Here is a 144,179-nt window from a genome sequence, read left to right on the forward strand (position 1 = left end):
AAAATCCTTCGCGTACCCTTCCTTGGAACTCCTTCCCTTACCATCCGTCAACCCTTCCTCTACCCACCGTTAAGGGTAAGGTAAGGGGAGAAAAATCCTTCGTGTACCCTTCCTTGGAACTCCTTCCCTTACCATCCATCTACCCTTCCTCTACCCACCATTAAGGGTAAAGGAAGGGTAGAAAAATCCTTCGTGTACTCTTCCTTGGGACTTAGCATTTATAACTGAGGAAAACATATCCTGAAAGTGTCTCCTCAGCTACTTTCACCGGCTAAAGAGTGTTGAGTTCTGTACAAGAACGTAAGCAGTCTTTGAAAGCAAAGATAGACGGGCTACACAACTAATCTTTAAAACTTCCTTAAGGAAAACAATACTATACATATTCAGTGGCGTAGCCAGGGGTGGGGCCTGGGGGGTTCGGACCCTCCGCCCCCCCAAAATATAAAAACACAATCATTTTCCTTCATAAAAGAAATCAAAGTATTGAAAAATAATGAATTAAAAAAAGTATTTCTTTGACTATTGAAGTTTTTTCGATTATGAAAAGTGTTTGAATAAGTTGAAACCCAATACTTACTATTCCTGTTTTTCAAAACTTTCCCCACCTGGTTTTGGACCCCCCCAAACGAAATTCCTGACTACGCCACTGTACACAATAGTTTCTATAATTGTGTGAAAAAAGCTCATTAAGAAGCTCTTTCATTCACGTTTTAGGATGTAACCTATTTGTGTGGCTGACAATGAGACATCGCGAGAGTGATGTTCGGTATTTGAATGCCAATCTTATTTTCTGAAACGAAATAGGTGTGGTAGAAAAAAGTCACAGCTTTCTTCCACATAGGCCAGGGTGCGAATCTCATCTTAAGATATTGTAGTATAAGTTCCGTTGAGAAGCCAATCCTATCAAGTACCTCGATAGACGAGGTTGTTAAATCACTAATTCATCATCCTCCAATATGCAGGTTCTGGGTTCATGACCACATTAAGGCTAATTTTTTTTCTGTCCTGTAACTTCAGAAATCACTGTTGCAACTCATCCCCATTCGTTTAATTTAGTTTATTAGCGATTTTTAAAATTTGTATGTTATTTTATGGATTTTTAGTTTTTATATTAGTCCTACCCTTCCTATACCCTTCATTGAGGCTGGCCAAACCCTTCCTGTAAACTCCAGGAAGGAGAGGACGTACCCACCAATGTTCTAAAATACCCTTCGTGTACCCTTGCTGAAGGGTACACTTATCCTTCCTGTACCCTTCATTGAGGCTGGCCAAACCCTTCCCGTACACTCCAGGAAGGAGAGGGCGTACCCACCAATGTTCTAAAATACCCTTCGTGTACCCTTGCTAGGAGTTTATTTTTATCAGGGATAGATTGTATGCGTACAAAATATCTACAGTTTAAGTTCTCGAATTCGAGAAAGGTTTTCATGTGACGAAACTACATAATGTGAATAAATATCCTATTGTGATCACAGGCTATATTTTCTATCATAAATTGAGTTTTGCTGGCATATGGGGAAGTTCTGAATAGGATTCACACAGCAGTACCGACTTAACGTAAATTTTACATGTTTCGCGCAATTAGCCGTGCGTCGAATGCTAATGATACAATGGTTGACCTTTCATTACACAGACCGATGCCGCAAACCAAAGGTTCCACGTTTGTATCCTTTCCAGTGTTTTTCGGTTTTTCCTTCACTGAGATAATTGGACAACGAAGCGATATACGAGAAATTTAGCTTTCCCTCGATGAAATATCTTACCCGGCAATACGAGTAATTATAACAGGCGTAAGGAGTTTAAAATTTCATGGCGATTTCTACCAATTTTCCTCGATAAGAACACCTCAAGGCCGCCCCGCCAGCCTTCCTTCGGTCTCCCTCACGTCAGATACTTCTGGATACTTCAGAAGTGCCGTCTTACAAGGAATTATGAATAAGCTTCAGGATTATGAAACACTCAGAAGAATTGAATATATTCCTTGACCTGGTTAGAGGTGGTATAAAAATTTTACAACGCCGTGACGACGTTGGGAAGTAGATATGGTTGATTTTATTTCGTTTTATCGTTTTATTTCTGAATGATGAAATCTGAAGAACGAAATTTAAGTTTGTTCGGAGGGGAGTGGAGGGGAGGAGCGCAATCGCGTAGTAGTGGTAGTAGGGGTGGTAGAAGTTCTATAGCAGCCCTTCAGTCACTTCGTTTTTTTTTCAATTATTGTGAGCATAATTGTGAGGCAATAAAACCGAAGTCCTGTAGTCAGAACCGCTGCTGGACCTTTGTACACTACTTGCTAGTGGAGCGGTTAAGTTTTTGCCTGGAAGCCAGTGGCTTGTTGGACATGTCTTCCCTCCCGAGAATCAATATTGAAGAACCACGATGGGATCAAAGTACCTACACTGGGAGAGCAAAGCATTTCTTTACGATCACGAACCCATTAAATTTGCTTGTTTCCTCTGCTGAGCTGGAGAAAGCTAAAAGAATTGTAAAGAATTACAGGTATGTTCATGTATGCTCGTTAAAAATGTTACATTGTCTCGCTCACATTTACCGAAATTTGTAATTTTTATTTTAGAGCTGGAGAAAGTGAACCAGGTTTGACTGAAGACGAATTATGGAAGGCAAAGCACCTCTACGATTCTGCTTACCATCCCGACACAGGAGAAAAAATGTTTATATTGGGAAGAATGTCGGCCCAAGTTCCTATGAACATGACTATAACTGGCTGCATGATGACTTTTTACAAGTATGAAACCAGTTTCGTTTGATAGTTTATTAGGTGGAGAATGCGTGTGTTGTACAAAGTTAACCCGCAAGGAAGCTATTTGCATGGATGTGTCGGGAGGGAACATCATAACAGCGAAGCAGTGGGCCTTGTTTAAAATCTACGATGCCTGTTTATCGTTGCGAAACTTCCTTTTGTTCCGATTTCACTTGCGGCTCTGGGATTTTTTAATTTGCCTTCTTTAGGTTACCACAATTGTAATTATAGAGGATACCGAGACGATTTTAATGTGTTCTATGCAAAATAGCGATAGGAGGAATTTGGATTACATGATTTTTGACATGACCAGACTATGCAAAACCCCGGCACCGTTAGAAAATCAATTTCACTAAAAATTCTATTTTTTATTACATTGTGTTCCCATCCCATATGAAGTCTCAATTATCAGGAAATAGGTTTTTCTTGTTGCTAACTCCATTGTGATACTTATAGTTTATCACGGTGCCTCAGCATCGTGGAGAATAGTAAAAAAATTGGACTAGAAACTGTAGCAAAGTTTATCTATTTTCTGAAAATCATGCTATAGATGTGAGGTACTTTTGTGGATTTGCTTCAATTATATTTTGTTCCGATTTCACTTTTTTCCCCTGCGAATTATACCATTTTATTTGTGTTCAACATGTATTGTGATGTCAAGAATATACATATACGCCTTCGTGTTATTTATCCAGATTACAAAGATCATCTTTAAGTCTACACAATATTTGCTTTGAGCTTAAGCCCGGTTCAGTGGATGATCTTTTTATTATTTTGAGTGATAAATGTTTTGCATTGCAGGTATAATATCAAGGTCTCATTACTTGGTACACTAACATGTACAAGTTATCTGTGAATGCATGACAGTTTTGGGGGACGGAAGTGGAATATGCACAAATGTCTGAAACAAATTAGGAAAGATTCCTCATTCTGTCCTTAAATTTGTCCTAGTTGGGTGGTTGCATAGTACATTTTGTATTCATTCGTACCCTTTCATGAATTTACTCATTAACTTGCGTCGCTTTTTCTACTATCTATGGCCTACGGGAATTCTATAGCAATCCATAAACTGTACAATTTCATTTGTTCATTGCCTAGTTCTGTGTTCATGGTTGGTTATCGTTTTCATTTTTCACTAATTTTTCTTTATTTGGAAAGTAGTATTTTGCTTGCCTAACTTCAGTGATCTGTCGTAATTGGTGTGTTTTTGAGTCACATTTTAGCATAATCTTCTAAACTAATTTTAAGAATTTTTAAGAAGAGTCTAGAAGAAAGAGTTGTATGGTGAAGATGGATTGCATGACTTTAAATATGTGCTAGTATAATCGTGGGAGTCTCTCTCCTAATTATTGCAATTAATATTTTTATAGGTCAACATCAGCAGTTGTGTTTTGGCAGTGGATTAACCAGTCATTCAATGCTCTCGTCAACTACACCAATAGGAGTGGGGACTCAGATATTCCGATTAAGTAAGTGATATCTCGGTCTTTTGAACCAAACCGTCTTAAAGCATCTCCCTTCATCTCTCATTCTCTTCACTCCACATTCCAGCCTGTACGATCCACAATACAGAAACTTTACACCAGCCCAAATTCTGACTATCAATGTCACAACGATCCATTATCTACCGTTTACTGCCCTTGTTCAATCCCCTTGCAAATACTCCTTCTCTTGACGTCCTTGCCTCTTGCCTCGGGGTCAGCAGACAACTGTAAAGCCCTTCATTCTAACACCTTCATTTTTGCCATTTCTGAGATTGTTTTTATACTCGTTATCATATTTACATAATTTATTATATATATAATTCAATGCGTAAGGCCTTAGTGCTGTTTTTGGTATTAATAAATAAATAAACATGTGGCAGCTGCTCACCATAGCATAGTAAAATAGTGCTTACCCCAAAACATAATGTATGAATCATTCATATCCCTTCTGGGAGAATTGTTATCTACAAAGCTATTTTGTCTCCTCTGGGGCTCAAATAGAAGTTGCATTATCATTTTCCGTGATTTTCTATAAACCCTACTGACTCTTCATCACTACGAGAGTATTTTCCCAGCCCTCCAGGATAAGGTTCTAAAGTGAATAATTTGGTGGTATGAAAACCTGTAACCTCGCTAAAGATTGAGCTAAAAAATGAGCTTGGGGTATAAGAAAGTGAGCCCCTTCTTTGTTTAAATGTGTACTATATTCATAAATATGCTGACGATTGAGAAGGAACAGTTACGGTTACATTTGCTTTTGTTTGCTTCTATTCTTCATTTTGTGTTCAATATTCTTTGTTGACCAGTGCTGGTTATCAGGCAACCCTTTTCCCTATAAGGGCAATGAGCTACATTTCCTTCGTAACACCGTGCCCTGTAATTCCTGAACACTGCACCCCATGTGACCACGTAAAGAAAGGCGTCAATGATGTTGGGGCGCTATCAATGGTGTAAGAATTTTGTGAGCGTGATCTCCATCTGCCCTTGGGCTGCCCCTGCTCTTTCTGTGAAATTTTTATGAATACTGCGATCTATACTAAGTTAACTTTTCTCAGAAAAAAGATTGATGATGAGCTGCTGGCGGTATTTATGCATTGGGGCCTAACACCAGAATAGAGGCTGTTTTGGATGGTGCTAGAAAATACTGTGACCACAACCATCAAAACAGGTGTTGATGGAGACTTTCGCGGGGTGGTGCAGCATGCGTAGCAAGGTTTCCGGGTTGACCTCCGCGTCGATTCATCTTCAAGACGACAGTTTCGCCGGCGTTGCAGCTAGCGTCTTCAGGTATGAAGTATCGGATGCAGGTTTGCGCAGGTTTCATCGCTAGAGAAAAACATTACTTTCCACGACTCATACGAGAGGCAACAGAAATCACGAAAACATCCACTTTCAACAGGGAGGACAGCTATTCGCTCTCAAACACATGGAAGAGACTCTTACCCACGGACCAATCAGAATGCACCTAGCCCAAACCAAGGCCTATATAAGACGGGCAAAAACCTGCATCCGATACTTCGTACCTGAAGACGCTAGCTTCAACGCCGGCGAAACTGTCGTCTTGAAGATGAATCGACGTGGAGGTCAACCCGGAAACCTTGCTACGCATACATCAAAACAGGTGGTAAAGTAGAGGCTGCTGATGGTGGGCAATAAGTGGATCATGGAGTCTTAAGGGCAGGGGTTAGCCTTTGTCATCAAACAGGGCCAGAGGCATTAGGGAGACAAGCGTGGACATCAAGGAGAACAGCAGATGGCAGGGGAAGCGTGACAGAATTCGAGAAGGTTCTTTTAGTGCCCGATCAGAAAACACGGCCAATGGTGTGGGCGCAGAGTTGTCACTTCCTCTAAGGCACGCTTTTAGTTTCTGCCATTCTCTGCTCAAAGGCGGTTCTCTTTTTTGTCACCTGGGGAACTTTAATTGTAGAAGGAATTTGAGAACAGAAAGTTTTCAAAAGAAAGAAAGCTCATGGCATCCTTCCCTACCGTGCCAAACAGTTATCCGCAGCTTCCTTTAGCAATCTGCATAGTGCTCTGTCGGGGTAGCCTAGTCAATGGACTTATCAAAGGTCCATGCTTCAAATTCTGGTCAAAGCATCCTCAAGGACTGGCCACCATTTGCTGAATACCTGGTGTGAGATCTGCCATCCACACCAACCACATGGTTGAATAGCTGAGAGAGTGATTGACGAAGCCATATGGCATGCTCGTGGTCACGTCACATCCTGTACATAGACGTAAAAATGGTTATCATCTGATTAGGTGTTGAATTTTTATAAAAGTGGCAGTACTATTTGGCTATATTTTCATTGGAATTTTAATAAAATAACGTTTTTTAGTAGAAGTTTTGTAATGTGGCCATTCATTTTTTTTTCTTTCTTTTCAGTGTCCTGGGAACATCATATGTTCTCGCCACTGGTGGAGCATTGGTCACTGCTTTAGGCCTCAATAGTCTCGTAAAGGTAAGTGCGTTGCTGTGCATATTTTGTTGCCCTGGAGTTGAAAGTGAAATACAGGCGGTCCTCGACTTTCGTACACTCGACTTTCGTACACTCGACTTTCGTACAATTCGCACTTTCGTACATTCAAAATTGACACCTTTTACTCGACTTTCGTACGCTAAATTCGGACTTTCGGACGTTGGTCTGTAATTTTTTTAAAATTCCCGCGATGTTTATTGCGCATCCCAACATTCAATTGTTTCAAATGGCAGTATATGCGAACAATACGAACGTATATAATGAAGGGAATTGTTGGCAATTGACTCTAATCTAGGTGATTTATTTGGGAGAGAGACTGCCTGCTATAGGCTCCTTTATCAAGAGAAGAAGAAAGCCTTCATTGAAGATATTTTTCAAAAGAAGTTGACTAGACATCATCGAATAGCTTTCAATAAAACTAGTAAGACCTTCTTTCTAATTGTGTTTTTTCGTTTGAGTGCTGTTTAATTCGTGTAAACCTTCAGCAACGATATTGCACGAAATATCACCCGAATTCCGTTTGTCTTTTGTCTTTTTTGAATAACATGCGGAATATACGCGATCACGAATGTCACCTGCCAAATATCGAATTTTGGTGTAAGAATTAAAAGGTATCCAGAGTGCGGGTTCAGCAAATGCATTTTTTATGCTTCTTGATATGTCCTTTTATTTATAGTGGACGTAATAAGCGGAATGTCAACTTAAACGCCAAGAGGAAGTTTCACTCGATAGCCAACGGAGTTCCTGTTTTTTAAACTTTTATTTGCATTTTTTGCGTATTTTCGAAAGAAATTACAGTAAACTCTTGATTTTACGAAGCAGGATTTTACGAAGTTTTCGATTATACGAAGTGATATTGCGGTCCCGGTGAAAAGCCTATGCTAAATACATGGCGCTATTCGATTATACGAAGTTTCGATTATACGAAATTTTTTGAATTTACGAACCTCGGCTCGGTCCCTAGGAGCGAATGGCATTCGTTTATACGAACTACGGCGAAAAATTTGTCAGCAAAACTAGTTACGCCGGCGTAAGTAGCTAAAAAATCAGCGCTTCCAACTGTGGTCCATCAAAAGTGCAAAATCGTAAATGATAATGCAACTTTGGAGAGAAATGGGTCGCCAAAAACCTCACTGTGGGAATTTAGGGGGAGTAGGAGTTCAGTTAAAATATCGCGGCTGACATTATGCCCCTATTTACGTGCCTGTTCGTAAACATAGCATCGACAATAATTCGTAGTTTAACATGTCAGGAAGGTCGCGCGGAGTATTTCGTACACCCCTAATTAACCATTTGCACTGCTGTGAACGTACTTCGAAGACTACTTGACTACTTTTCGCCGAAGCACTTCGAAGGGTCTCTAATCCGGGACCCTTTCCTCGACGAGCTCACCCTCGCTGGCCCCTGAAACTGGGCTATTTTTTAATGCATTACCTGACGCAACCCTGGGTTTCAAAGGGCAAAGGTGCCATGGGGGGAAAAAGAGTAAAGTGCGTGTTACTGTGGGGCTGTGCGTCAACCAAACGGGCACGGACAAAATAAGCCCGTTGTCATTGGGAAATTTGAAAGGCCACGGTGCTTAAAACTTGTAAAATTGGAAGCCCTCCCCATTTTTTACCATGCAAATAAAAACAGCTGGATGACCCGAGAATTTTTCCAGCGAACGGTTATACGTCTACAGAGAAAAATTGCTGGAGAGAACAGCGAAATTGTTTTAATAATGGATAATGCCACCGTTCATAAATACGTGGAAGATCTAAAATTGGCTAATGTTCGAGTCCTCTTTTTACCCCCGAACTCGACTAGCAAGTCCCAGCCCTTGGACCAAGGCATTATCCAGGATTTTAAAGTCCTATACCGGAAGAAGCTTGAGCGGTATTACTTGCGATGGATCGGTATGTATACATTCATCTATTTTGCTCATGTGCGTTTGGATATCGATTTAGATATTTTTATTCATGATTATCATTCTTTCAAATCTATTTGCTACTTTTATAAATGGGAACAGAAATTAATAACATCCCGAAATGGACGTTGATACATGCAATCCGCGCCATAATATCTTTTCGTGTATATATTAGCCTTTGTGAATGAACAACTTAAATATCTTAAGTACTGGGCTCTATTTACCGCCAATTTATATTTCAGGCTTCTCGTAATGAAGACGCACTTCCAAGTCTAACCATGAACTTTCTTCTCACGCGCTTCCCCGTTCTCCCATGCTGGGGTTCTGTCTTTCCAAAGCCGTCCCTTCCCTCCTGCCGCCTTTGGCTGATCTTGCTGACACCCACCTTACGCATCCCAAACCCCTCCTTCCCCAGCATTTCCCATTCACTCCCTCCCTAAGGAGACTGAGCTTGTGTGCGTCGCAAAAAAATACGGCCCCCAAAAGTAGACTGAGGCAGAGCTGAAGGCCATTTCCCCACCCTTCTTTGTCCTGCCCCCTTCACTAGTCCTTGTGCTGACCACACTTCTTCCCTCAGGCAATCCCCATCCCACTCTTATTCACCCCACCCACTGGGAACGTTCCCCGATTGTGGAGAAGGGCATGGTTCATCCTTACCTGCAACGGGGGGAAGTTATTAACCGGAGAGAGGCTGGAGAAGTATCTTCCATTGTCAGGGAAATGGTGTCGCGCTTATAATTGTCTCTCTTCTTCTCAGCTGACTTTTCAATTGAAATTAATGTCTTTGCTCTTTCCACACTATGTTTATTTACGATTATGGCGCGACTATTTTTTAGTGCTAAAACTAAGAAAATCTTTTCTCTATGTCAATGATCCTTTGCCTAACTTTCAATACGGCGGAGAAAGGAACATGAAAACTAAATGAGGTGACTGTACAGGTTTTTGCGTGTCATTTTTTGGGAATTCACGCTAGCGAACCAATACTTAACCACGTTGAGAAATGATAAAACGTCTCTTGTAGGAAAAAAATCAATGTGGATAATAACGTTTCCATCTATATTTCTCCGACACTGTAAGATGTTTCTCCTGTCGTTTTCTGGTTGGAACCTTGCTCCTGTCGGCATAAAAGGAGAGAAACGTACTATATGAACAGGTCACCTCACACCCGGTATGAAGAATACAGTCCTGATGAAGAATTAAGTCTTTTACGGCAACGTCTGCGAAGATGATGGAACACAGTAGTCGGGCGGAGAACTCAAACAGAATTTACTTCAAATATTCGCCAGAAGATAATCACATCCTACGTTATTTATGATCGTAATTGAATCTCAGTGAAAATAGAGCACATTCTGCTGAAAATACGAAGTAACTCGAAATATTAACTTACGAAGGTTATTTTGGAAACGGGCTAAGACCCTTGTTTTTCTTTTTTTCTCGTCACTGAGCGATAGAGGGCGACATAAATGGCGGTTAGGCCGGCTGCCGCTAAAATTCCGTGGGTGTCAGAAACAAATATCTATCTTTTGCATACCTAATAGTAGCTATTGGCTCCTAACCACAAATTTATTACTGTTAATTCTTATAATAAACATTGCAACTCATTATTTGATTACGTTTTCTAAACTGGTCGGGAATTTCTTTAGCGATCGTTGATGTTGAAGTATGAACAAGAAATGGGAAATTTGTGGTGGTATAATTATTTAACGATTTTTCACATCATACATCAGAACAAAAAGCCTTTTCTATGAATTATACCGAGAATAACCACCGAAAACATTTAAATAAGACCACTAAAGACAAAAAACGGCGGAAGAAACAAAAGCGAACATTTTTTTCGTGACTTATGAAAAAGGTTTGAATTTACGAAACTCGATTTTACGAAGTGCCAATTTTCCGGTCCCACTGACTTCGTAAAATCAAGAGTTTACTGTAGATGATTTGAGGAGTTTTATTAACATATTATTAAAATTAAGTCAATTGAAATGAATTCCGTGAAAAAAAAAGTTTTAGCACGTATATTCTGCTCTTTTGGAACGTAACCCCTAATTAGTATGGAAGTCAATGGTTCGACTTTCGTACATTCGACTTTCGTACAAGTTTTCGGGAACGCATTGTGTACGAAAGTCGGGGACCGCCTGTAATCATTTGCTGACTTACAACCGTGTGACTTATAAACATCCAAATTTGCAACCAAAGTTATTTCTATAGTTAAGGAGAATCCCCAAAAATTTTTCTTGTAAATGTTGAAACAATGGCATGAGAGACCACTTCTCTATCCAGTTCCTTGAATTTTTCCGCAGGGATTCAGGGACCTGGTAGTGTAGTGTAGTGGTCTGCTTTGAAAGCCAAAGGTCCATGGTTTGATTTCTGGTGGAGAGAAATTTTTTCCCGTACGCCAATTAATGTGTATTTTTTTGTTTCAACTAGTGTGGGTGTTGGTGCAGTTAAAAGGTAAGTCAAGAGTTAGTACATAAGAGGTAAGAGTGGCGTGCTTTACTCCCAATCCATAAGTCCTGCTGCCTTCTATAATTTTCTAATTCTGGTTGGAGAAACATTCTCTGGAAACTTTTGGTGACTGCAATTGCCAATCAAAGCACTGCACATATGATTTACGCAGTCACACGCGCAGGTGCGTCATTGGGGGTGAAATTTGCAATGAAGACCCAGCAAGGAAAAACTGATTTCCATCAGATTTAACACTGATTTCCAACAGGTTTGACGCACTGATTTCCTTCTCCTTTGAATCTGTTTTGAAAATTGAAACAGCTGGAAATCAGTAGGAGGACAGTGGGAAATCAGTTGTGAAGGTCCAACATGGCGGCTGTTTTCCTACTCATTTCCATGAATGTGGTTTGACTCTGGTTTCCACTGTTCAACAGATTTGAATCCGGTTTCCCCGTTTAAGCTTTTTCGAATCTGTTTTCCACCTTCATACCTATCTGAATCTTGTTTGCGACTCGATTCTCACCTCCTATGACCTGCTGATGCATAAGTTAACTTCGAATACATGAGTTAACTGCTGATACCCGAGGCGGAAATAATTATTTCCGCCAGGTCCAAGTTTCGCAGAGCTGCACTCAACCAACGTTTCTAACTTCACATGCTACATCTCTATCATTAATCTGGATGTAGACTCAGCTGAAAAAAGTTGACAAAATACAGCCTAACAAAATGAACTTCATGTAAGTCTCCCACCACAACAAAATAACACAGGCTCTATTAACGTATTTATTAAGAATGCACAAACTCTGTTGGAAGTACATATTCAATTGAAAATACATAGTCATCTAATTTGGTAAACTTCTGCGGCAGAATACACTTAAAATCTCAATTTCATGCGTTAGAAATAATTTAGGGAAACACAGAATTTACAGATGAAATCTCATTAGAAGGAGAGTTAGACAAACTAGTTGTGCTTTTTGTAATTGTTTATCAGTTCTTGAAAAGTCATCGAAAGGCAAAAGTTTTGCCAAGAGTAACAGAACAGTCACTGCACCAGAACAACAACAACTTGCATCAGATTCCACAATCTTGAATTATCGAGGAGCACAAATTTTTCCGTGATTAACAGAAAAATCACTACACTAGAAAATATTTCAGATGCCTTTACGAAAGAAAGACTTCTTAACGTGACTTATGAAAATAATTCTGGTTCAGAATTAAGCCAACGATATCTGTATGTTGCACTACAGAAACTTTCCATTAATGTTTAAATACATGAACACGGTCGTTTCACTTAGCACAAACAAACCAGCAAGATACACAATACTCTGAAAATCCTGGTAGGTTCTCTTCGGCGACGTAACGCAAGTACATATTATACATATTGTATACAAAAATATTAGTAATCGCTCAAAATCTGTTGACACAAGATAAATTATTCAATGAAAACACAAAAGATCGAAATCACATCAGGCTTCCACTGTCGCTTGAAGACTGAAGAGATGCACGAATGGCTTAATTCAACGCTGCGGGAATTTAGCACTGGTTAAATAATACTGATATGATTATTTTTTCTCCACGCCCTATTACTTTAGCACAAAACAGAACCACAAGCACGTAAACATTCAGAACGGAATCGGCGTATCGGCGTTGCTACTTTGGTTTGCTATCTTTTGTAGTTAGGTGGCAGCACTATGCCCGCTATATTTTTTTAAAAGGCGAAGTCGCAAAGTGAGGTTTAAACGTGCTTAAGCCGTATTAGCCACTTAAATTGCATGCCCGGTGAGCTCCAGCAGGTGAAATGATGCACAATACAAAATGTGGATGATGTACTGTAAATTTTTTTCATCACCCGTGAATTTTTGCAAGACGGCAAGGTACATATTTCCTCTACGTCATTATTTTATTTCTGACCATGATTTTGAACTAATTATACTCATTGACACCTCAGAAGAAGTAATTTTCCAATCAACGCAGTCGTAAAGCCTGTGTGAGATAGGTTTTTATAAGACACTCATTACAAGAGAATTTCAAATTCATTCTACAATTCAACTCTGTTGGAAAGCACTTGTGGAAAACACTTTCAAGCCAATAAATAAGGAAAAGAGTTTCAAATGACATTCAAGTCAGTGTCAATACAGTCCATGTGGAAGACGGCTGGAAACCAGTTACAATGGAAATGAGATTCAAATCACTTCCTTCCATTTCCTGTCCGCTGGAAACCAGTGGAAATCAGTGTCAAGACAGAGTCAAATCAGATTTTAAGGATTCAGATCAGATTCAAATGAGGTTCAAAACTGTTGGAAATCAGTTTTTCTTTCCTGGGGAAGTTACATATTAGGCTGACATGGAGGTATAGCGAGATCAATGTTCAGGATCTGAATGCTGATGTTATTTTCTGAAACTGTATTGGTAGTTATAATATCTCTCACAGGCACAGTTTATTCATCATTGCATCAGCATCAAAACTAGTGACAATCACATTATTACAAGGAAAACAAACATTCTGCTACTTAGTAACCGGTATCCATTTACATACATTACATCCCTCCAACACTAGCTTAAAAAATAAAAATCAATGTTAAAATAACCAAGTATGGAGAACAAGAAAATCAAAGTCAATAACCATTAAAACAGAAGAACTAATACAGCATGTCACACTTTACAAATTAAGTTTGTCAGGTGGTTTAGACAGTCTATGGGGCCTACACAAAATGTCTGTTTCACAACCATCTTTAGTTTCACAGTCATTGTAAAACTCACCAAATTTTATTATTTGGTCTGTTTGCCTTTTACAAAGAACCTTATGTTCATCAGCAACTTCACACAAATATGTCTGGAACCCCAACACCTTAACAATGGTTGCTTTTACCCAAGTCGTCTTATTTAACACACGGTAATCTTTCACATACACAACCTCCCCCACATTAAAATTTATATTCCTCTGGCCATGGTGGTATTCTATCTGTTTTCTGTTATACTTAGCAACAAAGGATGCTGATAAAAAAGATAACCTTGTCTTTGGTTCACGTCCAAACATCAATTTGGCAGGAGTCTCATTAGTAGCACAGTGGGGTGTTGTGCGCTAAGAAAACAGATACTTGCTTACTAGGGAACACATGCTTAATCCTGCCTGTCTCACATCCCCTAACAGCCTATTTAAAGCCTCCTTGAAGGTTTTAACACAATTATCTGCAGCTCCGTTCGTAGATGGGTGGTAGGGAGCAGACAACCTGTGTACAATGCCATTGTTTAAACAGAAATTTTTAAACTCAAGGGACGTAAATTGACGGCCATTGTCGGTGATTATGATATTAGGGAGTCCAAAACGGGCAAAACAGTCCCTTAGCTTTTCAATCATTGATTGTGAATCAGTTTTTGTCATTTCAAAAACCTCAGGCCATTTAGAGAAAGCATCAATTAAGATCAAGAACATTTTACCCTTAAAAGGTCCCAAAAAATCCAGGTGAATTCGATCAAATACATGTTTAGCATCATCAAACTTAATTAAAACTGATTTTCCAGGAGACCTGGAATTACTTAGACAAGGATGACAACTTCTAACATAACGCTCAATATCTTCATCCAGCCCTGGCCACCAAAAGTACTGACAGGCAAGCATTTTCATTTTAACCATTCCACAGTGCGCCCCATGAATTTCATCTAAGAGCTGCCTCCGGTATTTAGGTGGAATTATAACCCTGTAACCCCACATTAGAAGACCATTGTCAAGAGTAATCTCATTTAAACGCCTAAAATATGGCTTTAACTCTTCAGCCACCATACTTGGCCAACCATCTCTACAGTATAGGGCCACCTTGCCCAAAATTTTTTCTCTTCGTATTGCATTTCTAATCTCTGTTGAGGTTATGGGAAGTTCATCTTCAATTAAAAAATTAAAATAGTCATAATCATTATTTTCAAAGCTAGTAACATTTGAAGGCAGTCAGGACAAACCATCAGCTGCCGAATTCATATTCCCTTTGATATACTGGAAGGTATAGTCAAACCCACTAAGGAACAATACCCATCTTTGTAGCCTTCCTGCAGCCATTTGGGGTATGCCTTTTTTTTTGCCAAAAAGGGCTAAGAGAGGTTTGTGATCTGAGCAAAGTATAAATTCACGGCCCATCAAGTATTGATAGAATTTATTAACACCCCAATAAATAGCCAAAGCTTCCCGGTGTATGACTGAATACCTTCTTTCTGTAGGGTTTAAGGTTCGTGATGCAAAGCATATTGGCTTTTTGCTTTTATCAGGATAAACATGGAACAGAACTGCTCCTAATCCCACATTGGATGCATCACAGACTAGCTTAATATCGACACTTGGGTCATAATGGGCCAAACTTTGATCAGAGGTAATAATAGCCTTAACTTGCTGGAAAGATCTTTCACAATCAATCGTCCACCTAAGTGGTGTATTTGCCTTAAGCAATCCATGAAGAGGATTTAATACAGTTGCTAATCTTGGCATAAATTTAGCATAATAATTCACCATACCTATGAAGGCCTTGACTTCAGATACATTACGTGGTCTAGGCGCTTCAACCATAGCTCTAACCTTATCTGGGTCCTTATGCAAACCTTCCTTGTCAATCACATGACCCAAATACTTTATCTCACGCTGGAAAAATTCACATTTTCTTAAATTTAGAGTAAATCCTGCCTTAGTTAGCCTCTCACAAACTATATCCAGATTCAAAAAAGGCTATTCGGGCTTCCAGCCGGGTGATCTCCCTCCATTCTGCCGACGTTTCGGAACACGAGTCGGGTTCCATCCTCAGGGCAGCTCATACTCACCATTAGCCCTGAGGATGGAACCCGACTCGTGTTCCGAAACGTCGGCAGAATGGAGGGAGACCACCCGGCTGGAAGCCCATATAGCCTTTTTTGAACATATTCGCCGGGAAAGCATCGGATTTTATATCCAGATTGTTAAAATGTTCTTCTCTACTTTTTCCAGTAACTACAATATCATCCAAAAAATTTATAACACCTGTCAACCCTTGTAAAACCTTTTCCACACTTTTCTGGAAGATTGCACATGCTGGTTTTGTACCAAATGGGAGCCTATTAGGAACAAATATTCCCCTATGAGTGCTCCAAGCCAACAACTTTTTAGTTTCGTCTGTTAATTCTAATTGATTATAAGCCTGGTAAAAATCCAACTTAGTGAAGTACTCCCCAAACTGCAGAGCAGCAAAGAGTTCCTCGATGCGAGGCAAAGGATGTTTAATATCATCCAAGTACTTATTTACTGTTACCTTGTAATCAACACACAGTCTCAATCGGCCATCTGGCCGCATCACAGGGACCAAGGGTGTTCCCCATTCTGAATTAGTGACCAAGGAAATAACACCTTCCTTCTCCAATCGGTCCAGTTCCTCATCCATTTTTGCTTTAAAAGCAAATGGTACAGGACGAGGTTTAAAAAATATTGGCTTGACTGACCCATTAATTTTTAGAGAAACCTTTTCATATTTAAACCTTCCCAGCTCGGATTTAAACAAATCCCCATATTTCTTAATTAGTATAACTAAATCTCTATCGCAATTCATTGCATTCACTGAATAGTTTAATAAATTACCTTTAAATATTTCAAACACATCCATCAAATCCCTCCCAAACAAGGAGCGGGTACCACCATCAACCACAATAAGCCTACAAAGTTTGCGTATGCCATTATAGCATATTTGAACATTGATCTCACCAGCAGGAACTACGATATGATTGTCATACATTCTTAATCGAATATCAGTTTCTTTAAGTCTACACATGGAGAAACGCTCATCATATACCGATTTTGGAATTACCGAAATCCCTGCACCCGAGTCTAGCTCCATACACAAAGGCTTATTATTAATGACTACACTGACAGGCGAAGGCCTTATTACCTTACTGTTTTCACAATAATTCATATGAACAAAATTCAAACAAGACTCAGACTTTTCGCTAATATCAACAGAATGGTTACCCAAAATTTTACATGCCTTGGCTAAATGTCCTATCTGCTGACAATTTCGGCACCTATATTTCTTAAACTTACAACTCGAGAAATTGTGGTTACCTTCACCACAACTTCTGCACCTGTTCATTTCTCCCATAACTTGCGAAGGGTGGGTCTGAAGGTCAGTTCCCTTTAGGTCCTGCTTCCTATATCCATGGCCACTCGAAATGCCCGGTCTGGGTTGTTGACACTGCTTCCCCTTGACATTAATATAATCCATTTCCCCACATGCTGCTGTCATGGTAGAAAATGCCGCTTCCCTCTTAATGGCCATTTCCAAGATGTTCTGCAGTGGTGTAGTGTGGTCTTCTTCACACAGCTTATCCAGAATCGGTCCTCTTGATAGTCCACAAATAAATTTATCCTTTAGCATCTCGTCGAGCATAGTTCCAAATTTGCAGTCACCGGCCTTCATCTTCATCCGTGCATACCATTCCCGAACAGTCTCCTGCCCTGATTGCCGCAACTCATAAAATTCAATTCTTTCTCAGAATACTGATATCCTCTTAGAGTAATGCTGCTTTAAAATGAGACACAGCTGGTCATAAGATTTCTCCCTGGGAAGTACCAGGTTGCACAGGTCTTTCAGTGTCTTGTATGCCTCTTCACCAACCAGAGTCAGCAAAACTGCCACTCTTCTTTCAGTATCTGTATAGTTTGCCACAAAGTACTGTTCTAATCTCTCTTGGTATGTCTCCCAATCATCTCCATTCCGGTATTCATTCATGGAACCAATGCTGCTAGCAGACAAATGGACAATACTCATAGTTCCTGTTTGTGGATTAGTAAGGCCTCCATCATCTCCAGCTGGTGAAGTCATTTTCTCAACCAAAGTTTTACTCCGTATGTGATTTAATTAATTTTCCTTGTCGCCAATTTATAATATCTCTCACAGGCACAGTTTATTCATCATTGCATCAGCATCAAAACTAGTGACAATCACATTATTACAAGGAAAACAAACATTCTGCTACTTAGTAACCGGTATCCATTTACATACATTACAGTAGTGTAGAAAAAGTGTCACAGCTTTCTTCCCCTTAGGTCCATGTTCAAGAGATACTCGCATGTAAAGATTTGGTGCATCATGACTTTTGTTTAGTTAGCGTCATCCTTCAGCAAGCCACGTGGCCTAGTGGCATAAGGCTGAAACGATGGAGTTAGCCATTTTGGCCATTTTTGAAATTTGTTCCTTCACTCTATCTGCAAATTTCTTTTAATAAATTTACCCTTTTGTGACTTTTCATCCACTTTAATGATCTTTAGGTTAGTGCATTCAGGTATCTTTCTTTTGAATTATTTTAGGAAAGAAATGATGTTTTCCCTGGAATAATAATAATAGTATTTATTTGCCCAGAGATTGATAACAGCATTGTGCATCAATATAAGGCACGTCAATGAATTACACAAAGTGCATGTACAAAATAATATAAAATACATGGTAAAATACATCTTAAAAAATGGTATATATAACTAAAATTAATCACTCATTCCACTCCTTTAAAAATTTTAATCAAAGAATTCTTTTAAAGAGTAAAACATTTTGGAGAGGAAAAAGTTCAACGCCTTTTTCCTAAATACTTCGGTACATATCTTAATTTTGAGGTCCTGGGGTAAATGATTGTAAATATTTAACCCCATGGACATTGGTCCATACTTTGCAATAGTAGTCCTAACAAAATTTGGGTGAAAATCCTTATGCCTTCTGGTATTATAGTTATGAATCCTATCATTTGTCACATAGTCTACTAGAGTTTTTTGGACAGACACACAAACAGCATACGTATAAACACTAGGAATTGGCAGTAACCGAAGTCTCTTAAACAGCGGGAGACATGGTGTATGCACTGGAATGTTGCACATAAGTCTTATTACACGTTTTTGTATCTTGAAGATAATGTCTGCATGGGGAGAGGAACCCCAAAACAGGATGCTAAACATCGCTTGCGTATAAAATTCACCATAGTAAATGTCTAGCAGTACTTCAGGACTTACTGTCCTCCTTATGCTTCTTATAAGAAAGCATAATGAGCTTAGCTTACTATGAAGTTTATGTGTTCATCCCAAGAAATGGTATGGGTCAATGTTAGTACAAGAAATTGTGTACTGAGGATTTGCGGGATACAGTTACCATCAATGTCCACGGAAATCAGAGCAGGGGCTTTGTTCTTAGTGGTGAAGTGTTTTAGACCAGACTTGTTGGCATTCAGTATAAGATGATTTTGGAGGCACCAATCAGACAATAAATTTGTGACACGGTCCGCCCTCTGTGATAGGATATTAACCGAAGGTGCTGGTAAAATAATATTGGTATCATCTGCGTATAACACAGGTTCTGCTCCTGGCACTGATTTCACTATTTCAGGTAGATCATTAATATATATCAAAAACAAAATTGGGCCAAGAATGGAGCCCTGGGGAATGCCAATGGTGACTGCTTTTTCGGGGGAGACAAACTGAGAGCCATTTTTTGACAAGACAACATGTTGGCTGCGTTCACTCAAATAAGATTTTATCCACAAGTATGGAAGCATGAGATATTTTGGCCAATGTTAATTGAGGCAAAAATAAGACAAGGAAAACAGACAAAAACAAAGGAAGGTGATAAGCAACATTTACCGTTTATTTATTATAATTATTATTGTTATTATTATTATTATTTTGGGCTACTGTTATGCCTTTAGCAACTGTAATGACTGGTTGGCAATTTTTTATGAGCAGTAAAATTTGGGAGACAAAAGCATGGGCTGAGTACCTACTTGCCTTAAAACACAGTAAAAATCAAGCGATATGTGTGCATATTGTATACATTCTGGATTTGTCAGTATGAGAGTGTTGTGGTGCCTCAAGGTGGCTACCCAGCTGCCTTCTCGTCCATCCCATACTCCGTTGGATTTTTTCACTCGACCTGTCCAAACTTGAAACTTTGTGTAAGGCATTGGAACTCTGTGTATGTGTGACTCAGAGTGGCAGTTTTCTTCAAGCAATGAACATGGTAAATATGTACACTGGAAGAGGTCATCGTTGAGCTAAATAATATTGCCGAAGATCAGTAAGATTTAGAAGAAGAAGAATTTGATCCAGACTCTTAAGATATCTGAAAAAATTCAGGAATTGGAGGAAAGTTCAAGCTAGGCGTATGGAAGTGGAATGGGGAGTTGGAAGAGACAGAGCTCAGAGTTCCTTCACAGGAGAAAATTTCATGGGCGTCGAGCAAAAGTTGCAAGTTACCTGAGAGCAATAGGAAGTGGTTTCTTTTCTCCTCTTTGAGTCCTCCCCTTCTCGCAAATTCCCCTCTTTTCACGCAATCCCCATTAGACCAGTGTCATCTACATAGACAGATACTATCAGCCCACCACTAAGATCAACATACATCTGTCTTATATGAGTCTCGGCTTTCGGGCGTTCCTCTGCGTTGAGTTGTGCATAGGTGACGACAGTTTCTCCAGCCATCCTGCTGGTGTCTTCTTCAGTCAGCCATCTGCTGACTCTCCTCCGGCCAATCGGACGAATCGTACACCAATGAGCTGCTGTCACGCAAGTCTGCCTGCTATTATCTGAATCTCAGGCGTAATAAACACACTAGGCCAATATTTTAGGTGGAAACTGCCTCGACTTCCTCTGGATGACTGTAATGCGTCGCAATCAAGAGTGTTAATCACTTACTGCTAGGCTAAAACATGAGTTGTTTTATGCAAAAGCGACGCAATACGCATGTGGGATTAAGTTAACAGCAAGATAACTCGTTAGCATTACATGCAATGTAATACTAACGTGTGATAAAGGTTAGTTTTCGGTGTCAAAATCAGAAAACCAGGTGCCTTCAATAAAATAACTGTTGATTAAAACTTGTTATAAATTAGCTATTAAGTGATATTAATCCTTAATGTATTTCTCCATAAATGGTGAGCAGACTTGCAGATCTTAATAATTCAAACCATTTGTGAATGAATGCAGGAGGAAATATTACATTTACATCATGTTCATTGCAATTAATTCTTTGGACTTCATAGAAAATTTCACCATAACAATCTATTGTGTATGGATATAGCAATGTAGGCCATGAACTGCTGAAATAGGACAAACCTTAGGTCGACACATTTAATCCTTTGAAAGCTCTCTCACAATCATCATTCCATTCATATTTTACTTCTTTTTGCAACAATTTATACAATGGACCTAATACTTTTGACATATTAGGAACAAATTTCCCATAGTGATTGCAGGTACCAACGAAAGATCTAACCTCAGTCACATTAGTAGGCCTGGCGGCCTTAACTATAGCTTTCACCTTGCAAGGATCCTTCCTAATTCCTGCAGCATCAATAATATGACCTAAGTATGAAATTTCTGTTTCAAAAAATTTACATTTATCAAAATTCAATCGAAATCCAGCTTCTCTAAGCCTGGAAAAAACTAACCTCAAGTTATGTGAATGTTCTTCATCACTTTTACCAGTGACTATGACATCATCCAAGAAATTTTTTACACCATCCAAACCCTGCAACACTTTTTCCAACTCTTTTTGAAAAATAGCACAAGCTGGCTTCTCACCAAATACCAATCTATTAGGAATATAAATACCTTTATGTGTACTCTATGCCAACAAAGGTTTTGTTTCTTCCCCTAGCTCTAATTGATTATAAGCATTTGACATATCAAGTTTTGAAAATTTCTTTCCACCTTGAACTGCTTGAAATATTTCCTCCACTCTGGGCATGACATGATTAACATCATCAAGATAACGATTAATTGTAACCTTGTAATCAGCACATAACCGAACATTAAAATTAGGTTTAAGAACTGGAACTAATGGTGTTCCCCATTCATTATTATCTACTTTGGTAATACAACCTTCAGATACTAGCCTGTCAAGTTCCTTCTCAACCTTAGCTTTAAATGAAATAGGAACTTGCCGTGGCTTGCAAAAAATTGGTTTTACACCCTCTTTTAAAGTCAATTGTATTTTTCTCAACTTGTAGCAACCTAAACTTTTCTCAAATAAATCCTTAAACTCTTTTATCAATTCATCTTTCTTCTCATTAAAATTGACATTGCAAATTTCAAAAACATTTACCTTGAATAAGCGTATTAAATCCCTACCAAGTAATGGTCTGACACCTTTTTTAACCACAGTGAATGTAGCCTTCCTTTTCAAACCATTAAACGTAATTGAACTAACAAATTTACCTACAGGAATGATCTCTGAACCCACATAAGTTTGGAGTTTAACACTAGTTGGAAGCAATATAAATCTGGTAAATAAAGCTTTATAAATGTTTTCTGGAATTATAGAGATTCCAGAACCTGTATCAATTTCCATTTCAATAGGTGTACCTCCAATATCAACATGTACCAATATAGGATTAATGTTCACATTAGTAATATTGAATAATTCAATACTTCCATAGCTTGAAAATTCTTCACTATTTGAATATCCTGATGTCTGATTAGTATCAATGAAATTAGTTTCTTTACCATTAGTCCTTTTACAAACCTTGGCCAAGTGACCGATTTTACCACACTTCTTACATTTATAAGCCTTATATTTACATTTTGTAAAATCATGATTATCCCATACAAAAAAATCTGTGCTGTGACTGCACTAAATCTGCACTGTAACTGGACTAAACTCTGTGTTTAGCACAGTCACAGTACACTTTTCTGTACTAGACTGTACTATGGCAGCTAGAATTCGAGAACAACTGTACTGTAACAGTGCTGGATCACTGTGCTTGAACTGTGCTAGAGCTCAGACTGCACTGTGACTGGGCTGGGTAACATGACTGGAGCTGTACTATGGCTCAAACTAGACTGTGACTGGGCTGGGTAACTGGACTGGAACTGTACTATAGCTCAAACTGGACTGTGACAGGGCTAGAAAACATGACTGGAAGTGTACTGTGGCTAAAAGTGGGCTGTGACTGGGCTGGGTGACATGACTGGAACTGTACTATGGCTCAAACAGCACTGTGACAGGGCTGGACTTAAACTAGTCATTGACGGGAGAAAGTATTTCCTATATTATTTCATATTACGATCAACTATCATTTCCATGAGAATATGAATGCGTAAATTATATAAAAATTTATGTTGACATTACCGCGGCTATACATAGCTCCAGCTTGCTTATTATTTTGGTAAAGCATGGTCAAAAGAACAACTTCCGCCGATACTCGGCCATCTTTGTTGGACAGCATTGGTGTTGAACGGGTTGTAACATTACTTGTTTACGTGCTCTGAAATCTACGCTGTACGATGGATGCGTCGATGTAAGATCGACGCTAAGAACGTGAAGAAGTGAACTTTACTTCAATTACATCAAAATTAGCTACTTAGCCGGGAATTTTTCTTGCTGGTGAAGTGATATCGTCGATTTTGCTGAAATCCGTGTGGTTCGCGATGAATCAACTTTCCACGATTGATTCCGACGACTCGCAATCTACTCCTTGCGAAGCACGAGAGAGTTGAAAAAAGACATCTTTATTTATACTCTGCTGCTGGGGGTAAGTACTCAACTTTCTAAAATTAAATTCAGACAAACTTAAACAGTCAAATTTTGACGTAACACTTTATTAGATATCAGTATGTAATGTGATTTCCTTTTAATTTCAGGAAGGAAGCCAAAGAGGCAAATGAATTGAGCGGCCATGCCTTAACAAGACTTTCATTTTTATGTTTATAATCATGAGTATATTTGTATTTAATAAATTTCTTTATTTTCATATCTTATTGTCATTTATTGTGCTCCACGGCGTTAGTACTGAAATTTCATCAACAAAAACTATCGAGGTGGGCATAGATATTTGTGGCAACTAGACAAATAGCACTGAAGTAAATTTTGATGGTTTTTATGTTGAGTGCCCGTTGATGTGCAGAATAGGATTTGTCAATTTTTCTCATAGAACCTAAGTGCTTCGATAGCAATATTTTTAGTACCATAAACTTTGTTCATATTAAGGAAATGGAACGTAACAAATTCAGTGAGTGTCTGTTAGGAATATGGTTTATCTTTCCTTAGACTAGTCAACATTCGAATGAGTGTAGTCGTTTTGGCCACTGTTATCTCTTTGCGGTTTTCTGATTGGATCAGGCAACCAATCTTCAAACACCTAAAAAGGGAACTATATATCTCTGCTAATTGGCCTATATTGATTTAATTCTGCTTCTTGTTTTCAATAAGATGTTCAGGGAATGTAATAGCCACATCAAGACTGTCAATTATTGATTCATGGAAAGAGTATTACAGTAAAAACTGTGCTATGGCAGCTGCACTGTGGCTGTGCTATGGCAACTGCACTATGACTGCGCTAAGGCAACTGTACTGCGACTGTGCTATGACAACTCCACTGTGACTGTGCTATGACAACTCCGCTGTGACTGTGCTATGGCAACTGCACTCTGACCGTGCTATAACCGTACTGTGATGTTTCAATTCGAGTGCAGTTTAAGTAGAGTCACAGTACAGCCCTTTTAGCACAGTTACAGTGCAGCTTTAGTACAGCCACAGCACAGATTTTTTTGTATGGGATAGCTTCGCCACAAGCATAACAAACTTTTGCAAAATTTACCTGTTGTTTTAAAGAATTATCACTTATAACTTGCACTCCAGCTTCAATTTTCTCTTTCGAAACTACCCTAGCTACTCTGCCTTCCGAAAGTTTGTTAACAAAAAATTCTGATTTTGCCTCATTCATACAGCCTTCCTTCTTTACAGCAATGTCTACGATTTGCTGTAGTGTTTTGGTTTATTCTTCCTCACAAATTCTATCCAGAATAGGCCCAGGAAACAGTCCAGAGATGAATTTGTCTTTTAAAATATTATTCAGCTCATTTCCAAATTTACAGTCCATCGCCTGTTGTTTTAAACGCACAAACCACTCCACCACCGACTCTGGTGAATTTTGTTGCATCTTGTAAAACTCAATCCGTTTGCGATAAACTGATACAAATGGTGAAAACTGATTTCTCAATATTAAACATAACTGCTCATAAGTTTTTGTTGTTGGAGATACTGGATCACATAGGTTACGTACCGTTCTGAAAGCCTCTTCACCAATAACAGTCAACAACACTGCCACTTTACACTCCTCCTCAATGCCATTTGCTAAAAAATACATTTCCAAGCGTTCATGGTACATATTCCAATCACCCTTTGTGTTGAATTCAGGCATAGTTCCAATATTCCCGAAAACTTTCACACTACTTCCGACTGGATTACTCATCTTGGTTATGTTCAGGTATTAGAAACTTCTCACAAAATATTAAAGTTTATCCTCGTCGCCAAATATGTGGTAAATCAAGAATCTGAATTATTGATCTGGATGCAACTCATTATTAATTAATTCCATTAGTGATGGGTCGATTCCAAAATTTTATCGATTCTGATCCCGATTCCGATTCTGACATTTCGATTCCGATTCTGACATTTCGATTCCGATTCTACCGATACCGATTCCATCGATTCTGATGCCATAGGCTCCAAGAAAAATATGACTTAATTCCAGGAAACAAGAAAACCACTTAAAAAAATATTTCTCTGTAAAAGAGTCAGTTGACAAAAGCATCTTTCATATCATCACTATGTAATTAAAATATAATAGCTAAATTTCAAAACAGAAAATACCTGAAAAGTGGTGTTACATGATAGGTATTACTTTAAAATATTGGCACTCATAATATTTCGACCATATATATGTATCCAAACTACAAGGGAGAGCCATGAGTACAGAAATTTTCATAGCTGTAATAAAGATTACATACTACATATATGAATCATGTAATATTTGGCCCTTTCAAATTCTCAAGCAGAAAAACCAATTATTCTACATGCTCAGCCAGCAGGTTTTGACGTCTGCATGTTACAGTATTACTGCCTACAGATAATTGCCTTTTGCTACACACTTGTGTGATTGGACTAGTACTTTCCTACCAAAATTGCAAGATTATGGAGACTTTGGAATTTTTATTAAAAATTATATCAACGATTTTTTTGGATCTTGAATCTTCATGGAATTAAGTGGACGAAGCGAACGAACTATAGAACTAAACTTAAGTTTTGTTGAGGCAAATAAATTCTATACTTCTCACGTAATTTAATCAACCTTAAAATCTCTTGGTTTTTTTTTAAGTTCAAGAAAGAAACTAAACGCTACAAATGAATCGGACGGACGCAGTAATAAAAAAGGCTAAAAGAGCCTTGTGGTGTGAAAACTGCCCCTTCCGCGCGACTCACCCTGGCGAAGGTGGAAAGTGAAAAAGGGTATCGGTTGTTGCCTTTCACGGAAACAGTTCATTTTTCTCTCTCTTAAGCATGCTGACTTAATCTATTCACTTTACTTCAATACCCGAGGCATATTTCTTATGCGTGGGATAGTTTCGAAAAATATCCAATCCTTAGTATTTTCACTCGAGTAATGCGCTAAATGTTCTAGTCGATCTATACATAATCCTTTTTAACATCCTCAGTTTAGTGTTTTATGTCAATGAAGACGATTATCCATGCTTTAAATGACGATTTTCAAGACTAATGTTTTTTAAAACTTGAAAAATCGGCCTCAGTTACCAGAGCCGAGGATGAAACAGAAGAAAAGGGGATGGGTAAATGGAAGGATTAGATGGAAAGGCGCCGAATGCATGAAGCGCGAGAATCGTCCAAGATTGAGATCCAAATGATCGTTAAAAAGAAATAAAAAAGCATTTGATATACAAAGAAATAAGTTTCAAATACTATTTACGCTGTATTTACTCGAGTTCCTGTTTTTGAACCGATACCGACAGCAAAAACGAGTTGAAATTTTAGGTTCTGCTTTGACATGCAGCGAACGCTTTGGGCATCGCAGTAATAAATATTGAATTTACCTTGCCAAAAGCCTCATATTTCTCGTGTATTCCTGAAGTGTGCGCCGATTCACAGGGGAAGGATGGAGAGAAATCACGACACACTCGCTTTCAGGTCTAAGACTCAACTGCCTTTATTATATCCTGTTTATTATGTCACAAGGCTTATGGGCACGAGAAATTTTGAAAATGTGCTTTTATTATGGAACACTACTACCCTACAAAATTTGAACGATATCGGCGAAAGACACTTCGTGAATGTTCCTTGTTAGGGGCTCCTTGCGACGAGAGGTCGGCCACCCGTTACATTCCTTATTTTTCCGCGTGGTTTAATCATAATCAGTATTTGTTCTCGTAATCAGCCACTTTCCGTATAATTTGAACCTATAATAGACAGAGTAATAGGTATATTTATAGGGTTGTTTACAAAATGAAATAAGTGATTCATCCAAAATTTGGTGGTCATCCGAGAAAAACTGGCGACTCGATAAAACCCTACGGTAACCCTTATTTAAAAGTGTACTTACATTGAGAATATCCCATTGACAATATAGATAATGTATTTAACTCCATTCTGTGGATCATCGACCACTTATTCCTCTTATTTTTGTTCTTTGGAACACAGCGAGTAAACAGAGGTACTAGACGACGGGACACTTTATATGGTTTTGTAGGATACACGGTATACACGATTTATAATGTTTTCGCACGTTTTTCTATTGAATATCTATGCTGTAATACACTCACTGCATTCAGCAAATGATGTAGGTGTGTAACGTAGATCACAATCTGCAATCAACTTATATCAATGTAATCTTTCCAAATCTCCCAAAACAATCTCCTTTATTTATTTCAACAATGCCTTGGCAACCCAATATATTCACAATCCGAAGTTTGACGTTAAAACAGCAATTATATTCGCCAAATTTGCGTTTGAGCCCCTACATTGACAGTTTTTCTATCCACTTCCTCAGTCTGTCATCTGTGGATACCGTGCCGTGATATAACGCGCCCACGCTCCGTCACGTGTTTTCAAGCAGTCGATGAAGATTATTTTTTATATACTCAAAACTCAGCTAAAAACATAATTCATCCGCGAAAATTTCGGCGAGCACATTTGAGGTAGGAATCTTCTTATTCTAGTACTTTTAAAAAGCGTGCATGTTCCCCATTGGTTTATAGGCCTTAAGAGATAACATGCAAGTCACAGTATATATACAGAGTAAATTCTAAAGTTCCACGTACCTGTAATAAGTTTTTTGGTGATAATTAGCTCCAATAACGCGTACGATTTTGCACTTGAAGCGAGGAAGATATGCGCTATATGATAACTAGCCCCTTAAAGTTCCCTGCTTTAAGACTATTTGCTAATGTCAGTTCTAGAATGCAATTTTTCGCTTAAAGCGCCAATAACGGTATCGGTAACGGCTTTCCTCACGTTAGTGAGTTTTGGAATATGCCTGTAAAGTGAGTGCCTTAAAGCGCAGTTAACGTGTCCATTAGTGGAAAGTACGAATTGTAGAGGGTTCCAGAATATGCGTGATGAACTGATTCTGAGTTGAATTGTCCTTGTTTCGCACTTTTTTTCTAAAATAGGTAAGGTATAAATGTTCAAAGGTGGTGTTGACTACTCGAAACTTAAATAATCCAATCATTTATATTGAAATGGTTAGCAACAGTAACATCCCACCAGTGAAATTGTTTTGGGTTCTCATCTTATCCATCTCATCATCCTTCTTATCCAATGAGAAATGCATAATGAATTTTCCATTTAGGAATGTATTGAGATAGAAATTTACTGGGTGAATTCCATAAAAATGGCAAATAATCTCTGCCAGTGTTCCATTTACCTTTTATTCACCAATATTTGATATATTATGTACTTATAAATTTTATCTTTAACTGGATCTGGCTATGATGTTTTCATAGCCAAACACTATTAAGTTATCATAAAAAAACTATCGTCTCTAATTCCATGTTCAGAAACTAGATTGGCTACATTTTGGAAAGAGGTGTCCCGAGAAATATGAACATATGAGGGGGAGGCAAGCAGGACAGGGGTCGAATTGATGCACGAAATGGTCGTTAATGGTCCATGGTGGTGAATGCAATGCACTGAGTCATCTCACTTCCTCTTTTCAGATCTGTCTGTTCAGTTCGATCGAGTTCAGACTGATATCAACTCAGTTGCTAAGCGTAGTGATAGATGTTCCTATTTACCAAAAATGTAGACAGAGTTTATTACTGAGGTGCCAAATACTTGCTCATAAAACCTGCACCCTTATATTTTTGGCTCTTTTCTAAGTTAGTCTGATGAATTCTTCAATCTTCCTCGCTCTTAATTTTAAGAGGTCAGCCAACTTTTTAAAGAATTTGACGTGGTATTTGTTGGCATGCTTGGGAATCAATTTGTGACACCAAATGAAGCCATTACTCAAGGGCTTAGAAACATATTGGTGAAAGTCAATGATCAAAGTTTTTATTAGTTAAGTAATAGTTTGCAAAGAAGGTGAGACTGTGCTGAGGGCTCCCAGTATGTGCTGCTACCTGGCGGTCCCAAGTGTAACTATAACTTGCACCATTGTATTTCCAGGAAAATACACTATTTTGGAGTCTGTTGTGATGGATATCTCAAAATCAACAAAAGTTGACTCACACCAATACGGTATGTTTCTCAGCTCTCTATTTGTCCCTCATTAAATATTTGGCCTTCAGTACTTTTAGTTGATGTCCAAAGCGTTCTTCAGGAAATGATGGCTTGGGAAATTAAACTCGGAAATTTGATTGAGCAGCCATTGTTTCAAAAGGTTCCAGGTCCCCCTCACCACCCTCATCACTATTTAAGTGACTCATCACCGGCGCTTAGCTTTCAGCCCGCTATAGAGGACTACTTTGGGGGTGGAATACTCATATATGATGCTAAGCCTCTTCTGTCTACATCTGAGCTATTTTCTCATGGGAATCCGTCTGTGGCTGAGTGATCGATTGTGTGACTTATGCTTGTTTGTGTGTGCATCTGGGAGTACATAATATGTCATCTGTACTAGCGTCCCTTTAACCCTATGAAGCAGTGGAGGTAATAACTGAGGCAGACCTAAGTTGGGTTCCATCAACCCTCATTATAACAATTGGAAATTCCTATTAATAGGGCGAAGGAAGTGTAGTTCAATACGTAGCAGGGATGAGCGGTGAGGGAAATAATTTTTATGGCCATAGGATTTTTATATATACTTCATATTGTTCATGAAGAAGAGCCTCCTGCTCATTTATTGTCTCAATGGATGAAGCGTTGGGATCAGGACATCTGTGTTCCTGTTTAAGATGAGTGAATGTGTGGCAATTGTTGCCTTTGGAGTAGCAAGGGCTTTGGCGCACAAGTGCTGATAGTGTTATCTTGGAGCTGGAGTACATTGGGGCCACCCAGAGAGATGTTGATTTAGATCCTTACCTTGATAGCAGTCATAAAATAAAGGGCACACTTGAAAGCCACAGCAATAATGTTGATCCAAAGGATTCAAGAGAATTTGATAAGAGTTTGAGGTGCACCTCCACCAATAGGTGCCTCTTTCCCACCCTTCTTCTCTTGGCATTGCTAAGTCGTTAGGTATTTTGCCTCTACCAGCGTGATGAATGCTCACGTAGCATAAGAAAAATCTCAAGACCAACAATCCATTGGCCATCACTTGGGACACCAAATGAAGTGAAAAATGTGTGCCATGAGCAAACCCATTTGGATGTAATATATGTAATGGAATTGATTGCTCTTTATTCAAGGTATAAAATGGGCCATGGTCCTCCTTTCACTCATCTTCAATCCATTGTTGCCTAGTGTTCCATTTTTGGAACTTCTGACACCACCATGCACTGTAATGTCACAATTTTTCTTTCTATACATCTATTTAAAGGTGAAGAGCAAAAAGTAGTGATGGGTCGGCTCGATTCCTCGATTCTCGACCAAGAACCGGAATCGAAAACGAGTACTTGCCAAGGTGTAAAATCGATTCCGATTCCAGTAGTACTTCAAACAACAAAATATACGACCACATTTCGAACAGTCATTTGAATTTTCGCGCCACGTAATCGTAATAACAAAACACATATCTTCCAGGGATGTGTGAGTACTCGAAAATTCAAATCGATCGAGTAGTTGGTACTCGACTCGAGCGTTTCGAGTAGCATTACAAATGTCGAGTCGAGTAGTTACGGTTACAGAGCTTTCGAGGCTAGTAGGTCCAGCAATATGCCGACAGGAAGAGCTATCATGAAACTCATGTAGTAATATAGTTTTTAAAGCCGATAAGTCATTCTAATGCCTTGGCCTGGTAGATTCAGCTTGCTCTATACTCTATAGTTGTCGAAGTGGTCGCCGAATACCTTTACGCCAGCCGCTGCTGCCGATCGTCTTCTGACCCGGCGCACACCGGTCCAAAATTGGAAAAAGCTGGTATAAAGTCCAAAATAACCTTTTTGGGAGTAGAGACTTGAAACTTAGCGTAAATACTCAAAAATTTTTACCAGATATAGATTTATATGCCATTTTACATAAATACGACCCTTTAGTGATGATAAAGTGGCCCAAACATGACCAAAATTTCAAAACCATGTGCGATCTCGTTAATCCTCGAATTTTTATTTTATTTATAGGTGGTGTTGCGTTGGTATGAGTTTTATGGAATAAAAACGCAATATTCCTTTGATCTGGTGCTTAGCCTATACTTTTAATGACTTTTGAAGATTTTGGCTCTCATCTGTCTGGTTTTACAACGCAAAATGGCCAACCACGGCCGTTTTTCACGTGAAATTTGACATAAAGTAGATATTATCTTTCGTTTACGTAAAATATAACTCGGAAAATTTGGTCCACAATATAAAGTAGAGATTTATAAAGATTACTAATTAGAAATCTTGGAAAAAAAGTTTGTTACGAAGGAAATAAGAGCGATTTTTCAATCGCGCGTCAAGGCTTAGCTACACGCCGCGGAACTCGAGTCTATCGAGGAACTAGATCTAAGGCTCGGTAACTGAGGCCGATTTTTCAAGTTTTTTAAAACATTAGTCTTGAAAATCATCATTTAAAGCATGGATAATCGTCTTCATTGACATAAAACACTAAACTGAGGATGTTAAAAAGGATTATGTATAGATCGACTCGAACATTTAGCGCATTACTCGAGTGAAAATACTAAGGATTGGATATTTTTCGGATCCATCCCACGCATAAGAAATATGCCTCGGGTATTGAAGTAAAGTGAATAGATTAAGTCAGCATGCTTAAGAGAGAGAAAAATGAACTGTTTCCGTGAAAGGCTACAACCGATACCCTTTTTCCCTTTCCACCTTCGCAGAGGTGAGTCGCGCAGAAGGGTAGTTATCACACCACAAGGCTCTTTTGCCTTCTTTATTACTGCGTCCGACCGATGTGATATTCATTTGTAGCGTTTAGTTTCTTTCTTGAAGGGAAAAAAGGAAGAGATTTTAAGGTTGATTTAATGACTGGAGAAGTATAGAATTTTTTTGGCTTTACAAAATAAATTTTAGTTCTTTAGTTAGTTCGCTTCGTCCACTTGAATTCCATGAAGATTCAAGATCCAAAAAAATCGTTGATACAATTTTTAATAAAAATTCCAAAGTCTCCGAAATCTTGCAATTTTGGTAGGAAAGTACTTGCCCAGTCACACAAGTGTGTAGCAAAAGGCAATTATCTGCAGGCAGTAATAATGTAACATGGAGACGTCAAAACCTGCTGGCTGAACATGTAGAATAATTGGTTTTTCTGCTTGAGAATTTGAAAGGGCCAAATATTACATGATTTATATACGTAGTATGCAATCTTTATTACAGCTATGAGAATTTCTGTACTCAGGGCTCTCCCTTGTAGTTTGGATACATATATATATGGTCGACATATTATGAGTGTCAATATTCTTAAGTAATACCTATCGTGTAACACCACTTTTCAGGTATGTTCTGTTTTGAAATTTAGCCATTATATTTTAATTACATAGTGATGATATGAAAGATGCTTTTGTCAACTGACTCTTTTACAGAGTAATATTTTTTTAAGTGGTTTTCTTGTTTCCTGGAATTAAGTCAAATTTTTCTTGGAGCCTATGGCATCAGAATCGATGGAATCGGTATCGGTAGAATCGGAATCGTGCAACGCACACACGTCGCGAGAATGAATTGACGAGAAATAGGTGGTTAGGAGTGAAACAAATAACAAACAATATGGTTGATTTCCAACAGTATTAATACATTTAATAACCAAGGTAAGCTTTAGGAGCACAATACATAAAATACTAAATTGCCTGAGGTTAATGTACTCTTGCCGTTGGGAAGATGCCGGGCACGAGAGTTCTTTCCTTGTCCGTGGTCAGTAGCAGAGAGAGCGAGCCAGGCGGCTTACAGGATCGCGGCCGCGCTCGAAGCAGGCGTGAGAGGGGAGGTGAAGGCAGAGGAGGGGAAACAGGTTTCACACTGACGTTTTACCTTACAATTGGGTAAACGGTGGCGGAAAGTAATTGAAGTTCGCACATGGCGTAAAGAGGCCGACACCGTTGGTGAATTCACTAGAAATTGTGAGCATTTCACAAGACGCGAGGATCAGCGGCACGCGTGGATCAGGCAGGCACGACGTACTCTGGCGCTTCGCGAGATTGGTACTCAGGAGCTCGCGAATCGTCTCCTCGTGATGAAGTCTGAGAGGGATTAAGACTGAAGACTGAGAGGGATTAAGTCTGAGAGGGATTAAGGCTCAGAGGGATTAAGGCTCAGAGGGATTGAGTCTCAGAGGGATTGAGAAAGTGCCCATTATGGCACAATCGAAATGTCAGAATCGGAATCGATAAAATTTTGGAATCGACCCATCACTAGTAAAAAGTATTCAACAGAGATGATATTTTTTGCTGGCCAATGGCGCCAAGTGCCTCGAGAAATATGTAAATTATTGGTGAAATCTTCTATGTTTTCCACCGGGTGAGTTCATTGTTGGCTGATGTTTCGATGGCTGCCTCTGCCATCATCTTTAGGGCATGGCAATTGGAGAATGGCAATCTCCTACATACTGGTCAGCATCGCTCCAAATTCTTCAGGTGACTTCTGATTGGCTTGCGCTGGTGTTTTGCCTTTCCTCCGTGAGTTTTCTCAGGGCTGGGTGCCAAGCGGCATTGAAAGCGTAGTGCTTGCCACAGTTAAAAATTTTCCTCTCCATTCGGATTTCAATCGCCCCCTTTGTCATCCGGTCCCAGTAGCCGTTGTTTGGACAAGTAATTTGTCTAAAAGTATCCGGCGGTTATTGTCTATGGCAGGGGTCTCCAATTTACCAGGCCACGAGGGCTACATTCCAAGTTCCGAATCACCCCGTGGGCCGGATAGCAAATTCGCTAATGACTGAAGTATTCGATACCAATGTCTACTGAAGAATCCGGTGGCGTATTTCTTATTTATGAACAGTTGAAGGCGACTTTGACGTGCAGTACAGCGCTGCAATGTTCCTAGCGGCATCTCGCAGAGTTAAACGAGCGAGAATCGCACGCTACTCGAAACGAGTGTGTGGGCTGGATGAAAGCCCTCCGTAGCGGGATGTATTTTGGAGACCCCTGGTCTATGCTATGCTCTGCCATGGTGGATTTTTCAGGCTGGCCAAGTCAGATGCTCGTCTTATGCTCCCTCATCCGCGTCTTGATGTGCAGCCCTGTCTCTCTGATATATGCTTCACCACATTCACATGGAATTCAGTAAAACCCCGTAGCTTTAACCGGGATGGATGATTGATATTCTAGGAAAATGGTAGGGGTCTCATTTTTACTACATTCTGAAAATATTACACTGATCGGTTGTGTAGTTTCCGAGATACAGGCTGTGACATAAATGTCACATTGGGCAGATCTGTTGTCTTTTGGTGCAAGGTAATATTTCCCCAGATAAAGCCAGTATTTTTCACATTTGAGCTACACAGTTCATTTAAATGATAAAAAACACTAGAAAAACATATTTATTTTGTACATATTATTATATATACACTATTTTCAAGCTTTTTTTTTAATTTAAAGCAAATTATTGAAAATTTAGCAATAATTTTCAGAGTTCCATTTCCCGTGATTCATAAATTTTTCGATGTAAAGTGTGATATTTTAAGGTGGACAAATTTTCTGGATTTTTTTCAGTATTATTTCGCAAATGTGGGGTATATTTAAATTTATAATGTTTATGTTATAAACTGGTCAAATACACATCCAGAAAAACTATTTTAAATTTATGTAAAGTTTTTGTCGGGAGTGTTATGAAATTACAGAACCTTGAATTGACACAATCAATGGATTAGTTGAAGATACATTTAAATAATATTTTTACATGGCTAAGAAGTAAAACAGTTGAAAATGCATTTCCCCAATTTTGGAAAATACATTGAATGAATACATATTTGAAAAATATTCTCACAACACATAAGAGTGTAATATTGTGTAAAATTGAATGAAATTTGAATCAATTTGTTTCAAATAAGCTGAAGATTGATTTAGAGTTGAATGCTGGCATACATGTACTATTTTGAGTGGTAAGCAGAAAAGCTTTATTTGTCCATATTACATGTATCGCTTGCAGTGCGGTTGACGGAAGCGCAATATTCTCCATCACGGCGACACCATATTTTATTTAGTATAACAGGGACTAAATGATCATTAGCATCATAACATATTTCATTGTCTGCCTCTGTTGAAAATGATGCAGCACAGCGGCTATACTTGGCGTCGCAACGATATATGGCCAGCTATGTTTGCGCTACTGAGCTCTAATTTTGACATGCAACGACCAGATTTCACTTGTGAACAGCTTCAGATTCTGAACGGCTACATCCATGAGCCAAGGAAAAATATTCCACCACCACCAAAACTGATTGTCTTCCGCCGAATGAATTGCATACAAGGATGGATACCAAAATACGTAATCATATTCCTGCCAAAAGAGAGTTTTCTCAGTGGGAAAAACCCCCCTGAAATGTTCTTTCAATTTATTTATCTACGGGCGTAGCTCCCACAATTTGTCTTTCATGCCAGGAATCATGTTGTCTGCACAGTGAAGGTATTTACTTATCACAAGGAATCTATTCCTTTGCTTGGCTATGGCAAGTATTGAGTTGTAAACATCCCCAGAATCTTCCCCAGGAGCATCGCTTGGATGGAACCCTTAAAAACCCCATAACAGTAATGAAAATTTTCATCTCCTCTATACTGATACTAGGAGATGACAAAACAATAAACGTAGTATAATTATCTGATTCTGCCGTGAGAAAACAAAAGAATGTCATCCGAAAAAATCATTTCAAAAATTTCTACACATGATTTTTCCCTTAATTCAGTAAGATCTGCTTCGGGAATAACCTACATCTAATTACAAGACCTTCCCTTCGCCACTTGGCTGCTTCTTTTTTTACTTTTTCTGTTGGAGAAGCGATGTAAACTTCGTTGACTTTGAATCCTTTTCCTTATGTGAAACTGGTACCGAAATTCTTCCGGACTTCTGTTGAAATTCATTAGCATTATCATTATCAAGCCGCAAAACAAGCTCCACTCTTGCCTGAAGTTGTCTTCCCATTCAATTTTCCACAAGTCCACCAGCCTCATCATCAGTCCTCATCAGTGACAACTGCTGCGTCTGGTGGCTCAAGGTATATTGATTATACTTGGTCAAAGTCTTCGTTTTCCGGAAGCTATTTGGCTTCACGCAGTGTAATATCTCTGAGCTATCGATATCGCTAATATTAATAATTTTAATTCAAAAGTAAATACCGGAATAAAAGTTAATAAATGCAAATTTATCAACTGATTGATAAATAATAAATCGTTTGGCGAGAATACAAAGGAAAAAACTGTTGAAATTACAATAAATTCTACCTAGAGCATAAAAGTCGCAACTTTGAAGATTTGCATAGGAATGCGTCCAATGTGACATTTATGTCACAGTGCCATTTATCAGAGAATATTACAGAAATGAAAAGCAATACCAAACATATTAATGTATTATTAATAATTTTGTATCATTATGTTAATATATACCAAAAGTAGTCGCTGTAGCACATATAGTTAATGAAAAAATGAAATACTTAGACAATGCGAATGTCCTTTTTTAGTGTCTAGGGAAGGCTCCTAGGTACAAGGAGTGCTTAAACTTTTCGAGCCGAGCTCCTTCACGGGAAGTTGCTTTTGGCTCTACGAAGGGTTTGAGATTTTCTTTTTCGCCCCGGACGGAATTTTTTTTCGGCTCGGGACTGACCAGGTAGTCGCTTCCTCCCCTTAATGACCTTTCCTAGTGGGGATAATCCTCGACCCTTTCCCCGAGAGCAGCCCATCCCGGCGTACTTTTGCGGTCAGTTAATTGTTACCAGTGCAATTTTAATTTTTTTTAATTGTTACTGTTGCATTGAATGTCAGTTCATCAATGTATTCCTTTCATTTTGCAATGCCTGTAGAACTTTTAAACGAAGTTCTATGGTTATTTTTAGGGTTTTCAGCAAAACGGCATTATATCATAGACCAACAAATACTTTAAGTCCAGGAAATTTGCCTAACGCTCCTCTCGGCCAAGCAACTCCGAGCAGGTCGAGAACGTAAGCAAAACTAACGAAAGCGAAACGAAAGGCACTTCAAGAAAAAAATCCTGGCTGTATAATTCCAAGAAAAAATGTAATTCCACCGAAACATCATTTGAAAAAAATCCTTGCAGGAGGAGGAAGGGGAATGCATACAGAACATTTACGGTTAAATTTGAATACACGCCAAGAAAATTTTGAAAAGAAAATGAGCTTTTCCGAGGAGAGTGAGGTTATCATCTTCCACGTACATATTTCCGTAGGAGAATACTTAAACCAATATACTCTTGGGTCTTCCAGTTGGAGGATGATAAGTTTTTCCTAGAAAACATTAATGCGCTAATGTGTCCCAAAATAAGCCCGTGAGGGGCACAAAGCAGACCACCTGGATCCTGACCAGAGAAGCAAGATATGAGAGTAATTACCTGGGTGGTGCAGTTCTCTTTCATTCATGGTATGGGCTGCATCGCACAGCAGGGTTCCACAAAAACCATCCCTGGTATAGGTAGCGGAATGCGTACAGATAGTTAACGGCTAAATTTGAATACACGCCAAGAAAATTTTGAAAAGAAAATGAGCTATTCCGAGAAGAGTGATGTTATCACCTTCCACTTACATATTTCAGTAGGAGAATACTTACACCAATATACTCTTGGGTCTTCCAGTTGGATGATAATAAGTTTTTCCAAGAAAACATTAATGCGCTAATGTGTCCCGAACTAACTCTGTGAGGTGCAACCTGACCAGAGATCCAAGATATGAGAGTAATTACCTGGGTAGAGCAGTTGTCTTTCCTGCAATGGTATGGAATGCTTCTCACAACATGTGTCTACGTAAAACATTCCTTATCATACATTATCGTACATTAAATTTACGAATTTTAAGGATATGCATTAATCAGTATTTATAGCGAAATTCGTTTATAATACCTTTGTATTCAAAGGTTGGTAAGAGGTTATTAAAAATAGTCGCTGTAATTTTGGCTCACGACAAAGAACTGAGAGAATCATATTTTATTACATTACGAGGGCTTTTTTTCATAGAAGTTAAATCGAATATTCTATCGAATTTCACCGCAAATGTACATCTAGAATGTAGCTAACAAAATAACGTATATTTTTAGATGTAAATCATTACAATATCGCTCCTATACATTTGCTAGTAATTTAAAAAAATAGTAACTAAACATCTAACCTTAGCCTCTCCAAAATTTGTTCTAGGCGAGGATAAACTCCGTTAATATGAACGCTAGAGTTCCGTTTAAAATTTGGAACCGATCAGCAAAACATCCAGAATGTAATTCTTGGCATTGATTTTCATAAAATTCAGCATTTACGTATTTAGTTATTCCACCTTATAAACAAATAAGTGACCATGAGCACCTTCCTTGAGTGGGTCACTAAGTGCCGGGATGGGCCGAGATAATCCCCACGCGGACAATAGGAAAGGGTCGGACCTCTCACGCCGAGAGACCCTAATGGCGGTTGGGACCCACTTGGCATGCTTGACCGCGAAATCGTGAAAACACGTCCTTTGGCCTTTTGCTTCGAAAACGTCAAGCCGTGATAATCCGGCCTTCCTTCTTTAGCATCAGAAAATTCAGGCCGTGAAATCACGCCCTGCGTAGGGAAGAGGTTAAAGGATAGATCTTAACTCTAACTTGACAATTCTTACCCTGAATTGAAGCACTTAGCTTTCTTTCTAAGGAAGTATAAAACACAACAATTTACCATGCCTGAGCGATGCAAGAGCCATTACAGTGGAGCGATACAGGGTGTGGCATTTTTGTTACATTGGGCGGATCCAGGTTAAGGTCAAGGTCATCCTTAACTCGAACAAGTTTGTTCCTCTGCTTCTGGGATGGCATATGAATTGTTCTTATGTTGTATTTCTTTAGAATTACATATTTTCCCAGCTATGGTAGAGATGTATGGAAGGTAGGCATTGGCAATAGGCTTGTTTTCCTCCACTGGCGTCTCTCTCCTATACTTGAAGGCACTTTTCAGGGCCAATGTTATTTCTTTTTCTAAGTAGCCATTTGGTCAAAAGGTGGTCTTGAGGTGGCTGATTTCAACGGGTAGGCTCTCTTCGTCGGCAATGAACTGAGCTCGGTGGAGTAATGTAGACATCACAGCTCTCTGTTGGGTTCGATGGTGGTGACTTTGGTGGGCTTCTGGTAAACTTTGTGTCCCAGTGAACCATCCTTCTTCGGGTGGGTGAGAATGTCCAGGAAGGGTAGGGTGCTGTCCTTTTCCATTTCCATAGTGAACTTGATTCTCTGATGTTGCTGATTCACATGGCTTAGAAAAAGTTGGAGTGCCTTGACCCCATGAGACAGCATGATCGTCGACATTGTGGTAAAAGCATTTGGGCTTCAGTGCCGCAGTAGACGGAGGTCTTTCCTCAAAGTCCTCCCTCCATTTTAGAGATTGGCTATTGTCAGTGAGAGGGGAGACCCCATTGCAACACCCTCCGTCTGTTCGTAAAACTTCCCATTGTAGGAGAAGTAGGTTGACATAGTGTGTGTGCTATTGATTGCTACACTCTGTTTTTGGATTATAATTTTGCTTTCTACCGGCAGCTCAGACTTTTCATCCTTTTAAAATCCTAAGAAGTGCTACTTGCTTTTGGAGAGAAAATATTTGTAAGCCTTGATAAATACTTTCGGTCAACATTTATTGGCCCCAAATACTCTTTAATCAACGTATTGATTACATGGCCAACTTATTTTCAGTGTCCTCTTAAATGCTGTCCAACTATAGGCACACTCCTATCATTGATATAAAAAGTAATGGGTTTCCAAAATGGTTCTTAGCTGAACTCGGGTATTTGTCTTAAGAGGCTGCATCATCAAACATTGAAAATTAGCGAAAATCACTACAGTGATACTGGTACTTTTCAATGTTTACGCTCAATTTTCAATCATAATTACACCAAGTAAAATTTTCTGTAATCATAAGGAAGTGCAAAATTCTATCTGAAGAGTGCTACTCTAAGTATGTATATGGACAATACCTCATGATCCATTTCACAAAATACTTAATTTTGTTGTGCTTACCGTTTTTTATGGACTCAGTACAGCTAAATATGTACCTTTTTGAAAAATGACTCTTTGATTGGAGAATAACAGTACAGTAGGGGTCGCCATAAATCATATTTATTTCTTAACTCACATTAGCTACTATTAGGTTACAGTTTCAACACCCTCCCTTGACTAGTTGCTTCCATCAGCCACGAGATTCTATTGATTAATGCAGTTCCAATGCTTAACATGTAAGCATCTCTGCTACCATATATTTTGTTGACATGTAGTCAGCAATTGTTTTCTGTAAAAGTGCTTTATACTAAATGATGTCTAACTGCTGTGCTTTTACCTTTCCTTGATGTCTCCACAATTTGCATTTTTTCTGCAGACTGGCCATAATTGCATATGTACATAGATTTTTAGGATTTCTTTAAGGATAACTCTGAGGATTACAAAACTTTTTTGCTACATCTTACTGCCTAACTTACATACTCGCCTTCTGTTGTAGACATGGATACACATCACTTGTTTTTATTTCCCAGACTACTGTTCCATTAGCTAACTTAAACAGGTATCCAGTACAGGATACTCAATCAATTGCTTGATAGTATCCAACTGTGTTGGAGTTATGTCTACATTAAAATTCAGGTTAGAGGCAGCTACTGTTATTCCTTGTTTCTGTTCCAGAATGCGCCTCGTCATTTTCAAAAGCGAGTTCCATCTTGTGGGTTCATCCTGGATGAGCTTAGATAGAGAAGTGGTGAACATAATTTTTTGAATGTTGGTCTATTGATGGCATGCATTCAGCCAAGGGCCTGCATATGAGGTCGTTGAAGTCACCAACGAGACTCACCCTTTTTTTACTATTATTTTAATGAAAATTTCTTAGTTTTCAACTTTGACATGTCATTGCAGAGACGTTATTCGGCATAAAAAAACAAAACTGGCTTCAGGGGAAGCCCGCATCCTTGCAGTCTCTCGTAGTCTTTGAAACCATGATGATCTTTCTGATCAGTGGAGCGGTTCAAGAGCAGTAGCTGAATGTGTGACGGAAGGTCGAGGGATTGGGTTGGGAAAGTCGATTTTTTTTCCTGCCTATTTCAATTTTTTTGAGGGGTTTCAAGGGGGGAAATGGGGGGTTTTCAGAGTTTTCCCCCAATTATTTTTGGTTCACGATATCTATTCACCACTCTTATCTGCGAATTTCACGTAGTTTGTCAACTTACCTTAATGGTGCTGCGTGCACTATAGCACATATATTGCACCGCTATATATGTGTGCATGGCATGTATAAGCTGATTGCTATGTCTATAGTTGTTAAATCAATCATCCTTCTCATCAGTTAATACCCAGAGGCTATAGAGGAGGCAGTGCAATCAATGTGGGTGTCCCAACTTAGAGATTCATTTGTGTACAAGCCAAGTAACTTAGTGCATATCTGTGAAACCTCTCAAGCGGCAATCTATACAATTTACCGTATAAGCTTGTGTAAGAGGCGCACACGTGTAAGAGGCGTACCCCTATTTTGAGGAAGGAAGCTATAAAGAAAAAAAAATTTACGGTATTTTTTTATCCTATCGTGCGGTGTTGCAGACGTATGCCTGGAATTTCGACAGTTATCGAAATTTCCTCTTTCAGTACTATTTGAAAGAGGAAATTTTGATAACTGCGGCGGTAATAGCGGCATAAGAGGGAGTAGAAAGAGTTCCGATCCTCTCTTCGCATACGTCATCGCTCTACGTTGCTTGTCCTACTCACGAACAATTTTGTTTAAAAGCTCTCGCAGGAGTATTGCAATAGAATTGCAGCCGTGGAAAATTTTAAGGCAAAACACGACAGGCACATAGCATGAACCTTCCCAAGAGATAGGACAACAATCGGGACAATCTCAGCGCCTTAGGATAATAACCACGTCGTAGATTTAAGGCCCCTTGCACACACACCGATTTTGGACAGCCGGTAAAATATCGGCCGTCCACATTCCAATAGTGAACAATGGGAGAGCATTGGAGCTTGCACACGTACCGAACACGCGCCGGCACCGGCTAAATGCCGGTTAGCTGCCGGCCATTGTCACTGTGGATTGCCGTCGCCGGCTCAAAAACATAGCAACTTATCGTTTGACCGGTAAAAATCCGGCGTGTGTACAAGCATCGCTTCGCCGGTAAAATATCGGCCGATATTTTACCAGCCGTCCAAATTCGGTGTGTGTGCGCGGGGCCGTTTTTTTTTTCCTTTCCGGGACTCCATAGGAAAATAGGAAATTATCAAGTTACAGGGGATCAATGGAAACGCGTTTCATCCCTACCCCATCTCACCAACAATCTCTTTTTCGGTCTACCAGGTTCAATTCTCCGAGTTTCTGGAGGTCAAATGCTAGGTGAGTCACCTTCTGAGCTCGAAGATATCTCGATATCTTTCAGCAATTGTATGACACGCACGAGGTTCTAAAAAGAATTAGACCTAACGCGACGTATATCTGACAGCATTTAAGTTTTTTGAGCTCTAATTGATTGACACAAAGATTTATAGCTAAAACAAGGCTACTAATATTCAACATAGTCCAAACAGCACAATTTCGGAAGAAACAAGCGTAGCATGAGCGCATTCAAACAAGACGAGACGGACTGGAAACTTCAGGCAACGCAAACTGCGTATATCACATTGCTGTGCCTTCGCCTCTTCACTTCAAAGGCAACGACGTCACATGCAAGATCGGACGTGTTCTTCCCTTGCTCCTTCGCTCATAGCCTCGTAGCTTGAAATATGGAGCGCGCTCCTTCCCCTCGACCTCTCCTTCAGCGCTAGTCCAACAATGAACACACTCGTTCGAATTTTTTAAACCGCAGGTTTTGACACCAATATAATTTTCAGTTGCAAAAATCCTCATATTAGCGTCTGAAGATAATTTTTGAAAAATCAGGTGCTCAGCGTAATGGAAATTGCTCGGCAAGACAGATGTTGACGAATCAGGTATGTCCTTCAAAACTACGCGTTTCTATACGTTTGATAAGCGATTACTATATGCAGTATAAATGCCGCGGGATACCCACTCGTGGCAGTAAATTTAGCACGCGCTCCGGAGCGAACCACCCCGCGCGATCTTTTCAATGTTCACCTCTGGGGTACCGACGTGACGGCGCGATGCTTACGAGAAATTCAAACAGGAGCATTTTAAAAATACGTCACTAAGGGAGAAACTCCCCTACCTGCCGCTTGATTTTGACCCAGGGTTTCAGATGACTGACTCACGCTGTAAACCAAGGCCCCTCAGTTCCCCTTGGACTTGCGACCGGGTAGGGGAGGGGGGGAAGATAAGAAGTTTGTGTAAGAGGCGCACCCCCATTTTCGGCTGCAATGTTTGGGAAAAAAGGTGCGCCTCTTACACGAGCTTATACGGTATATATGTACCGACTTAGTCAATTTTTTTTCTGTATTGGGTGAGATAGCATAAATGAGGAATTACTCCTCTTTATGGAGAGCTTATTTTGAATACACCATCTCCTCATGTTTATTATTTCATCTTGAGCTGGTAGAGCTATATTGCCTAACTGTTTCATCTCATGATTAGTACCGTCAGCATACGTGAAAAATTTCTATTTAGCATTTTTGGTAGATGGTTGATGTATATGTAGTAGGAAAAGCAATGGCCCCAGAATGGAACGCTGGGGAACACTTCATATTACCTCCTGATGGGATGATGACATTTTTTTCGTATATCTATCAGAAATTAAATGCATTGAATTCCCTTTTCCTGGTTGGACCTTATTAGATTAATGCCTCGTAGACCATGGCAATGAATTTCGCTCAGAGCCTGTATTCATGACCAACAAAGTGGAAAGCTTTCCTATGGTCATAAAAGATAGAAAGAGTACCTACGTATTGAGGTGACAATCCGGTGCATCAAGAACTGAGTCAACAAATTTATAGATAGTATTCAGCTGAATATTCTTTGTATAAAACCAAATTGGGACTTAAATAAAATGCAATTTTGCTTTAGTAATGTAATTATCCTATTTGTAATAACTATTTCAAAAGTCTTCATTACTACTTCCACTGCTTGTCACTTTTCATAGAAGTGGGCAATGTACTATCTATTCAGCAATATCGCACAACATTTTCCTTGATGGTATAGAATTAAAATCCAGGCACCTAAATATTAGTGATGGTTAAAGTATATATAATAAAGAAAAAAAGTGCATGATTTTGAGGGATTTTGCTTTACATCTGGTACGTACATTAAGATTATTGTGTGCCTCTCTGTTCTAGTTTTATTGAATGTTATATTTGTGTGTCAAAGCTTTCATTCATGGAGGACTTGCTCATGCAACATTCCTTCCCGCAGAAAGCGCCGCCTCTTATTGGACGATTGGTGCCATTTGCTGCCGTGGCAGCTGCCAACTGTGTCAACATTCCAATGATGCGAAGGAAGTGAGTATAGCTATGATTTGACCTCTGCTCTGGATGATGCCCTGCTATGAGGCATCTGGAATTTTCTCATCTGGTCAGGTAGAGGTTCAATGGGACAAATTCTTGTTTCTGAAACAGTTAATAAAAGCAGTCAAACAGTGTATGCATTGCTGTGTTTATATTGTCTGTCTGGTGTTATTGAAACATTTGTTTTTACACCAGTGAGTGCGTGTTACAGTCGTCTGCTGCACGGAGAACATGTCTCTCCATCGCGAAGAAAATTCTAGCACCAACTGTATTACTCAATTATTCCAGCTCAATTCAGCACGTGATGGTCTTAAATTTTGTTCAAAATTTGGATGATTTGTGTCTTTATTAATTAATTAAACTAGCTTCTGAGGCAGTTTCGGGAAAGAACCTTTATATGTGGTGCATGCATGAACTCTAAAATATTCTCTCATAATTACCAGGATTGTCTTGGGAATTATTGTGGTTTTATATACATTTTTGCTTCTTTAATAGGGTAGTTCCCTAATATTTTTTATTGCCTAAAAAATATTCCTCATATTTTTTATTGCCTGCTATCTTCGATAGCGGGTCAACCCATTGAAACGTCTGCTAGTTTATGTGAGTGTCCCTTTCTTTATGTGTTTCTGTGTTTTTGAAGTGTCAATTTTTGTCCATTCTCTTCGATCAGCCATATGCACTCGGTCAAAACTACTGATTGATTTCTTTTGTTTTGTTTAAATACCTAGCTTCATAACAATATTAAAATCATTTTAATAGTTAAAACTTATTTATCATATGAAAATTATATTGAAAACATATCATTTGAGCTTAGCCCAGCTCGAGTTGACGCGTCACTACCGTGTTTGTAAACAAATCTCCAAGCAATTGCTGACTTTTTCTTTTGTTAATTATTTCTTGGCGCAAAGATATCTCGATAGCTTCGAGAATTAGATGACATGAACGAGATTTAAAAAAGAATTAGACCAAACGGGACGCATTCCTGATGATATTTCTGTTTATTTTTCAGCTCTAATAGTTGCCACTAAGTTTTCTATTTACGATTAGACTATACTAATATGCAGCATTGTCCAAACAGCACAATTTTCAAAGAAACAAGTGCAGCATTAACCCCTCAAACAAGTAGAGACAGATTGGAAACGCCAACTACATATATCTTGTAGTGCACCCGGCTTCGCTTTGAAGGTAACGACATCACTGAACAAGATCTGACTTGTTTGACCTTGACTCCCTCATTTGTAGCCTCGTTGCTTGGAATACGGAGGGAGCGCACTCCTTCCCCTCCACCTCTCCTTAACGCGCTTCTGCTGCTCACCCCTTCCTCATGCTGAGCGGTCGAGCACCTCGTCGCACGTGACGTTAATGCTGCTGTTAATTGTGTTGCTAATTGCACAGTTGCAATTTAATTTAATGATATACTGATAAAAATCTCTTTCATTGTGTAGCAATATTTGTATTGAGATAAGGAGAACCAATGTATGCTATGTGCGTGCACTGTGGCGTGAAATTATGTCGAGGAAGTGCTAAATCCACCTCACCACACTGAAGTATTTTCGGGTGAAACACAAGTCAGTATGCGATGAGAAAGTAAAATTCGGGGGAAATGTGCATGAGGAAAATTTGAATTCAGTCGATGGCAAGGGGGTAGCCAGGAATTTCGTTAAAGGGGGTCCAAAACCAGGGGGGGAAATTTTTAAACAACAGGGTACAAAGGAGAGGGTTTCAAATAATTTTAACACCCTTCATAATAGAAAAAAAACTTCATTTTTCAAAGATTCATTTTTTTTCATTTTTCATTCTTGTAAATTCATGATTTTTCAATATTTTGTTTCATTTTATGAAGGAAATTAATTTTGTTTTAATATTTCAGGGGATCCGAATCCCCGGGATTTCCTCTCTCGCTACACCACTCGTCAGTGGTTTATCCGAAGATTTATCCTATTTTCATTTCCAAACCCAAGCGAACAGTTTAGGTCCTGAGAATGTAAAGATGTTTTTAAAAAACAACTTGAAAGCCTATACAAATGATTTTTAATTGATAGAAATATTAAAATGTGTATAAAAATCTAAAAAGCATTCCTTTGATTATATGTACCCAGAATAAACTTGAATAATTACTTCGTTTAATAGCAGGAATTTAAAAATGAATTTGGATCCAAAAATATCCGATCCGAAAGATCCGGCTCTGGAAATCAAGGATGATCCGAATCTGGATACGAAAAAAATCCTGGATCCGCCCATCCCTAGTTATTTTATTCCATTCAATTCTTAAATTTTAATGACAGCAATGCTACAGTTAAATCAATATCCCTCCTGTTAGAAGGCATAAGAATCAATGGAATCGGAATTGAGAATCGGGAATCTATTTGAAGGAATTGGAATCGAAAAATGTGGAATCGACTTATCCCTAATGCCTACATAGTAGGCATTAATCGTGTGAAGTACATTTTCCCCAAACTGCCTCACTGGTTTTAGCTTTGGGTCATATTCCATTGTCTATTCATGCACTAGTGTAAATGGTAATTTGATTTCCGAAGGACCATTGCCGGTTGAATTGATCTCTACAGTTTGAGACTTAATGTTTATTTTTTTGTTTACTGGGACCACCTGTATGCTTTTTTTTATTGATTACTTTGCCTTTTTTCTATTTTGGATGGCTGCCTGGTTGCTGATTGTTTTGATCTGTGTATATTTTCAGAGAGTTGCAAGAAGGAATTCCTGTTTTTGATAAGAATGGCAATAAGTTGGGGGATTCGAAGGTAGCGGCACAAATAGGCATTGCCACGGTGACGCTTAGTCGAATATTAATGGCCTCACCTGGAATGGGTATGGACGACTCTCATTCTCAATTGTTCTAACAGGTGGTTGGTCGTTTGGAATGCAACTAACATTAGCCTTAAGGTTTTTTTGGATCCTCAGGTACCTCTCGTGTGCTTGTTGTTGTTTGGGTTTTCAAGTGATCTACTGGAGAAAACTGCTTCTTTAATTGAGCTGGGACAGATTTGCATTGGGCTTCTTAGTGCTTTGCTTTTATGGAAGTGGCCTAAGTAACTTCATAGGTTCCTGGGGTGAACACGTTGCTAAGTGGGATTCCTTGTCTCATCTCTCAATGGTGTTATTTCTGTTATTTACAGTGACTGTCCTTTCTATTAGCTTGATTGCCATATATAAATTTGCGTTTTATGAAAGACATGAAGAATTCTGTCTTAAATGTCCATGTTTGCAGCACTGTGGACGGTGTCAGGCAAAAAGTCAGCTCGTTTGAAAGCGGCTACGGAAATGTTACAATGTTGGCGAGAGCGACAAACTGATGAACTCTTAAATGCACAAGTTAGCGAGTAACTCTCAAAAGAAAAACAAATGTGGAAGTCATGCAATCAGAAAGTAATATATGCCGTCTTTTATCTCTTTTCACTTGTTTTGCCTTAAATATGCTACTGACCATTTTGGCTTTGGGCACCAAATTCTAATCCTCGCGACCATCCTGAGCTGGTCCCTAAGCACCAACTTTATGTGACCGGTTCTCGATACCGGTTCCACAGCCAAGAAGGGGGTACCGGAACCGACCCATCTCTACTGATGATTGAAAAAAATGAAGGGCAATTTTTTTTTCTTGTGGAAATTACAAATGCTGACAGAAAATAACCAGGATGAAATGCTATTGTCAGGTTGCGTCGTGAATATTTGGCTTTAAATTTAAATGACTTGCAGTGCTAAGCTGCGTGCTCCACATCCAGGTTGACTCTGCTGTGCTACCGGTTGTTGCCATGCCACCTAACGTTGTGGTGCTGTTGCGTGTCATAGTGTTACACCTGTTGCTGGTTAGCACTCTAGTTTTGCGAACAAGAACCACTGCAGTGGGAGACGGGAATTAATTTTGGCTTGCCTCTGTTTGTCTCCCGCTTTGTGGGCAGGCTGTTTATGGTCTGTTTTTGTGTGTTTTATTGCCTGTGAAAGTTGCCGGGCGTTCTCATCCTTGTCATCCTCAGGGGTATAAGGAAAGTCGCGCAGAAAAAGGGAGAAGTTACATGTCAGAGAAATCACACTTTATTCTTCCTTTATTTGAATACACATGTCGACTGCCCAGCACACTGTCATCTCCCTCTGGTTAGCGTTTTCCTGTTATTCGCTCGGGTGCATAGCAGGATCGCGTTCTTAAGGAAGATGCCTTACCTTATGTGGCCATGCGAGCACTTCCTGTCGGGGTTGGGTGGTGGTGGGGGAACGGAAAGGAAAGGAGTTATCGCTGACTTTGGATGGGAAAGGAAATGAGGCAAGGAAGACAACAGCCACCTCTTACACCTGCAACTTAACCTGGATCCGCCCAATGTAACAAAAATGTCACACCCTGTATCGCTCCACTGTAATGGCTCTTGCATCGTTCGGGCACGGTGTATTGTTGTGTTTTATACCTTATAAGAAAGAGGAAGCTAAGTGCTTCAATTCAAGGTAAGAATTGTCAAGTGAGAGTGAAGACCTATCCTTTAAGTACCCCTGGTACTTAGGTGCCTTCCTTAGACACTAAAAATTGACGTTCGCTTTGTGTAAATATTTAATTTTTTCATTAACTATATGCGGTACAGCGACAATTTTTGGTATGTATCAACATAATGATACAGAATTATTAACAATACATTAATATGTTTGGTATTGCTTTCCATTTCTGTAATATACTCTGATAAATCTTACTGTGACATAAATGTCACATTGGGCGGATCCCTATGCAAATCTTCAAAGATTCGAATTTTATGCTCTTGTTAGAATTTATTGCATTTTCAACGTTTTTTTCCTTCGTATTTCCGCCAAAAGATTTATTATTTATCAATTAATCGATAAATTTGCCTTTATTAAATTGTATTCCGGTAATTACTTTTGAATTAAAATTTTTAATATTAGGGATATCGATAGCTCAGAGATATTACACTATGTGAAGCCGAATAGCTTCCGGAAAACGAAGACTTCGACGAAGTACAATATAACTTGAGCCACCAGAAGCAGCAATTGTCACTGATGAGGACATTGCAGATGACCAGGCTGGTGGACTTGTGGAAAATTTAACGGGAAGACAACTTCGGGCAAGAGTGGAGCTTGTTTTGCAGCTTGATAATGACAATACTAATGAATTTCAAGAGAAGTCCGGAAGAATTTCGGTACTAGTAAGATGTAAGGAAAATGATTCGAAGTCAACGAAGCTTACATCACTTCTCCAATAGAAAAAAGTAAAAAGAGAAGCTGCCAATTTGCGACAAGAAGGTCATTTTGTAAGAAATAGGTTATTCCCCGAAACATCTTCCTGAATAGAGGGAAAAATTAAGTGTAGAAATTCTTTAAATTGTTTTTTCGGATGACATTCTTTTTTCTCATGACAGAATTAGATAATTATACTAATTCTATTGTTTTTTCATCTTCTAGCATCAATAAAGAGGAGATGAAAATTTTCATTGGAATTTTACTGTTATGAGGTTGTAACTGGTTTCCATCCAAGCGATGCTCCTGGGAAGATTCTGGGGGTGCTCACAACTCAATGGTTACCGTAGCCTAGCGAAGGAATAGGTTCTTTGTGATGAGTAGATACCTTCACTGTGCAGACAATACGATGCCCGACATAATAGACAAATTGTGGGACCTTCGCCGTAGATCACTACATTGAAAGAACGTTTCAGGGGAATTTTTCCCACTGAGAAAATTCTCTTTTGGCAGGGGAATGATTGCGTATTTTGGTATCCATCCTTGCATGCAATTCATTCGGCGGAAGACAATCAGTTTTGGTGGTGGTGGTGGAATATTTTTCCTTGGCTTTTGGATGTAGCTGTTCACAATCTGTTCACGAGCGAAATCTGGTCATTGCATGTCACAATTAGAGATCAGGCGTGTAATAGTGCAAACATAACTGACCATACATCGATGCAAAGCCAAGTATAGCCGCCGTACTACTTCATTTTCAACAGAGGCAGACAGTGAAATATGTTATGATGCTAATGATCAATTAGTCTCTGTTTTACTATAACAAAAGATTGCGTCGCCGTGCTGGAGAGCATTGCGCTTCCGTCAAATGCACTGCATGCAATGCATGTAATGTGGACAAATATTGCTTTACTACTTATCACTCAAAATGGTACGTATACGCCGGCATTGAACTCTAAATCAATCTTTAGTTTATATGAAACCAATTGATTCAAATTTCATTCAATTTTATAACGTATAACACCCTTATATGTTGTGAGAATATTTTTCAAACATGTATATTTATTCTATGTATTTTCCAAAATTGAGAAATGCATTTTCAACTGTTTTACTTATTAGCCATGAAAAAATAATATTTAAATGTACCTTCAACAAATCCATTGATTGCGTCAATTCAAGGTTCTGTAATTACATAACACTCCTGCCGAAAACTTTACATAAATTTAAAATAATTTTTCTTGATGTGCATTTGACAAGTTTATAATATAAACATTATTAATTTAAATAAACCCCGCATTTGTGAAATAACAAATTGTAAAAATCCAAAAAATTTGTGCATCTTAAAAAATCACAATTTACATCGAAAAATTTATGAATCGCGGGCAATGGAACTCTGAAAATTATTGCTAAATTTTTAAACAATTTACTTTAAATTTAAACAAAAGCTATAAAATAGTGTATGTAATTAATAATATGTTTTTATAGTGTATTTGTATCATTTAAATGAACAGTGCAGCTCAAATGCGAAAAATATTTGCTTTTTCTGGGGAAATATTACCTTGCACCAAAAGACAACAGATCCGCCCAATGTGACATTTATGTCACAGCCTGTATCTCGGAAACTACCCATCCGATCAACGTAATATTTTCAGAATGTAGTAAAAATGAGACCTTAACCATTCCCCTAGAATATGAATTATTAATCTCAAAAAAATATTTTGGGCGGATCCAGGTTAAGCAATGTCGAGCTACAGGGCTGGTACCAAGTCTAAAATGCGCGTGCTGAGATACTGCATTGAATGCAAACTACGCAATGTATTTTCGAAAGCATGCATCATGTCATGCAAGCAAAAATTTATCTGTCTCACAATGGGCACGTATGGGCGAGAATTTTTTGTTTGCATTCAATGCCACTTCGACTCCGGCCACAAATTACCTTCCTGCCACTATGATGTTACAATGTGGTAAACGTCCATCGCCCAAGCGTCACTCTATCTTCCGTCGGTGGACTGCATTTTATTTTTGCATTCAATGTGAGCGGATCACTTTGACTCCAATCTACAAATTAACTTCCTGGCACTTTCAACACTCGACATTGCAGGTGCGAGGCAGGGGGGCACAAAGTTTACGTTCTATGCAGACAGACTGATTCGCTACAACCGTAATATATATATGTAGATGCGTAGTAGGTCAGTTTTCTCAAAAATTGTGATGATGTTGATGTGTTTCCCTTGACTTTTAAGTTGATGGGCACGATGGGATGGTGTAAGGGATTCCTCTTGTCTTGCCATATTGAAAGTATTAACCTTGTGGAGATAAGGTTGCTCCTGAGATCACTTCTGTACAATTTAGTGTGCTGATATGTAGTGTACTTGCAATGTCATTGACCAGCAAATTTTAACTTTCTGATCATTGCGTAAGTTTTTCAACTTCTAATTGTGTATTTATCTGGGTGGATCTCAAGTTGCGTTCCCTCCATGGCATGGATTACTTTGCAAAATCATAATTAATTCTTTGATACTCTTATGCATTCAGAGGGTTAATGAACAGGATTAAACACAATAATTTGTTAATGTGTGATTGTTACAATAATAATAATAAATTTTATTGGTCCAAACTCGTTTAGCACATATGAATTTATCTTACAATAATCAATTTCCTAGGAATTCATTTATATCATAATGACACTCGTTTATCAATAATAAATATGTATACTCTTTTTTTAAATTTTTCCAATTTCTCTATTGATTTTATATTTTCGGGTAATTAATTGTAGCATTTCAGTGCCATTTTGTATGGGCCCTCAAGGTGTAATTTTGTATGGCTTTGTGTGGTGTGAATATTTGTTTTACACCTTGTGTTGTAACTGTGTACATCGCTCTAATAATAACTTGTTACAATAATTTGTTATTATTTAGTCGTTCACATTTTAGGCATTACAAGAGTACACAATAAGTTATTGATAGAATCTTGATGGTCTCATTTTCTTCACCAAATAGAAATAAATGTTGATTTTATTTTGGAAATACATATGTATTCTTTACCTTGGCCAAGTTTTACAAGATAATTTTTTCCGCTTTGTTTGCTTGTGGAAGGCATTTGGTTTTATCTTTTTGCTAAATATCTGTAATTTGTAATGCTTGGTCATCACCATTCTCAGTTCCTTCTGTGCAAAATTATTCCTGTCATGAAACGGCACACCCACAGATTCCATGGCTCCATTCCAAATGTGATTGAAACATTTTTGTCTTTTAATCCATATAAGTTGAAGCCTAAATATAGATGATTGATTGTTACCTTATCCACTATTTATCATTAAATGGGAGATATATGTTCTCAAGTTAAATAATAGCTATATTTTTAAATGCTTACATCACAAACTTTTACAGTGATACAGGTCATTCTCAATATCAATTTGTCAATGTCACAGCATCACCTTTCCATCAATTTCAGCATCAATGACGTTTTAAGTCATGATATGATAAATACTCTCAAAGTGAGTGCTTTCTGATATCTTAACTTATGATGACGACGATTTTGTGATGCTGAAATTTATGGAAAGAGTTTGCCATGACGTTGACAGATTGAAATTTGAAGAAAATGTGAAGATAGGACGAACGTCAGAGCGTGAGTCAGGGTGAAAAGGTCTATTGGGAACAATGTGTACTGTGGATGGTGAAGGTCATTGTATTGAGTGATAAATAATGGTTTGAGATGCTACTTGGAATTGGTCATATCTCAAGGCGTGAAACAGTGCTTGGCTGCAAGCAAACATCCACATCCTGCTCTTCATGCTCTTGTCGCCATTGCCTTAAAATTTCAAAACCACCGGATTTAACATTATATGCAAGCTGACTGCCGCTGCTCCTGCAGAGTGGGAGCACGTTTGAACCTATTGTTTGGATATACATATGTATGTATTTGCTTTGCCTCAGCTCCACATTTTCTCATGGAGTAGTGGAATTATTATTTGTGTATCCACTCAAATTGGTTACTGTCCGTTACAAAATTACATCATCCAAGTGTGAAGATAAATATCTCGAAGTTTGATCATTTGCTTTATTTACTTCTGTCTGTACTGATGGCATAATAAATGGCATAAGAAATGGAATTTCAGAACACACTTCTGGTTGTTAGGTCAATGAATTGCTTTTACAGTTTTGTTGCAACTATAGTTATCAAGTATTCAAAAACCTCTTTGCACATGTTCATACCTCAGGGCTTTCTAAATGTACACTTGAAGTGTATTATGTTATTTCATTCATCAATACTCCAGTTATTAATGCAAAGATGAAACTGTGTTGTTTTGCCAATCCTTGGCCCCAGCAAAATAGAAGGGATTACACTATCAAATATTATCCTTGATTTATAAAGCAATGGTTGTAAGAAAGCCTCTCACCAAATTTTACCACAGAACGCTGAATAATTACGCCCCTAGAAGAGTTTGAAGTTTCAACTTGAATTCCATGCCAAAAAACGTATTTCTCGGGCGACGCCATGTTGATGACGTGTGAACCTCATGATATCTGCATTGCTTGCATAAGGAGTGCATTATCGTAGGCGTTATTTCGAGTATAAATAAATGGTATATGAAATGGAGAATTTTAAATGAGTGGGAGGAAACCTTACGTGTACTGTTGTGTGCCTAATGTGAATCTACCTCTCGTTAAACACAAGTAAAGTATTTTTTTGTTGTGCCAAACAACCCAGACTGAGGAAGGCGGTGGTACGACACTGCACGGAGACAGCATATTCTTTCAGAGATGGGCTGTTATAGAATTTGTGAGGGCCATTTTAATGTAAGTCTCTTCTGCTTCTCAATGGGATTTAGTTTCCATTACTCCTTATGTTGTCTTTAGCCACACATCGCAAAAGTTTGTATGTGCTTAAATAAATACGTGCTCAACGGGAAGTTTTACTATTTAATTGCAAATAAATCATTATGTTTCAATTTATGTTGAATTTAATTATTGTTTGGTGTGCATTTACTATATATTTGCCCCGGTTTTCACTCTTTGTTTCTATCTTGCGCATTAAAAGTCAACTACTGTAACGGAAAGGGTCTTTGACACTAACCTGGTAATGTGTCAAATAGTACAAAGTAATACATCATAATCACATATTTGTACTCCAGGGAATACTACGATATAGTATTACTCACAACAAGCAGAAATAAGCACATTTGAGTCACGGTGCCGCCAGGTTTATAAATAGAACCACAAATAGTAAATATTAACTTTTCTTTCTTTTTTAACTTTTCTAATCTTACAGCAAAACAGAGAAACCAAAGGCAAAGACGTACTGAATGAATGCTAGAAAATAGTTTGAACTATCATCAATCGAAAAAGAATAAGTGTCAAATTATACAATGTAAGGTGTGACTCCTCTCGCTAGACTTCAAACTGTATGTTAATGCCGACGTCATTATTTTATCCACCATTTTTTCTTAATTTAAAAAATTTGCATTAGCTTCAATGACAGCGAAATTACGAGTACAAAAAACCTGTAAATAAGAAAGAAAACGAGAGAAAAAGCTGAAAAAATTATGAAAGACAGTCCCAATCCCTCAACCTTTACTATCACAGCTCAAATCGGTAACATAAAATTATTCAAAAAATAAGAATTATAAGAAGTAAGGGTGAAAACCGGTTCAAGTATTCAGTAAATGCACACGAAATAATCATTACATCCTGCATAAATAGAAGCGGAATGATAAATTTGCAGTATAAAATAATTTATCTCTTTGAGTGCATATATATATATATATACTCGCAATGCTAGCTGGGGGGGCTCTGCCCCCCCTAGGCCCCCCCGAAAAAGGCCTCCGGCCTGTTATGCTCACTGTGGGAGGTCTTACACTTTTTGTTTGCTACTTGTTACTTAAGGATCGTTTACTTTTAAGCTGGCTAGCTTAGGTATAAGCGATATTTCCACTTTCACGTAAAACGAGCGCATGGTACGTAGGCTACATTATGAATGTAAATATTTATAAAGAGAAACGTTTATCTGAGGGGCTATAAAAAAGTAAAATAAATTTCTACGAGTTTCTCTAACTTATTCAATTCAAACACAAAAAACGTTGAGACCACGTCCCACTGTAAAACCCAATGCATACGTAATATCATAACATAACGACTTTACGTATTACAATGAAAAACACGTTTATTAATTATTTTCCACAAAACTCAAGCAAATTCAAGATATACGAATAAGATGTAACAGCTGTTCCCCTTCGTAAGCGAATTACGTAGGGACTGAATATCAATATTTAGAACAAATGCGCCTTAGCATGAATTGGGGCTAGTATGACGAATTTTATCGAAATATTATTTATCGTGATCGCGAATGATTTCACTTCAGAAATACCTCTATTTAAAGTTTTAATGAATCGGGATACACAAATATCTCAGCCTCAATATCCCACGCAATGCGCAATAAATCTGGTGAGTAACGGATCACAGCCTTTGGTGTACAAGACATTGTGAATGTCAAGACTTCGATAATTTTTACAGTTGAATACCTTAGTCACTCAAGGAAACGTGATTTTTGCAAGACAAATAATTGAATAAGAAATACCTTTATTTGCACTTATCTTCCATATTGTATTACTCACTGCCTATTCGAATGATCACTTCTGCAGCTCACGGATAACCTTGTACATTAAAAAGGAAATTAACGGAAAAAAGAACGTAAACAAAAATAAAAAGTTATCACCATCACAAAACACGATAATAAAATCATTTTTACCAACCTATATTGTGTAAGACTTGTTTAAAAGTCTTTCTACTACAATCGTGTATCGCCAACAAGATACGAACTACCGTATATCTCCGAATATAGTCCCCCCTTTTTTTCCAAAAATGGCCGCGGAAAAGTAAGGGGGGGGGACTATAATCGAGTGTAATCCAATTTAGCATACTAAAGGTGACCGTAAAGTAATAAATAACGGCATAATGGCTAATGTTCTCGTAGTCTTTCTATTTGAGTATATTTATGAGGATTATAATCGGAGATATGTATTAGTAAATACTCAGGGAAAAATTTCTGCTGTGTAAGTCATTTGGAACTGTCATGTATCTGCTTTGTACCACTGATTTGTATGTGCTTTTGAACTACTGTGGAATTGAAACACGGTACACAGCAGTTCATGACGTCATAGCATCGCTACCATGTCATCAACTCATTTGAAACATATTTTGAACTGCCTTGGATTTCCATTGGAAACTGCTATGGGACTCATTTGGATTTAAATTTGGAAGTCGTTTGTACCACTCGTTCATCCGTTTTGAAACTGATTTGTACCATTTGGAACTCATTTGTACAACATGCCACCTCCTTTGTAGCAGTTCAAGATGGCGTACTCAATTTTCTTGAAGTTTATTTTAGTCTGTTTCGGATATTTAGGCAAAATGACTATTACGAATGGAAGTGCGGCAGTGCCGCCATTAGGCAATTGCTCCATTGCTTTGCAAAGCATTAGTCATAAACGAAATACATTCAAGCTCGACAAGCTTAACAAAAGTTTCGTGTTTTCATATTGCGGAGTGAGGGGTAAGTCACTTTGGTGGTCAAGAAAGTCCTTATCGAGAGCTTAATTCCGATCTTACGTGGTTGATGTGGATCATTCAGTGTCCATTTTTGAGTGAAATGCCTTCGTTTCTGGAAATTTTTTCTTGAAAACCGTCATGTTAAATATCTGAAAATACAATGGGAAATGCGAAAAAAGGCCTTTCCGGGTAATCGAACTTGTCATCTTCGACATTGAAATATATTTTCGAAGGAGGGATTCATGGCGAAAAAATTCAGCCCTAAAATGCGGATCCAAATATGGACATAAACCATTTCCTAGGGATCGCGAAGACAATATACATGGTATGTTTTATCATAGAGTAAGTATATTATATACTTACTCTATGGTTTTATGTATATTAATCTATGCAAAATACTACTTTTCCGGTAGTATCAAAGAACGAAAGCTATGAAAGAAAAGGTTGCAAATATGCCGTAAAATTCACAATATTTATAATTGCGAAGTATACTTTGAAAGTATAGACATTGAATTTTTACGATAATAATATACTTGGAAACGCAAAAAAACGCGAGCTCTATGAATTTGTTATTGAATACCTTTATTATACGTAACCCAAATTCTCGGTACGTAGTGAAGATAATCTTGTCGCATTTCAAATCGGACCCAAAAATACGATTTAAGCCACAAGGAAAATAGAATGATTTTTAAACTAATTCGAGTGATTATTTGGGAGTTCCGTTTCTATTAACTGACTTGCGATTATTTCTTATTAAACTACGTATGCATTTTTATTGCATATATGTATTAAAGAATTTTCGTTTTCTCGACCAAACGTATCAGACTGAACCTGGCCATGGTATGTTGGCGCGTAGAAGACAGTTCCAAAACAAATGATGACGTTTATAAATCGCATGGATTTGTTCACAGAGAATTACAAACGTATGGAAAGCCGTAATACATGAATCTTTTCAGTACACAACAGTTACAATACGAATGATGACGCCCGGAAATCCTGTCATCTCGTTCAAAGGGAGTTCCAAATGAATTTTCTCCGTACACAGCAGTTACAATACGAATGATGACGTCTGGAAATCCTACCGAATCGTTCAAACGTAGTTCCAAATGAGTAGAAAGCAGTTCCAAACGAACACACTCTGTACAAAGGAGTTCCAAAGGGGATCACAAATGAGTTACAAACGTCTTCATATTTCTAATTTTTGGTACAAATGAGTGAAAATGAGTTTCACAGCAGTTCCAATGCAGATTTTGGTGTTCCAAAGCAGTTTCAAAAGGGTTCCAAAGCAGTTGCAAAGCAAAAATTTTTCCCTGAGTACTGCCACGTTTTACCGGAAATTAAGACAATTTTTACCACAAATGTTGTACAGATACGATTATTCCGATTCAAATAGCATATCGAATATGCGTTTTCACGGAATCCATCGGGTAGCCGCTAATTTTTCTTGGAAAAGTATTGTTAGAATAATTCAATCGACACTGATCACTTAATGACGCAAAACAGTAAATAATTAAAATGAAAACTAAACACACACTATCATTACATTAATCGAACACTAGAATTGAATCAATAGTATATGTACCCGTCGCTCATTTAATAACTACACGATTTAAATAATTGCGAAAAATAAACAGATAAAGTGAACCTTTCGTGACGATTTAGCATTTCATTGCGTCCGTAGCTACTATACGTCCGTGCGGTTCGTGTTTACAACCATTGCCTTTACCGCCTTCACAGAACAAGAATGCGCAATAGGTGATGCATTTGTTTCTGAAAAGGCGCAATAATCGACGACTTTAAACCAGAAGCGCCGGCATTACTGCATTTGATCGAAATACAGCGACTCAGCATCGAAAGTGTAATCAATTTATTGAGGAATATCTTCAATTCGTCAGGGTAAATAGGATCGATAAATTACGTCGCATAACGTTTCGCAATTATTTCCGCGATATTTTCTTTATTAAAAATAATTTTACGTTCAACAGTGAGGTGATGGATCAAGTAGAAAGATGAGGATCAATCCTGCCGCAGATTAGAGGCCTTCAAAGACGGAGTTTCGATGCCAATTTAAAAATAGCCGTTGCAGAATACGCCGTAAATCATAGTATTTACAGCGCTAGCAAAGCGCTAATACATAGCGGAAGTCATTTCGGGGGTCTCGATGCGGCAGATTCAAAGAATTAAAGGAAAATATCGTCGAATTTGTGCGCAAATGCAGAGCAGAAGCCCTTTGTGTAACTTATGCAATGATTCGCGACGAGGCATTGAAAATTGATATAATTTTTTTTTCAGTTTTAATGTTTGTTAGAAAAAGTTTATTTCTCAATTTTATTACTTTGATATTTTTAAGTCCTGTTGTTTAATTGTTTTGCTTAGCAGGCATTTGATAGCAATATTTTTATAATTTATTTAACACAATTTTATTTAGATTTCCTAAATTCTTCAGGTCACTTGGATTTGTGATGACTTGATGGGTGTGTTACACTGGATCTAAGGAAGTTTCAGGGTCAAATGCAATACTGTTTATGGGCTTTAAGTTAAAGCTTATATATTGACATTGTCTGTAGTCATTTGGAAATCAAAAATATTAATATTTTTGTGAAGGTTTAAAAAATACAATAGCCTTGGATACTTAAAAAAATTTCTCATTTCTTCATTACATCTGGTTAAGGAACTATAAATTACTGATAAATTCAATGGATCACAACATGTTTTAGGTATAGTTATTTTGTTGTGATGGAAAATATGTGAACAGATTTGTTCTTAATCTTCACAGAAAATAATAGTTTTTATCGAATCTAGAATCTTAACTTGCTAACCACAGAAAAATTGCCTTCCTTTACATTTTAAAATTTTTCCCAAAACTGAGGTCTCAAAATTGGGGGGGGGGGACTATATTCGGGGGGGACTATATTCGGAGATATACGGTATAGTCAACAGCACGAATCAAATTTCTAATATGGCAATTAGAGCACTTGTTAACTTTGAAATTAATAACCACCACACTCTCGATGTAATATACCAAAAACAACAACTAATTTCTTACCTTACATTTCTCCGCTTTTGATTTGAATGCGCTTTGATTTAAACAGATGTTTGTTCTTGCGGAAAGAAGACGCAAAGAAATAGACACTTCAATTATTACTTTCTTAATTTCCAACCTTATATTTATCAGTTTTTCGTTTTAATTCCTTTATCCTCTTTCCCAATTTAGTTCCTCTTGTTTGCATAAACAAATATGTTGCTATGATTGTTCGTTTGTATGACTGCCGCGCCGCCATTGGAATTTGGTGGCCATTTTTTGAACTAATCCCTATACTCACTTTTAATTGAATAGACGGATAAATAATTGTAAATTTAGTGTTTTCATAATTTTTCCTGGGGTTTCAGACAATTTTAGAGGGGGTCTTCATTAGACTTTTTGCCGTATCTCGTCTCGTTCACCCCAAACATTTGTATAGGTGAGTGAGTGGTCGTAAGTGGTCTTTATACTATATAGATATATTCACTCACAAGCGGAATGTTAGTGGAGCACAGCAGAAAACTATGGAAATAGTATAGGATACTAAATTTTCTTTAGAAGCATAAGTGGTGCCACAAACTTTGTCCTAAAACTTTTGAAAGTGACTGCACGTGTAACTCAGATGTAAATATAAATGAACTAACAGATATTTTCACGTAAAAATCCCCATCTCTGAGTTCCTCTTGTCATTTTGATGACAACTGCTTACCATTTTCTAAAGTACGAAACTGACTTGAAGAATAATCAGGAGCACAGTTGACCAAAGCGAGGCATCTGCTTTAAAAATGCTGTTCCAACGAAATTTGAATGCTGATCCTAAAAGAAACAGAGAGAACCCCGAACTTCCGCTCTCCAGAGAGCAAGAAAATAACTATAACTATAGCACATTTTTAAATTTATTTCATAATTTAGATCCGGAAACTAAAAACCATTAATGAGTAAAGGATTTTATGATGGTATGTCCTCAAATTAAAGCATCCACTACAATTGCTGTGATTACTGTCTCTATCAAAACTGTAAACATTTCATCTTAAGAAGTTTCATTTCAATGAAATGATTCGTTTTAAGACATAAAAATTGTTCATCGAGCCTCGGTTGATAATGTCTGTACATTTCGAGAATCACCCAGACCAAAATTAATGTTTTTTTTCACCATGATGATAAAACTTTGGCCACTATTTCCACGAACCCAATATGTTTACGGCTTCTTCAAGAGTTACTTCCGCGGCATTCATGAGGTTCACATGTCACACGGCGTCAGCCAATAGAAATACGTTTCGCGTCGTGGGCGTGGCCAAAGCTCCTAGCGTACTTTTAAAGCTACTTATCTCGGTTAAAAATCGAATTTGAGCTCTTAAATTTGGTGTGTGTTTTTCATTCGTATCTTTTTGGTTTAAAACAACAAAATCCAATTTCTAATTTTGAGTGTTCCCTCCTATTGGCTTTCCTTTCTCTGGAGTTCATCACTATGATTCCGCCAAAAATATATTCTGTAAAAATGTGATTATGTGCATCAATATTGTCTTATTGTATAGCATAGGGGTGTCAGGCTGGCGCTTATTTTTTCAAAATGATCCAATTTAAAAATTCATGGTCGCAAAATATTATAAAATTTTCAGGTTCGTGTGACGTGGGATAGCCGCACCTGAGTCGTCTAAAGGCGCCTATTGGGCCTTAATGCAGCTATTTGGAATGTTGAGTTTTTTGACTCGGATAAAACGTTTACTTAAGTAAACATGATATTTAAGGGTCATTTGGACAAAAATTTCAACCGTTTAGTCGTATCCCTATTCCTTCATGTGGAAACGCTGCCTAAAAAAAAGTACCCGCTGAACGCCCCCACCTCCCTGCCTCCAGGTGCACTGCGTGTTTCTTGATTAGCGGGCACTAATTAGTCGTGTGGATCTTCCCTCCTTCCCCTTTCGTGCTGCCAGAGTGAGTGATAATGACAAGCCAGGGGCCATATGATAGGCCAATTTCCTTTATTAGGCTTTTACAGCTTACAACTTTGAAAACTCCAACAGTTGTGCATTTTGTTGAAACTGAAAGTTTCTTTGTATCTAACATTGATAGATGGCCCTGAGATGGTGACATTCTTTATTTCTTTGATAGCTGTCAGTGAGGGAACTCTGCATAAAACAAGTATCATATGCATATTAGTGTGCAACTGGCCAATCAATGTCCATACATATGTGTTTCAAGGGAATCGGGATTGACAAATCATAATTGAGGAGCGTTGAAGTGAGACAAATGAGCAAGTGGAGGGGGAATGATGATGCGAGTGTTGCGTAAGGGATGGCAACCCAGGGGTGAGTGAGGTGCTATTGCGTTGTTGAGGCCCCCCTAATTTGTTGAGTCTCTCTCTCGTGATGGCCTTGACGATGGAGGGCAGTGATTGGCAGAGATGAATTTTGCTCCAGAGACTCGTTTTCATCTCAATGTGTGCAGTCCCTTATTTTCTGACAAAAAACCTCTTCAGCTCTGACCGTTCAATTTTGTTACAATGCCTCTAAAATATTGTTAAGCAAAATTTGAATGAGGTCTGAGTATTCCTAACTATGCTGAATTGAACAGGAAGTTTCGTGAAGATCATTCCGAGATTTGTCGGGCTGAATCCCACTCGGGCCTAGCGTTGCAGGAAGTACATATGTGTGACCGTTAGTTTATTTGAAGCTTGCAATTGTTAAGTGTGCACAATTTGGTAGCTATTCCAGCATATTTATTCCCAAGCAGCAGGCACGTAGGCAGAAATTTTCTTTGAGTGGGAGCTGGGATGGATGGTACATATGCGGATTGCTGCCTGTATTTTTGCATTATGTACTTTCAATTCACATCAATTGGAAAACCATGCATATACATATTTAAATCAGCTGTGTAGTTCATCTGCATATTGCACAAAGCTAAATTCATGCTTGTTTGTTTGACAGACATCATAAGATGTAAATGTATAAAAAAATGGAGGGTCAGGGAATGGAAGCCCCTGGGATAGTGGTCTCCTCAGCTGACATGCTTCAAGGGTAGTCACCACTAAAGAAAAAGATTCTGGGGGCCGAAGCCCTCAAAGAAATACCGTATTTCTCCTAATATAGTCCCCCTCTGAATATACTCCCCTCCCCCTAATTTTGAGGCCTCAGTTTTTGGAAAAAAATTAAAAAATATGCTTGAATATTTTTAAAATTTTTCTTTTACCCTCTTTACTTTTTCCAGGGGCATTTTTTGGAAAAAAGGGGGACTATATTCAGATATGTACAGTATACATTTGATTGAAAATTTAGTGTAAAAGGCCATGAAACATCAAATGAAAAATCTTTTTTTTTTTATATTAGGGAGAAGAAACTAATAGCCAATACATAGTTTCACTGTGGTTTGCAAGCTAGTATATTTTCTAATAAAAAAGCACATTGTGGGGGCATGGAAGGTAATTTACATGCAGTCTGTCTCACTAAACTGTGAGAATATAAGAGGATCCTAAACAGCTCCGGGGAAGTCTTTTAAGCAAAGGTCAAGAAGTGAATATTATATCACACAGTTTTTACTTAATGGACAAGGATGCCCTAGCAGCACTAACTCTTGCATGATGATGCACAAAGGTTAAGAAAAGACTTAGCTGTTTCACAAAATAAAATATATTTGTGACCGGTTTCGATACAGCGTAATATCATCTGGCAATTACAAGTATCAGTACATAGAATTTATACCCTTGAAGGCGTGAGAGGGGTGGTAGAGTGGAGGTGGAGAAAATGTTGGTGATGATGATGATCACTTGCACGATGGATCGAAAGAGAAGAAAAATTTTCATTTTAGTGGAATATTCACAATTTTCTTTTGACTTCACTTTTATATTTATATGTTAAAGATTCAATGAAAACTTTTAGGTAATGTCAAAGGCAAATTATCCTAAAGTTGCAATAAAACAGTCTGGAGGCTAAGCAGGGTTCTGGAAGAAATACAAGCAGGTGGGTTCACTGCACTAAGTGGCTCTAGGGAGTGTTGTGCAGAGTGTGGGCGTGTTTTTCCCTTTTTCAATATCCTTTTCTCAGATATGTATCTAGGAGGCCTATGAAGAGTTAGTACTCTCAACTCTTGTTGACAGTACATACTTCCAAGTCCTATTGACTGAATGCACCTGCAGGCATGGCCCCTTGCTGATCAGCACACTCTTGTACCTTGAAGTAAATGCTGCTTAACTAACTAATAACTTCCATGACATTGTCGTGAGTGGGATTGCACTGATGAACTTGAGAGCAAGAAGACTAAAGTCCATGTGCATTGTGGTGCGAAATGGAAAACATGATGCAGTATCAGTGTTAAATAATTAACCAAAACGCTGATTAGTGTGATAGCTGGAAACTTTGTATAACTATTTGGAAAGCTTTTAGGTAAGATTTCATAAAGTCCTCCTTTTTGTTGCTGCAAGGCTGTAAGTGCAATGTGGCAACCAGGAAAATGTACTGAAATTCCATTTCTGAGTACGCAATGGGGCAAATGTTAATATTTGAAAAGTATACATGCCATCAGTGTGTGCTAACATGAATATGCTTAAGCATTGAAATGTGCTTAGTGTGGAGACAAATGGCCGGTCTTTGGAATATCTGTCTTCAGTCTTCGATAACGGAATCATGCGACAAGTAGTGGTGAGGCATTTTGGCCTCCCAGTTGCGGCATGAGGTGGCTGGGGATGTTGGCTTTGCGTAGCGCATATTTGGGCATGGTGGTTTGCACTAACAGCTGGCTCTGTCTCCCTGGTTATGGTGCATCAGGGAGTTGGCAGACGGTGTCCTTGTGATGGATGAACGCGGCAGCCGGGTTGGTCTGTCACACATAGCGGCGCGTGCCGCCATCACGCAAGTGGTCCTTTCACGCATCGCCATGGCTGTGCCCTCTATGGGTAAGGCATGAATGGACATGTATGCTCATATCTCTTGCAATCTTCATTATCAGAAAATGTGATTAGTATGTGCATGGGATGAGGTGATGAAAATATTTGTATAGTCTTGTCACATCTTCCATGTATGACCCAGCCAGAGAAGGTTTTTGAAGTGGTTTAACTTAGAAATGCTGAACCTTCAAGAATTTTGTTGTTTTTGAACCACCTGCTGGCTAAAGTGTTGGCACTGTTTGTTTTAGGGGGTAAAAATCATCATGACAGTCAGGAGAAGGATTGCATTTGGGATTATCATTCGTAAGGACTATTTGGCTTGGTTTGCTCTCTGGCTGATGTCATGAAATTTGTTTAATATGTAATTGTTGGTGCGTTTGCATATGGAGCATGGTAGCATGTTGATATGAATTTTTATGCATGCTTTAAATCTCTCAGTATGGTTGCCTCTGCCTTTTAGACATTTATGCAAGTGCTTCTCTGAATATATGTCGTGCAGCATGGCAAGGAATGTAATCCCTCGTGGCTGAGTATTGCCAGTTAGTTGCTTTCATGTGCTGGGAGAGAGATTGTTTTATGAATCAGATGTCAGTGTAGCTGATTGTGTTGTGTGCTGGAGAATTTGTTATAAGCTGTGCATGTGTGCTTTTATTTTCATACTGTATGCATTATTCAGTGCTAAAAACTTTTTCTGTGCTGCAATATAAGCTCTAGATCATCTGATGGCTGCCTTCAGATGCATGTAACTGCCCTGGTCCGTCTACCTCTTGGCCCATCGTCATTTAAATCCTGCATGGCGCTGTGCCTCCAGTTGCCACTTTACATAATCTTGGGAAAAGTAGGAGTGGTTTCAGTGTGGCGCTTGGATTCTTGGATCCCTGGAGACAGTGAGCATGGTGCTCATTGAAACATTGGAAGGAGGGGTTTATTTGGAAGAAGAGACATGAAATTTCCCTGGCTCTGAGTTTCCTTGGCCTCTTTCCCATTGTTATGATGCAGTAAATCCCCCTCTGCCATCTCAACAAAATCAACGTGTGAAATGACTATTTGCCTGATAAGGCTGTGAGATATTTGAAACAATAGTACATATCATGGAATTTGTGAGATGGCTCTAATTTCTATCTATGTATTCAATTAATCACTAACCCTATAGTAGTGGGTGGGATAATAGAGGAAATTGGTCATTTATGAGTGAATTTTTGTTCGTTCATGGAGTTATCCTACTTTATTTAGAACTCGAGTTTAGCTAGTGTACATGATTGATTGCAAATTGTTCAGTGGGATAAATAAGAGACATGTCCAGTAGATACATAATCTCAAGGGAAGTGGGTGGAATAAATTTTCCCTTCAGGGAAAATGGTACATTTCCAATATCATCATCATCATCATCACTGGTCAACAACCCTTAGAATGGTTTGATCCATCTTTCTTTAGTCAGCCAATCTTTTCTTATCTGTCTTAGTATTTCTTCTCTTCGGCATCCTTCTTTACGTGTTCCACTTATTTCATTCAAGGTATTCTTTTCCGTTCTTGCGTTCTTTCCGTTCTTTTCCATAATTGCTCTACATTTTGAAGAAATGTTTTGACTTTCCAATGAAATATTCAAAGCGACTTTATGCCATCAGTTTTTTTTTTTTTAATTCCATTTTAAACTAGCAATTTGATAAATTCGGTCTAAAATATCAATGCCTTCCTTCAACTGTACCATCTTGAAAACTGCTGCCTATTCTGCTTGTGAGACATCTGGAAGGGTCAGCTACTTTAGCTTGACATTCAGTATCTTCCTTATAAGCTCACTGCCCCAAGTGTCTTTGGGTCACCTCGTTATTCCTAATCCTCCTAAGTGTGCATGTGACCTGTCTAAAAATATTGATATTTTTAGATGTTAATAACTACTACCTATTATTGGCATGTTGCCAAACGGGGCTGTGCCGTGCCAGTGCCGGTTAACAGGAAGCAAAGTTTCACGCGCAAGAGGTGGCAATGCAGCATTCGTTCGCTCCGGCATATTTTTTTAATGCCTGTATATAACCTACACTACATAAAAATCATGTATTTTTGGATCATAGAAAATTTTCATATAAATTAAAAAGCGTCTCAATCAGTTTTATTTTTTCTTTCAGGGTAGGCTGTATGACTAGATAGTGTTTAAATATTTTTGTTATTTTACAACAAAATATGCATTTCAAAAATATGCAAAGGCTATTTTATTAATCTACATTAATGTTTGCAACTCATTGCAGAAGAAGAATGTTGTGGACGTAAGTAGTTTTCCCCAGGTTGAGTTATAAAGTTCATGAAGTTGACGAAACAGTTAATTTTATGGTGTGTGGAGTCATTTGTTGCACTCGCATGTCTTGATTTTTGAATATTTCATAAAACAAAAAATAAATCAGAATTGAGAATAAAATTTCCTTTAAAATGACGTATTTTGAATTATTATGGCATGCACTGAAGTCCAGATATAAATTTGCAAAGTACAGCGGCACATCATTTTGACACTGACAGTAATGGAAAGAAAACTCCATAACAAGTGGTGTATGAAGTTATTTAGGAGACTATTGAATTTCGCAGTCTTAAATTCATATGTACGTTGTTCACAGGAAAAAAACATTTAAAAAATTGACTCTTATCATTGAGTGTGCAATTGGCCGAGGTAATATTTTTGAAATACCCATACAGACTGTTGGACATAGCTGTCACACTTAAGACAATTTAGTAACAAGATTCATAGAAATAGATATCCTAAAGACAATTCCTACAGCTGGGAAGAAATCAAAGCCTCAAAGGAGGTGTGCAGTTTGTGCCTAATATGGAAAATGAAGAGACAGCGTGTACTGGTGTGAAAAATGTGCAATGGGCTTATGCTTTGTTTGCTTCAAATCATGCCACACGAACCAGAATTACTGAGGTATAGTCCATTGAATATTTGCATGTTGATGTTTGAAACATTAGCATGTTTGTACCCTTATGAAATGATTTGGTAATAATAGAACAAAGTCAGAGAAATGGGCCAAGTGATGAATTTTCAAGTAAGCGAAACGGGTAATCCTATCGAAATTATCCAATCGGTTATGAAATTTTCAACCCCAAATCACTAAAATACATCATGTAATTGTAAAAAAAATACATTGAATGCTAGAGATCTTGCAGCTTATTTGAAGCAAAATTTAAATCTTTGAAAACTAAAAATTTATTCATTAGTTCATCGAACGAGATACATAAAACAATAAATATTTATTAAAATGCTTGAAAAGTTATCATATAGTTGCACATTTTTTAACGCAAGCTTTTAAAAATTTTTAGATACTTATTGTTCATTATTATTAAAGTTATAAATCATTAAATGACAGCATTCCAAAAAGGCGAAGTCATGTAAATCTCATGTGGCCGCTGAGATGGGATGGGATTTAATTAAATGCCTGCTGCACTTGAGGGGTTAAGATGTTCAATTTCTTTCGGGCTTCTCAGCATTGGGTTCCAATCCACGTTGTCAAATGCCTTCTCTAAGTCCATGAGCGCAATGAATGTTGGCTTTTTCTTTTCCATTCTCTTTTCTATGAGGAGCCGAATAGCCAATATTGCTTCCCTTGTGCCTTTGCTTTTTCTGAATCCAAATTGGTCCTCATCCAAATGTAGATATAGATGATCCTTGTCAGTATCTTCAAGGCATGTGACGTCAGGCTTATGGTCCTAAAATCTTCACAGTTCTCCGCTCTTTTCTTCTTAGGAATAGTGATTATAATGTTCCTCTGAAAGTCCTTTGGTATCTCACCTATCGAATACATTTCGCTAATGATTTTGTACGGCTGGTTCAACGTCTTATCTCCAGCATTTTTAATTAGCTCTGCGGGAATATCATCAATTCCAGACGCTTTATTTATCCTTAGGTCACTGACAGCCGCATCAAATTCTGATCTTAAAATTGAGGCTCCCATGTCATCGTCATCTACTTCCCTCTCGTTTTTGATAGCATTCATTCTTAGGCTGCTTCCTTTGTACAAATCTTCCAGATATTCCTTCCATCTCTTCCCTTTTTCTTCGTTTTCAATCAATAGTTCTCCATTTTTGTTCCAAATTGTATTGCATCTAATGCCCTTTTCCATAAGGTGGTTCTTAACTATTGTGTAGGCGGCCTCTACATTTCCATGCATAAGATTTTTCTGAACGTCGTCATAGATATGTTTCATCCAAGCTTCTCTAGCCTTCCTTGCTTAGCCACATATCTCCTTCTTATTCTCTTGTAGTTAGTCTGCCCTTCCTCTGTTTTCGCATCCTTGTACTTTCTCCTTTCTTCAATGAGATTTAAGACTTCCTGCGTAATCCATGGTTTTTTCATAGCCACCCTTGTTTTACCAAGAGCTTCCCCAGCTGCTGCCTGTGCACCCCCTCTAATCTGCTCACCCCCTCTAATCTGCAAACCCCCTCTAATCTGCACACCCCCTCTAATCTGCACACCCCCTCTAATCTGCGCACCCCCTCTAATCTGCACACCCCCTCTAATGCACACCCCCTTTAATGCACACCCCCTCTAATCTCCACACCCCCTCTAATCTGCGCACCCCCTCTAATCTGCAAACCCCCTCTAATCTGCACACCCCCTCTAATCTGCACACCCCCTCTAATCTGCGCACCCCCTCTAATCTGCACACCCCCTCTAATGCACACCCCCTTTAATGCACACCCCCTCTAATCTCCACACCCCCTCTAATCTGCGCACCACCTCTAATCTGCACACCCCCTCTAATCTGCACACCCCCTCTAATCTCCACACCCCCTCTAATCTGCACACCCCCTCTAATCTGCACACCCCCTCTAATTTCCACACCCCCTCTAATCTGCACACCCCCTCTAATCTGAACACCCCCTCTAATCTGTACACCCCCTCTAATCTGCACACCCCCTCTAATCTGAACACCCCCTCTAATCTCCACACCCCCTCTAATCTGCACACCCCCTCTAATCTGCACACCCCCTCTAATCTGTACACCCCCTCTAATCTGCACACCCCCTCTAATCTCCACACCCCCTCTAATCTGCACACCCCCTCTAATCTGCACACCCCCTCTAATCTGTACACCCCCTCTAATCTGCACACCCCCTCTAATCTGAACACCCCCTCTAATCTGCACACCCCCTCTGATTTCCACACCCCCTCTAATCTGTGACCCCCTCTAATCTGCACACCCCCTCTGATCTGCACACCCCCTCTAATCTGCACACCCCCTCTAATCTCCACACCCCCTCTAATCTCCACACCCCCTCTAATCTGTGCATCCCCTCTAATCTCCACACCCCCTCTAATCTGTGCATCCCCTCTAATCTGCACACCCCCTTTAATCTGTGCACCCCCTCTAATCTGCACACCCCCTCTAATCTGAACACCCCTTCTAATCTGAACACCCCCTCTAATCTGCACACCCCCTCTATGCACCCCCTCTAATCTGCACACCCCCTCTAATCTGAACACCCCTTCTAATCTGAACACCCCCTCTAATGTGCACACCCCCTCTAATCTCAACACCCCCTCTAATCTCCACACCCCCTCTAATCTGCACACCCCCTCTGATTTCCACACCCCCTCTAATCTGCACACCCCCTCCAATCTCCACACCCCCTCTAATCTCAACACCCCCTCTAATCTGTGCATCCCCTCTAATCTGCACACCCCCTTTAATCTGTGCACCCCCTCTAATCTGCACACCCCCCTCTAATCTGAACACCCCTTCTAATCTGAACTCCCCCTCTAATCTGCACACCCCCTCTATGCACCCCCTCTAATCTGCACACCCCCTCTAATCTGAACACCCCTTCTAATCTGAACACCCCCTCTAATCTGCACACCCCCTCTAATCTCAACACCCCCTCTAATCTGTGCACCCCCTCTAATCTGCACCCCCCCTCTTATCTGCTCACCCCCTCTAATCTGCACACCCCCTCTAATCTGCACACCCCCTCTAATCTGAACACCCCCTCTAATCTGTTCAACCCCTCTAATCTGTGCACCTCCTCTAATCTGCACACCCCCTTTAATCTGAACACCCCCTCTAATCTGAACACCCCCTCTAATCTGCACACCCCCTTTAATCTGAACACCCCTTCTAATCTGAACACCCCTTCTAATCTGCACACCCCCTCTAATCTGAACACCCCTTCTAATCTGAACACCCCCTCTAATCTGCACACCCCCTCTAATCTCCACACCCCCTCTAATCTCCACACCCCCTCTAATCTGCACACCCCCTCTAATCTGAACACCCCCTGTAATCTGTGCACCCTCTCTAATCTCCACCCCCCCTCTAATCTGCACACCCCCTCTAATCTGTGCACCCCCTCTAATCTGTGCATCCCCTCTAATCTGCACACCCCCTTTAATCTGTGCACCCCCTCTAATCTGCACACCCCCTCTAATCTGAACACCCCTTCTAATCTGAACACCCCCTCTAATCTGCACACCCCCTCTATGCACCCCCTCTAATCTGCACACCCCCTCTAATCTGAACACCCCTTCTAATCTGAACACCCCCTCTAATCTGCACACCCCCTCTAATCTCAACACCCCCTCTAATCTCCACACCCCATCTAATCTGCACACCCCCTCTGATTTCCACACCCCCTCTAATCTGCACACCCCCTCCAATCTCCACACCCCCTCTAATCTCAACACCCCCTCTAATCTGTGCATCCCCTCTAATCTGCACACCCCCTTTAATCTGTGCACCCCCTCTAATCTGCACACCCCCTCTAATCTGAACACCCCTTCTAATCTGAACTCCCCCTCTAATCTGCACACCCCCTCTATGCACCCCCTCTAATCTGCACACCCCCTCTAATCTGAACACCCCTTCTAATCTGAACACCCCCTCTAATCTGCACACCCCCTCTAATCTCAACACCCCCTCTAATCTGTGCACCCCCTCTAATCTGCACCCCCCCTCTTATCTGCTCACCCCCTCTAATCTGCACCCCCCCTCTTATCTGCTCACCCCCTCTAATCTGCACACCCCCTCTAATCTGCACACCCCCTCTAATCTGAACACCCCCTCTAATCTGTTCAACCCCTCTAATCTGTGCACCTCCTCTAATCTGCACACCCCCTTTAATCTGAACACCCCCTCTAATCTGAACACCCCCTCTAATCTGCACACCCCCTTTAATCTGAACACCCCTTCTAATCTGAACACCCCTTCTAATCTGCACACCCCCTCTAATCTGTTCAACCCCTCTAATCTGTGCACCTCCTCTAATCTGCACACCCCCTTTAATCTGAACACCCCCTCTAATCTGAACACCCCCTCTAATCTGCACACCCCCTTTAATCTGAACACCCCTTCTAATCTGAACACCCCTTCTAATCTGCACACCCCCTCTAATCTGAACACCCCTTCTAATCTGAACACCCCCTCTAATCTGCACACCCCCTCTAATCTCCACACCCCCTCTAATCTCCACACCCCCTCTAATCTGCACACCCCCTCTAATCTGAACACCCCCTGTAATCTGTGCACCCTCTCTAATCTCCACACCCCCTCTAATCTGCACACCCCCTCTAATCTGTGCACCCCCTCTAATCTGCACACCCCCTTTAAAATGAACACCCCCTCTAATCTGCACACCCCCTCTAATCTTTGCACCCCCTCTAATCTGCACACCCCCTTTAATCTGAACACCCCCTCTAATCTGAACACCCCCTTTAATCTGCACACCCCCTCTAATCTGCACACCCCCTCTAATCTGCACACCCCCTCTAATCTCCACACCCCCTCTAATCTCCACACCCCCTCTAATCTGTGCACCCCCTCTAATCTGTGCATCCCCTCTAATCTCCACACCCCCTCTAATCTGTGCATCCCCTCTAATCTGCACACCCCCTCTAATCTGTGCACCCCCTCTAATCTGCACACCCCCTCTAATCTGCACACCCCCTCTAATCTGCACACCCCCTCTAATCTGTGCACCCCCTCTAATCTGCACACCCCCTCTAATCTGTGCACCCCCTCTAATCTGCACACCCCCTCTAATCTGAACACCCCTTCTAATCTGAACACCCCCTCTAATCTGCACACCCCCTCTAATCTCCACACCCCCTCTAATCTCCACACCCCCTCTAATCTGCACACCCCCTCTAATCTGAACACCCCCTCTAATCTGCACACCCCCTCTAATCTGCACACCCCCTCTAATCTGCACACCCCCTCTAATCTGTGCACCCCCTCTTATCTTTGCACCCCCTCTAATCTGCACACCCCCTCTAATCTCCACACCCCCTCCAATCTGCACACCCCCTCTAATCTCCACACCCCCTCTAATCTCCACACCCCCTCTAATCTGCGCACCCCCTCTAATCTGCACACCCCCTCTAATCTGTGCACCCCCTCTAATCTGCACACCCCCTTTAATCTGAACACCCCCTCTAATCTGAACACCCCCTCTAATTTGTGCACCCCCTCTTATCTGCGCACCCCCTCTAATCTGTGACCCCCTCTAATCTGCACACCCCCTCTGATCTCCACACCCCCTCTAATCTCCACACCCCCTCTAATCTCCACACCCCCTCTAATCTTTGCATCCCCTCTAATCTGTGCACCCTCTCTAATCTGTTCACCTCCTCTAATCTGCACACCCCCTCTAATCTGAACACCCCCTCTAATCTGAACACCCCCTCTAATCTGCACACCCCCCTTTAATCTGAACACCCCTTCTAATCTGAACACCCCTTCTAATCTGCACACCCCCTCTAATCTGAACACCCCTTCTAATCTGAACACCCCCTCTAATCTGCACACCCCCTCTAATCTCCACACCCCCCTCTAATCTGCACACCCCCTCTAATCTGAACACCCCCTCTAATCTGTGCACCCTCTCTAATCTGCACACCCCCTCTAATCTGTGCACCCCCTCTAATCTGCACACCCCCTTTAATCTGAACACCCCCTCTAATCTGCACACCCCCTCTAATCTGTGCACCCCCTCTAATCTGCACACCCCCTTTAATCTGAACACCCCCTCTAATCTGAAAACCCCCTCTAATCTGCACACCCCCTTTAATCTGAACACCCCCTCTAATCTGTGCACCCTCTCTAATCTCCACACCCCCTCTAATCTGCACACCCACTCTAATCTGTGCACCCCCTCTAATCTGCACACCCCCTCTAATCTCCACACCCCCTCTAATCTCCACACCCCCTCTAATCTGAACACCCCCTCTAATCTGCGCACCCCCTCTAATCTCCACACCCCCTCTAATCTCCACACCCCCTCTAATCTGCACACCCCCTCTAATCTGCGCACCCCCTCTAATCTGCACACCCCCTCTAATCTGCACACCCCCTCTAATCTGAACACCCCCTCTAATCTCCACACCCCCTCTAATCTGCGCACCCCCTCTACTCTCCACACCCCCTCTAATCTGCACACCCCCTCTAATCTGAACACCCCCTCTAATCTGAACACCCCCTCTAATCTGCACACCCCCTCTAATCTGAACACCCCTTCTAATCTCCACACCCCCTCTAATCTGCACACCCCCTCTAATCTTAACACCCCCTCTAATCTCCACACCCCCTCTAATCTGTACACCCCCTCTAATCCGCACACCCCCTCTAATCTTAACACCCCCTCTAATCTGCACACCCCCTCTAATCTGAACACCCCCTCTAATCTGAACACCCCCTCTAATCTGCACACCCCCTCTGATCTGAACACCCCTTCTAATCTCCACACCCCCCTCTTATCTGTGCACCCTCTCTAATCTGCACACCCCCTCTAATCTCCACACCCCCTCTAATCTGAACACCCCCTCTAATCTGCACACCCCCTCTAATCTGTACACCCCCTGTAATCTGCACACCCCCCTCTAATCTGCGCACCCCCTCTAATCTCCACACCCCCTCTAATCTGCACACCCCCTCTAATCTGTGCACCCTCTCTAATCTGCGCACCCCCTCTAATCTGCACACCCCCCTCTAATCTGCACACCCCCTCTAATCTGAACACCCCCTCTAATCTGCGCACCCCCTCTAATCTCCACACCCCCTCTAATCTGCACACCCCCTCTAATCTGCACACCCCCTCTAATCTGCACACCCCCTCTAATCTGAACACCCCCTCTAATCTCCACACCCCCTCTAATCTGTACACCCCCTCTAATCTGCACACCCCCTCTAATCTGCACACCCCCTCTAATCTGAACACCCCCTCTAATCTGCACACCCCCTCTAATCTGAACACCCCCTCTAATCTGTGCACCCTCTCTAATCTGCGCACCCCCCTCTAATCTGCACACCCCCTCTAATCTGCACACCCCCTCTAATCTGAACACCCCCTCTAATCTGCGCACCCCCCTCTAATCTCCACACCCCCTCTAATATTCACACCCCCTCTAATCTGTACACCCCCTCTAATCTGCACACCCCCCTCTAATCTTCGCACCCCCTCTAATCTCCACACCCCCTCTAATCTGTGCACCCTCTCTAATCTGCGCACCCCCTCTAATCTGAACACCCCCTCTAATCTCCACACCCCCTCTTATCTGCACACCCCCTCTAATCTGCACACCCCCTCTAATTTCCACACCCCCTCTAATCTGCACACCCCCTCTAATCTGAACACCCCCTCTAATCTGTACACCCCCTCTAATCTGAACACCCTCTCTAATCTCCACACCCCCTCTAATCTGCACACCCCCTCTAATCTGCACACCCCCTCTAATCTGTACACCCCCTCTAATCTGCACACCCCCTCTAATCTCCACACCCCCCCTAATCTGCACACCCCCTCTAATCTGTACACCCCCTCTAATCTGCACACCCCCCTCTAATCTGAACACCCCCTCTAATATTCACACCCCCTCTAATCTGAACACCCCCTCTAATCTGAACACCCCCTCTAATCTGAACACCCCCTCTAATCTGTACACCCCCTCTAATCTGCACACCCCCTCTAATCTGAACACCCCCTCTAAACTCCACACCCCCTCTAATCTGCACACCCCCTCTAATCTGTGCACCCTCTCTAATCTGCACACCCCCTCTAATCTGAACACCCCCTCTAATCTGCACACCCCCTCTAATCTGAACACCCCCTCTAATCTCCACACCCCCTCTAATCTGCGCACCCCCTCTAATCTGCACACCCCCTCTAATCTGCACACCCCCTCTAATCTGAACACCCCCCTCTAATCTGCACACCCCCTCTAATCTGAACACCCCCTCTAATCTGCGCACCCCCTCTAATCTGCACACTCCCTCTAATCTGAACACCCCCTCTAATCTCCACACCCCCTCTAATCTGTGCACCCTCTCTAATCTGCGCACCCCCTCTAATCTGAACACCCCCCTCTAATCTCCACACCCCCTCTAATCTGTGCACCCTCTCTAATCTGCGCACCCCCCTCTAATCTGAACACCCCCTCTAATCTCCACACCCCCTCTAATCTGAACACCCCCTCTAATCTGCGCACCCCCTCTAATCTCCACACCCCCCTCTAATCTGCACACCCCCTCTCATCTGTACACCCCCTCTAATCTGCACACCCCCTCAAATCTCCACACCCCCTCTAATCTCCACACCCCCTCTAATCTGCGCACCCCCTCTAATCTGTGCCCCCCCTCTAATCTGCACACCCCCTCTAATCTCCACACCCCCTCTAATCTCCACACCCCCTCTAATCTGCACACCCCCTCTAATCTGTGCACCCTCTCTAATTTGCACACCCCCTCTAATCTGAACACCCCCTCTAATCTGCACACCCCCCTCTAACCTGAACACCCCCTCTAATCTCCACACCCCCTCTAATCTGCACACCCCCTCTAATCTCCACACCCCCTCTAATCTGCACACCCCCTCTATACTGCACACCCCCTCTAATCTGAACACCCCCTCTAATCTGCACACCCCCTCTAATCTGAACACCCCCTCTAATCTGCGCACCCCCTCTAATCTGCACACCCCCTCTAATCTGCACACCCCCTCTAATCTGCACACCCCATCTAATCAGTGCACCCCCTCTAATCTGTGCACCCCCTCCAATGGTGTTCCTCCATAGATTTGTTGGTCGCATCCTCTCTTATTCTTTTTTCCTCTGCTTCTTTGAAATCCAGTAATTCTGTGCCTCCTTCATTTTCTGCTAAGTGTTTCTCATGGCTTTCTTCAATTTTTTAAAATTTTAGGTGGCATTTGATCAATACTAAGTTATGGTCACCTAACCAGTCTGCTGCTGGCTCCCAAAGCAGAGCTCAAACGTTGTTGCACATTACTCTTCCTTGGTCCTCTTCCCTTCAGTGCTCGTAATCCCATTCCAAAGGACAAATACCGAGTGTGTTTTTACTCCCCGACCTCCCTAGGAAAAGTGATTTTTAACTCGATGGACTATGTGTGTCCTGAAGATAAAAGTGGTGACTCTGCCCTGACATGTGATGAGTGCAATGGGGCAGCAGTTAAACCGTAAGTTTAAAATTCCTGTCGACGAACAGAAAAGAAGTGCTAGATTGAAATAGTCCTTTTTATGTTTGGACTTCCCCCCTTTCCCTCATCTGGTCTTCCGCCTAATAAATGTTTGTGGAACAGTAGTGGGTTTTTTGCTTCATCATAAATATCTCCTTGTTCCACCAAGTCTGGTCTTTGCGTTGGATTTTTAATAATGTGTTGGTTCAATCACTAGTGTGTGAGATACATTCTGGGCGCAATGATGGTGATGGAGAATTGTCATGATTTTTTGGAATTGTGCCATTGTGTCCAGGACAAGTTAAAGCAAATATTTCCTTGAATTTGGACAACTTCCAACTTTGGATGTTGGAGTTTGATGTGAGAGAGAATCCTGGAGAAGATAGCTTACGATGGTCAGTGATTGTTATGCATTGCTCAACCTGAGTCAAGGCATTTATTCTGCTTCTGTTTGCTACAGCCAACAATTGCTTGCCATTAGAAGGTAATGCATGAGTCGTAGCAAGAGTCCCTAATATATTTGCTAACTTGAAGTAGTGTAGTGTGGGCTAATGATGGCAAGAATGAATGCCCGGAAGAGAACATCTTGCGTCATAGAATCAATGATACATGAAACAATTTCATCGATAAAGAGACCGATGTCGAATTAAGTGTTCTGAATTGCAGTAATAGGTCTAGATCTAACTAATTTGAGAATTTTCATCTGCAGATTAAAGTCCAAAATATTTGTTGTCATTCGTTTATCTCAATATAGCTTTTTCTTGTGCTCTTGGGCTCACCAACCTTTTCACAACAAACATTCAGAAAAAGTTTTTTGCCATCTCAAGAATAGATGTTTGTATGTCTAGTGTTGACTAGTTTCCTCAGGGTGCACTTTGTCGAAGACAGTTTTCAATCTGTAGTTTAGAGGTTCATGTCTTTTTTTATTCATTGGTGCAAGTTGAAAACAAGAATTCAAGTATCAAGAAAATCAAGCAAAATGTGTAGTTGAGTGAAAGCCTTTTGTTCACCCTGTCACACATTTGCGGTTAGGAATCCTTTGGTGTGAGAGGTGTTTTGTCAGTCACACACAGTGCTCAGTAGTTGCGTGCTCATCGCATTTAGTAGACTTTGCCGTAGGATGGAATTGAAGCATTGTATGCATTTTTGTTGCGCTAGCTGTTATCTCGTCTCTTCATTTGTCTCTGTCCTATTCAACTGTCCTTGTACTGAAATGGAATACATGTGGCCTGCATGGGTACAATTCTGTGCAGAAGCATGTACGGTCTTGCATCAACACTTGGCCTTTTGACTAATTTCTACGCCTGGTATCGTCTAATGTGTGGGTTGAACCAATATTGTCTAGTTATCTTGTGAGGTTACACTCTCTCTATTTTCAAGAGTGGAATGTCCTCAGTGGTTGTGCCGTATTGTCTGTGTCTCTTTTGGGAGAGTACTAATGTATCATCCAGTGATAGTTTGATTACGTTATTCTAGTTTTGCTCTTTGTTTTGAAGAGCTTAGTCACTTCCAGCCTGCAGACTTGTGGCCTCTGGTTTGAGATGATCTTTCCAAATGTGAATTGTGCAGTGCAAAGCTTTCTTCTTTCATTGCTGTGAGAGTGATGTCTTGGCCTTACTATGTTGTGAATTTTTTGTGGAATGCTACTAAGAAGTGACTGAAGGAGGCAGATGCGTTCATCTCTTCCCTGGAATTGTTTGCTTGACATGCTATTGGTGTGGAATGAGCTTGAGGCCAACTTTTAGGTCTTTGGGTGAGGTATGAGGATGCCTTGTCTCACCCATTGCGTGGCGCACTTATGCACTCTGCTCTCCAATCAGCTTTTCTATTTGTACAGTTTACAAGCATGTTTTCTGAAAGCTTTGTCTTATCAATGTATGTCTCCAGTGGTGCTCCACCGCACTTTCTATGTCTTGGAGAGGGATTTGTTTTAATACCCAGCAAATTATTGAAAATGCATTAATAGTACAGATTTATTTTCTTCAAAATTGATGCAAATCTTGTGAAAGAATTTTTGCCTCAAAGTTTCTAAATTTTTACAAAAATCAAGAAAATGGGAAAGTATTTTTCTGTAAGCGTAACCATAATTTGGGGTTAATTCTCACCATTTTTTATTAACAATGGCATTCAAACATTGAAATGCAAGTTCTCTGCTCATTTTTCAGCAATCAGTTGGCATAACACAATGCCTCGCAAAGTCGTCAGTAAATGCAGTAGAAAATGCAAAACCTCCCTTTTTTCTTCATCTGCCATGAAAGCACTTTCTTCTCTCCTTTCTTCACTCAACGTGGCCACAAACTGTCCAGACATTCAACTCAAAGAAGTTGCTTCCCTCTGCTGCCACTGCTGGTCCTGACGTCACTTCTCCAAGGCCACCCATCCTTTGTTGTCTACTTTCCCTGTGATGTTTCCCCCCTGATTGTAGTCTCCCTCTCTGAACAAATTCCCTCTCTTCCCTTCCACTAGCTGCTTCCACTAGCTGACTCCTGGGCTGTTCTCGGTGGCCTGGAGAGGAGGGCTGTCAAAACGGGAATGGGAGACAGTCAGTAGTGGGAGACATACTTCCACTTTGTGGATGAAGTGTTGTTTACCCTCATTGCCAGAAAGCTATCCATATTCACAATAATCTCATGTATTAAATGATGCTGCTAGATGTTGCAGTTTGATCTCTGAGACGTGTAAAATGCATGGAAGCTCTCAAAGCCCTCTTGTTTAGAGATGGGTCGAAAAGAACCGAATTGCCAATACGAACTGTTCACTGAAATTAACTCATTCGAAAATGAACAGTTCTCCAAAACTCCCTGTTTACTGTTCATGACTGCACTGCACACGTGCGGCGCATTCGGTCCAACAGGTATGCTCTCCAAGAGGTATTTTGCGCTGCGGCTTACTCCATCAAGTGCGTTAGTGGTTACAACAGATGGCGGTTATGATTCAGACTATCCAAGGCTGCAGAAGTGTGTCATAGGGGACCAAGCACCTCCCCTTCCTTCTCTAACATTCCCCTCCGTCCATGGGACTGTTGAAGCTGTTCATTTTGCAAGGGCATTCGTTTCTCGGAGGAGGGCATTCGTTTCTCGGACAGTGTTCATTTCTCGGAGGGTGTTGGTGTTCATGTTTTGGGGGTCATTCGTTTCCTCTGGCTGTACATTTGGGATCTCGCGTTCATTTTGATTTCGTGTTCATTTGAACATTTGCGTTTGATGAATAGGATGCGATGGTTCAGGTTCGCGGTCAATTCTAGGGCCGGTAATATATTTGTCATTTTTACTATGATTCCAGGTTAATTGAAACGTTAGCTTAAAAATTTATTTTGATTGCTTGTATTAATGCAAAAACTTGTTTCAGCAATTGGAAAAGTTATACAGAAATTCTTAAATTATGTTAACTCCACTATTTATTTTGTTATTAAATTATTTGTGATGATAGCAACTTTTTACTGGGTTAATCTATATTTTACCTTGTGTTGCTTTAAGAGGTATGAACTGATGATTTTGGGAAGCCCTAATTTGGCTCCAATTTTCCTCAAATAACTTGTTTGTAGTGTAAATAGGAATCAAAGAAGGACTTCATACTCTTCCAAAGAAAGTCTACGGAGGCATATGTGCATCATTTTCAAAGGAATGAAAAAAATATGATATCTACGGATTTGCTTTGATGGCATTACATATTTTACAAAGTGATATTTTATGCATTGTATCTTGATAACTTAGCTTAATTGCTCATGTTTATACTCAAAATATGTATGAAGAACAGTCACCTGTTTATAAAAGTCTAGGTTGCTCATAAGAGGAGCATTTCCTGGTGCTAAGTGCTTTCATCTGGTGTGTGCTCTCTTTGAATGGCAGTGTTCCCGCCTATTGTGATGAATGCTCTGGAGCGCCGTGGCACACTGGCACGCCTCCCCTGGCTCAGTGCCCCACTCCAGGTGCTGCTCTGTGGATTTTGCCTCACGTTTGCCACGCCCATGTGCTGTGCCCTCTTCCCTCAAAGGTCATCACTGTCTGCATCGCACATCGAGGATCACCTGCAGGTACATTGACAATCTTTGCAGCACAGTCTTGTCGAAGTTTCTTGCATGGTAGGCACATTTGTCTTCTAAATGTTACATAATAACCGCTTGTTTTGGTAAATATACTATGAATCGTGTGTGAACTTCCTGAACTTGCCGGCCTCGGTGGCGGTGGGGTAAAGTCCTCGCCTGCCAGTCCGTAGGTCGCGGGTTCGAATCCCGCCTGGGTAGGTGATCCCTAACCAGAGCATGGATGTTTGTGTTGTAAGTTGTTGATGTTGAAAAACCCGTTATAAAGGCCGCAAAGTGCTGTTTACGGGGAAATGGGAAATAAATAAATAAAGGGCATTGTTCACCTTATTTCAATTATGTATGTATATTTATGGGTCACAACAAAGGGTATAACAAGAAGTGCACTGTGTGCCATGAAAAAAGATGCACCTGATGCCTTTGCACCATCTTCTGAGCCTTTTTCTCATCTAGATGTACCGTCACTTTCAAAAGTTTCAGAACAAAGTTTGTTGCGCCACTTGCGCTTCTCGAGGAATTTTAGTTTCCCTTACTCTTTTTGTTTTCCTTGGTTGCTCACCAAAAATGTTTCTTTTGTGGGTGAAGATATACATAAAAAAGCACACAAAGGGAGATGTTATTGGCAAATTGATCAGTCTGTTTCGATTCATGTCGGATTTAATGATTATTTTGTGTGCATTTACTTAATGAAATTGCCACAGTGAAAACTGGGGCACTCAGTTGCAGTGGCCTAGTGGAATAAACATGCAACTGAGATGGTGGTGAATGTGAGATCGAATCCCCGACGTTGAAAAAATTGCTCATGTATATTTTTTCAGGTTGTTCACACGTTTTGTATTTCTTAATACATCTCAATTCATTTTAAGTTCACTGCTACAGCTTTATGTACTCTTTTTACATAAATGAGTCCTATAAAAGTTAGGAATTTGGAAGGGTTAGATGCATAATTTATAGGAATGACTAGAGCATTTTAAAGGTAAGGGAATTGTACAAGAACATAACCGTAGCCCAGTGGTGAAGGGGGCATAAAAACCCTGCGTTGGTGTTAACATAATTGTTTAAGACTGGTGACAAAGGGTCATTCCTATCAGCTGATTACGTTGAATACAAGTTAAAGGAAGACCAGTGAAAATTAATTTTTTATTTTGCCTTTTCATACGCTTTACTTATGCTCCCTTTGCCATGGTTTATGGTTCCATGATTCATGTTTCCAAGGATATCACTGAAACATTATTGTCTAATCATAAATTAACGTTCAGCTGAATTAATGCGATGACATGTTGTGTGCGTTGATTTACCACCTGGATGCGCTGGGTGACACTGGCAAGGGAAACTATGATACCTTTGAGGGTATGAGAGGCGTGGTGGGAGACGGACAAAGGCCTGTTTCATGCCCTCGTGGTGCTCTTGGTGAGCAGCTCAGTGACCATGGCAGCCAAAGATTCGCCAGCAGTGGCGATGTCCAATTGGGGTGTGTTAGTCACTTGGAGGAGCATGCAGCTGGGATGAGCAGGAGTCGCACACCCACATCTTTCGAAGATCCTTAAAGAGTTTGAACATCGGACACAGAGACGCAGACCTCATGAAAGAAAGACTTGCATTCACCACATGAGCTCTTGACTGTGTCGCTGCAGATTGAATTGCAGATACCACAGAAAGGCATTGCAAAGTAGGGGCGCGCACATGAGACTCGGATAGAACAACAACCTTATAGCTGAAGAGAAGAACACGGAATGTGAAAAAGGTGTGTCACTACAATAAGTGGGAAGATCTTTTGGCCTTCTAGGTTTTGCATTCACTACAGTGTATAAAATCAACAAGTTTTCTTTTTTAGCCTAGCGATTAATTGAACTAATCTGTGATGAGATATTAGTTGGATCATTGTATTAATTGATAACCAGAGAACGCATTCAACACAAAACCCTAGTGAAGTAGTATGTGATGATTATGAAGGCCTTTTTAGCTATATAACTCAACTAACAATAACACGACATATCCCAGTCAGCACAAAAGATATTTACCCCATAATTACCCTAATTTTACACGGGTAAAATTGTGGTAAAAGCTGGGTAGCCTGCCTGTTAATGGGTAAAATATCTGTAAATTTAAGTTGTAAAATTCTGGTAATTTCGTGGTAAAACCCAGGTAAAATTCGTACTTTTTCCGGGTAAAACTTCCTGATGCAACATCAGAGCCATCTGTGGAGCTTTAAAATAAACATAAAGACACTCTCTCTATCGGTGCTATTGTGAACTAACAGTGAATAGCTTTAATGTGCAATAGGTGTTCATATGAAATGATAAATGAACGAAATCGACATTGATATTGAAGAGTAACTGTTTATTGAATGACGAAAATGTACTAAATATAATAATAATAATAATAATATCTTTAGTTGCCGAACGATTTGCAAAAAGCAAATATGTATAGGGCACATCAAAATGATGCATACAATTTTATCAGACATAAAACACATGGGATACGTCAGCAAAAAGAGCAAATGGATATAAACACAAAGATGATATATACATCAAAATGAAACACATAATTTTTTCAAACATAAGGAAATCAGGCGATGCAAACAAAAGTAAAAAAAAACATGGAGATTTAAACAAGATTAATAGCAGATAGACAAAAGAAGGATGCCTATATGCATTTTGCACTGAATTCGTCCAAGCTATAGAAAGCATTTAATAACAGATAGTTCTTGAGATTACATTTGAATACATTTTGTTCTTTTACTAACTTGAGGGTGACAGGTAAATTATTATACAATTTAATTCCAATAGCTAAGGGACTGTGTAATGTTAGTGATGAGAGATGATGGGTCTGATGAATATGTTTACTGGTGCGGGTGAAATGAGTATGGATATTTGCATTTGATTCAACTAGGTGGAGGTTTTGTTTGATGAAGGGTAACAGATTTAGGATATAGGCACAGGTTAATGTGAGTAATTTATGAGCTAAGTGGGGTCTACACGATTCTCTATAGGGCAGGTTTAGAATGATACAAAAGGCACGTTTCTGAAGGAGAAAGACTTTATTCAATAGGGTGGGTGAGCCACCCCAGAGAGTAGGATGCAATCGGTAGCTCTGCTATAGAAATGGCTAAAATAAACAGTAAGTAAAATATTTCTGGACACAGAGGATTTTAGATATCGTAAATAAAATATTGAGGAGTACAGTACATAGTGAAATAAGTTTGGAGACATGGACATCCTATTTTCCATTGTACTGGACATGTACGCCTAAAAGTTTAATGCTTGTTGTTGTTTTTATTACGCTGCCATCCAGCATTATATCTGGAATTTTTGTCATGCATTTATGTTTAAATGAAACCAATTCAGTTTTTTTGCTATTTAGCTTGAGAGAGTTCCTACTGCTCCACTCAAATACTGAGTCAAGTAAAACTTGGGCTTCAGGAAGTAATAAGTCAATGTTGGGGGATGAGATTAAAAACCTGGTATCATCAGCATAAGTTATGTTACCAACATTACTGTTGTTCCCAATCCCCAATGAGTAGAGGTCTGTGAATTTCGCGAGATGCGATATCGCAAAATAATGCGAAATAACACTAAATAACGCGAAATCGATTTTGCGTTTTCTGCGATTTTTGGTGGATTAGCAAAAAAATCACATCTAATGAGTCATAATCTATTAAAGCCTAGGCCTTCATTGTTTAACGCTGCAGAAGTTCATTTGCTCTATCTCATTATGATTCCAAGGTCAATTGGCTTGTTTAGTCTCGCGCATAACGCATCAGCGTATTATTGTGCACTGCAGTGATTTCTCCGCCAGAATTTGCCGTTAAATTTATCACAGCCTCTCTCTTCGATTCCCATGTATCAATCCTGAAATAATTAGAATGATGCGCTTTCTCACCAGAAGAATTAGATATTATGAATTAAAAATGTGCGGAAAGAAATTCAACGCAGCCGCGGAAGAGTGGAAATACAAGCTCATGTGCCCGGTAAGCGTCAATGCTGAGCAGTAATTCCGGTGACTCACCGCGATGCATTAGACAGCGTTATTGGATAACTTGTTGCAGGAAAACCATGAGTGTGGGTCTAATGTACTAATTTTGTTGACTTAAACTCTGCCACTGTTCACGGCACGGCCCACAGTGTGGCAGAGAGTCGTCTCATCTGAAAGCGGCCTGAATTTCACGCCGTCGCGACGTGACGTGAATGGCGGCCGGCAAAAAGTTGTTTTGGCAGAAAGCGGCCCCAATGTAGTACTGCCTGTATTTCACGCCGTAGACGGCGCACTGCTGGGCCGGATTGAAATGGGTGCCGTGATGACCACGGCGGCCGTCAACTGAGCGATTCGATTTGTTTAAAGACATAGAAACGTATGGTTATTTGAAAGCACGAAGCTCTTGCAGTAGGGGGAAGGAAAGAAAGGAACAGAAAGGATAGAAGGAGGGGGGTTCTCCTTATCAGCAGACGGATCGTCAGATATTTGGCTCTCTACTGAGCTTCAATGCAAAAAAAATCATTTCAACATTGGCCAAATCTAATATCTAATTCTTCGGGTGAGAAAGTGTCTCATTCTAGATGTTTCAGGACCGATAAATGGGTAATAATTTTTCATGTTTCCTTGAATCCTATTATGTTTAGTTGTGTGTGCTTCTTTCACTGTCTTTCTTGACCCATTGGCATTAACTGTAATCAAAACTAAGCGATTTTGTTGTATCTACCTTCCCTCAACTTCTGGATGAGGGGAATTGAAAGGGAACCCACGACAAGAAACATTTCGGCAAATTTGTAAGTTATACAGTACTATGGTTATACCGTAGCTACCCAGCACTCTGTTTGAAAACACCATTGTGATTTGTTGTGTTTTGCGGTTGGACTGTTTTTTATCGTAGTTCCATAGCTTTAAATATCGAACGAAGGATAGGAATTTTAAAATGCCAAAAGCTAGTGATACTGTTCATACCAGGGCAAGTGAATTCAGCTCAGAAGGATTTTATGTGAAAGACAGAGTATTACTGTGCAAAGTTTGCGATAAAATATTTGAATTTGAAAGATGTGACTCTTTGTTAAAGCACATCAGTAGCGATACACTTACACATGCGAAAGAAAGGGGACCTGCAAAACAACAGCTATCATTTGAACACACAGTCACTCAGTCAAAGAAAATGGAGGAGGAGCTTGTTGTGGCTACTAATGAAGCATTTTTAAAGGCTTTATTAGTTTCTCTAAACTTAACATTCCAAAAATTCTGGAATGGCTCTTAAAGTACTCACATATAAGGAAGTGGGGATTTGCCATTTGCCGATCGTATTTATCAAGCCTACATACTTGAACCATTCATATACCTTGAACCAATATAAGTTGAACCATTTCTTTCATTTAGTTTTATCAGATAAATTGTGCAATCGAAATTGTGTTAAATGTTATGTAAAATGCTTAATAAAAGTATAAGTATCCATGAAATGTGTACCATAAAATAATAAAACGCTTATAAATGTGGGAAAATTGTAGCATTATAATAACACTGCCAAAATTTACTATAGCACCGACATCACATGGTTTTAAAACAAATTTTAGCAAAAAATAAAACCACTTTCACGGACCTCTACTAATGAGTCATTTATAAAAATTATAAATAATATTGGGCCAGCTACAGATCCCTGTGGTACACTAGTTTTGATAGATGAAGGATCAGACATGTGTTTATTTTTATCATGGGTTAAACAAACAATTTGGTATCTCTTGCTTAGGTAGGATAGAGTCTATTTTAAAGCCACACCCCTTAAAAGAAATGCATTGAATTTCTTAAGCAGCAATTGATGGTCAACCATGTCAAAGGCTTTGGAGTAATCCAGAAACATTCCCAGAGTACATTTTTTCTCATCCACAGATTTGAAAATAAAGTGCATTGCATGGAGTAGGGCAAGAGAAGTAGATTGCCCTTTCCTGAAACCCCACTGGCTATTAGATAACAGTTTATGATCCTCCAAAAGTGGAATTAAACAATTTAAAAAGATTTGCTCAAATATTTTGGAAAACTGCCAGAGCAGGGATATGGGACGAAAGTTATTTAAATCATCACTATCACCTCTACCTTTGTAAATTGGAATAGTTTAACTAGTTTTTAAGGCTTCTGGAAGTAGACCCTCTTGTAGGGACCAAGTAATGAGGAATAGAAGGGGATCAACTAAGTGATCCTTGCACAGGATAAGTAAAGACCCAGAGATCAATTCCAGTGGAAGAACAATGATTGCATTTCTTAAGAACTTACAGCAATTCCTTAGTGTCACAGGGGAAAGAAAAATGCTGAAAGGTGAGTTAACTATATTCGACTGGCTGGCAAAATTACTTGGAGGGCGGACTGATTCAATATCAAGAAATTTTTTATTGATTGAATTGCTAACAGCTTTTAGATTATAAGAAATAGATTGATTATTATTAGCACAAAGAGCCTGGGGAAGTATAGGAACCTTAAATATATAAATAAAAAATGAATACATATACAAATACGACATTTATGTTAGGAAATAACCACTTGGTGAAAGAGAAATAATAACAAAAATAAAACCCACATTCATGAGGACATACGTACTCAAAGAAAGAGAAGTGACCGAAAGAAATAACAGTTATTTTTTAAGAGGAATTGCCAATTTGATTTCTTTTAAAATAGAAACAATGTTAAACTTGGAACTTTATTTTTTACTTTATAATTTATTATTATTATTATAATTAATTTTCTTTTGTTGAGCACTTGGTGACAACAGCTTCCACACCAAACTCAGGGCATGGTTACGAGGAAACAAATTCGACCAAGCGAGAATCCTAAAAACTGCTCTTCCAAACTTTTTCACCCGAAATTTTCAATGAAATCACTGTAAATAAAGAGTGCTATACTTTAGCAGATGTTGAGGGAATCTAATTTCAGTTATATTGATTATAATAATAATAATAATAATTTTTTATTAGCCCTGTTGATCCAAGAAATTGGATATAGGGCAAGTCAAGAATAAAAAATACTACAAACTCACAATATGTACACACAATCAATGTCATATACAGAAGATTGGAGAAGTAAAATAATTCATTTTAAGCAAATATCAATCAGTACAAATTCACATTATACACACACAATCCAAAACTCTATCGATTGAAATACTCATTCACAGTGTAAAAGGCTCCATCAATCAAAAAACCTTTTAGCAGATTTTTAAATTGCTGTAAAGATTTAGTTTCCTTAATCTCTTTTGGTAGAGAATTAAAAAACAACACACCAGCATACACTGGGCTTTTGGCATATAGAGAGAGGTTATGAGAGATCACTCTGAAGTCTTTATTATATCTTGTGTTATGATTGTGAATGTCGTTGTTTACTAGCAGCTTGAGGGACATGTGCTGTTCTTTTACGTATAAAATTGAGGAGTAGATATAAATGCAAGTGAGGGTCATGAGGTTCAGCTCCTTAAAAAGGATTCTGCAGCTACTGCGTTTTCCAACACCTGCCAATATCCTCACGGCCCATTTCTGTAATCAAAACAATCTCAGGGTGTGTTGAGAGTGACCCCATACAGCAATGCTATATTTGAGCCTGCTATAGATATAAGCATAATAGATTGATAAAGCTTTCTCCATATTGAAGATAGGAACAAGTCGTCTTAGCAGGTAGCACCCTGAGGTTAACTTGGAACAAATGGTGTCTGTATGCAGATCCCATTGCAAGCAACCATCCACCAACAGTCCTAAAAATTTAGTGGATGTAGATCCAGAAAGTATTTTACCATTTAGTTTAAGCAATGGGCTTAGCTGTATTTTTTTTTGGTGAGGGTGAAATTGTATGAACGTAGATTTTTTCTCGTTCAGAAGAACATTATTAATTTCACGTTATAATTGATTATTAAAAACTATATTGCCTCACCATGGCGTCACAACAAAAAGTGATGCAACTCTCTGGTTAAATTTTCCACTGAATTGTATTTTACTATTTTTAGCATTGTATCAGGTAACTTAGTTTAGTTTACTTCATGCTCCAGTACTGGCTAGAAATTATAATTGCCAGGCATGTTACTTCGGCACTTGCAGTCGCATTCATGTTCCTCCTTCATTGTTTATTTGTCCACTAGTAGCCAACGTTACGGTCCATTAGTTGCAAATCGCAGTTGAGGATCCAAAATACCAACCGTCAAGATGTGAATCCGGTCTTTCATGTAATTATTTTCACGAAAATAATTATACGATGAAAATTATTGCCCTTTTCTATTTATTTACAAAAATAATCAGGTAATTTTAAAGTACTTGAATTTTTGTTAATGACCATAGCCTTTCATCGATAGCGTACATATAATGTGAAACTATTTGCGAAATGAAATTGAAAATAATTTGAAAAAAATATCACTATGGTGTCACTGTGGATATATTGAACTTTACTTTTCTACTTTAAAGTTTTCTCAACCTCGTACAAAAGTAAATGTACACAAACACACATAAAGTAAATGCCTCAATATATATTTTTTATACTTTACTGTTGGCTATTCTGCATGCGAGTATTTACGTGGTAAAAAAGGGTATAGGCTACTAGGGTAAATTTGCCCCAAATTACCAAAATAATTTCCGTCTAAATTATCTTTTGTGCTGATTGGGATGATGATGCTCAAAAAGGTAAATTAGGTAACTAATATCGATGATCACAAAATGAACACACTCCACAAAGGTGCAAGTAAGTTTTCAAATCTGACAGCACAACCGAGAAAACTGAGGAGAGTGCAAACTAAATGAATACTAGCAAATAGGTAATTAAGATCAATATTAATAGAAAAAGAATAGTAAGTTTCTAGTAATAAAACAAAATGTTTGACTCTTCTCACCAATATTTGAACTCTTCAGTTATGTTAACGCACGTATGGTTTTTATCCACCCTTTACCACCGTCTGAACCTCTTTTCCGAATCCCTTGCCTTTTAAATGTAGCCATTCTTATAATAAGGTTCGATAAGACCACCCTTCCTTGCCTACTATTAACTTTTATGTGGCTCATTACAGTTAACAATTCTGTTTTAGTGAGTGATGCTGTTGCAGGCGAATTTAAAACAATGTGAAATGTATAAAGAAATACAAAACGTGTGAACAACCTGAAAAAATATACATGAGCAATTTTTTCAACGTCGGGGATTCGATCTCACATTCACCACCATCCCAGTTTCGTGTTTATTCCACTAGGCCACTGCAACTGAGTGCAGTTGAGGTGTTATGATGCATAAAATACACAACAACAGTGAAAACTGGGGCAATTATAAAGGAAATGCACTCAAAATAATCATTAAATCCGACATGAATCGAAACAGACTAATCAATTTGCCACTAATTCCCTTTGTGTGCATATGTATGTATATCTTCACCCACAAAAGAAACATTTTTGGTGAGCAACCAAGGAAAACAAAAAGAGTAAGGGAAACTAAAATTCCTCGAGAAGCACAAGTGGCACCACAAACTTTGTCCTGAAAAACTTTGGAGATATGTACATATGTTGTTGAAGTTTAGGCAAAATAAAGCCCAAAAAGAGACTTGCTACTGAACACGAGTACAGGCATCCCCCGAGTTACGTATGTCTCGACTTACGTAAATCCATACTTACGTAAGCGATAACCGTATTTCAAATGATTACGTTAATTTTCGAATGCGAGCGCGAAGAAGTAGATATTCGCTCGTACAACCAATGGTAGAAAAAATATCGAATAGTAATAGAGTTTTTTACGTGCTAAAAATAACAAAGTGACCCATTTTTGTCATTCCTCGAAGGAATTTTCATTAATTTCTGTATAAAAATCGCTTATAAATCCCAAGTCAGCAATCAATGTGAAAATTTGCAGTTCTAGCAATGGATGTGGGGGCCTATTACGAACGAGCGGGCGGTACGCTACCGCCGGGCGGAGTTTTCGTTCGGTATACGGTATCATACCGTCCCTTGCGATTACGAATGGGACGGTCGGTAAGTCACCGCCGGGCGGAGAGTACATGTCAGGGGGTCGGTAAGGAGCGATGCGGCGGAAGTGACGTTTGTATGAAAAATTCTGAGCTCCTTCAGCCCGAAAATGGTGTAGCCAATGGCAAGGGCGTGCGGTGTTCCAATTCCGCGGCGACAGTTCCTAGCAGACGAATATTTCGGCAAGATTTGTTGGCAGTCGATCAAGACAATTAGTGGTATTTATGGATTAATAAGGATGTGTCCTTTGTTAATTCACCTTAAAAGTTTGAAAAATGAACGAATTTTGCTCCTCAATTCTTACTTTTAGGATAAAAAGTTGAATAAAACAATAATTAGCAGTGACTTGCGGAAGATATCATCAAAAAATCACGTATGAGCAGACGCAGGTAGTGACAAATTGCATGGCAGGCCATCGAAAAATTACGATAGAAGTACTTTTAGGGCCTACGGGCAAGGTGAACCACCAATTCCATTACAGCTTTGACCGAAATGCCCATTCTTAAAAAATATATGAAAATAATCCACCACGAATACTTAGCTGGAGAGCCTTAATCACAGACAATATAACACTCAACATCTGTGAAATGACAAAATATCTGTTGCTCTGCATTCCTTTCGTGTAAGTAACGGGGTTTGGAAACCTAATGCAAATTCAGAGAACAAGAAAGGCACTTTTAAAAATAAAGAAAAATAACTTTTTGCCTGTTATCTATGAAAAGCAATGGAGAATTAAAAAACACAAGATATGCACTACTGGTTACAAGAAAATTTTATTTCAATATAATGTCACAGAGTTTCACCATTTCTTTGGTTTATTCACGGGTACACAACCACAGCAAAACAGTCTGCCCACAATATACATGTGAGATCGCGAATCGGTTCCGCAGCAATCACACACACAAGCTACAACTTATTTCAATATTTCAGGTAAAATCCACAATCGATACATGCTCACACCATTATAAATAATGGTAAATAGGCAAATATGATCATCAAAAACTGGAAGTCACTACCATTCTTATATTCATCACGTGAACATTACAATCAAGAGCTCGCTATGATGAAAACAACTATATAAACACTAATCACTTAAGCCTCACATTATCCTACGCAAGTGGCACAGGTGACTTTTCTCACTACAACTCCTTGGTACGAAATTGATAAACTATTACATATATAAACAAATTTCACACATGGCTTTGAACTTGATAGCTTGATCGTGAAATGTTATCTCTGCGGTGAATGACGAAGGTATAAACGCCACTGACAATCTTTACATTACTATCAGACACTTCTCGATAGCGTAAACCACTGTTTAAAAACCAACCACAATGGAACAGTGATAACTACAGCTCTTGGCAGATGTTTGTCAAACTTTGTGCATTACAACCACTGGTACTGTGATTAACGGTAGTTGTCACATTGAAAATAACACTATTTTGAAACAAAAGATGTTCGTAGAAATCTCCAAGCAGCGAGCAAAAGTTACATTCACCTCACTATTCAAGCAGTTATAACGTTGAAAATAACACTACTTTGGCACAGAAGATGTTCGTAGAAATCTCCAAGCAGCGAGCAAAAGTAGTATTCACCTTGCAATACAAGAAGTTGTCACATTGAAAAAATAATATTTTGCTACAAAAGATGTTCGTAGAAATCTCCAAGCGGCGAGCAACAGCTGTATTCACCATACAATACAAGCACAGGCAGTCCTTAACGACGAATTTTCCGGAACCTATGAAGAAATGGAAGATGTTTTTGCATATAAAAACATAGCGGACATTAAAAAACATCCAAATTGTTCTAATTAAATAAATGAATGAGGGTCAACTTACAATCAACGTATCCATCTCCTACGGCCGTGGCTCTCTCTCTCTCATCTCAGACGGCTACTACGTTGTTATATGGGTATTATACTTTTTTTGTTCAACTGCTCCAGTCGGCTCCAGTTTTATATTTTATACGCTTACTCAGACATTAATATTATAAATAACAAAATATGATAGCTTCCGAGTTTCTATCGTCGGATATTTTGTTTTAAAAACGCCAACTCGACCCGAAAAATGTAAACAGACGTCCGCCATTAGGGGGTCGGTATCTCACCACCGGGGTAGCCGGCCGTGGTATCATACCGACCCCTAAGCCGTGGTATGATACCGACCGGTGGCCACTCGTAATCGCTCGGGGGCGGTAAACGCGCTTCGGGGCGGTATGATACCGCAGGCGGTATCTCACCGCATGCGGTAAGCCATTCGTAATAGGCCTCATGGTTGCGCTCTTTCCTGTACGATAAAACTTGTTATATAGCATGCACACCCGAACTCCGACTTTCAACTATTTAAAAATTGTATCCTTAAGTTTGGACATTTCCATCTGTGGAATTAGAAGAAAATGAAGTTCAAGCAGAGATCTTTATTGCGGGAAAGAATTGTTTAGTACCCACGTAACGGCATTGAAATTTTGAGTGTTGGCAATGAGCGCCGCGAAAAAGTTAAGAAAAGTTAACACACGATATTAATTGCGTAATTGTTTACATGTTTCTGGCGGAAAATTTTATTGAGCTGCATTTTCCCGTTCTCTCATATTGCGTGCAACTGTAAATGAATATTGCGTCATTGAAAGCTTTTCTCCGCTAACTTTGTTGCACGTTAATGACGGAGTTGGCTGAATAAAAGCTCACTTTTAATTAGCTTTGTGCTTTGGAAAGACTCTTTGATGTTTCCAGCGAAGTAAATGTTCAAATGATGATATTTTCACGTTATTTTATTGAGATATGAGAGAATGAAAGTATAATAATAATAATAAATAAACTTTATTGGCTCTAGGAATCCTTTCCTTTGGAGCCTAAATAAATACATAAAAATAAACACTCAGACTGAGAAGGTTAACATTAAAAAAAGAAGAAATCATCAAACACTAAACCAACCAACTCAAACAACCACCTTTATACAGATTTCCAATAACATGAAACAAAATCAAAAACCATACAAACCAAAAATTGCAAGTTGCAGACGCTTATTTAAATTCAGTTATCATAAAAATAAAAAGAAAACAAAGACTTTTTGAAGTTATTGAATCCTGAGATATTTTTTAATTCTTGGGGAATCGAATTCCATAAATGGCATGAATTAATATAAAATGAATTTTGGTACATGAATATGGTTATGAATAGGTACAATTAATTTATTTTTATTTCTTGTAAATCTTGTTTTTTTCATTAAGTTATCTATGTAAGGCTTGAAAATGTAACAAGGAGTTTCAGTTTTTAAAAGTTTATACATAAAGAGACCCATTTGAAATTTTCTTCTTTTTTCAATTTTTAAAATTTTTAATTCCTTATAATATGGAGTGACATGCTCATAATATCCAATGTTACACACATAACGCAAGATACAATTTTGTATTTTCTGTAATTTAGATATCTGACATTTGTTAATGTTCGACATCACCAAAGAACAGTAATCAATATGAGGAATCAACAAAGCATTCGCTAGTTTGAGTCTCAATGGTATTGGCATTAGGTTACGGAAGCATTTTAACTGGTGCAAAGATTTAATTACCTTATTAGAGATGCATGCTATGTGCTCGTCCCAAGTTAGTGTTTTATTTAGAATAACGCCTAAATTTTTAACCTTTTCAGAATAATCTATTTCTACGTCATTAACTTGAATTTTAGGCAGTGAGCCGATGTTTATGGAAGACAAGACCTTGGCACTGCCTATTATAATGCTCTTTGTTTTCTGTGAGTTTAGTTTCAGACAATTTTTAGACGCCTATTCACATATAATTGAGATATCTTCGTTAACTTGAGCAATGGCGCTAGAGATCGCATTGCGATCGCAGTCAATATAGATCTGCAAGTCATCAGCGTATAAATGGTACTTACAATGACGTATCTTATTTGGGAGGTCCTGAATGTAAATGACAAAGAGCAATGGCCCCAGTATTGACCCTTGGGGGACCCCATGTTCGACAGGGAGTAATTCAGAATGTACATTGTTTTTCCGATCATTCACCGCCTGGAAACGTTGACTCAAGTAAGAACGGAACCATTGTAAAACAGAAGTAGATATTTTCAAATTAGATAATCTTTTTAAAAGTATACTATGGTTAACACAATCAAAAGCTTTACTAAAGTCGAAGAGTACCAATATTGTTATTTTCTGCTTATCCATTGAAAGTCTTATGTCATCTGTTATTTTAATCAATGCTGTTTGAGTACTATAACCTTTGCGAAACCCAGATTGAAAATTATTTTAAAAATTATTTTTAGACAGATGTTCAGTAACACAATTAAACACGAATCTTTCAAGAGGTTTTGATAAGGCACACAGTATTGCAATAGGGCGGTAGTCAGAGATTTCTACAGGATTTGGCTTCTTTTTAATTGGTTGAATAAGAGCAGATTTCCACAAGGAGGGGAAGTTAGAGTAATCTAACGAGCAATTATAAATTGAAAGCAAAATTGGAAGAGCTAGATGAAGAATCTTTTTAATTACCTTAATACTGATTTCATCTACCCCCGAAGAGTTTGAATTTACCATTGAAATGTATTTTAATAGTAGATCGGGAGTAAAATGAGGGAAATAAAGATTTTCATCGCTGAATTCACGCTCAATGCAAGTATTGACATCGAGACGCTCTTCCTCGTCTATACAATCAGACGATGTGGAACTATTTAGAAAATAGGTATTAAGCTCATTGAGGGGGAAATTAATATTGGTGGGTTCATTTCTGGAATTTCCGAGACCCAATCTTTTAATTTCTTGCCACAGAGAATGAGCGTCATGTTTATCTGGTAAGCAAGAAAAGAAGTAGTTAACTTTTGCATTATGCTGCATTTGCTTCACTTTATTTCGGGAGACTTTATATTCATTGTATTTTTGAGCAGACCGAGTTCTTCGAAAGTGCCTACGTAAAGAATCTCTGTGACGCATGGCGTTTTGTATTTCTTGAGAGAGCCAGGGACATGGGTTACGTCTCAATTTTATTTTTTTTATGGGAGCGTGTCTATCTAAAAGACAAGTAAGGTGGGAATTGAATATTGCCACTTTTTCATTGACATCACGCGTTAAAAAGAAATCCTCCCATGATAGACCGTTCCAGTCCATTTCAAACATAACGTAATCAAATTTAGCCAAATCTCGGAAACAGATTTCGGGAGGTTTATATGGTGTCGGGTTGAAAATATAGTTCACATACACTAAGTCATGCTCTGATAGAAAGTTCACAGATTCTTGACCAAAGTCATCCACTTTTCTGGCATCGTCAACAATGATTAGGTCAAGCAAAGTCTGACTTGATTCCAGAATATGTGTGGCTTGAAAAGAAGGCAGATGAAGATTATAACTAAACAATAAATTCTTAAGATAAGCACTCTTACGTGTATCTTTAAGCACATCAATATTGAAATCCCCACAAATAATGACATTTTTATACATAGGTATGTACTTACATATTAAGGTTTCAAAATCATCACATACATAGCAACTATTTGGTGGTCTATACATGACTACAAACAATAACTTGCCATTAGCATTAGAGACATCAATAAACATAAATTCAGGTTTTCGAGGAGTACCATCGGACTTTTCAAGGACTTTACAATTAAAGCGATCATGGATATACGCAGCCACACCACCACCAACTCTATCGAGTCGATCATTCCGAATTAACTGATAATTTTGGAGGTTCACCATATTATTGTTTATGTGTTCTTTCAGCCAGGTTTTGGATATTCCAATTAAATGATAACTTTTTGCATAAAAATAATGTCTAAATTCATCAATGTGTGCAAATAAAGATTGAGCATTAACATGACATACACTAAGTTTTTGTGGCTCGCGTACAACAGTAGCTTTGGTGCTCAAAGGTAATGTGTTGATTTCAGAGTTTAAACGTGCACATGTATCCTATTTGACCCCCTGTAGGTCTTCTTCGGTGTTCACCTGGACTCGATCGGCACCTTCACTTTTTCTTACATACACTTTTCCATTTCTTATCCAGACAAACTTGATTTTACCCTCCTTTCTTAGGCTGCGGGCTATGCTGTGTAGTTTTCTGTTAAGTGGAGTCAATGATTCATTTACGTAGATGAGGGGATTTAGTGAATAGGGCTTCAAATGGGGCACATCTAAGTCCTTCAAGTATAAATTTCTTTTCCTTTTACGTAGCTGGACAAATTCCTCTGCAACACAGGACCTCATGAAGCGTACTAAAATTGCACGGCTTGAGTGATCCACTGAGCGACTACCAACGCGGAATGCATAGTCAATATCATTGATGTCAACTTTTAACCCCAAAGATAATCCCGTTGCAATAACGAGGGAATCAACAACTTCAACGTCAGACGTAGGAATACCTCTTATCTCTACCACATTCCGCAATTGCTCCTGCTCAATTTGGTTTAAGCGAACTTCACAATCGGACAGTTTGCTAGTGAGAACTTTATTTTCACTCAAGAGCTCATCCAGCTTATTACTTAATTTTGAGAGGTTATCGTTAATAAGCTAAATAGACTTCGCGTGCTCACTCACAGATACCTGCCATGTAGAGATGGTATCCTTAAATGCAATCTGCTCGTCGTGGATGGAGTTGACGCGCAGCAGAAGGGTCTGCAACAGCTCCTTTGTGGTTTCCTCCTCGCCCGGAAGAGTAGGAGACGCAGCACGGATGCCTCTCTGCGGTCTAGGCGATGTTTCCCAAGACATTTGCTGCACGTCCACGGCTTTTGCAGATCTAGGATTGTCCTGAAGTCCTCCTCAGTTAGAGAATTGCAGGACGGATGTTGCAAACTCTTGCATGCACTGCAGGAGAGGCTAAAGCCGCGTTTTGTGGGAAGGCCACATATTACGCAATTGGGCATTACGAGGCGAGCGAGAATAGGTCTCAAGCGAAAACCGAGCGACCGCGAACAACACGACCGTTCACCTTCACTGCCTGAGCGAGACTGAGAAGTATGTTTCCGTGAGTGAAAGATTGAGTGTATGTGCGTGTGAATGTATCTAAGAATATAGTAATTTACTGGTATTTTTTGTGTGTTATTTGCTCGTAATCCTAGACACTCCTCCTACGTGTATTAACTGTGACAGTGAAACCACCAGATTCATCGATCAACGTAATATATATAAGGCAGAAGATATAATGATTATTGGTAGGTAGAAGATATATTCTTTGGGCCCTTAAATCATAATTAGTATAACATAATGAATCAATTTAAGTATTCAGTTTAGTAATGTAGCGTTGAGATACTGTACTTTCCCGAATCCACGCGATAGGTCAACTCTGGGAATAATATTACGCATTTTGATTGGCAATGCGCGCTCGAGATGAAACTCTCAGACTATATTAATGTTTATCGATTTTGTATCTAATAACGTAAGAATACATGGTAGAGTTCATGAATATCGCAGTGAATTGAATGAAACTTCACCGAGAATTTACCGCGCATTTCTCCGCTGAGAATTTCACCGCGCCGATCGCAATCTCTAAAGCACTAATGCAAAAGTTCGTCTTACGTAAATTTCGACTTACGCAGAGACTGCTGGAACACATCTCTTACGTAACTCGGGGGATGCCTGTACATCGCTTCACAACACAAAAAGGACTGCCTCTGTCTTGTGCCCCGTTTACACAACGATCGTCGCGACGTTGATCCGTACGATCGTAACCTCAAAACGTCGTGTAAACGCGCAGAGTTACCATCGTAGGCCTTAGTACCTAACACTGCCGAACTTACGATGGTTAGCGCTAGTGTGCCAAGAAAAAAGAGTTAGGAAATGAAGATCGATGTATATACGATTCTTTCGCGCCGTTGCAATCTTGATACAATAATTGATATATCATAATTAACTCTAATATATCTAAGATATATGGCAACGGTTGAAGACATTATTGAGCAGGTAATGGAAGGACGTTAGGGGAAAGTTTTTTCTGCTGTTTTATTTAGCAAATGATATCGGATATTCTATACTATACCAGTTTTATGTATTTCTTTATTTACAGGTTAACCCATAACCATGTATCCTTACATTATACTTCACAGATGGTGGAAAATAACAAACATACTCAAAATATTAACTGATTGAAATCGAGGGTTTCACGATAAAATTCGCCACAAATATATATGTATAACATTTAGACGAAGACATGGAGAAATCAATACTTGTGCTGAATTAAGACGAAATCTTAGCCTTTTGTTGTTAAATAATAAGAGCAATGTGTACTGTCTTTAATGCTGGAATATTCTTAAATTTTTTGACGTATTCTCCCGAAGAATCTAGATTCTTATAGGCTTCACGGACTGTTATGACTACATATAGTTAGTTATATCTCATCATTCTAGATAGCTGGGATTTGAAGACATAATTTGCTCCATGGTAATTAAAAACGAGCAGGTGAGGATTTGTGTAGTTATGACGGGATCCATTCGAATTTACTAATAAAGGAGATAAGAGCAATCTAAATAGGCATTGATAATTGTATAGAGGAGTAAGGCGTTGTTGAATGATCGTATGTCGTGCAAGAGTTTTCACAATTAACAAGGGATTGAAGATATGAAGTGTTGTAATCAGACAGTGAGATCCCTATATCGTAATTATTTAATTTGAGAAATTTATTTTGGACACGTTTAAGCCGGATTGAGTCTATATTGTAATAATATGACCAGTTGACATATTCCATTTTGGAACGTAGCAAAGCGACATATCTACTGTCTTTACCGCATGAATATTGTTAAATTTTGGACAGATTCCCATAAAGAAACTTACATTCTTTAACGTTTTACCGACAGTTTGGTCTAGCTTCAGTTTTAGCACATGAAAACATTAATATTATTTTGCTTCTTTATTTCCAAGATTTCAATTTTTCTCACGCAGTATCGTCGTCAGTTGTTAAATGACACAATTCCACAACGAGGGCAGCACTGAGTTACGATGGTAACTTTTGGACGTGTAATCGTGCAGTAGTAGCGATCAACGTCGGTACGTTGGTAGTGTAAACGGGGCATTGAATAGTACATGCAGTACCAAAAAGAAAACAAAAGAGTATAAAAAAAAGCAACTCTCATTAGTTCACTACCACTCCGTGGTGTCGCTACTGTACAGTGCACTTAAACTTCAACATATGTGATTTCTGATTCCTGCCTAACATTGATTAAAGTCACTTTGTGTGAGGAGAAAAAATGGAGACCTATTCATTCATGTATCATTGCAGAAAAATTATTCTTTTATTTAATTTCATCTGTCAGACCTATATGATGTTCTCTTTGCCACTTTGAAAGGTATCTGTTGTTAACACTTCGGGGAATCTATTATACGTGTAGCACATGGTGTCCAAGTCTGTAGTAGTTCTCAGCATGCATTGTTGATGGTTTCTGTGGCAGCCTTTTGTGGCTCTCATTGTGCCATGGCATGTTCTCTTCTTCGACTGACTGAGTGAGGGAGATGTGTGTGTGCTCGTGCGTTCACTGCTAACACATTGAAATATTTTATCAAAAATACTTTTGCAGGAGAAGATCAAGCAGCTGCCGCACCCTGTTGACACTGTCTACTTCAACAAAGGCTTGTAACTTGGGCAAGGGCTGTGGATCCAGGCACCCATCCAATGGTGCTGGCCTGTATTTTATGAGTGCCACTTTGCGTAAACCACTATTTCCTCTATTGTTTGGTTTTTCATAGAACACGAGACATTTCTTGTCTGCTGTGTATTCATGGAATCTTATATAAGTAAGGTTTTCTATCACATCTGTACCATGTTCTTACCTCATCAATTACAAAGTCCATATTTTTCTATTGCAATTATTTACTTGCATATTTTTTTGTTTCCGTTATTGTTTCAGATTTTCCCAAAGACTATTTTTAACCAATTTTTCCAATTGCCAATTTCCTCCATTGATTTGTTTCATGTGGTGTCATGGAGAGGCATTTGAATTTCTGAGTCCAATTTAACTATCTATTTGCTTTCTGGTTTCAGTCTGAAGTACATCTGACACATCCTACACTACTTAGCCTTTTCCACTGCTGTTCATTCCTGACTCAAAACAATGACTATTTGACAACAAGCATTTACAATTCAAAACCAGTCAATTGCTGTTCTGTGATTCCTTCCTTCTGATGACACTGCCACAACTTCAATTGAGTCTTTTCCATTTTTGATGTGGATTTTTATAGAAATAAGTGTCAGATGGTGCTGGCTGATAGCACATGCGATGATGAGGAATTGGACTGTAAATCATAGCTGTAGTTAGTGGCTTACAGTTCATTTTTAGTGAATTGGGACATAGCTGTTCATATCTCTAGTCCAATAATATTTTACGTGAACCCATTGTTATCCTTTGAGACAATAATTAGCTGTAATCCTGCTGTATGACAGTGTAATGATTTTAGAGTGGATTATACTGGCATATATATTGGAGTAAAGATTCCTATGTGTTGTTATGAATTCATGTAATGATTGCTTAGACAATTATGATGGATGATCAATAAAAATTGTTGTGATTATGTTTATTGTTAAACTTTTCTCCTGACTTGTGAATTATGATACTGATTGGGCAAAAAGGTTTCCACAATAGGTTCCCAAAGCTTATTAGGAAACATTTTTTATGATCTAAATGTGTATTAGCATGATACCTGTAGTGTATATTGTACAAACATATTATTTGCAGAAAAATCAGCAGTTCACTCATTTTGATTCAAAGTAAGCCTAGTTTAGCAATACACATTCCAAATTAGATATTATTGAATATGTAGGTGCCTCCCATTTCACATTTTTAACCATAAAGGCAATCATTTTATAGTTTATATTAACTGCGCTTTTAATGCCTGTAAGCAACATATGTATGGCATTTGGAATGGCATTACTTCATTATGGGAGATATCTAGTAAGCAGGGGTATTTTTACGAGATATTTTTGAAATCAAGAATTATTAATGACCTTTTAAATTTAATAAATACTGTTAATATGTTTAATTTATAAGTTTTACAATAATTTGTATTGAACTGCAGTTTGGTGTCTGCTTTATGGAATTGTTATTGACTGCTGCTCTGCAGCATGCTTTGTTTTTTGGATTCACACAGCAGTAATTTTAAATGGAAATTAGATTCATTAATTAGTTTTTTAAATCCTGAAATAAATATCTTTAGTATTGAGATTGGCATTCGGCATCCCCTCATTACTTAACACGTTGCGGACCGGTCACGGAGATCTCCGTGTTTTGCGTGCCGAACGCTGAGGACCGGCCACGGAGATTTCCGTGTTTTCACATGTGATAGTAAAACTTACTCTGCTTCTCTTAATATGTGTTACTTATGTTCGCATTTGCTTCTGGTGTATTTCAGAATGTGCTTTCATTGATTTAGATTAGTTTTATACCATTCAAATTATAAATTTATTAATATTTTTTCAATGAACGTAATCCACTTTTAGAGTTAACTAATGCATAGGATCAGAATGTCACTAAGCCGTAACATGTGAAAAAAACTCGATCAAACATTCATTTTTCTATAATAGCAACTCTTTAACACTAGAAGGACGGCAGGGGTCATTTGACCCATTTTCAGAATTCAAATTTATTTTTCTCTTATTAAAATATTTTTTTAAATTTTGAAACTTTTTGACTTTGTTCATTTTGGTCTATATTTTGATAAATTAGTGAAAATTCAACGATAATGTTTTGTTTTAAATTTTTGTGACGTGTTATTCCTAGAAGGACGGCTAGGGGTCATTTGACCCACAACTGGTTTTCGCGCTATTTTCTTGTCCGTGGCACTTTAGTGCCATGTATATCATATAATCAGCAAGAGGCTAGTGTGGTAGATGATTTTCTTCATTTTGAATCTGGAAGTACCCGGTTCAATGCCAGTTTCGTCCCAAGGGCTCCTATCTGTATTCGAAAACCTAGGCATAGCGACTTGTAGTGCACTATCTTTCGATATTTTTTGGGCAACAAAGGGAAATAAAACCTTTTCAATCCTTGATTTGCGTGAATTCATTTAATTATGTTATTTTCATAGGTGTTTTATTTATTGTTCAATGATTATTGTATTGCCCACACTGGAAAATCGTCACGTATCCCAAAAATTGTTTTCCGTCGTCCAAGATTCAGAACTCTTAGAGACATTATTTTCAATATCGACTCATCAGGTTTACAAATAACTTTTATTTTTCTGGCCTGACGACACTGTCACTTGACCTAGCCCCTTTGCCGTGTGTCCAGCATTAGTGCCGCATGACCCCGTCGGGGTTTGGGGTGGGTTGACTGCACGCTGCGTCCTGGGGAAAAATCCTGTCTCTCTTTGAGAGAGCGAAGGAATTGGGTGGACTGTTAAATTCTACTGTAAATCCTACCTTTGGAATCCGCACGTAGGTCGGAGAAGAAGCATTACTGCAAGTTCCTGGAAGATACGAATCAGGATACGGTTGGCGGTTGAGTCCCTGCCTTTCGAACGGCAATTAGCGTTACTTCTGAAAATTTTGTCCTTTTGTATGAATTTCTAATGCTCTCCAGCTCTCTATACCTTCAATGCAACTAGAGAAGATTCTACCATAATGCGCTTTCGTTTGTAGATTTTTTTCGCATGCATATCAGTAGCGAGTTGAGGAAGAATGTATGAAGTCGAGAAATATATCAAGAGAAGAGAATCGTCGCGATTCAAATAGCTGTAGGGAATACTGAAGATCAGTCTGGAAGTGAATCGTAAACATCAGTTCAAGGACATTCTGACCAATCCATCAACATCTGGGTGTGATGGAAGCGACGAAGTCCAAGAAAGTGAATCCGATGGCGACTTTGGCGTGATAGCAAATGCACAGCTCTATATCCAACAAAATGCAGCTGTCCTTTTATGAGGTAAATTCCAAATAAACCAGACAAATTTGGAATCGAGTACTGGGTTTTGACAGATGTGAAATGAAAATACAGCCTAAATGAATTTACATAGTGTGGCAAAGATGATGATTGGCCATCAAATCAAGTGTTGGGGAAATAAATAGTTACTAGAGTGACCGTGACATACAAGAACTCAGGAATAAATGTAACTTGTAACAATTATTTTCCATCCATCCAGCTGGCAGGAAGTCATAAAAAAATGGAAAACGTCTATTGTATGGACGATCTGAAAAAAACAGGCGTGATCCACAAATATTCATGACTCCTAAAATAGCCATGTAATCCATTCAACGCGAGTGCTCAAAAATACCTTAGGCCATACTCTTATGTAGAATCAGGCAAACTAGAACAATAATGTACTTTCACTCAGCAGCATGATCTCAGACGACACTATTTCCGAAAAGAGGAAAAGAATACCAGAGACCATCCTATTTCATAACAAAAACAAAGCGGGAGTAGATATGATGGATAGAATGTATTAATTTATTTACTTGTCTCCAAATCCAACAGCCATATCTCCACGGGCAAAAAAAGAAAAAGGTGCCAAATACCATCAAATTGAATCATTGCACCAATTTCCTTTCCATTTTCCAAATTCCTTTTCATGTGCAAATAGCTGGTGTCCTAACACCCCTGCCACACGCTTTTAGGCGGCTTGGGGGTTAGTGTGTAGATTTAGATGTAGATGAATAAATCGTCCAATGAACGCATTCAGCGCAAAATAATATTTTGTGGAAACAGCGCTGAAAAAATACTGTCTGTGTGAGATTTACAACAAAGTAATTATTATTATTATAGTATTCTACCGATTAAGGTAGGTTTCCATGGAGTACGCAAGAAGTGATCTGGAAGCCTCCCTTTCCTTCCAGCACTGCCTTCTTTAACTCACAGTAAGGCCTTCTCTCTTTCAATCTATCTAAAAATCCTATTCTTCTCCTTCCCCTCCCTCGTTTCCCTAACATTCTAGCCTCTAGCACCATTTTCAACATCCCCTCACCACTAAGCACTAACTCCATCCATACCTTCTGTCTCCTCCGTATCTCATCTAAAAGCTGCCTCTCCTCGCCAACCATATCCAGCACTTCGTCGTTCCTTTTCCTCTCCGTCCATTTCACCCTCTCCATTCTTCTCCATACCCACATCTCGAATGCCTCCAATCTTCTCTCGTCTTCTTTCCTCAGTGTCCACGTTTCCGCACCGTAGAGAGCTACACTCCAGATCAAACTCTTCACTAACCTTTTCTTTAAACTCTTACATAACGATCCTCTTAGAAGCTCCTTCCTGTTCATGAACGCCTCCTTCGCTAATGCAATTCTCTTCCTGATGTCCTTACTACTGTATCCATTTTCCTCTAACGTACTGCCTAAATAGTTGAATTGCTCAACCTGCTCAAGTTTTTCACCACCCACCTTCATCTTAAGTCTCACATTCCTCGCTCGTGATGCTTTACAAAACCGCATTACCTTAGTTTTCTTGTGATTAATCCTCATCCCATATTCCTCGCAACGCTCGTATAACGCATCCACTAGAGCCTGAAGCCCCCTTGCTGACTGGCTAATCAGCGCCTGATCATCCGCGAATCTCACTGATTTGAACATCATTCCTCCCACTTTTATCCCAACTTCTAACTCATCCCACGCTTCCCTTACCATCTCTTCAGCGTACACGTTAAAGAGCAGCGGCGATAGAGGACAGCCTTGCCTCACACCTCGGCCAATGCTTGCCCACCCAGATTCTCCGTCCGCTACCCTCACTTGCGCAGTCTGGGCCATATAAAGGTTACGAGTCAGTCGTCTATCCCTCCAATCTACACCTATTCTCTTGAGAATATCCATTAACTTTACCCAGTTCACCCTATCAAACGCTTTTTCAAAATCCACGAAACACGCATATACGTCCTGGTCGTATTCTAGGTTCCTCTCCACGAGGGACCTCATTATTGCTATTGCATCACGAGTTGATTTCCCCTTTCTGAAACCAAATTGATCTTCGCCCAAATACTCGTTTGCCCTCGCCTCCATTCGTCTGTTCAATATCCTCAGCACCACTTTCGCCGCGTGCGATATTAAGCTGATAGCCCTATAATCTCCGCATTCCACAGCTTTCTTCTTTTTCGGAAGCGGAATTAAAACCGTCTTCACGAAATCTTCCGGCCAGCATCCCTCCTCATAGATCCTGCGCACTAGTTCGAAAAACCTTTTCTTACCTTCCTTCCCTAGATTCTTCAGAAGCTCACACGGGATATTGTCCACGCCTACTGCTTTCCTAGCCTTCATATCACGAAGTGCTCTCTCTATTTCCGAATCTAATATCCCCGGCCCAAGATTATCCTCCTCCACTGCACTTTCCTCCTCTAGAGTCAATCTCTCTGGTCTGTTCATTCCGTCATACAGATCCTCCACGTATTCCTTCCATCTACTCTGTACCTCTTCTCGCTCGGTTAGCATCCTCCCATCTTTAGCCTTAATTTTAGACATGGTTTGTCCTCTTTTGCCGCCCGATAGCGACTTAACTTTGGCGTACAACGCGCCTATTTCTCCATCCTTCTGGAACTTTTCTATTTCCTCACACTGTCTTTTCCACCAAGCCTCCCTTGCCCTCTTAGTTTCACGTCGTAATCGATTATTCAGTTCCCTATACATTCTTTTTCCCTGTTCCGTGTCCACGTTCTTCCACTTCCTCCTCTCCTCCATTTCCCTTATCATGTTCTCCGTTATCCACGGCTTCTTTATCCTTCTACTGTCAACATAACCAATTGACTTCTCCGCCGCTTTGACTATTCCCGTTTTAATAGTATCCCATCTTTCCTCAACAGTCTTAGTACTTTCAATCTCCCGTATACTAATGTCCACTAGTTCCTGATATTCTCTCCTCATACTCCCCTTCAGGGCTTCTACGTTCCATTTCTTCGCCTTCCTAACTTTCATAAGTCTTTTGAATCTTACGTTGCATTTCATGAGCACTAGATTGTGGTCCGAATCCGCATCCGCTGCGGGGAAGCTGCGCGAGTTTTTCACACTATTCCTAAACCTCTGTCTTACCATAATGTAGTCTATTTGATATCTCCCCACATCCCCTGGACTTTTCCACGTGTACCTTCGCCCTTTATGATGATTGAACCACGTGTTTGTGATGAATAATTTGTTTCTCCTACAAAACTCTGCTGCTTTCTCTCCCCTGTCGTTTCGCATTCCTAGACCAAAATCTCCTATTTCGTGCCCATCCCTCCCTTCCCCCACTGAGGCATTCCAGTCCCCCATCACTACCAGATTTTTCTTACCCGGTGTGTCTCTAATTATTTCCTCGAGCTGTTCATACACCTCATCTACTTCTTCTTCCCTATGATTGCTAGTGGGCATGTAAACTTGGGCCACCACAAGGTTGGTTGGCCGCGCCTCAATTTCTACCACCAGAATCCTATCGCTTACCTGGTCTATACCTACCACACGCTTACCCATCTTCCCGTTTAATACTAAAGCTACCCCTCGCTGACTCTCTTCCCCTCCACTATATATAACCCTATACTCATCACTCCAATAGTCCCCGCCATCCCTCCACCTCACCTCGCATAATCCTAATATATCTATCCTCCCTTTATCCATTTCCCTTTTGATATTTTCTAACTTCCCCGCCCTCATCATAGTCCTCACATTCCACGTCCCTACGTTAATAGCCGACTTCTTCTTTTCCATCTTCTTGGTCTTCTTTTCTTCCTTCTTCATTGCTGCTTCAGCTGATGATGATGATGATAAGTCTCTGCAAGGATTTCGCACGTTGGCGACCCCGAGGACCTTGCCGACCTCGCTGCCGTGCCCGACACCCGCCCTTTGCGGACGGGTCCCGGGCGATGAGATTCCGAGGCTCATTTGGTTGTACTCCATGTTTACAGGGAAAAGATAGTTGGTAGGGTTTCCCACTTCCATTCCAACAGTGTTTTTCACGTGACACCATCACGTGGACTACCTTTCGTCTGGCTCCTACCCTTCGACCTATCTGGCATGGGTGGCCCTACCGGGAATAATTTAGGATTAATCCCGCCAGTGCAGCTCTTAGGGTCATAGGAACGCGCAAGCCTTTCCACCGCGACAAGGTTGTAGCCCAAGGGAAAGGAACAAAGTAATAAGTTTCAAAAAATTTTATGCAAAATTTGTGAACCCAGTACCCCCATTGTTTAAACATGTAACACAACTTTTGTATTGAGTGTATGTATTTTCATTATTTGATTTGCAATCGACTACTAGGTACGGTTTAATTCATGATTCTTTAAAATAATTGTTATTAACTTTTGACGATGGAAATACTATTGAATAATATTAAATAGTGTTTTTAATAAACTGATTCAACAATTAATACGATTAAACTGAATATTGGTTGAAAATTAAGCGTTTTATTCCAAAATACATTTTAGGGGTCAAATGACCCCTGGCCGTCCTTCTAGGTAGCGCGAAACTCCCGTCCTCCTAGTGTTAATGAATGGCGCAAAGTGAATAATGTATATCTCACCTCTGGGTGCATTCGGCTGTCTTTCACACGCGCCATGGTCTGGATTCTCACAAGACATCCTATCTCCAGCGCTCAACGTAAACACATCAACAAGTCTCGAGGGCCAAGGACTATGAGGGTCATTTCTGCGGGACCCTATCTTTCGGTCCTTGATAGAAAAGGACCAGCAGGGTTATTCCACTAATCGGGGCCATACGTATGGCCGGCCGTAAGTCTCGTATGGTCTGGCCCGAAATTACGGCCTAAGTCGATTCCACTCTCGAGGAGCCATATCGTATGGCCGGCCATAACGTCTTACCGCCCTTTCTCCTGGCGAGTATGAAAATTATAATTGGTACGCTAAGTTCGGTCCATTGATGGCGCCACCACTGTACCGGCAGTCGATGGAAACATCTAAAAAAGTGAAGAATGAAAACTCAGCGGCGAGAAGAAGCGGTATTTGTAAGTGTTGAAAGGCGAGAAACTGACTATATATAATTTTTGAAAATAGAAAATGGAGTTTACTCAGTACGTATATTGACACTAAATGATTAATTTGACCGTCTAATAAATATTATCTGTGTATACGGCGTTGTTTTATAAATTCGTTTCGTTTATTGTAATAATTCTTGGCACTAGTGTCAATTGAACATGACGAATGCGCTGGATACGAGCCAAAATGTATGTTGAATTTTTCAGGGAAATAAGAAAAAGAGCGACCCGTGTACGGGAAAACCAAATAAATGTGCTCATTAATTATATGGTGGATCACCGTGATTTCGCCTGTGGGCGTTTTCAGGGGCCTCAGGGTAAGGTGACAGCTGAGAGACAATGGCAACAGCTGGCCGAAATTTTGGAAGATCATGGGCCGAAAAAAAGTGCTGAGCAGTGGAAAAAGGTTACGAATTAGTTATTATAACACTTTCTGTCTTATCTGAAACCTTAACTCTAGTAGATTATGAAGGTAACGCAGAATAGTAATATTTGAAAATCATCAATTGTGTTTCTAGGTGTGGAAGGATTTAAAAGGCAAAGCAAGAGCAAAAAATGCAAAAATAAATGCAGAGAGAGGGCGAACCGGAAATTTTGCAGTGAGTGATCAAAATGAATAGTTACCAATACTGATTTACGGATATAGTTAACTAAAGCAGAGTGAACTGTGAAAAAGGATTGTTAACTTTATAGTGAACATTTATGTAACATAACAGGTGGACCCACAGAAACTGACAGATGTCGATGAAAAGGTTCTGGGGATAATTGGAGTCTGCACTTCCATTCCCCTTTTTGATGGAAGTGCGCATAATGATGAGGTCTCTGTACGTATATGTGATGTAGCTTTTTTGTTAAACTGTTGTTGAGTAGACTTTCAATTCTGAATCTATCATTAATCACTACAGGAGGATGCAGACATGTCACAAAACATTGAAGAAATAGAAGAACCAATTATAGAGGTGAGACAAAATATTACTCAGTAAATTTCATACTGACAAAATGACTGTTTGTGCACTCAGCAAGTCTAGAGCAGCTTAAAGGCATTAATAATAAACAAATATAACCTCTGTTTAATATGCTGTACATTTGTAGGTTGTAGTTGGAGCGAGCAACAATGGAAATCTGGAGTTGATCTCAGCAGAACATGGTTTGTTATATTGTTTTATAAGTTGCATTATTTTCTTTGTGTTATTTATTTCATGGAAAAATTAAATGGTGCTGTTTTTATCAAACAATGTTTCTCTAACTCAGCAGGGGCAGTGACTGAACCTTTTATTCCTCCTCTGAGTAAGTTTTCACAGATATAATATATTTTAAAGATTGCTCTGACAAAGTAACATGCAAGTGGAGGATGTACACCATGAAATTCATTTCCTTGTTTACAGCTTACTATAACTTAAAATCTCAGTAATATAGGTATGTCTGTTTGGTATATATAGAAGGTAAGAATTTCAATGTGGTTTCACCTGCAGTTACATACAAAATAGCTGATATTTTACTTTAGTATTAAGTCATGAACTACGAGCCTTGAAATAAGCCCTCTGTACATTTACTGCCATTAAGTTCAGTGATTGAAGTGGGTATACATAACTTAAGCCATTTCATGTGATCCTTAAAGAAAGACTTATCTCCTTGTTGTACGTTTGAAGTACATAGAATGATTTGAAATGGAAACAGAGATTTAAGTGCCATTTTTTAAATTTTGGATTTAAAAGGAAACAACCAGCCCAAAAAGGCATCTCTACACAGGGAGCTTGAGGATGTAGCTGAGAAGATTGACTCTTATGAGCAGAGACACCTTCAACTCCTGGAGGTATTTTTTTGTATGGTTAATCTGTGAATATAAGACTAATTTTATACCTTTAACATAATTTGTCATCCTTGATCAATCATATTAATTTAGGATATCAAAGAAGGAGTTATCAGCTTACATTCCCAACATTCCCTGCTCGTGGAAGAGACAAAAAATATTTCAAATTCAATGAAAGAGCTAGCAGCCACCAATGAAAGAATAGCTGTGGCTCTTGAGATGCTCACCGGTTCATCGAGTGGTCAATGAGGTGATTTAAATAGCACTATAAAATCCCATCCATATAACAGATTTTTAAATTAGTGTGCTTTTTTATTTCACAGGCTTGAAGATATTATAAATATTGAAGTAGAAGATTTTTAATTTTATAAAGACTGAAGTGAGTCATCAAAATTTTTATTTTCTCTGTGTTTATGCAATTTTCCTGTGAATATGCGTTTGTATTTTTCATGCATACCAAAGAATGTTTCCATTAAAGATTGTAAGTTTTTGTTATTTTTAATAATTCTTTGATATCACTGCACCTATTATTTTTAAAGATAATTTCTTTGACAATTTCCAGATGAAAGATACAGTACATAGTCAATGTCTTTAAAAAAAAGATACAACGTGATCCTCTCTCTAATCAAACTTTATGTACAAATTCATTTTATTAATATTGAGAAGAGGAAATGAAATTACTGCTTGTATTCAACTATAAGTATAAAATTACAAAAAAATAACCAGTTTGTTTTATAAAAATGAATCCAGGGGAAAAGCATCCACCATGGCAGGCAAGCAAGGCTGTAACTTTTGGAATTTTCTAAGTGAAATATAAGTTTATAATTCTTCTTTGAATAGCTCTTGCTTGCACGAGGTTATCCCCTGGTATAGGGCCTTGTAGCACATCATTAATATGTGCCTCTTCCACATTTATTTCTGGGTCTGGTAATCTATGGGAAACAATTTGGCAGTGGGCCATGAAACAAAATTATACCAAATTTTACAGCAAAGCTCATCTTTTATCCTGAATGGCATTGAATGAAGATTAGAGGTTATATAAATAACTCCAAAACAATAAGGTAATACTATAACTGCACCAACTGTGACTTTATACCCTAATGGCAGTATATATCTTTAGCATAAATTAATCATTTCCATCACTGCATTTAAGTTATCAGTAATAAAAACCTACTTGCCTATAATGCAACAAAATATTGTGCAGAACTGCACATGCAGTGATAATTGAGGTTGCTTGCTGAGGTTGGTAATGGAGAACTCTATCTCTTAGGAGACATCTCCAACGTGCTTTCATGACTCCAAACAAATGCTCAACGACATTCCTTGCCCGGCAATGGGCTTGGGTGTATTCGTAGTCAGGTGTACCAGGAAGTGCATTTGCCAATGGGGTTAGAAGCCATGGCTCCAGAGCATAACCTGCATCACCTTCATAGAAGAAGAAGTTATAAGAAATGGACATCATTGCTAAAGCTATATGATATTCACCCATGAAATTACCAAGAAGGAAGAACCGTCCAAGCCTATTTTCCTCAGCTAGTCTGAGCTGGGTTCTGGCACGAGACCAACGCCAAATGAATTGGTCATGCACTGTTCCTGGATACACACACACGTCCATTACTTTTAAAGAGTCATCGCAAATCTAAAAGGAAGAATTGGTACTTAGGTAAAAAATTGCATGAGTAACTGTAGGATTAAGAGTTAATAGGCTGCCCAAGAATAGTGGGTATGCAAGTGTAAGCAGTCTTATGATGTTTTTATAAAAATTTATCTCACCATTTGGACATTCAATGAATAAAACCCCTTATGATTTTTGTACCCTTCCTCTCCTTCCAATGGCGTTACTATTGCAACATGGGTGCAATCTATTGCCCCCAAAACCCCAGGAAATCCAGCCAATGCACGAAATCTAAAGATAAAATTGAAACTTTAACTTGATATATCAATTTAAATATCAAAGTCTTAAATGTAGGTCCTATATAAAATTATAACCTCAATTGGATATCGTTCTTTTCTTGATCATTTAACGGCATTTTCACCCAAACATTAAATAAACGATTGCAAATGGCCCTAGTGACGTTCTTCACACATCGGCAAACTGTTGGTTGACTAACAGCCAAAAAGAAGTCCTGCCCTACACCTCTTTGATATCCTCCTTCGGCCAAGAATCGTAACGCGACGAGAACCTTGAAATATGAAAAATTACGGCGCTGATATTAGAAGTTGCAGCTTTATGAAACAGATAAATAAGAAATTCGTAAGCAACTGTTGCAGAAAAACATGTTCGCTTCTCGAGAACTTTCATTTAAAAAGTATTTCTAAACGCCTTACCTGTAGAGTTACGTTAAGTCCATCCGCTCTCTTTTTTTTCAATTCACCTGATAAGGAGTTACTTAAATATGTTGCGACGTCTTTTGACGCCCGAAAATATTTGATAAAAATGTCATTACCATAATCAAACGGATTGCTTGCATCTCTTAACCTCCTCCTTTCCATATTAAAACGACGTCTTTCGTCAATATGCCTCGCCAATGCGCGCTGAATACGCCTATGTTCACGCGCAAGATTCATGTTTTATAATCGTATCTTCTGTAACAAGAAACTCTTCGGAAATCACTTTTTAAACTCCCAAGGCTAGCGATGTTACGTGCTCAATCTTCATATGGCCTGCGATATGACCGCCTCCGAGGCAGGCCATAACATAAGGCGGTAGCTAAGGCCTCGAAGCCTTAGTTACCGCCCGACTTATGGCCTTTCGCTCATAGTAGAATCGCTCGAAGCCATACGTATGTCCCGAGGCCGTAGTTATGGTCGATTTCGACTTATGGCCCGGCCATACGATTAGTGGAATAACCCTGCAGATGGCCACAACGCTTATCTTTGTTAGTCTCTAATGTTTCCCTTTGCTAAGAATGCATATTAGTCTTCTTTGGGACGTTCTTGTGTTCTTTACTCTTTCCTTTGTTAGAGATCTGAAGTCACGTAGTTTAGTGAGGAATCATTTCCTTGGATGAAAGTTTGTGTACATTTACCCAATGAAAGTGCACGCCTGCGTAGCCTTCGTAAATTTCATTAATTTCCAGCAATAATTCCTGCGTATCTTGTCAACCGAAAAATTTCTCCTAAAACAATACGACCTTATTTATAGTAATGGCGTCAACTAGTGGTGGTGCTTGCGGAATGACGGAGAAGGATATATATGAAGAACTTTGTGTGGATGCATTATCAGACGTGCCATATGTTTGTGTAGACGAGTGTGAGAGCTCAGATAGTGAAATTGGTTTTGATATTTGTGGAAGACAACACAAAAGAAAAGCTGCACAGTTAGTTTACACTGATGATAGTGACTCGGATGCAAGTGATAGCGATGGTATAGAGCGTTCCACATTTAGTTGACAGTACGGGCCTTATGGATAACAGTGTTGCCAAGCTTCCGCTCCGCCGGCAGGCATCCTAACAGCGTATGCAACCACACATAATAGAGCGCCAAAATGGTTTAGTTCAAAAAGGAGTTAGGGATCGCACGAAAGACGACGTAAATTAAGGAATTTTTTAGCGTAAATTACAATACCTTTGCTGCAGTATAAAAGGAAAAGTCTTTTGTTATTTCATGTACGTACTTATTCAATGCACAAAATTAATAATGAATAATCTGTAATGTAAAAAATAACAATAAATTGAAGGATAATAAAAATTATAGCCTCTCCTTAAAGAGACAAAATTTCTATTCCTTCCATATTATGCAATATTTTATGGCTCTAGCTAGTATTACATGAAAGGCGATGTTGTATAAGACATCATCAATCTTTAATTTTTCAAAATTTTCCCGTACTTGGTTTATTGTAAATTAAAGATCTCTTTTCAAGCTGACATCTTCAAAGCTAATTTCCTTAATGTTCTCTTTCCTCCACCTTGTGGTAGGGAAGGATTCCAATTTCCTTGAGTAATAAGAGGCATTACCTACCACTATAATTGATCCTTCGGGTAAGTTTGCTAGAAGTGAATGCTCAAACCATATCTCGTAACACTCGCCACCCACTTCTTCATGCTCATCCATTGAGTTCTTTTTGTACAGAAACACATGCGATGCTCCTTTTATGAACCCATTTTCCGTTCCTGCGTGTATAATTGCAAATCGTCCTCCTCGGGAAGTGGGGGCCAAGCCCAGTATTTAGTCCAACAAGGAAAGCTTGACGCGGATTTTCTAATTGTTTGTTTCGCAAACTAATGTTCACTATTTGTCCAACATTAATCCAACTTTCGCCTGTAAATACACTCTACCTGTGTTCGCGACGATATTTTTTTAGCTACCTTAGATAATTAATTGTGCCACCAACTAATGATATCATCCCTTTCGATAAGGATGATTCTTTTCCCCCTGCGTTCGTACACGAAGCCTATGTCCAAAAGAACACGATATTGTGTTGTCCTTTTGTAATCTGGGAGAATACTATCCATTAGGGTCGGTCATAAAACAACTTTTTTCGAAAGTCAAAGTTCGACATATTACAAAATGTAGCCCGACGTACCAAATGAACGGAGAAAAAATTTTGTTCATGTAGGTTGACATCCTACGGTTGCACCAGGGCCGTTTATGTTAAGCTTAGGCAACCCGCAACACATTCCCTCTTTTTACGCTATTTCGGCAATAATGTCGTGATTTTAATGATTTTTTCAGCCGATTCTGCACCAGTCATGTAGGAAATAGTCGAGGTAAGCAACATAGGTCGAATAATAACTTTTATTATACAATTATACACTTTGAAATTTTCTTAATTAATGATATATATTTTAATTTGGTGTACTCGTATGGGCATGATCGCACTAATATATCCCTACCGTTTATATACAACAACATTTTTCCCCTCTCCCATCCTAGAGTAAGGATCTCCTCATCTCCCTATGGCCCGCCTATGAACTAATGTCAACGCACTGCTCAGGCTACATCGTCTACGAAAATGACTCCGTGTTCCAAATTTTGCAGTTCTTCACCCACTATGAGAACAGGTGCCACTCTGGCTCTCAGGGAGACCCAGAACTCGCCACGTGGAGGGCGCTCCAACTCGAGCTTCACCCATTACTACCCACCCTTCAAGTCTTATGACGTACCAGTTAAGATGCAATCTTTTTTGTATCCAAAATTGGTGGAGAGAAATGGTAATTAAACAGATTGGAAGGAAGTGAGCTGCTGAAGGCTATGTAAATACAAATTAAAACAAAGTAACATTTGCCGGTATCCTCTCCTTTTTCTCCATTTCACCTCTATTCTCCTTTACTATATACATATTCCCTGTACGCTATTGATGAATTGTCTTGTACATGTGGATGGCCTTTCGCAAGGTTTTGTGAGGCAAGAATTTCGTACCGAAGTGATTTTTTTAAATGGAGAAGAAACTAAAATAAACAACGAATATATTGACACGCTCTTCAGTTGAGAGTCATCTCTATGGCGCTCCTCGACAGATGTTTGGGAGATATCTCCCCACACATGAAGATATTATGAAGCCCAACTAATGGGTGAAGATGGAAAAGATGCAAGAAAGATGAGAATTTGATCAATCAGTCCAGGAGATGCCCATGTTGTCGCCGACAGAGTGGACCAAGTGTAGAACGACGCGTCTAGACCTTTAATGTCGAACCGCGGCATCCTCATGGCAGTTTAGAGATACAACATGAAATGTAAAAAAATTATGAAGAGCACAAAGAAGAAAAATTCCTCTGTTGCCCATCGAGACTTTATTAATTTAAGGAAGATGTTAAAATATTGTTTTATTTTCCTCAATGTGTCTTCCAAAATTGGCCTAGTGTATTTGTAAGCCAAAGACGTAAATTAAAAATGAAGAAATATCATTCCTTTTAGACCAAAGATCAACCGGAGAACTAGTGATTGGGACCATTGATTGGAAAACCACAAAAAACATAGGAAGAAGGCTGCCAAAGAAAAAAATGATAAAAACGGAGGAATCATTTGAAAATAGGGCACCATTTGCCCAGAAAATTGGTTCTAAATTCAAGTCTTAGTGCTCTAAAGTTCAAAATGACTCGCCACCTGTGCTCGGCGACGAATGGCAACCATCCTCCCGCCCATCCTATAATAGCTCGGCGCGCAACATCCTGAAGCTGCCTGTGACCTGCCAATCAGTGGAAAGGCACAACGTAGCCAGCGGTTTGCAGCAACCCACGTGACTGGAGCGTTTAAAGACGTCGGCCAGGTCACACCTGAAAGTGCATCGATGATTGTCGACTGGAAGAAGATTGCGCGACAAAGGAAGAAATACAGAGAGCTTGCGACTTCAGAGGATAAGGAAAAGCTTAGAGATCAACCGAGGATAGCATTTTTCTTCGAGGGAAGAAAAGAGAAGACGAAAATCAGGGAAATGTGCAGCAACAATAAAGTGCGCATCACGACTCAACCGAAGAGCATGTAGTCATCCTTGCAGAATCCGGCGGGGTTCATTTGGGACATGCATAAACTGAAACAGTGAAACAGAATGGCTCGGAAACTCTATCCTCGAATCAGTTGAAGCTGCTATAATAGGGTGGTTTCCTATTATTTTTTTATTGCCTTAATCGAAAGATTATTACTCCTGGAGTACGTATTTCACGCTTTTAGATTTTTAAATCATAATATCTATTTTTCGCGATTAAATGAAAAGTGAAAAATTTCAAGCGCGCGAAAACGCGACGCGTTAGTAGGAATGATGGGAAATCTCTCCGTACGTCGTATTTCTGGTTCCCCCTCCGCCCGGCGAGGTGACCTTGAGGCGAGGCTTAGCGCTGATACGTCGCAGGCTGCCAGCGGGTAGCCTAGTGCCCTGCCGCCTGGTAGCGCTTGGCTTAAATAAGGATTATTAATACCTTATCAAACGAGGAAAACTTTCCGACCTTAGCCAGTTTTAATAAGTGATTATTAAGACATGTTTCCCTGAGCTCTGCGCCTCATGCATGCATTGGTAACCTCAGACGATGTATAACTCCTATCTTCTCCTGTAGAAACTAGGTCCCTGTGACGTCACGTGGAGTGGCATCGCATGGGCGCCAATCTGGCCCTTTTCAAATGAGGATAAAAATGGACCATTGCCATTCGTCTACACCGGCATTTATAAAACGAAATAATTTGTATATTATGAATACACTAATGGTGGGTAACGAATCGCAATTATTGCCTTTTGTTTTCTTTGATGAAGGAAACTACCCTATTGTCACGTCTTCCATACGGTGCATCGGTTGTGATGGATCACATTCGAACACCGCGACCGGCTGGAAGGGAGGCGCTATATGTTTTATCGACGTGCGTCTCTGGCGTGCCTTATAGATTTAAGTGCCTTCTGCATTCAGATGAACTTCCTCTTCGACTTATAATGGAGAAATTTAATCGGCCAACGACGGGACCAAATATCTACATTGGGTCAGTTGGTCGCCAACTAAAGACCTGTGCGCAGCTACCTCTAATGAAATTTCAGACGATTGATCTTGGTCTACCTGATCCTGAACTAAATTCATCTTTCATCAGCAAATACCAAAATTATTCGCTGGACATGGCTGGTGGTATTTCCTGGGGACACATCCCACAATAGCTGGCTGATCGCGATAATGGGGAAATGAATAACAGCAGATGGGGAATGACGGCCAACAGAGTGATCCGCGTTTACATAGAAACAAGACGACCAACAGTGGCTTTGAATTAAATAACCGAGACTATGATGAAACTCTATATTCCAATCTGGTTCACAATAGAGAAAAAATGGAAGATTGCAGAACATATCTGGGAAATTCTAAAGAGAATAAGACAATTCCGTAAAAAGTACAGTTCTTGAGAAATTCATCCAGAGCAAAGCGTTCTTCGCTCATCCAGAAAACATTTTCATTGGTGAATGATGAAAGGGCCGAAGTGCGAAGAGTAGCCTTCCAAAGGATAGTGCAGGCAAGAAAGACCTATTCGCCTGATGAAGGCATCAGGGCTTTTCACATCCCTACGCAGTGCATTTATATCAGTTCATAGGCGGGCCGAAGGGAGATGAGGAGATCCTTACTCTAGGATGAGAGAGGGGAAAAATGTTGTCGTGTATAAACGGTAGGGATATATTAGTGCGATCATGCCCATACGAGTACACCAAATTAAAATATATACCATAAATTAAGAAAATTTCTAAGTGTTTTACGTTTCTTTGCATTTTAATATCGGTGATTGTATAATAAAAGTTATTATTCGACCTATGTTGCTTACCTCGACTATTTCCTACATGACTGGTGCAGAATCGGCTGAAAAAATCATTAAAATCACGACATTTATCGCCGAAATAGCGTAAAAAGAGGGAATGTGTTGCGGGTTGCCTAAGCTTAACATAAACGGCCCTGGTGCAACCGTAGGATGTCAACCTACATGAACAAAATTTTTTCTCCGTTCATTTGGTACGTCGGGCTACATTTTGTAATATGTCGAACTTTGACTTTCGAAAAAAGTTGTTTGATGACCGCCCCTACTATCCATATTTACCGAGTTTAAGATGGATTTTAAAGTCGGAGGAATAACTTTCACGAAGGATTCATGTACCTTCCTTCTAATTCCCGATCTCACCAAACCGTCGAAAATCACTGCCCTCGAATTTTTGTAAGGCTGTCTAATTTATTTAGTTTTTGAAGGAGTCACCAATGGACCACGGGAGCTTTCCTTTCTCACTCTGTAAATAGTGAACTTCTAGCACCTAGTAGCCTTCGAAGTCTCTCGGCAGGCCTCACTAATGCTGAGATATTTCCTTATGTACGAGAAGACTTAGAGCACCAACTGTCTTTCGCGGCTTATGAGCTTCTCACCTTTTCTCCTCTTCTTTGTATCGGACATATTGATTGGGCGTGTTACAGCAAAGATAAGTGTAAAACACACTTCACAATTCGCAAGTTCAATACACCACACAACACTTGTTCACTCCAAAAAAATGCAATGACCAACTAAACGCCTTCGTAAATTCTTCCCTCGGCCCCCTCGGCCTGGGTCGCTTTTGGGGCAGGTTTTATGGTACCCTATGAAAGGAACTCAGAAAAAACCCAAGCCCCCTTTTGTAAATGCGTGCACTGGATGGGGTAGTGTTTGGTACAAATTAAGAGATATTCTTTTTCTTGGTTTCCCCGATGGGACCCAAACACCCAAGGCGTAAGAGTCTTACTTCCAAGCCGCTTGCTTACTTTCGTGTATCAATGTATTCAGATAAAAACACTGCTGTTACGACGTATGAGTAGGTATTCTCTGTTTAGGATATCAAACGAATACATAAATACATACATTTCATCGTATGCATTGACAAAAAACTCCTTTTCCGCCCGAGAATTTTCCCTCTGCGCGCAAGAGAAAGCAAGAAGCCCGGCCCAGCGGCACCGTAATATTTTTTCATAAGATAAAAACCTTGTAACTCGCTTCAGAATTGATGTAAGTTAATGATTGTTTCACCAAAAATAGCCTTGTAGTTTTCTTCACATTTGATACGCAGCATATAGGGACCTACGACGTAAGAAACGTAAGTTAGTAAGCGACTACTTTTTACCTTGCAAAAGTCAAAATTTTCTTGTCCTAAAGTGTGTTACGTCGGCATAACAACATTAAAACTCAATATTTGTACAATTGGTGAAGACCTTCAAGGAGAAAATAGTGTGAAAAATATTTTGCATTAAATTCAATTCAATACAGACAACGGTCAGGCAGAAAGTGCGAGAAGAAGATAAAGTAAAAAAATACACGTTTCTGACGGAAATTTACTGAAATGTTTTTTATAGCTTTTGTTATAATTTTTATCGAAAAACTAATGGCACCAATGAATGCGGCACCTTTTTCTACATAAGAATAAAATTTTTAATCAGTGCATAACGCAACTTTAATTTTCGTGCTGTTATTGACAACACCGCGCTCCTGGCCTTATGGAGATTAACATGGGAAACGATTCTCCATAAGAGCCCATACTGTCAACTAAATGTGGAACGCTCTATAGCTTAGTGAAAGACACCTCGGTGACATGGAATAAAATTGACCTTCCAAGAAGTTAGGAAGATTTTCAAGGAGTGGCAGGAATCATCAATGCTCCTGATAATTGTGAATGTGTTTTAGAAGTGGCAAAAATGTTTTTTGGGGATGATCTTCTGGAAATGATGTGTAATGAGACCAATTTGTATCGAATGCAGAACGAAGGCAGATACAAGTCTTCACAGAAAAATGGGAAGTGGAAAAATGTAACGGTGGGAGAGTTGAAAGTTTTTTAGCTATTATAATTTTGATGGGAAAAGTCAGGAAAGATTCAATCAAGGAATATTGGAGCACTGATGAATTTATCAATACACAGATTTTTAGTAATTTGCTCAGCAGGAACAGATTTGAACAAATTTGGAATTCTTGGCATTTCAGTGATAATCAATCAAATTCTGAATCTTCTGATTGGCTACATAAAATTTGACCAATACTATCATATTTCTTAGAACAATTTAAAACTGTGTATATGCCTAAATGTGATCTCTCTCTAGACGAAGGAGTAATACGTTGGAGGGGAAGATTGCGATTAGAACATACAATCCAGGGAAATTGGTGAAGTGCGGATTATTGGTGCGAATGGTGTGTGAGAGTGAAAGTGATTATATTTGCAACATAGAAATATACACAGCTGAAGGAAAAAAATTAGAGGAAACCATATCGACCCTTTTAGATCCGTATTTACATCGTTGGCATCATGTGTTCCATGATAATTATTACAATAGCGTACAAATAGCTGAAAATCTTCTAGCAAAAAAACTCGAGTTTGTGGAACCATTCGTGCAAACAGGGGGATTCCCACTGAATTTAGGCATGAAATAAAAAGTATGAAGAAAAGTGACTACACATTCTGTAGACGGGGGGAAGTTCTGCTGCTTGCGTGGAAGGACAAGAGGGAGGTGAGGATGATTTCCACAATCCACAACTCGAGTATGGGCAAAGGAAAGCGAAACAGATGGACGGGGTATATACAGGAAAAACCGATTTGTATTTTGGAGTACAATAAGTACGTGGGAGGTGTAGATAAAGCTGATATGTACTTGGCTTACTTTTCAGTACTTAGAAAAACTATGAAGTGGACAAAAAAAGTGGTGTTGTGGTTGATCAACTGTGCCCTATTAAATTCTTTTGTGGTATACAAAACATTGAACACATCTACCCGTTTGACCTTCAAAAAATTTGTTTTGGAAGTAGCCAAGGGCTGGGCTAAATGTGAGGAGGGAAGAAGTGCGTCTTCCAGCGATGATGACACAGAGGGCGATATAGGAAGGCCGACTCAGCGAGCGCCTAGGCAGGATAACCCAGCAAGGCTAGCAGGGGGAATGATGAAACACACTCTAGAGAAGATATTAGTGCATGGGAAGAAGATATATCCATCGCGGATGTGTCGAGTTTGTTCTGCTAATAAACTTAGGAAGGAAACTCGGTATATCTGTGGATTCTGCAAGGTTCCCCTGCACAAAGGAGCATGTTTCACCAAATACCATACAAAAACTATATATAAGCACTAACACCTCTGGTAAGTAAAACGCTTCAAATTTTATTAAAATACGTTAAAAAGTAAAGATTCTATGAATGTTTTCGTGAATCAGTGTCATTTAGGTTAAAGCTCCTTTAAATGCCCGTTCCTACCCGATGAGATTGGAATTAAATACCCTGTCCGCAACGTGTTAAGGGGACTGGATACCACACCAGAAGATGCCTTTGCAGGATGCTACCGTTAAGATCACTAGGGGGCCATTTATGCTTTTAACGAGGAATCGTTTCCACTAAAAAGAATGGGGAAGATGTAGCCTTGGTTTGCATGTTTTCTCAATTACGTATGAGAAACCTATAGGGTGGAAAAACATGGCTAACTTCCCAAAAAGATGGTCGTTTTCTCTTGAGAATTACTTCTCTTTAAGGGTGCGATTCACAGACGACACTGAAATTGCTCACTTAACAAAGTCTCTCTTTACGGTAAAGTGAGACTTTAGCTAAAGTTCGTTTCAGAGTCGTCCCAAGGATCTCACTTTATAAAGTGGCACTTTAGCTCCTAAAGTCTCCTTCGTGCATTGAAATTTTGAGTGTTGGCAATGAACGCTGCGAAAAAGTGAAGAAAAAGATGACACACGATATTAAATGCGTACTTGTTTACATGTTTTTGGCGTTTCTGGCGACTGGGTTTTCGTGTTATATTTTGCTAAGATTTTATTAAGTTGCATTTTCTCGTTTTCTCATACTATTTGCAAATGTAAATGAATACTGCGTCATTGAAAGCTTATCCCCACTAGCTTTTTTGTACGTTATTGACTGAGTTGGCTCACTTTTAATTAGCTTCGTGCATTGGTAATGCCCTTCGATGTTTCCAGCGAAGTAAATATTCTAATGCTGATATTTTCACGTCATTTTATGATCATTTTATATAATTAACTGCATGCGGTTATTTGGACTTCATGTTGGTCGAAGTTTGATGGTGTACGTTCAATGAAGGTGGGTGAAATTCTCTCGCGTTAACTTGAAACTGTACCAATTAATTTGAAGATTTACCGATCAGAGGTTGCCTCAGTTGGACGTATATTTTGAATGAGGTATGGGTGTTTGTTGAATTCTTTTGTGCTTACCAATATTTTAATTCATGGAATGTTGACGTAAGGGGTTATGTATTCTAGAGAAATGGACGTGAATGTACATTCAAGAATATCTATATCATCAAAACCAATGAATGAATAGCCACGCAATGAAACATGTTGAATGTGACAATGGACTTATATCAATAAATATCTCTTTGTCCAATTCAAAAGATGCCTCGACATATGTGAATACATAACCCGAGTATCCATTCACGAATTTTGTAGTAAAAAATGTCAATGAAGTCTGTGATGCTGTGTAAATAAAATTTCATAACATTCCTACATCCTCGAGAAAACATTGCTTTGCTGCAGACAATATGATTATGAAGGAAAGTATGTTTCACTTTTTATTGAGCTGCCTTTCATGACGAGATCTTATCATCATGGTGAACATTCAAATGCATAGTCGAAAAACGAAACAGAAACTCGACTCTAGTTTCAAAATCACATAAACATGTTAAACGTGATATGGTGGCATACGGAAAGAGTACATTAAGCAAATATTGAATGAATACGCTTAAAATGCAATGCAAGGTATAGAAACTAGCATTTGGCCGGCCAAACGACATGAAAATCAAGTCTTTCCTTACGAAGGCTATTGACGCCAATGTAAACAGAATTTTGCTATCATATTCAAGTATCTACAAGGAAAATTGTAGAACATAAACGCATAAATAACCTAAGAACTTAACAATTATCTTGTATATAAAATCAACATAAATTATGCCAACCTGTTCAACCACTTACTGTGTTGTAATTATCGCACGACCGATAGAGTTTAACTTCAAAATATAAGTAATGGGTCATCTCCATCAATACTGATTCGATATATTTTCAGGGAAAAGACATATATTACGTGTCTGGTTATTTCTTGAAACTCGCCAGTCTGCTGCTGTGTTCTCACAAAAAAATTAGTTCCTATTAATTTCCGTAACCTAAATATATTCATATTTCAACTTCAATAACAGCCGGTGCAGCCATATTTATTCGTCCGTAAAGGACACTTTAGCCCTAAAGTGAGCTCCGGTCGGGCACTTTACGGTAAAGTGACGATTCGGCCATTTTGCTTCTAAAGTGGCGTTTATGAAACGGAAAAAGCAGACTTTAGCCCGGCTAAAGTATACTTTAGCCTAAAGTGCCGTCTATGAATCGCACCCTAAATAGACACACAGAACTGATCGAAAGCTTGAGTCAAAGCTGTGTCTTTAAGGCCGTTTTACACGGTACACGGAATAGACCTCTGGACACCTATCAAGGTAAAGACCTTTCTGAAAAGTACGTGTAAATATTAATCTAAGTGGCGTAACACTTTTGCCGTATAATCTTGCATTTTTTTATTTCGAGCATTTAAAATAGCTGTCACTTGCCATGCAAGAAGAACGTAATTCGCACCACTGCCATCTTGAATGACGTCAGCTCATGCAATAGTGTTGTTCGCGTCCGTGCGCATCACTGTAGAGGAGGTAAAGAATTAGTGATTTTGTGGATATTACGCCGTTTCTGTTGTCGTACGTATTTCGTCGATTTGTCGAAGCGCAGCTATAAGTACTGCATTGTGCCTATGTGCAGTAATACTAGTGGAAATGCCTCAAATAAGTATTTTCACACGGTCCCCCAAGACGGTGAACGACGAACTGTTCGGATGAAAAAGTGCCGACGAATTTCAGTATCTTGATTTATTGGTACTTACTACGAAAACTCTAATATAATTAACTGAAGTAATTCTTTCTTGAAACTAGGGAAAGACTGGACAATGTTAGAGTAACTCGAATATATGCTTACAAAACCAAATGAATAACTACCGTAGAACCCTACAGCTCATTGATAGGTAACAAATGTAATGATAATAAGCGGATAGTTTTATCGCCTATATTTTTGCTGTAGGTAAAGAATGTAAGGAACAGCAACAGAAAAAGGGGAATTTTTTTATCCCATTAAGTTACTTAAAAGTGAAATTTTGAGCAAGTGGGCTACTTCGAAGAAGTTCCATATTATATTTTCCACACTTCAGGAAATACTAATTATTATGTCTATTAAATCGGAGATTTCACCACTTAAAAATTTCATCAGGTTGTTCTACACGAATAAATAACGGGAAATTTAGTTTTCCTTAAAATGCCAAATAAAAAAGATACAATACCGCTTAGAGTAAAGTCTTACGTACCCAAACTGGCTATGCAATCCTTACACGAAAGAGTCACAACTTCGCTTTCGCCGCTCTCCTCCAAAAGACGGGCTTCAAAAACATAGTTTTTCTACGCCGAACCTACGAATACGATCACGGACGATGCATTCATTTTTATCACGCTTAACCACAAAACTTTATAGCATCATCGCCGTATTCTTCTCGTCTTACTCTATGCGAATAAAAGGATTTAGAAACGTTAACATCAACTAATACCCTAAGAAAATCAATTTCCACTCGTGGTGATATACTCAACTAGCCATCTTCACTCCCCGGGTCTCAGAATTTACTAAACAGATCCCCCGGGTCACAGAATTTACAGAATACAAGTTACTATTAATTCAGTAGTTACTATTTATACCTGTATGAATGTAAACATTGAGGCAGTTGAAAATTTAGGCAAGTTTCTCGCGTCTCCCTTATCGAAACGCAGGATCCATGATGCCCACGGAAGCAAAATAATATCCCCAGTAACTTTTTCACTCTTCGGTAAAGCACGTCACGGCGATATTATGTTCACTTCTCAAAGTGAAACGCTAACGAAGTGCCGATCCGTGCTGAAGATCCCCTTGCAAATCCGCCGAACCCCCATGAATTTCATGGGACCGCCGCATGGTTGCATGAGCTGACGTCATATTTCCGTCAGCCAATGGAAATACGTATTGAGGTGGGAGTGTCTGCTGATGAGAAAAGCTTCCTTTTCTTGCGATTAAAAAACATTCCATGGAAAATTATTACATATAATAAACGTTTTACGTATATATTTATCCTTATTGATTTTTTAGAACATATTTGAAGGCAAATTAAAATTTTGTCCAGAGGTCTATTGCGCAGGCTCCCACGTAAGACACTGCCTCCAAAAGGCGCCTTTCAGGTGCCTAGAGGAGGCGCTAGTGCCTTGTGCCTTTTTAAAGGCGCCTTTCAGTTGCCTTTAGCATAGGCACCCCAATGAAAAATTAGTACATAATTTCTGTACATGGTATAAACAATGTAAAAATTTTATATACATATGTATATAGTTGTATAGGACGTATAAAATATGTAAATTCTATAGAAAGTACACAATTGCCATACGGAATGCGTGCAACGTACACATTTTGTGCAAACCTGTGTACAGTTGTATTACCTGTATAAAAATTGTGCAATAAATTTACAAATTTTGTATAAATTTTTAGAGCCATAGCAATTTACACATTGTGTACACGGTATACAATTTACACAAGTGAATACAATATGCAAAAATGTATGGGAAAGGGCCCGTTTAATCACTAAAATAGTTACTTTCATTTTCACAATAAAACTGAAAAACTTTTTAATTTTCATATTTACCATTGAAGCTTCTTGTTAATTTTGAAGTAAACATTCAAAGTTCTTATTTGGAAATTTCATTCTTTATCCCCTAGGTGCATGGTGCAGATATTTTCAAGATTATCATTTTGCTACAATCGATAAAGAGGGTATATATAAATGCAATTGGGAAATGGCTGAGCAATCAATGTCCATAGAAATCTTGTCTTGAATAAATGACATTTGTTATTTGGATAATTTTTTAATTTACTTATGTCTTAGGCTGCATATAGAACCATATTATAGTAGATATAATGGTGATAGATTGCATAATTGTTTCAGAGTCAAGGGGTCATTGAAGGGGTAAGTGCTCCAGTGATATGTCCTGAAAATTGAGTTAGTCATTTTTTTATATTTTGCTGTATTAATATCTCGTGTGTAAAAGCAAGTAATATTATTTTTTTTGAGTTTTGCTTCAGAACACTGTATTTATATAAATTGGAAAAATTGTAACTGGTGTAGCCGATATTTGTACTGGATATTGGTTCATAAATGCGATTCCATTGTACAACCTTTGAAGGCACTGTCGAAGTAAATTTTTTACATGTGCCTTCAAGTAGCCTTATTGAGGTGCCTTCTCAAGGCGCCTAAAAGGCGCATTTAAGCTAGAAGATGATAGGCACCTTATAGGCGCCTTGTGTGTGCCTTTTGAAGGCAGTGCCTTGCCTTAAAAAAGGCGCCTTTTGGAGGCAGTGTCTTACGTGGGCTAGAGCTGCATTAATTTCTAAAATGGCGTGGAATTGCGCGAATGCATGAACGAAATTAGAACAGGGGCTATTTTGCCGTCCCGCATCCACGCATTCTCGCATGTGTTCTAGCAATTCACCGCTTTACACGACGCAATTTTGATTGCGCCTTCACACGTACGTCAGACTGCGCAATTCCGTGTACCGTGTAAAACGGCCTTAATACTTTAATCCATACAACCATATTCGTGTGACGTTCTTAGGCGTGGTGGATGTTTTGGCCTTTCTACGGCTCGACGTGTATCACAATGCTGGGGCGGAACTGGTGTTGGCGTCCTCCAGGGAAGGATCCCCCCACCTCCACTTCCCCTCCCTTTGTCGGTCTCTCTCCTTCCCCCTCTCTCTCCCTACACCTTTCTCTTGCCTTCCTTTTGAATATCATTAAAATGAATTTTATTTTCCAATATCGAGGTTCCACAAAGTAAAGCAAGAAACTCTAAGGGGGAACGCGAAATCTCCTTTTTCTCCCCCCACTCCACTTTTTAGCTTGTCCACGTGTATGAGTGTATCTGGTGACGAGGTTTCGCAAAGGTGTTGTTTGCAGGGTGTGAGTTTTCACCGGCCTGCACTACTCCATTTATTCTTCTACATCTACATAATACCCTGCGAGCCACCTCTAGGGTGTTTGGCATGGGGTCAGGGGCGGATCCAGGATTTCTTTCTGGGAGGGGCACAAGCAAGGCCGTATCCAGGATTTTGTTCAGGGGGGGCACAAGGATTCTTCGTCATACAAAACGAACGAAATGATAATGGGACCGTATTAAAAATCTAGCATATTTTTAAGGGCGTGCCCCCATGCCCCCCCCCCCCCCCCCTGGATCCGCCTTAGCATGGGGTGACCAATCACCAACATGCAGCATGCAAAACAACCGCTACATACACAACACAAGGTCATAAAATATTACGCATAATAAAAAAAATATACGTGCACATTCATGAAAAAGCAAAACTTGCCAATGATTAGTTGTTGGTACAACTGTAAATACACGCAGATTATTATAACAATGGAGAAAGTAAAAAAATATGCAATGAGTAGAGGCAAAGATTATCGGTTAATAAAAACTGTGTATTTTGTCATAAAATTGTGAATTTCGTTTTAAAAAGTTGTCATAAAATTGCAATTTCGTCATAAAAAGTAAAGTTTCGTCATAAAAGTTCACTTGTCACAAATATTCTTTTTTATCCTAATAATTCCATAGTTTCACCAATAAAAATGCTTATAGGCATATTAAATATATTTTTAATGGTAAAAACCTTGATGAAGGGTCAATGCAAATGCTAAAGGAATAAGTTAAGCATTTGTTAGATACACATACCATAAACACTCTTTGCTATGCATGTATTTCAACCTCATAACGCCAGACAAATGCGGGAGTTGTACAGATGGGGAATATTTTTGAGTGGTCTAAATTTCACTGTCTCATTGGCCTGCATGACTTAAAAAACTTATAGTTTTCATTTAGCACATTGATAACAAAAGTCTTTAAGGTCTTACTCTAAAATATAATATCAACGCATGCAATTATGTATTTATCTACTATCAATAAAATGTTTTTTTTAATATGCCATCTGAAATTATATTCACACTCTGGAATTTAAAATTGGCTGAATCCTTCTTTTACTGGAATTGAGATCCTTTGATCAAACTTTGACTTTAATTCTACACTTTTTGGGAGTTCAGTGGTTCTTTTATTTATATTTCCATACATGGAAAAACCTCTTTCTGAATCTACATGTGCCACAGGTATCCGCAGGGTTTTCACTTTGCACACAATTTTCTACAAAATGGGGAAAATCATTTTAAAGGGCAATAATTAGTAGAAGGGCTGAAAATTCTTTTCCTTCTTCCTGAACTGATCTAACAGAATCCTTCAACGCAGAATAGCCAAAACGTTCTTGAGTTTCTGTTAATGATAATATGCGGACATCAGCAACAATTGTGCTTAAGTCCTTCACATCAATTGTCAATATACACCTTGTGTTGCATACTTTTCCCATGGCTGTAATATAATGTTCCTCCCTGGGTCACTGTATACAAGGAATGACAGCATGATATAGGTCTTTCCGCCTATTTGCTTTAGGTCCTCACACATAGAAAGTTACAGATTTTTTGAGATTATTAAGAGAAGATTCATTTTCTTTTCCTCATTCTCATTCATTGGTGACTAGGGTGAAGGAATTCTTTAAACACGTTCACTGCGGAGCACGTCTATCGACGTGGTCGTGATCTTCTGCCAGCGGCGGAACACGTCGATCGACGTGCTCAGTCATTTTCGTAAGATAAGGCTTCTAATTGTATTATTTCTATATATACCGACATGTCCTTTATCCTTCTTCTTTTTTATGGTCCAGGCATCATATATTCGGAGCCGTTTCAAGATGCCTTTCTTAGATTGAAAGTTATGTTTATCATTATCTTGAGTTACTTTTATCATTTTCCTATGGTCTCTTTTCAGATTAAATATAAGCATTATGCGAGGAACTTGGCGCTTCGCATATTTTCTTTACCCTAAAATCCGTAATAAACCTTATAAATGAAATATTATGCAATTTTTATTTATATTAACGAACATTTCATACCGTGTGGTATGCTGATACATAAATAATAAACATTGATGCTCTTAGAGACAACGGCACATCTTTTTTTGCCATCATTAGTATATAGTGGAGGTTTTTTCTCAGATGTAGTTGAGACAGCTATGTTATGAGTGCTAAAGAACCCATCGGTACACAATGAATACTAAGTGGAAACTTCGTTAGAAATAATTCTACCGTGATGAAGAAGCAATGTTGCCGAAAATATATTCAGACCTGAAACGGAAAGATGAGTATATGGAGACTGGACGTCGGTATAAATACGCTGTAATTGATATTTCTGGAACTGGATACCATTACGTCATAAAGGAAACATTTGATGGTGTCACATTCTGTGTTGTAATCAGAAAACTACACGACAGATTCAACATTTTGCTACATTAGCTGTGCTTCTGACCTACTACTCGGTGAGCAACAACTCAGAAGCAATGTACTACCAAGTGACGGCACGGTTGAAAATTATCCTGAAGATATAACATTCGATAACGCAGAACAGACGTGAACGTGGAGGAGAGACGTTCTGATATCGGGGAGTGCAATTTTAGCTCAAGTACATTAGGTCAGTGGTATCCACAATGGGGAAAAGAAGACGTCAAGTAGAAATATCTCCTCAATGTCTAGCTAAGTTTTTTCCTATTTTAATAGTTTGTGTACAGTGCTTATTCTCAAAAGCGAATTTTCTATTTAGAGGAATCATCGAAACAAAAATTAAAAAAAATAAGGATTGCCAAAAATAAATTGTCATCCACTCCTGAAGTGCAATCAACTCCAGGTAATTATTGCTTTATTCCTTCGTCAGTTTGAGATCGCTCGGAAACACTTAGCAAACGATTAGTTCTTTCACTCTTTGCATTAACGTTTTAGGCTCTGATCCGTCGTTGGATCCTGTTTCTATAAACAAAGAGTCTCCAGCTGGTCCTTCAAATGCCTCTTTATCAATACTAGGTAATAAAATGAAACATTTTTCAAAAATTGATGACAAAGTATCTGCCTGCTAAAATTTGCACCTCCTGTGTATTTTTTATTTATATAATATATTTTATTCTGTCAACGAATGTAGGTATGCCTTCAACCATTGCAATTTCGGTATACACAGATAGAAATTTACCAGAAAAAGAAATTGAAGTGATCCTAGAAGATGATATTTCAGAGGACAGTGATGACAGCTTTCTTCTGAGTAGCGACGACATGGAGGATGATGGTAGCAGGGGCGGATCCAGGATTTTGTTCTGGGTGGGGCATAACGATTCCTCGTAATACAAAACGAACGCAATCATAATGGGACCGTATTAAAAATCTCGCATATTTTTGAGTGTCTGGGGGGGGGGGCACGTGCCCCCATGCCCCCCCCCCTGGATCCGCCTATGGATGGTAGCACCGAATCCGAAGACTGCGTGTATCCAGAGGATGATGACGCTTTCGAAGATTCATCCATAGGTATGTGTGATAGCTCCTCAAGTTCCATAACCCATGGTTCAACTGTGACTCCGGGTTTGCCTATCCACGCGCGCCGCACTGACCGCACTTGGTCTATGGAAACACCCGCATTGCCGGAAATGACTTTCACTGGACAGAGAAATTTGAAAGTGAAACCAAATGGAGACACCCAACGGGATTTTTTCGTCTGCTTTTTACTGACCAAATAGTAGAAAAAATTATTCAAGAAACAAATAATAACGCGGACCGTTTCTTGAAAGAGAGGCTATCTCCTTGCGCACGCATAGGATGCTGGAAACCTGTCACAAAGGATGAGTTTTACGTGTTTATGGGGCTACCACTGCACATTGGACTGATCCAAATATCCCAGATTCAGGATAAATGGCGGAAAGACAAGTTTTATAACATCCCTTTCTTTCCTTCACACATGTTTCGGGACAGGTTTCAAATAATTTTAAGAATATTACATTTTGCACCTGCCGAAGGGACACAAAAACCACGTTTATGTGACCGCCTTCAGAAAATAAGGCCGCTGTTAAATCATTTTGATGACATAATGGATGAAATATATTACCCTTCCCGAGAATTGAGTATTGACGAGTCTATGATTTTATGGAGGGGGCGACTGTCTTTCAGGCAGTACATCAAAGGAAAAAAAACATAAGTTCGGTGTAAAGCTATACATGCTGTCTGAACCCACTGGCCTAGTCACAAAAATTTTCGTTTACACTGGAGCCGGGGAAAACTCCGAGGGAGGACTTGGGCACGCGGGCTGTGTTGTTCATAAACTTTTGCAGGCATATGGAGGAGTAGGACACTGTATTTATGGACAACTACTTCACCAGTGTGGACATTGTTGCAAGTTCAGCAGCATATAAAATTTTGTGCACTGGCACGTTGAGGAGTAATCGGAAATGTAATCCCGCAGAAGTTACTGGGAAAAAAATAAACAATGGAGAAGTGGTGGAAATGTGGTCGGACGACGGGGTTTGTGTGCTAAAATGGAAGGACAAAAGGGAGGTGGCAATGATTAGTACACAGCACTCGGGAAAGTTGGTGAATTGTGTCAGCAAAAGAAAAATTGAAAGGTGGGTTCCAGAAGCGGTGAGGGAATATAATAAATTCATGGGTGGTGTTAGATCAACTCTTGTCCTACCACATAACCTAAAGACACTGCGTTGGTATAAAAAGGTTGCTCACCATATTGTGCAAATAATGTTACTAAACAGCTTTCAGCTGTACAAAATTTATTCAAAGGGAGAGAAAATGAGTCTACAGAGTTATAGACTCAGTATTATAGGAAAAATTGTCAGTTTTGGCCGGACTCAGGAAAATGTCATAGTTTCCCAAATAAATACCCAACCACTAGAGATGCACTTTCCCAAGTTCAACCCCATGACAACTAAAGGGGATAGAAGGAAACAAAAAACTGCCGGGTGCGTACAAAAAAAGGAAAACGCCTGCAAACTATATACCACTGCCCTGATTGCGCAGAAAATCCTCCTCTTTGCCTAGAAAAGTGCTTCAAAGTGTTTCACGGAAGGATGGATTAAATTACGTGCATCATGCTTGGAGGATATGTTTCAGATTTGTTTGTTTATGTGAGTGTTTTTATCATATTCCTGTATATTTACTGAAGATCTCTTTTTAAATGGTCATAAAACCTGATAAACAATTTGTAAAAGTCCTTCAATTTTTATTACTTTATTAGCTAAGAATGCAAATTGTTAATCTAAATCCGAGATAAATACATATTATCCTAGAAATTAAACTTTTACCAATTTATTACTGCATTTTCAACATAGAGGAGTGCATAAATAGTATTATACCTCTACTCTTTTCCACCACTCTTCAAGAACCGTCGAGTGAATAACCATTCAAGTGGGGAGTATGAAAGATCTAAAGGTCTAAGATTGGTTTCCAAGGTAAGTATAATGAGACTAGGCATAAAAAGTACCTAATACCGGTATTTACCTAAAATATGTGCAGAAGATCAACATCAAAATGTATATTCCCCCAAGCTAAGGTGAACGTACAAAAATGTTTTGTGTAAACAATGTACGATAAAAAAGAACGTCAGATGGGATTCCGAGTTCAAATATTCAGTAAATGGTACGAGGCTAGTTATTCAATACAAATTAACTATCTAATTGTTTAAATAATCCATATATAGCGTCTAAATAAGATGCATTTAAGCATTAGTGAATTCACAACACCATGTGATGCGGGTTGCATAACCACGGACCATCGTCAACGGCGGACCACGTCGATCGACGTGGAAAATAAATTATCTAATTTTACCGAAAAAAAATTGAAAATTTTAGTTTGGCGATACTGGCTGTTCATTACATCCAATTTCAGACATGTTGGCGAGAAAAAAGATTTCCGCATTTTTGGATCATACGGCACCTGAAGAGTCGCAGTCAAAGTGTTAAGGTTGAGTCGGTTCTTAAATTTTTTCGGTTCTCCCCGTCGGTTCTCGGTTCACGATACTCTGTTCCAGGCAGCCCTATGACACTCCCTATCCCGCTCATTGGGAACCCATGGTCTTTTATTGAAGTCGTTTCCTCGACCTGCCGCACGTTTGCCGGGGCGGCGCCACGTATTCTGGAGGGCAAGCATTAGCGGGTAAGTCCATTTCCTTATCGTTTAGTGCGTGCTACAGGTGAGTGGAAATGGTGATTTTTGTAATTAATTAAGATTTAGTTTTAATTTATTTTCGTATGTTAGTTTTCTGCATTATTTCCTTATTGTTCTACATTAATATTTCGTGGATATATATTGTAGATTTACTGAAAAAAGGAAAATGCCGTGGACGTATGTGGTACCGCGTTGCACCAATGGATATGGCCACAAGACTTCGGGGATTACGCTTTTTAGAGTCCCCAAGGATCCTGGGAAGCGATGAAATAGCTGTACGATTCCTTTTTTTGGTGTGCCAAAGCTCCAAAATTTATACATATTTTAAATTACAGATTCTGTTGTTCCAGTGGTCAATGTCATTCACAGTGGAGGAATGAAGTAACACTGAGAAAATGCAAGATGTACGACGGCTCTCATCATTCTCTCTTACTAAATTGAATCTATTTTAATATAAGTGTTAAATTGTGTGTACTTAAAATTTATTTTTAATGAGATTATTTTGCATTGATTGTATAAATAATTTCAGTTTCAATAGAATTGTGCGATATGATATCATTCTGGAAATGTAGATTTGATGTGTGTGTACATCATATGCGTTGGAAAAATGTTAATCGTTTTCCATCTTAACCCATTACCGTCCGAGTAAAGAAATACTTGATATATAATTTTTTCTCTTCAATTTACCTAATAACACGCTAAATAAGGTAAATTGAAAATATGGGCCTTCAAAGAAATTTGCTTATGGCAAAAAAAAATGTTGCGTTTTCGCGCGAAATTGCGCAACGTTGCGTTGGCCGAATCAGGTATCTATAGGCAGTTATGCAACCCGCATTACATTACATTGCCGTCTCATAGGAATATGCTGTTTTTATTGTCGGATATAATCCTATACCTTTTTATGCCACGTATATGACAAATATAAGAAATAAAGAAAATAACTTCATAAGAAATATTTCTCTTCGGCCTCGGTAAAAAGCCGTTAGCGTTTCTGATATTATATTTGTAAATAGTGTTTGAAAGTAAGGAATAACATCTATATTATAAGGCCGCGGAATCATGCTGATGGGCTCAGAGGCAATGGTGCGTACGTCTCAGTGAGAAATGGATCATCGAATCTACATCGAATCTTCGTCGATTCGACGACTATAGATCGATATGTGGTCGACGTCGATTTTATTGGTTCAATCGACGTTTTTTCGACGTGTTATTCTCATTGGCCAGCGGGGTCAGCGTGTTGATTGGCTGAGGGGAGAACTTAGTGATGTAGTTTTAATGTCTTAAAAATAACGGTGAGACGCTATTACAACATATGTGTCTTAAATAAGAAATATAAAATTAAATAATTATTTTATTTATCCATAAACATTAGTTTTAATCTCCGAGAACAATCTTTGATTCCTTTTAATTCTGTAACTTGACCGTTGAAGTTCGATTGCGTGTATCAGTTGAGCTGTTAGTCGTCATGCTGTTAGTTCTTCGCAGTAAACTCGGAACAGAGACATTCGACGCCGTATAGAAAATTTATTGTCGGATTTATTTTGCGCGACAAACTTTGCTAGCCCTAAATCCTGTTATTGGTATTTTTTAAATCCTTCTGAAACTTAATGAGCTTTTGGATTCGTATTAATCATCGAAAAAGGCATTCCGTCGCTTAGTAAAGACGGTAAAAGACAAGCTTCACTACGTCTTCCATACTTCGGAATCGGTCTGCTTCTGGACCGCTGTATGACAGGTAGGATTAGCTTCCCCTATTTAATGTGTTCAAGATTTCCATTTTCACACATTTGCCACATACGCCGGACCTTCTATTTGCGTCCAAGTTCTTACTTCTTTCCTGCGTGGTATATGATATGCACAAGCTTGGCTTTGTGACTGCGTTTACCTCATTTCGATACCTTTATACTCGCGTCATAGATGTCAACACCTCACATTTTTTCTCAAGGATTTCTGATTACTATTGAAGATGAATACGAAGGACTTAAGATTACAAATCACCATTATAAATTTATTTCAGCCTTCTTTTGTTTAGACTTTACGTGCTCGATTGAAATACGTCGTTGGCGCAGCTATACATGCTCTTTATTAGCCGAAAAGATGTATATTTCCGCAATTATTCGCAGGAATCGCAGGTAAAAAGACGATATCTCGTCGACATAGAAAACTCGTCGATGGTGTCGACGTCGAAAACACGTCGATGGCGTCGACGTCGAAAACACGTCGATGGCTTCGACGTCGAAAACACGATGATTTTCGGACCATATAGACATCGATCGATGTGTTACCAACGACGTTTTATCGATGAGTACTTCGACGTCGAATCGACGTAGATTCGATGATCCATTTCTCACTGGGCGTTGCTTCTATGGCAACTTATGTTGACGTTTACCACAAGATAGTTATAAATAATTATTTCCTTAAAAATACCTTTCCTCACTTAATAAGGTTTTAACTGCTGACAATCTTTCGTTATGGCTGCAACTGATTGTAATACAAAGGCATGGGAGCAGACGAAGCTGAAATCCAACGCCTTCCATTTGATTAATACTCACGTATGAGAACGTTTTGAAGGCATGTTTCGCTATAAGATGTTAAGTGCATATGAAATTGTTAACTAGTAACCCCTGTCGATGTGTTTATCTTCATTTTTGCCATAAATTAGTTCATAATTAATTGAAGTATCGTATACAGATACGTAGGGAGCTTGCCCTTCAGGATAGGTGGCGCCGCTACCGGCCTCAACGGGAAACGGCTTCATTAAATGACCATGCCTGGGGCCTAAGTCCGTAACTTGAATTCTCCTTTCTCCGGAGAAAGTGTACTCTCCCGTAGTTTTCTCCCGACTGTAGTCCGTAACTTGGCGGAGAAAACATCAGTTCCTGGCCGCTACCGGAGAAAACTCTAATTCTCGGTATCGGATGGGAAGAGCAGATAGGTATGAAAAATATTGAATCCGAAGCCGGCGATACCGTGAAGAACCAATAGAAAAGCTTTGTTTCAAATAAAAAAATGAGAGGGAAATCAAACGATTCTCACCTGTAATAAGGGCTACTCGTTCATCATTAAAGTTAAACTTTCAAATAAAAGAAATTGATGCATCGAAATTATAATTGATAGTGGATAAATCGATTTAAATCCATCGCAGATATATTTGTTCATTAGTACACACAAAAGAGTATATTATACCATTGAAAAAGGAGAGACTAATGCGTAACACCAAAGCATTTTTACGTTTTAGATGTAGGAAATCTTGTATACAAACGGCCGCTGTATTCATTGATGATATATATGGCATATTTTTTTGCAGTTCGGATGCTTACTTTCATTGGTGAATGCATGATTAGTATGGAAAAACATAACTATCAACGTCAGTATTACATGCATTTATCCTCGAAAAGCTGACATACACAGTGGGAGTGGAAAAAGAAAATTGAAAAACTTTACTATGCAGAAAAATATCGTAAAGAAAATAACGTTAAGATAAATGTGTGAATGGTACATATTTATTCTTGCAAATACCTACGTGCGAGCAATTGGTAACATATGTTACAATCTCCCAAAATGTTATAGTTTAGGAAACACAACAACCTGCCTCGCTACTTTTAAAAATTTCAAATACTGACAGCGTAGAATAGCGAAAACATGGGGAAAATGGTTTACTAGAGGTATATATAGAGAAAACAAAGCAAAATTACCCTTACTTGTACATATTTATTGCTCATCATATCACATACAGCACTACAACGCACACATCCCTGTTAAAAATTACCCATTAGTCCCCATTGAGAAAACCTATAGGGAATGATATTCCCCATTAAATTTCAATGGGGAATATATTGTCCCTATGGGTACTCAATGGGGAATATATTGTCCCTATGGGTACTCAATGGGGAATGAATATCTCTTATGGGTTTTCAATGGGGAATGAAAATCTCTCATGTGTTTTCAACGGGGAATGCCAAGTATTTTCACTACTTTTAGTAACTATGGGAAATATATATTTGGCGTTTAAAATACCTTAGTTACATATTTTGCCCATTATATTACGAAATTATTTTTTAATATAAAGGATTAAATATCGTATTTGGAAACTAGCGCCACAACGACCGGCGGCCATCTTGCATACCAGTGACTCAAGAGCCATTGCCATGAACATACATATGTATGTTCATGGCCATTGCAAATGAATTGTTTACATTCGTAGTTACTGTATTTTGTGACCGTTTTGTGACTTTGCGAATTTAGCTGTGCTGTAGATCTACAGGATTCGAATCCTCTTTTACAAGCAAATTTACGTTGAAGTACGCAATGGAAGAGGAAAATAATCCGTGTTTCGCAGTGAAGACTGGCAAAAAGGCATCAACACATCTCCGCTGAGCTGACCATGTAAATGTAAGTAAATGAAACATTTTTTCTATTCGTTAGTAAATCACCGAACATTTGTATGTATTGATACGATTAATGGACCGCTAATTTCATTTCAATAAGTAGGTATTTAAGATTATTAATTACTATGTTCACAGTGTAATTACAATTTAGCATGATCTTTCCTTTCTCGGCCATAGTAAAAATACAATCCATTAAGACCGATTAAGTTGAAATATCAGGGTTCTCGCAGAAGAATCCACTTTGTTAGCAGTCCATTGTGGCATCCAGTTCGTTATGGCATTAAATTATCAATCTCAATTAGCTCGTATACGAAGGGTATTTTCTTGAAAAATGAATAACCATCGGGAAGATATTATGTCGAAGAATTACAGTAATTAATAAGCTGTTCAAAACATTGCCATCGCAATTTAAATCTCTCCGATCATTATCATTTTAGGTATTGATTTGTACTTGAGTACATTTTTCACAAATGCCTAAATTGCAATGAAAGTCTTAAAGAGTTATATTGTTATCAATTGCTATAGAATGTTACTAAAATTGAATGTCAATTCAATTCTATTGAAATGTCAACTATTTATGTTAGGGGTTCCACTTACCCCGGTGTTCCTTACGCAGTTAACGGGTATATATAAATATTTATAAAAAAATAACCTGTTTGTTGAGCACAGAATAGATACTACTTGTTAGGAAGTTGAGCCTAGCATTTTGTTCGCCACGTTGATGCATGCACATAAATATGAATGCGTTAGAGTGGGAGTGCATAAATATGCTTGCAAGATGCCATGTGTAAATGTAATAAATAGGTAGATTTCCTGCAGGATAGGTTCATAGCAAAGGATATAACCTTGTTTTTATTACTAATATTCTATATTTATTTGCAGGGACAATGGAGAGAGTCTGCAGTCAGGATGACAACCTGAAAAGGGATATACCAACTAGACTAAAGCAAGTTATCACAAAGGCATTTGCCACCAAAAGTTGTGACATGGTTAAATACCGAAGGAAGAAGCTACTGAAAAGTAGCAAATAATACTTCACATGTCTATCCAGACTGATGATGGATGCAAATGCTACCAGCTAACATATTGATTGTTCATTTCCTGTCAGCCTTTGTAATACTCGCATACCATTCACATCAATCCCCACCAATCGACCCCAAACACTACGAACTTTGAAAGAATTTGAACACAATTGTAATATAGGTTTGTATGAGACATTTGAAGTGGTATTTGTTAACCAAATCGGTCCAAATTTTGATATTTTGTTAATAGTTACTTGCTCTTTCATTTGCTTGAAGTATATGCTACCAACTATGGTTTACTGTGTGCAAAAATAAAAGCATTCAAAATTAAATTAAATACTTTACATAATTGGAGATAATTATTTAGGGCTTGAAATGTTCCAAACATAGTGGCTTTTTGCACACATCATACTACCATGTGGATTCTCTTCTTATCTTTTTCTCCAAGCACACTACACGTTTTGCCATCCTTTACCTTTACTTTTTTGGTATCTGTACACTCCAAGGAATGCCTGGTGTTCATTATTGTAACATATCCTTCTTGTCCTTCCATTTGCAGTAATGTTATTACTGCAATATGATATGGCTTCACCTTTTTGGAGTTTTAATTCGTCTCTATCTTTAGGCATATTTTTGCATTTAGATCACAAAGTACAGTACATTAGTTCCTAAGGTGTGTAACTTGTGAAACAAATCTGGCGAATTATACCAATTATCAACATACAATTAATATCCTTTGTTTAGAAGATTATACGCGGCCATCAAATCCAATACTACCTTTGTATTAACAGGAACATTGTTTACTTCATCATTTCCAACGTACATTTTAAAGTTATGTGTATAACCATAGCTGGAATTGCATAATTTGTACAGTTTTACCCCAAATCTTGCCCTCTTTAACCTTTTGTATTGTTAAAGAGTAGCAAGCCTGTCAACAAATTTATGTTATACAATGTAAAAATGTTTAATTTAGCATTAAATTCATATCAATGGAACAATTGTTTTTATTCATTCTGTTTTATTAGGGAATTACAGTCCCTATAGGGAATGGGTGTCCCTATAGGGAATGGGTGTCCCTATAGGGAATGGGTGTCCCTATAGGGAATGGGTGTCCCTATAGGGAATGGGTGTCCCTATAGGGAATGGTAGTCCCCATTGCCAATTCCCTATAAGGAATTTTAATGGGTATTTTCAATGGGGAATTGCAGTCCCTATAGGGAATAACTGTCCCTATAGGGAATGGGTGTCCCTATAGGGAATGGTAGTCCCCATTGCCAATTCCCTATAAGGAATTTTAATGGGTATTTTCAATGGGGAATTTTTAACAGGGATTTCTATATTTTTAATACTTATAATCATTATATTCGGAATAGACTGTTTCAATAAATATCTTGGCTCACAATGAATATAAATAACTATTATGTAACACTAATAAAACATGATAATCGGTTTTCCAATCACTTTGCACACACTAAAAGAATTTGCACTCCTTGAAGTTCGAAAGGATTCTTTACACCTCACTTCCTACTCATCACTAACGTATTAGAATCAGATTACGTTATTTCACATTAACATTGCGAAGACAATTAAATGAATAGGTTGAAACAAATTGCTAAACCAGTTATTGTAACACCAACAAACTTCGAATTTCACTATCACTCTCACCGTAACATGACCAAAACAAAAACAAACAACAACACAACGAAATGCGTGAAATGTAAACATTGCCAAGCTCACATCTCATAACGAATTGGGAATTGATAATAGATGCAATACGTAATAAAATCAAACAGAACTTAGAAGCGAACAAACGAATGAACATTAACAGGCGTTCGATGTATCCCTAAAGTAAGACTAGTTCAAATATGAAACCTATCCCCTTCGCAATAGTTAGATACCTTTCATCGTAATGTATACAGTTGATTCGTAGCCTAAGTTATATACGTGCGAAATAATTTCGTCGAAGATGTTACGTTCACAACACACTTCACTCTTTACTTCATCGTCTATGCGCAATCAATTCACTAAGGGGTTCACTAAGGACACAAATTTTGTTCACTTATACTAGAGGCACAATGAAAGTTCACTGCACGTAGTTTCCTTGCAAATGCAGCCATACAAAAATTTCTATCCTTGTCACTAATTACACTACATACGTTGCCTACCTAACTTGAAGAATGCATTTTCGTGCTCTATTTTGTCACAAATACGTAAAAAACCATATTAGAATACAATTAGAACCGCAGTACGATCGCCCACAACGGTCCGCCATTGGTATTTTCCTCATTTCTCCTATGGAGAAAATGAATCGCCGGGTCCCGGGCGGGTGACTCCGAAGCTCCCGTCCAGGGCGCGTCAGTTTCTCCAAATCGCGTTACGGACTTCAGTCGGGAGAAAGATACTCTCCAGGAGAAACAGTTTCTCCGTTACTGGGAGAAAGTTTTCTCCGTTACCGGGAGAAACGAGTTACAGACTTAAGTTGGATGAAACTGGAGCTTCACGAGTCTCTTTTCTCCCTACTCGGGAGAAAACGAAGTTACAGACTTAGGCCCCTGGACGGAGAGTTTCCAGACCTTCTCATATTCTAAGACCGTGGTTCCAAGGATGAACTCTAATTATCTGAATTAATGAAAAATTTAAATAAACAACGACAAGAAGTGAATGAAAATAATTTCAAGAAAGATGTTTGTTAGCAGGAGAGCTCTGTGAAAAACTTAAGATCGTCGTCATAATTTTACTTGCCAAGTAATAAAGTTAAATAACACGTTGTTAAGGATGCATGATCGACCAATATGTCTCATTACATCAGGCAGCCACTGGTTCTTTCTCTAGGTTTGTTTTCATAACTTAAATAAAAATAAACTAAAAAAATATTACCTAATATAAATGATACTTAAGTCAGATCAACATACATTCTGTGATGTAACTAGCTTATATTGTTACTTTAATTGACAACTTATTTGCATCCTTCACAGTCACAGTTCTTATAACTTCAACAATAAACTGCTCAACACGCCGGTACAGCGATAACATGCATAAACTGAGCTGCCATGAATAGGGTGGTTTCCTATTATTTTTTTATTGCCTTAATCGAAAGATTATTACTCCTGGAGTACGTATTTCGCGCTTTTAGATTTTTAAATGACAACATCTATTTTTCGCGATTAAATGAAAAGTGAAAATTTTCAAGCGCGCGAAAACGCGACGCTTAAGTATGAATGTCGGGAAATATCTCCGTACGTCGTATTTCTGGTTCCCCCTCCCGCCCGGTGAGATGACCTTGAGGCGAGGCTTAGCTCTGATACGTCGCAGGATGCTAGCGGATAGCTGAGTACCTTGCTGAACGGTAGCGCTTGGCTTAAAAAAGGTTTATTAATACCTTATCAAACGAAGAAAACTTTCCGACATTAGCCAGTTTTAATAGGTGATTATTAAGACATGTTTCCCTGAGCTCTGTGCCTCATGCTTGCATTGGTAACCTCAGACG

General features: G+C 39.1%; 2 protein-coding genes across 4 annotated transcripts; both read left to right on the plus strand.

Annotated features, from left to right (window-relative positions):
- The first annotated feature begins 2,136 nt into the window (after positions 1-2,136).
- On the plus strand, positions 2,137-102,540 carry LOC124154741 (sideroflexin-1). Of its 3 annotated transcripts, none has more exons than XM_046528645.1 (8): positions 2,137-2,499; positions 2,576-2,746; positions 4,132-4,230; positions 6,632-6,707; positions 44,879-44,964; positions 65,484-65,611; positions 81,895-82,079; positions 101,550-102,540. In XM_046528645.1, the coding sequence occupies exons 1-8, from the start codon at positions 2,342-2,344 to the stop codon at positions 101,607-101,609; spliced, it is 963 nt and encodes a 320-aa protein (XP_046384601.1). In that variant the 5' UTR covers positions 2,137-2,341; the 3' UTR covers positions 101,610-102,540. The 3 variants fall into 3 exon arrangements, with proteins under 3 accessions (XP_046384601.1, XP_046384599.1, XP_046384602.1); XM_046528643.1 differs by lacking the exon at positions 65,484-65,611 and adding an exon at positions 47,669-47,796 and having other exon boundaries at positions 2,140-2,499; XM_046528646.1 differs by lacking the exon at positions 65,484-65,611 and having other exon boundaries at positions 2,140-2,499.
- Positions 102,541-109,447: 6,907 nt separating this feature from the next.
- Positions 109,448-112,245, plus strand: LOC124174181. Its single transcript, XM_046553282.1, has 8 exons — positions 109,448-110,307; positions 110,420-110,500; positions 110,618-110,725; positions 110,807-110,860; positions 110,994-111,048; positions 111,153-111,188; positions 111,617-111,714; positions 111,805-112,245. Exons 1-8 carry the CDS (start codon positions 110,068-110,070, stop codon positions 111,958-111,960), a joined length of 828 nt encoding a protein of 275 aa, XP_046409238.1. The 5' UTR covers positions 109,448-110,067; the 3' UTR covers positions 111,961-112,245.
- Positions 112,246-144,179: the final 31,934 nt, after the last annotated feature.

The sequence above is a fragment of the Ischnura elegans genome, chromosome 2 (assembly GCF_921293095.1).
Source record: "Ischnura elegans chromosome 2, ioIscEleg1.1, whole genome shotgun sequence".
In the NCBI taxonomy this organism is placed as follows: Eukaryota; Metazoa; Arthropoda; class Insecta; order Odonata; family Coenagrionidae; genus Ischnura; species Ischnura elegans.

Excerpts from the sequence above, each read along its gene's own strand:
- LOC124174181 (XM_046553282.1), top strand. The coding sequence starts at position 110,068 with ATGCGCTGGATACGAGCCAAAATGTATGTTGAATTTTTCAGGGAAATA. Across the intron at positions 110,726-110,806 it reads CGCATAATGATGAGGTCTCT|GAGGATGCAGACATGTCACA; the intron begins GTACGTATATGT and ends TAATCACTACAG. Across the intron at positions 111,049-111,152 it reads GTTGATCTCAGCAGAACATG|CAGGGGCAGTGACTGAACCT; the intron begins GTTTGTTATATT and ends TCTCTAACTCAG.
- LOC124154741 (XM_046528645.1), top strand. The coding sequence starts at position 2,342 with ATGTCTTCCCTCCCGAGAATCAATATTGAAGAACCACGATGGGATCAA. Across the intron at positions 2,500-2,575 it reads AGAATTGTAAAGAATTACAG|AGCTGGAGAAAGTGAACCAG; the intron begins GTATGTTCATGT and ends TTTTTATTTTAG. Across the intron at positions 82,080-101,549 it reads ACATCGAGGATCACCTGCAG|GAGAAGATCAAGCAGCTGCC; the intron begins GTACATTGACAA and ends ATACTTTTGCAG.